The 140,553-nt window shown below is 49.3% G+C and overlaps 6 protein-coding genes and 2 long non-coding RNA genes across 19 annotated transcripts; 3 read left to right on the top strand and 5 right to left on the bottom strand.

Moving 5' to 3' along the window:
• Positions 1-12,746: 12,746 nt before the first annotated feature.
• On the bottom strand, positions 12,747-18,334 carry TAGLN2 (transgelin 2). The gene is made up of 5 exons (XM_007530548.3): positions 18,177-18,334; positions 14,457-14,656; positions 14,010-14,184; positions 13,649-13,751; positions 12,747-13,408 (listed from the first exon to the last, which is right to left on the bottom strand). Exons 2-5 carry the CDS (start codon positions 14,634-14,636, stop codon positions 13,267-13,269), a joined length of 600 nt encoding a protein of 199 aa, XP_007530610.1. The 5' UTR covers positions 14,637-14,656; positions 18,177-18,334; the 3' UTR covers positions 12,747-13,266.
• A 1,367-nt stretch (positions 18,335-19,701) lies between these two features.
• IGSF9 (immunoglobulin superfamily member 9) lies at positions 19,702-35,109 on the bottom strand. Of its 9 annotated transcripts, none has more exons than XM_060197698.1 (21): positions 35,018-35,109; positions 32,727-32,944; positions 32,383-32,571; positions 28,042-28,194; positions 27,320-27,474; positions 27,020-27,137; positions 25,927-26,068; positions 25,694-25,839; positions 25,471-25,613; positions 24,400-24,540; positions 23,965-24,081; positions 23,675-23,825; positions 23,408-23,531; positions 23,059-23,234; positions 22,590-22,840; positions 22,388-22,472; positions 22,120-22,296; positions 21,782-21,824; positions 20,689-21,516; positions 20,286-20,413; positions 19,702-20,157 (listed from the first exon to the last, which is right to left on the bottom strand). In XM_060197698.1, the coding sequence occupies exons 2-21, from the start codon at positions 32,782-32,784 to the stop codon at positions 19,976-19,978; spliced, it is 3,507 nt and encodes a 1,168-aa protein (XP_060053681.1). In that variant the 5' UTR covers positions 32,785-32,944; positions 35,018-35,109; the 3' UTR covers positions 19,702-19,975. The 9 variants fall into 9 exon arrangements, with proteins under 9 accessions (XP_060053681.1, XP_060053676.1, XP_060053680.1 ...); XM_060197693.1 differs by having other exon boundaries at positions 32,727-32,991; positions 35,018-35,035; XM_060197697.1 differs by lacking the exon at positions 35,018-35,109 and adding an exon at positions 34,637-34,775.
• A 2,286-nt stretch (positions 35,110-37,395) lies between these two features.
• On the bottom strand, positions 37,396-41,319 carry SLAMF9 (SLAM family member 9). Its single transcript, XM_060197088.1, is given in 5 exon segments — positions 37,396-37,571; positions 37,574-37,606; positions 39,055-39,321; positions 40,538-41,005; positions 41,274-41,319. Coding segments are annotated over 5 exon segments (990 nt in total).
• A 40,976-nt stretch (positions 41,320-82,295) lies between these two features.
• PIGM (phosphatidylinositol glycan anchor biosynthesis class M) lies at positions 82,296-92,200 on the bottom strand. 2 transcript variants are annotated; one of them, XM_007530607.3, is made up of 2 exons: positions 90,502-92,200; positions 82,296-85,941 (listed from the first exon to the last, which is right to left on the bottom strand). In XM_007530607.3, exon 1 carries the CDS (start codon positions 92,063-92,065, stop codon positions 90,800-90,802), a length of 1,266 nt encoding a protein of 421 aa, XP_007530669.1. In that variant the 5' UTR covers positions 92,066-92,200; the 3' UTR covers positions 82,296-85,941; positions 90,502-90,799. The 2 variants fall into 2 exon arrangements, with proteins under 2 accessions (XP_007530669.1, XP_060053671.1); XM_060197688.1 differs by having other exon boundaries at positions 82,296-82,705.
• On the top strand, positions 86,468-86,734 carry LOC132540387 (uncharacterized). Its single transcript, XR_009551568.1, has 2 exons — positions 86,468-86,641; positions 86,705-86,734. It is a non-coding gene; the product is annotated as an uncharacterized LOC132540387 (long non-coding RNA).
• Positions 92,201-92,316: 116 nt separating the features above from the next.
• Positions 92,317-93,950, top strand: LOC132540388 (uncharacterized). The gene is made up of 2 exons (XR_009551569.1): positions 92,317-92,428; positions 93,060-93,950. It is a non-coding gene; the product is annotated as an uncharacterized LOC132540388 (long non-coding RNA).
• Positions 93,951-94,615: 665 nt separating this feature from the next.
• KCNJ10 (potassium inwardly rectifying channel subfamily J member 10) lies at positions 94,616-119,154 on the bottom strand. The gene is made up of 2 exons (XM_007530551.3): positions 118,943-119,154; positions 94,616-98,613 (listed from the first exon to the last, which is right to left on the bottom strand). The coding sequence occupies exon 2, from the start codon at positions 98,611-98,613 to the stop codon at positions 97,474-97,476; it is 1,140 nt and encodes a 379-aa protein (XP_007530613.1). The 5' UTR covers positions 118,943-119,154; the 3' UTR covers positions 94,616-97,473.
• Positions 119,155-131,280: 12,126 nt separating this feature from the next.
• Positions 131,281-138,893, top strand: KCNJ9 (potassium inwardly rectifying channel subfamily J member 9). Of its 3 annotated transcripts, none has more exons than XM_007530608.3 (3): positions 131,281-131,452; positions 134,256-135,126; positions 138,436-138,893. In XM_007530608.3, exons 2-3 carry the CDS (start codon positions 134,280-134,282, stop codon positions 138,765-138,767), a joined length of 1,179 nt encoding a protein of 392 aa, XP_007530670.1. In that variant the 5' UTR covers positions 131,281-131,452; positions 134,256-134,279; the 3' UTR covers positions 138,768-138,893. The 3 variants fall into 3 exon arrangements, with proteins under 3 accessions (XP_007530670.1, XP_060053661.1, XP_060053660.1); XM_060197678.1 differs by having other exon boundaries at positions 133,397-135,126; XM_060197677.1 differs by lacking the exon at positions 131,281-131,452 and having other exon boundaries at positions 132,965-135,126.
• The last annotated feature ends 1,660 nt before the right edge of the window (positions 138,894-140,553 follow it).

Here is a 140,553-nt window from a genome sequence, read left to right as displayed (position 1 = left end):
GTTTTTCTATGTATATTATCATGTCATCTGCAAATAGGGAGAGTTTGACTTCTTCTCTTCCAATCTGTATGCCTTTAATTCCTTGCTCCTGCATGGTTGCTATGGCAAAACTTCCAACACTATGTTGAATAGTAATGGTGATAGTGGGCATCCCTGTCTAGTACCTGATCTGAGGGGAAATGCTTCCATTTTTTCACCATTGAGTATGATGTTGGCTGTAGGTTTGCTATATATAGACTCCACTATCTTGAGGAATTTTCCATCTATTCCCATTTTTTGTAGTGTTTTGATCATAAAGGGATGTTGTATTTTGCCAAAGGCTTTCTCTGCATCTATTGATATGACCATGTGGTTTTTGGTCTCTTGCTTTTGTTGATGTGGTGGGTCACGTTGATTGATTTACATATATTAAACCAACCTTGCATCCCTGGGATAAACCCCACTTGGTCAAGATGAACAATCTTTTAAATATACTGCTGTATGCAGTCGGCTAGAATTTTGTTCAATATTTTAGCATCTATGTTCATCAGAGATATTGGTCTGTAGTTTTCTTTTTTGGTTGTGTCCCTGTCTGCTTTAGGTATCAAAGTGATATTGGCTTCATAGAAGCTGGAAGGGAGTATTCCAGTGTCTTCAATCTTCTGGAAGACTTTTAAAAGTAGAGGTATTAGTTCTTCTTTGAAGGTTTTATAAAATTCATTTGTAAAACCATCTGATCCAGGACTTTTATTTTTGGGATGATTTTTGATAACTGTTTCAATTTCATTAGCTGTGATGGGCCTGTTCATGTTATCTAGTTCCTTTTTACTTAATTTTGGAAGTTCGTAGGTATCTAGGAAATTGTCCATTTCTTCCAGGTTCTCTAGCTTGGTGGCATATAGTTGTTCATAGAAGTCTCTCCTGGTATGCTGAATTTCTGCGGTGTCTGTTGTGATATCTCCTCTTTCATTTAGTATCCAATTTACTTGGGTCTTCTCCCTTTTTTGTTTTGTGAGTCTGGCTAAAGGTTTGTCAATTTCGTTCACTCTTTTGAAGAACCAACATTTACTTTTGTTGATCTTTTGTATGGTTTTCTTATTTTCAATGTTACTGACTTCTGCCCTAACTTCAGTGATTTCTGTCCTTCTGGTTGCTTTAGGGTTCCTTTGTTCTTCTTCTTTTAGGTCTTTAAGATGTGCAATCAGGCTATTTATTTGTGATTTTTCTTATTTCCTAATGTGTGCTTGTATGGCTATGAACTTCCCTCTCAGTACTGCCTTAGCTGTGTCCCAAATATTTTCATAGCTTGTGTCTTCATTTTCACTGAACTCTTGAAATAGTTTGATTTCTTCCTTTATTTCCTCTTTGACCCAGTAGTTATTAAGGAGTATACTGTTGAGCTTCCACACTTTGGGACTATTACTAATCTTTTGTTGATTGTTAAGTGTTAGTTTAATTCCACTGTGGTCTGAGAAGATGCTTGGGATGATTTCAATACACTTGAATTTGCTAATGTGTCTTTGTGGCCTAACATATGGTCTATCCTTGAGAATGATCCATGTGGAATCCACTTGAGTAGAATGTGCATTCCAGTTTCTTAGGATGAATGACTCTGAAAATGTCCAATAGTTCTAGATCATCTATCTCCTCATTTACTCCCTGATGTCTTTATTGATTTTCTGCCTGAATGATCTATCAAGTTGAGAGAGTGGGGTATTGAAGTCCCCTACTATGACTGTGTTGCTGTTAATATATTGCTGTAGCTCTTTCAGTAGATGCTTGATAAATTTAGATGGCTTCTCATTGGATGCATAGATGTTAATAATTGTTAAGTCCTCTTGATTGACTGATCCTCTGAGCATTAAGTAGTGTCCATTCCTTTCTTTTTCACCTTATCTATTTTAAAGTCTATCATGTCAAATATGAGAATAGCTGTTCCTGCCCCTTTTTGTGGGCCATTGGTTTGTATGATAGTTTTCCATCCTTTCACTTTGAGTCTGTGTTTGTCTTGTGTTAGGTGTGTTTCCTGTAGACAGCATATTGTTGGGCTGTGTTTTCTGATCCATCTTCCTACTCTGTGTCTTTTAATAGGTGAATTCAGGCCATTGACATTTATTGATATCAAACATTGAAGATATTTTGACGCCATTCTTGTAGAGTTTTAGAGTGTTCTGATATAGGCCTTTTTATGGCGATCTGACTGTTTATAGGAGACTTTTCAGAACTTCTTTAAGGGCAGGCTTGGTGATAGTTGATTCTTCAACTGTTGCTTGTCTGAGAAGGTTTTTATGCCTCCATCTAGTCTGAATGACAGTCTAGCACAATACAGTAGTCTTGGTTGAAAGCCTTTCTCATTCAGTACTCGATAGATATCTTGCCACTCTCTTCTGGTCTGTAGTGTTTGTGTGGAGAAGTCTGCTGCTAATCTTATGGGTTTTCCTCTTTAGGTGACTCTTTGTTTTTCTCTTGCAGCCTTCAGGATCCTTTCTTTATCCTTATTCCTTTCCATTCTAAATAGGATGTGTCTTGGTGTCTTTAAGTCTGGGTTAATTCTGTTTGGGACCCTCTAGGCTTCCTGAACCTTTATGTCTTTGATGTTGTATAGACTAGAGATGTTTTCAGCTATTATGGCCTGAAGAATTCTTTCTTCCTCTCCCTCTCTTTCTTCCTCTGGTATGCCAATAATGTGTATATTGTTTCTTTTTAAGTCATCCCATAGGTTTCTGTTGTTGTTTTCAGTATCTCTTAATCTCTTTTTGAGATCTCTTACTTCTTTTTTAGTTGTCTCTAATTTGTTCTCCATCTTGCTAATTCTGTCTTCATCCTCATTTATTTTATTCTCTCTCCCCTCTGCTGTTTTCTGGAGTTCATCTATTTTGTTACCCTGTTCTGATACTGTTTTAGTTTGTTCAGCTAGTTGTGTTCTTAGCTCAGCTATTTCAGCTTTCATCTCTCCAATAACCTTGAGATAATTAGTGTTTTCTTCCAGAGTCTCATTTGTTGTTTCTGAATTTCTGATGACAATTTGTTCACACTCTTTACTCACTCCTGTGATTATTTCCTTAACTAGTGTTTGGATGTCAATCTCATTATATTGTGCTTCACCCTTCAGGGGGCTTTTAGCTGGACTCTTGTCCTGGTTCATTTCTCCAATATTTCTTCTTGTTGGTTTAACCATTTTATATGTTATGTTATGAGTTCCCTCTCTCAGTACTTTTCAAATTACTGATCACTATTGCCTGGATTGACTTGCGTCTAAGTAAGATAATTAAAGGGTTCTTAGCTGTGGAAGTTAACAGTTGTTTCAATAGTATTTTAATCCCTGATTTGGAGCTCAGTGGCTTAAAAGCGTCTTTTTTTCTTTTTCTTTAGTGTAGGCTATGGGAGCCTGAGGGCTTTTAAACTATAAGTAGTCTTCTTAGCTTAATCACTGACTCCTGACCAAGAGATAAAACAGGGTATGACAGAGATAATCCAGTGGCTATGCAAAGAGACTTTCACAGCTCCATGCTATGCCACTGAGGTACATGTCTTCTCCTGAGTTTCCTGGTTAGTTCTCTGTCCCCTGGTGTCAGCACAGGGCCTCCCTGCTACTGCTCCAGATTCTGAGGGCAGTAGCAATGGAGACTCAGAGTTGCACTTGGTGAATCTCAGGGGAGTCCTCTCCCTTCAGCTGTCCCCTTGTTGGTGGAACAGACTGGAGGTGGTGTCTCAACTGATAAACTGTCGGACTGTTACCAGCCACTTAATCTCTCCCTAGGCTCCTCTCTGTCCACTAGCCACATGTGTTTGCACTCACCAGTGATTTGATGGGTTCCTGAAGTCGTTCTAGTCCTGTCTTGTTTTGGCCCCAGGTGGTCTCCTTTGGTATTCCTAATTGATCCAGGGGAGAGGAGAGGAGAGGAGAGGAGAGGAGAGGAGAGGAGAGGAGAGGAGAGGAGAGGAGAGGAGAGGAGAGGAGAGGAGAGGAAAGGAAACATGTCTGCTGCTGCTCGTAGCCCCGCCTCCCTCTTCCTTTCTTTCTTTTTAAATTTTTATTACCTTTATTAATTTATTGGATAGAGACAGCCAGAAATAAAGAGGGAAGGGTTGATAGTAAGGGAGAGTGACAGAGAGACACCTGCAACACTTCTTCACCACTTGCAAAGCTTTCCACCTGCAGGTGGGGACCAGGGGCTCGAAGCTGTATCCTTGTGCACTGTAATGTGTATGCTTAACCAGGTGCAACACCACCTGGCCCCTCTGTCTTTCTTTCTTTCTTTCTTTTTTATTTTATTGGATGGGAAAGAGAGAAATTGAGGGGGTATAACTCCATGGCAGAGCATTTGACTGTAGAGAGAAATTGAAAGGGAAGGAGAGGGGAGACAGAGAGGAAGAGAGAAAGTCACCTGCAGACCTGCTTCACTTGTGAAACATCACCCCTGCAGGTGGGCTTGATCCCAGATCCTTGCATGAGCCCTTACACTAGCACAAAGTGCCCTTAACTGGGTGTGTCACCACCCCACACGCTGTTAGATCTCTAAACACAAACAGCCTTGATTCTTCTTGTCTCATCCATGCACCTGCCAATTACCACTGACATCGTTATAATCTCATCATATTAACTGAAAATAGACAAACTTGGATTTTAGATGAGTTTACTAAAGAAGACTTGTACCCAGAAACAACCTCAGACAGCTCTGAAAAAAATGCTGCCAAAGGTCTGAGGAGATAGCATAATGACTTTGCAAAAGATTTTCATGTCTGAGGTTCAGTTCCCAGTACCACCATAAGCCAAAGCTGAGCAGTACTTTGGTAATAACTAAACAAGCTAACAAATAAATAAGAAAGTGCTTGTGGCTGTGCAGGTATGGCATAGCTGGTTGAGTGCACATGCAACCATGCACCAGGATCAGGTTCAAGCCCCTAGCCCCCACCTTCATGAGCAGTGAAGCAGTCCAGCAGGCCTCTCTCTCTCTCTCTCTCTCTCTCTCCATATATATATATATATTTTTTTTACTTCCCTGTCCCCTCTCAATTTCTCTCTCTGTCCTATCAAATAAATGAATAAAATAAAATAAATGAAACTGATCCCAAACTAGGTCTTGCTGCAAATATTTTATATTTTGCCTGTGAAAAGAAGTTACAATTCTGCATTATAGTAGCAGTTAGTATTTCTCATGACTTGGTGTTATCTATGCACTGAGGCAAGCAAGCAAGGTCATTTCATTCTATTCTAATCTACCCCTGGAACCTGTTCTTCTGGGAACTGGTGTCTACTTGTCATGGTGCAGTTACTCCTCTACCTCCTTGAAGGTCATCCTGGTCCTGTTCTCTTTCACAAAGAACAGGGAGATTCCAGACACGACCTCTTTTCACAGGCCCAGGCCCATTGTATCTTTACTCTTTTTTTTTAAAGATTTTATTTATTTATGAGAAAGATAGGTAGAGAGAAAGAACCAGATATCACTCTGGTACATGTGCTGCTGGGAATCAAACTCAGGACCTCATGCTTGAGAGACTAATGCTTTATCCTCTGTGCCACCTCCCAGACCACTGTATCCTGACTCTTGACTCATGTTATCAATGTGTTTAACTAACTGAGATTTAGTGACTGCATAATTGAGGATACAGTCTCAGTGATCAATTTATTAATGGGTTCCTTTGTACTTGGTGTTTGTTACAATCATGATCACCGCCATCACCATCATCATCTCCGTCATCATAGTACAATCATCAATACCTTCATCATCTCCATCACTATCACCCTCTCCATCATTAATACCACCATCACCATCACCATCATGGTCGGTCCCATGCTGAAGCTACATTTCTGTAGTGAAACACAATTCAAAAATCCAGGCCCTGCCATCAGTGGGGTAAATAATATGACAATACGACATCTGAGAAGGTGTTCAATGATACATATAACAGACTCAGTGGTGTTGACCCAACCTGATTCTCACCACAACATTGACCTCCTGGCCACCCCTATTGCAGGCATGAATAAGAAATTATCTCGTACCCCTCCACAGAAATTTGTCTGCCAACCACAGAACTGGTGGCTGCTCCTTTATCCAGAGGAACCCCCCCAACCAGTTATGCACACCCCCTGGCAGATCTGGGATGGGGGGCTGGTTCCTGAGTTATACAGCCTCAGTCTCCCATGGCATCACTCAGGAAGTTAATCAACAATCCTTCCAGTGAGCCCTACCTGCCTCTATGAAAGGTTTGTGTCACTAGTTTTCTGAATGATGACAGCTCATATCTGTTTCTCTCCCCACAGAGCTGTGCACCCATCGAGCAAAGTGTTCACGTATGTATGAAAGCATTCATACCCCATAATGCCTGCTATAGGGGAGAACCCCCGTATTGTAAACAAATGAATGAACATGTTATCGAAGATCCCAGGCATTACTGTGCTTTACCACCTTCAGTAGCTCTAATATTGAAGACAATGCTCCTAACTCTTACATTTTTCTTTGTATTCTTTATTTATATATTGGATAGAGACAATCAGAAATTGAGAGAGAAGGGGGTGATAGAGAGGGGGTGATAGAGAAGGGGGTGATAGAGGGGGGTGATAGAGAAGGGGGTGACAGAGAGACACGTACAACACTGCTTCAACATTCACAAAGCTTTCCCCCTGCAGGTGGGGACTGGGAGCTCAAACCCAGGTCCATGCACATTGTAACACGTGCGTTCAACCAGGTATGCCACCAACTGGTCCCCACTCCTCTTAACTTTTAAAAGAAGCCAGAGGCTGGGAGTTGGGCAGTAGCACAGTGGGTTAAGCGCACATGGCGCAAAGTGCAAAGACTGGCGTAAGGATCCCGGTTAGAGCCCCCAGCTATCCACCTGCAAGAGAGTTGCTTCACAGGCGGTGAAGCAGGTCTGCAGGTGTCTGTCTTTCTCTCCCCCTCTCTGTCTTCCCTCCTCTCTCCATTTCTCTCTGTCCTATCCAACAACGACAACATCAAGAACAACAACAATAATTTTAAAAAAGGACAACAGGGAAAATAAATAAATATAAAAACAATTTTTAAAAAAAGAAGCCAGAAGCAACTTTCAGTGTCAAGAAGGTCTTTTTTTCCCCCATTTAACCTGTATTTCTCTAGATGTGACCTCAGTGTGTTTTCTTTTAACCTACTTCCCCAGCTGGAGGGACACAAACTCATCTCTGCAAGAAGATAGTCACTAATGTTCCCTGCTCAAATCTCTTGGACAAATGTAATTCCAGGTCCTTCTCCGTAGCTTTACTGCCCAGCACTTATTTTGTGCCATACTCTTTGGGTCTTCTGCCAAGCTCTCAAAGGTCTCTCTGGGCTGTGGAGGCAGAAATGGGACATATTGTTCTCCACAGCTGAGTACAAGCTTCATGCCACTGCCCTCACCTCCACAAAGAACAAACACTGCCTGCACCTGTATCCCCATATTCTCAGCCAACAGACTTACACACTGTCACAGAGAACCCCCTAAACATACCTGAACCTTGAGCCCCCATATTCTGAACACTCACACACCCGTCCACCCATTCACACACACCTGAACACTGGTCCTGTGTCTGATCACACACCTGTACGTACACACACACACACACACACACACACACACACACAAACCTGAGCCCTAATCCTACAATGCTCACACACCTGGAAGGTATTACATACACATGAACAGACAGCACTGGCCTGTGCTCTCTCCCCACAAATAAGCCAAACTAGGCGGGGCTTCTGGGGCCTCTTCCTGCTCCTCCTCCTGCCTCCTTCACCTCTCTATCATCTTGGAACCCATTTTCTCCCCTGCTTCCAGGGATTATCCACAGCAGGCTGAGTGAGGGAGCGAGATAAATGAACCAGGAAGATGGTGTAATGGTTACAACCCAGGAGCTGGTGCAATGGCTAAAGTGCTGGACTGACAAACATGCAGTCAAGTTTGATGCCTGGCATTGAATATGCCAGTGTAATGCTCTGATTATCTCTCTCTCTCCTCTCTCTAAGTAAACAAACAACCAAACATAGTCTAAAAGACAACATAATGGGTATGCGAAAGGACTTTCAGGACCAAGGAATCAAAGGTCCTAAGTTCCAATCCCAACAACACCATATGCAAGTAGAGCAGTGCTCTTGTAAAAATTAAATACAATTTTTTTACAATAGTTTGTACATGCACATTTCTCAGTTTTACATATAACAATACAACCTTCACTAGGTCCTCTGTCACCTTTTCTAGGACCTGTATAATTAAATACAATTTTTTAAAAATGAATCTAGGTCCCTCCTACCTGTCCACCTCCTGCCTCCTTCCTCCCTCAAGTATCTTCCATTTGCCCCCAAGCAAACCACCTGACCCGTCTCAATTTCTGCTCCTCTTATTTCAGTCAAATTGGTTTCAAGAGGTTTTTTTTATTTGGTTGGTTTTCTAGCTTTTGAAAATAAACAGGGGGGAAGAACATGGGGAGGAGATGGAAGTGGTGGGTGGGAATGAATACGGGGAGGTGAAACAGGGAAAGAACCTGGGGGAAGCGCAGGAACTGTCAGCTGAGTGGTGTCATCTTAGATCTAACAACCAGCAGGTCACCAGCCCTGAAATGCCAGGAGTGAAGACTCAGGAGCACAAAGGCAGTATGATATACATTCATTCACTCATTCATGCATTCAGCAAATATTGACCCAGAACCAATCTGCCAAGAACTACTCCACCTCAACAAAGTTGACACCAACCAGCCTTACTGTGTAACTCCTGTGGGTGGAGGTTTTAGATAAACAAGGGAGATCTGGAGTGTTGGGCAGTGAGAGAGAAAAAAACAGAAAGGAGGGTGGGGTGTTGGACAGGGAAGGCCTTAACTAGAAGGGCCATTTGAAAGGAGATATAGTTGTTGGGGCACTTGTGCCCAGGATGGAGGAGAAGCTCTGGCAGCAGGCACGACAGATGTAAATGGTTTGAGAACACCAGTAGGGAGCCAGAGATCAAGAACACAGGTACTGGCAGGAAAGGGGGGGTGTCCAGTGTGGAGCTCCTTCTCTGGACACCAAAGATGAGACATTTGGGATGAAACTGACCTTGGATAAAAATGAATGCTGATGGGGAGTCGGACAGTAGTGCGGCGAGTTAAATGCACATGGCGCAAAGCACAGGGACCAGCATAAGGATCCCCACCTGCAGGCGAGTCACTTCACAAGCAGTGAAGCAAATCTGCAGGTGTCTATCTTTCTCTCCCCCACCCGACTTCCCCTCCTCTCTCCATTTCTCTCTGTCCCATTCAACAATAATAATAACTACATAAATAAAACAAGGGCAACAAAAGGGAATAAATCTAAAAAAATGAATGCTGATGAAAGTTGTGGTATATATACACAATGGAATACTACTCAGCTATTAAAAATGGTGACTTCTATTGTTATGTGGAAAACTGAGAAATATTATGCATGTATAAATTGGAGCTCCAGTGGCACAATCAGTTAGCATGCAGTACTTATATGCATATATGAACTATTATATTTACGGTCAACTGTAAAACAGTAATTCCCCCAATAAAGGAAAAAATGAATTAAAAATTAAAACGGTGATTTCACTTTCTTCACCTCATGTTGGGAGCCTGAAGGAATGTTAAGTGACATAAGTCAGAAAGAAAAGTATGAATATGAAATGGTCTCACTCATAGACAGAAATTGAAAAACACTACCATGATGCCAATCTGACTTCCCTGGGCAGATGTCCTCGCCAATGTGTCCTGGAACTCTACCTCCCCAGAGCCCTAGTCCACTAGGGAAAGGTAGAGACAGGCTGGGGGTATGGATTGACCTGTCACCACCCATGTCCAGAAGAGAAGCTATTACAGAAGCCACACCTTTAACCCTCTGCACCCCATAGTGATCTGTGGTCCATACTCCCAGAGGGATAAAGAATAGGAAAACTTCCAATGGAAGGGATGGGATATGGTACTCTGCTGATAGGAACTGTACCCCCTCTTTTTAAAAAATATTTATTTTCCCTTTTGTTGCCCTTGTTTTATTGTTGTAGATATTAATGTTGTTATTATTGATGTCATCATTGTTGGATAGGATAGAGAGAAATGGAGAGAGGAAGGGAAGACAGAGATGGGAAGAGAAAGACAGACACCTGCAGACCTGCTTCACCGCTTGTGAAGCGACTCCCCTGCAGGTGGGGAGCCAGGGGCTAAAACTGGGATCCTTACATAGTTCCTTGCGCTTTGAGCCACATGTGCTTAACCTGCTGCGCTACCGCCCAACTCCCAGGGATTGTACCCCTCTTATGCCACAATCTTGTCAACTATTATTAAATCACTAGTAGTAAGTTGAAAAATAAGAAAACATAAAGCAGAACTTGGACTGGGTTTGCTGTATTGCACCAAAGTAACGGACTATGGGGTGAGGGGGAGGTTTCAGGTCCTAGAACACGATAGCAGAGGAGTAACTAGAGGGGGTTGAATTGTTATGTGGAAACTGAGAAATGTTACACATGTACAAACTACTGTATTTTACTGTCGACTGTAAACCATGAATCCCTCCAATAAAGAAAAGCAAAAACAAAAAAAGAACACTGAGGGGCCAGGTAGTGGCACACCTGGATAAATGCACATTACCATGCACAAAGACCCTGGTTCAATCTGCTGGGGCCGGGGGGGGGGGGAGGGGGCGCGGGAGCATCATAAGCAATAAAGTTAGGTTGTTGGTATCTTTCTTCCTATCTCCCCTTCCTCTATCAAAACAAAAGAAAGAAAAAAAAAATAGAAGGAAAAAGTTGGCAGCCAGGATTGGTAGATTCATTATGCAGGCACCAAGCCTCAGCAATGTTGATGGCAATAAAAAATAAAAACCCTGAGAAGCAAACAGAAAACACTGGAGATGGGATGTGGAGATAGCATCACTGGCAGCATAACAGCTTGAGGCACTGGAAGGCCCAGGTTCAGTCCCTCGCACCACCAGGCCTGAGCAGAAAAAACAAACCCCTAGTTGGGATGCTGATGGTAAAGGTGTTTGTTGTGCTCTAGGTGGGTGGTGGGGAAGGGCAAGGAGCTGTCCCCTGGCACTCATTGGTGGGTGGTGGTCCTGAAGAGAGAGGAGTCCCTCATAAATTACCCGTTTGCTTGAAGAGGAAGTTATTCCAGGGAGCAGGACAGACTCCTGAACCTTATCTGGCTATGCTATTGCAAGGTGGTAGCCACTGTCTTCACCAGCTTGTCCTCACAGTCATTCCCTGGGAAGGAGTGTTTCCATGTGCCCCGCATAGATACTCCAAGGTAACCCACATGGGGACATTGCAGTTTGGGCAATGGCACAGTGAGTAAGACTTTTGACTCTTGACGCATGAAGTCCCAAGTCTGATCCCTAATGGTGCATGTATCAAATTAATGTCTGGTTCTCTTACCTCTCCCACTAATAAATAATATATTTTTGAAATGTTTTTTATTGGGGCCAGGTGGTGGTATACCTGGTTAAGCGCATATATTACAGTGCTCTTGAGCCTAAGTTCAAGCCCCTGGTCCCCACCTGCAGTGGGAAAGCTTCATGAGTGGTGAAGCAGGGCTGCAGGCAGACACCTCCCCTCCCCTCTCCTCTCCTGTCTCCACCTAATAACAAATATATTAAGAATATTTTTTACTTATTTTTAAATGTCTCTCAGAGAATTGAGAGACACCAGAGCACTGCTCAGATCTGGTTTATGTTGGTGTTGGGGATTGAACCTGCAACTTCAAAGCCTCAGGCATGAAATTATTTTTGCATCATTATGCTAACTCCTCAGCCCTAAATCTTGAAACCACATCCTGCCTAGGCCCAGGATAGTTCTTGTGACTGGTTTAGGCCTGTTCCTCCACTCCTCAAAGACCCAAGGGGGCTCATCTGGGGATAACACAGGAATGTGCCCTGCAGGGCCACTCGGGAGTTTCAGGGGAGGCATGCAGGTCCCAGAAATCGGAGGGTTGTGACCAGTCACTTGTCACTATAAATAGTTGTCACAGGGACAAGGAGAGCTTGGTATGCTTTTGAATCGTAGACCTCAGCTGGTGCAAGGTTTTCTCTATAGTGTACTCAACTCCTGGAGGTGGGCAGCCCTGCTGGGAATGTGGCCTCTGTCTCTGCTCAGGTGGGGAGAAGCCAGGGCCTCTGAGTTGGCACTGTGCACAACACTGTCAGTAGGCCTGGTGACCTGGCTCTCTGGGCACCACCACTGATAATCTGTGGCCTGCAGGCAGTTGCCGTGGCTTCCTCCCCTAAACCACCTTAAGGCAACAGGAAGGAGTAGGGGTGGGGCAGGGACACCACTCAGGAATTCCAGTGTCATTCCCCTCCTCCGCCAGTAAGATAGGTCTGGTGGGGTGACACCTGGGACTCAGTCCTACTGTAGAACCTTTATGCCAAGAGGTTGGGGACAATCTGCCCCCAAATGTGTCTCCCACCTCAGTCACTAGCCCAGATCACCTTTCTAGGTGACCCAGTTCTCACACTGGAGACTCTTCCCCTGAGGGCCAGGAATCTGTCTTGGATAGAGATCAGTCTGGAAAATACATCCTTAGGGTGGTCCTTACCAAAGGCCAACCAGATTCCTCAGTGGATCCTCAGTGGATCCTGCCCACAAACCTTACACCACTGTTCCTAACCAAGGGTCATGGGGAAAGTCCTGTGCCTTCTAAATTGCATACTGCCCTCCCCTAACCAAGGGACAAGAGGATGGGGGGGAAATTGGCATGGACCCCCAGTCTCTTCCAGGCATCCATCAGACTTCCCTTGCCAGCAGTGGGCCCAGATACAGCCAGAGGCCACCCCCCAAATTCAGTCTTTTATTTCAGTCAACTCAGATTCTTCAGGCACCCTGCCCCTTTGTCTCTCATCTAGCCTTCAGCCAAAAGGGTGGGGTGGGTGGAAGAGAAGAAGCCCAGTCAAGGGCAATGCAGCCTGGCTGTCACCTCCCTGTGGCTGTGACAGTGGGGAGGCACTATTACAGCAGGCCAGTAAGGGGCAGACACCTGCCCCCAGGACAAGGAATGGATCAGAAAGAGATCAAAGGAAGTAAGGAAACTTGGGGGGGAGGGAGTAGGAGAACCCCCTAAGTTTTGGTCCCAGAGGAAAAGGTAAGCTAGTTTGGTCCAGTTTGGAAAGATATGAAAAAAAAGGAATGTATCAGTTAGCACAGGGAAGAAGTGGGCATGCCCAGAGGGATGGGCCAGGCCAGGCCAGGCCAACACCCCAGCTGGAGGGTGGGGGGGTTAGAGAACTGGGGCTCTGAGAATGTCACTGCTGAATAGATATCTATATATTATATTCAGGGGTGGGGTGGGCTGTGGGATCAGAGGATCTGACGTGGCATCCCATAGCCTGTCATGCCAGCCTGAGATGCCCCGCGGTTCGTGCCCATCTGTAAGCCGATCACATTCTTGCCCTCCTGTAGCTGGTTATCAGAGAAGTTCCGGGGGTTCTCCTTGGATTTCCTGGGTAGAAAGGAAGTCATTCGTAGGTCAAAGAGCATCCCAGGAATGTCCCCCTGGACAGAACATAGCCATGGCACAAGCTCTGCTTGATAGTTCCTCCCATGAAGCACCCTCCATGTCCCCCAAAGGGACAGTCCCGCTGGCCTGGGAGAGAACTGAGGACTCCGCAACGGGATGGTGCTTTTGCAAAGGGCACCACTTGTTTCTTGGGGACAGGGCCAGCTGCTCAGGAATACTCACTTAGGAAACCAGTTGGGGTCCCCAGAGAAGAGCCCATCATCCCGGGCCACTGCCAGCCCCCCTAGGTTCATCAGTGTCCGCTGAACGCAGGCCATGTTCTTGCCTGGAAGGAGAGGAGAGGCAGCCTCATTGGGGAGACCACCAAGCCAACAGGCCTGGCTCTTAACACATTCGCTCTTTGTTCCCAAACCCTGGCCCATGCCAACCCCCAAAACATACATGCACACAGATACATACCCGACACAAATGCACATATACCATGAACACAATCCCCATACTTCCTATCCCAACACAAGTATACCAGGCACACACACACACTCCCATCCCCAGAATCCCACCCCTTGCCAGCTCAGCTACCCACCTTCCCAGAGGTCCACAGTCTGGAAGATATCAGTGGTGTTGATGCCGTAGTGCTCGGCCGCCTGTAGGAACTGAGAGATCTGCTCCATCTGCCTGAAGGCCATGGTGGAGGCCTGGATCTTCTTCACAGGAGCCTGCCCCTCAGGGTACAGTGAGTTGATGAGCTCACAGAGCACCTAGGACAACAGGTATGGGAGGTGAGTCCCCGCCCCTCTACCTGGAGGGCCCAGCTGTCCAGTTTCTGGCCCACGGCATCATCATACTGCCCTGTGTCACCAACGGCACTCCTGCCACTGCATCTCCCTTGAGTTCCAGGGCCTGGGAACACAGCTTCCCTTGTGGGGCCACAAGCTTATCCCCGGAGGCCCCAGTCCCTTCTGCAGGTACCGCGTGTCCAGCCTCCAGACCCCCCCTCTGCTCTCTGTGGTTCTAGCTGGGCTGCTCTCACCGTGCCGTCCTTGAGCCAGTTCTGGAAGTTCTCTCGCCCAGGCTGGGGCCGGCCCACATCCTTACGGCACTGAGTGGTGATCCACTGGATCAGGATCTGCTCCAGATCCACATCGTACTGCTTCTCAATCTTCTGCTGCACTTCTCGACTCAGGCCATAGGAAGGTCCTCGGTTGGCCATTGTGATAGGTAGTAGTGGCACTGGGGAGAGGACATAGCCAGGCCCAAGATCAGCACTGCTGGGGGCTGGGGGAGGTTCTATCTGCAGTATCTCCAGAGTCTTGATGGTGGGGATGGGGCATCTCTGGGTGCCCCTACCCCTATGACAGCAGGCCTGTGGATTACTGCAAGCTTCCTGTGAGATTTCACCTGAATGGTCTCAAAGCCAAAATAAAACACAAAACCCATTGGTGCAGAAAGTGGGGTAAATGGGGGCTAAGGGTATGGGTTCATCCTCATTTGGGGTGACTTGTATTAGTCTTTTTTTTTTACAGCCCCGAACAAGAAGGAAGAACATGTAGCAGTGCTAAGACCTATGCCAGAGCCCAATGGAGTCACCAGCTTTAACTGAGCACCTACTATGTGTGCTGGGGGTGGTGGAAGAGACAGAAATCCTGGGCTCTACAGATACTCCCAGTGCCACAGAAACAAGATGAAGCATTGTGGTAGTGGAGGCATTGGGGTGGCGGCTGGGTGGTGGTGCATCTGGTTGAGGGTACACATTACCATGCACAAGGACCTGGGTTCAAGCCTCCAGTACCTACTTGTAAGGGAGGGAATGCTCCCCATGCAGTAAAGCAAAATTGTAGGTCTCTGTCTCTCTTCTATCTCTCCTTTCCCTCACTAGGGAGGCCTCGCTTCATCGGATCTTGCACTCTCAAGTGTTAAGCAGGGGATTTCTAGAACTCAGGAGGCATTCCAGAAGCCCCAGGAAGAAGAGGGGGAAACCCACAAGGAGGCTTCCCACCTCTGTTGGGGATGGGACAGTCTAAAAGGAACTGGTTGGGTCCTGACCCCAAGCCAGAGTGGGTGGCTCCCTCTGAAAGCAGCCTGCTCCACCTCCAGGGCCACTGAAGGCCACTGATTGGGGGAGGGAGGCAACCAGAAGCAGGAAAAGGATAAGCCAGCCCCTCCCTACTTCCCACAACCCTCCCTCCCCAGGGCACCTGGGCCGTGGATGTGCGGAAAGGGTTGGCTCATTCTGGCCACAATCTGGCTCCAGGCCAGGAAGACTAAGAGATGAAGTCACTCTGGTTCCTGTCCCACATACCAGGTCAAGAGCACCCCTCCATGTGTTAGGCCCAGAAGGGCAGCCCCTTAAATCCTCATACCAGACAGCCCCTTGCTGCTCAAGCTTCTCCAGCCACATGTCTGCCACAGAACACCCACAAATCAGTTATTCTCAAACCTCCTGAAGAGCACCCAGCCCTTCCCAGCCTCTCTCTAGGAGGAGTCACCCCACAGTCAATGGGGGCTTGGGAGGCATCTCCACGGGGCCAAGTGGCCCAAGGTACAGGGAAGAAAGGGCAGGAGAATGATTAACCAGGATGCAGGACTAGGAGGGAGGACAGAGCCAACCCTGACCCTCCGGGTATCCCCATGCCCCCCAAACCCATGTCTGGCACAGGGTGGACTGGGAGGGTAGGTCCACACTTGGGCCTGGTCACAGCTGGCAGTCACAGCCTCCAGCTGCAGGGTCTCAACTACACTCCAAGCTGCAGGCCTCCAGAGGGAGGCGGCTGAGCACCAATCGGAGCTCTGGAAGCTCAGGGCGGTGGCCTGGCCAGGAAGCCACAGTTGTTGCTCACCCCACCCCCCACTGCTGCAGCTGGGTGGCCCACACGAGGATGGAGCCCTCCTTCTGTCAAGAGTAAGGGACCACATCAGGTCTGGGCTGGGGGGAATGCCCAGGGCTGGGAACCCCAAAGAATGAGTGCAGCAGAACCATTTGGGGGAGGCATGTCTCCAGCAAGCTGAACTGTCTGGGGCGGTGGGGACAGCACTGGGGCTTATAACAGTGACCCTCAGTCCCTCCCAGACCCCAGGTCCGAAGTTTCATCCACCAGGCCTGAGGAAAAGCAGACAATGGAAGGGGGTGAGGGTGGGGCTGTGGGTTCCAGAGCTGCTTAGGTAGGGAGGACAATGGGACTCTCCATTCAAACACAGGTGGGGCACAGGGCAACTCCCTAGTTCCCAAGGAAGTGAAGCCTCTTCTTGGGGGGGGGGGGGGTTGCGGCACTAGGGGTCAGAAGCAGCAGGGCTAGGAGACCTTGGCTGAGCAAGCAGCCCCTCACCCTGGAGATTGCTAGGAGAAAGCTGAAGCTACAAACAGGAAGCCACAGGCTGAGGAGGAAGGGGTGAGGTGGGGGCCGTTGCCATGGCTTCTGTGTACCAAATAAGGGATACACAGGGCAGGCTGGGGGTGAGAGGGTGAAACACCCATTCAGCAGTTGAGCTGGGGCTGAGCAGCTTGGAGCCTTGGGAAGTGGGGGGCAGTCAGGGCATCATTATCAGGTGCTAGAGGGCCCAAGGGGGAGGAGGGAATTTGGAGCAGAAGTTAAATTGAGATTTGGGGTCCAGAAATTAAATTTCCGGAAATAGCTGGGGACAAGCAAAGCCCTGGAGAGGGAAGGTATGTACTGATCCCCAGGGTCCACACTAGAAGCCCCCAGGGGCAGGGGGTGGGTCAAGGCTGCGGGCTAGCCAGCGGTTTGCCGCGAAGCAGGGGTTGCAGCTGGACAAAGCCTGTTAGTAGGCTCGGAATCGCAGGGCCACCCCACCACACCCAACCCCACCCAGTGTCTGCAATGAGGGCCTCCTGGTGCGATGGGAACCAGACAGGATGGGAGGGGTAGGGCTGTGGGGAGCTGTCCCCCAGGCTGGTGCTCAGCAGCAGAGGATTGGGGAACCTCAGGAGCTACAGGTCCCCACGCTGCCATCGCTCTTCCCGGCTGCCCCCCCCCCAGCACCCGGGCCTGGGGCACAGTCCACTTCTTGTCCACTGCCCGCCCCCGGCCACACCCTGGGCCGTTACAGGGGAATGAGTCACCGCGGCGTGAAGCAGGGGGGTAGGCAGACTGCCCAGCCAGGGCCCCCGTCGGCTTTCCCAGCAGCAGGGGGCACCCGCCAAGGCAGCGAATGGCGGGGTGGGGGTGGGGGTCTGGAGAGCCTCTGCACCCCCATTACCAGCAGGGCGCCCCAGGGCTGCAGCCCCCCCAAGCCGGAGTCGGAGTTAGGGGGCGCCCCTGAGGGCGACAGGAGTTGCAACTCCCTCCTGAGCTGCGCACGACAAAGCCAGTGGGCCACCCGTGCACGGATCCCCTGGCCGAGCCCCGTCACCCCGAGTGCCCAGGAAGTGCAGGCAGGGGCAGAAAGGTCGGCCCGGGGGGCTCGGGAGCAGGCGGCACCGCACGTGGCCGGGAAACCAGGTAGAGCCGCGGCCACAGCTTAGTGCGCGGCCCTGGGGAGAGCAGCCCGTGTCAGCGCCCCGGCCTCCCCGCTGGGCCCCGATGCGGGGCGCAGCCCCCCAGAGCCTCGAGGCACAGGCGCCTTATCGGTGCCCGCCTGCTCAGCGCCCAGCTATGCCCGGCAAGGACCCGAACCGTCGCAGGGGGCTGAACACTGTGGCCCAAGCGACCCTGGCCTCGCAGCCCCCAGCCTCACCCACTGCACCCCACCCCCGGCCAGCGGGCAGCCACCCCTCGCCCCTCCTCCGGCTCACCGTGCTCGGGCTACAGGAGCTGCGCGACCAGGCTGGGGTAGCGCGAGTGGAGCAGGAGTGGAGCACCCGGCGGGGGATTTTTCTGTGAGTTCCCGCCTTGGACAGGGCGGACCCAGGGCGGGGCGAAGCGCACACAGTTTAAAGAAGACGCGAGGAGAGTCCCTGGGAAGGGGTGGGGACGTAGTTTGCCAGAGCTCGGTGTCCTGGGGAGGTGGTGTCTGCTCCTTCCTGAGCCCTTGGCTTTATGCGCCAAGATGGAACTGATGGGTTCCGGGCAGGACTGCAGGGCTAGGGGCACAGTCGGAATCTTTTGGCTTAAAAGGGACGCGTAGGTAAACGGAGACACAGGAAGAAACGTTCTCCAGCGTCGCCACCACCAAAAGACTAGGGTGTGACCCTACTGGCGTTTGCAGGCCAGGACAGCACCCACACGTGGGATTACTCGCCACCCATTTCAAGTCTGGGCAGGAACCAAGTGAGGTCACTCCTTGCCCAGGGCCAGTACTTGGGAGCGGGCTGAGACCTGACCTTTCTCCCTCTGTGACCCTGCTGGATCAGAAGAGGGAGGCTGGAGGGGGTGGAGGGGGCTCTGGGTTGGGAGCCCACCAGTGAGATTCCAGCCTTCTATTATACTGCCTGGCCTGGTCTTGTGGGCACCAACTCCCAGCCCCTGCCCACCTTCCTATTCTCTCCAGTTCTGTCAGGGACGTTTCCATGAGGAGGGGGATTCTGTCCTCTGCAGCCCCAATCTTTGTCTGGACTTCCCCACCAATATAGCTTGTTCACCTGCTTCCCCTTTCTGTCCAATCCCTCACTTCACCTACTCCAGCCACTACCCACCCCCCAGCCCCCTACTATGAGTTACTAAGGTGCTCTGTGCTCCTGTTCACCTCTTGAAAATAGGACCGAGTGGCATGCCCATGGAATTGTAAAGTCAGTGACTTGAGAGGGAGAGGCCAGCACACAATGATCCAGCCCTGGGCCACCATCATAACCGGCACTGCTTTATCTCCAAACTCATCTGTCTCGGTTTCCTGAGTGTCTACCTCAATGACTGGAAAGACAGAACTCCCCAAGGGGAAGGCAGGTCCACCAGCGTGTTGGACCACCTCAAATCCTGAGTCTGAGGCACATGGAAGAGACAGAACAGTGACACAACTTTATATGTGCCCAGCCTCCTGCCATCTAGTTCTCAGACAGGCATTTCACTGCTTGGGGAGACAATTCTATGGAATGATAACTGCTAAACTAAAATCAAAGGCTAAAAAAAAGTTACTTAATTCAGTGACCTTCCTGACCCTGCTAGCAACAGGCTCAAAGTAGGAGGGGGGCGTGGAGCTGGGGGAAAATGTGATTGTGCTGAATATGTTTGGATGGGAGCTCAGAAGGAGGGCCCATGTCAATCTGATTTGAGAGAGGAATGTTTATCACTGAGAAAGAAAACAAAAAACAAAAAAATGTTTTTAGATTTTCAGGATTCTCCCAGCATCACCCTTGAGGATTAAGAGCCAAAGGACACACAGAAAACTTTTCTCAGATTTTTATTCACCTGTAAAAAAAAAAAAAACCTCTCCCATACTAACACAGCACACACACACACACACACCACACACACCAATTCTAAGATCCCTGTTGTAGCCCCCATACTCTTGGGATTCAGCGCATACACCCAATAGCAAGCCCACCTGGGCCCACTATTGGAGTCTGTGCCTGGATACAGAGGGGTGGGGCAGCTCCGGACTTAATTGGAAGCCACCTTGGCAGGGTCCGAGCATCTCCATGGCCTCACCCTGAGGTCTTCACAGCAGAGTGGCCTGCTCAGGGTCAGGAACTGTCTGGCGATAGGCTGGAAAGCGTGCTCGGGCGGCATCTCGGCGGCGGCGGAAGGCCAGGAACTCCTCCCGGAGGGCAGCACAACGGGCCTCAGGGCCAGGGACCTGGGCAGTGTTCAGGAGAAGGCCCTCCTCTGGGATCTTTGTGCCTACAAGAGTGGGGCCATGTGTGAGATTTGTGGGTGACTGGAAGCTGGGCCTGCTGATTCAGGCAGCTGGGAAAGAACAGCCTGGAGACATGGTAGGCAAAGGACAGTAAGGCTCTGGGTGCACACACCTAGCTCTGGCTCTGCTTCAGGGCGGGCTTGAGGGCCAGCCAAACCCAAGTGCAGAGTGTCCAGCAATTCCAGGTCCCCAGGGAATTCTGAGTCCCACTCATAGTTCTCATCCACAGATGTGTTCCTCCTGTAAAAAGGGGGCCAGGAGTGGGGATGGGGAGGAACCCAGGTTAGTCCACAGTTATACTCTAAAGAGTCCTGGATCTCAGCAGCTGCTGCAGGAGACAGGTCCTCTGAACAGGGCACTAGGAAGGTGGGGAAGTGGCCATAGCCAACAGGGTGGGACCAGGCCAGACTAGTGGTTAAGAGTCAACGGACGGGAACAAAGGAGACAGATAGGGATGGGCAGGGAGTGCAAGGACAGGTGGCAATGGGTAGGAACCAGCAGGAAGCACCCCTCACCTCTTGCTGACAGTCAGCACGTGCTCCCTCCGTGACCACCTCTCAAGGCCATTGGCCCAGCTGCTGGTGTCTCCAGGCGGGGGACTGAGGTAGCTGCCCCCAGCAGAGGGGGCTGAGGAAGGGGGCCGTAGGAAGGAGGCACTGCCCCGCCCACTACTCTGGCTGGTGAGGCTGCCCCGGGGAGCCGCAGGGAGGAGGCTTGGCAGCAGCCTCTCTCTCAGAGTCCAGTCAGCCAGTGCTGTGTAAGGGAGCTCTTGGGCAGTCCTTGAGGACACGGTGGGGGAGTCCAGAGGGCAGAGAAAAGAAGAGCTGGGGCAGGGCTGGGTGTCCATGTAATCCCGAGGTGGTGCCAGTGCTGGCTCCTCCAAGGGGGGCCAGTCCCCATCCACATTCATCTCCCGGAAGAAGGGCAGACTCAGATACTGCAGTAAGGACCCCGGGCCCGGCAGGGGGCTGGGCAGGGTCATGGGAGGGGGCACAACAGGGCTGATGTCAGAGATGTGGAGGGGCTCAGGTAGCCCACTGGGGCTGCTGCTGCTGCAGTCAAAGGACCTGGCCTGGCGCCCGGCTGGGGTCTGAAACTCCACCTGATCTGGGCCTGATCTTTCTTGGGAGGACCTCAAGCTGGGAGCCATGACAAAGCGCCCATCTGGTCCCCTCGAAATGGGCTCCAAGGGCAAGGATCCCCGGCTAGGTGGAGGGTCCGGAGGGGGGCTGGGGGGTCCTGGGGGCTCCCCCCAGAGTAGACTCTGGCGCAGACTGAGCACTGGGGATGCCTGGAGCTTCAGCTTGGCCACGCTGTCTGGGCTGCCCGAGCCCGGTGCAGAGCTGGGGAGGGACAGGAGGTCAGGGTCTGTGGCAGGGGCCAGACCCTCCCAGGAACCAGCATCAGGCCTTGAGAGATTTGATGCGCAACAGAGCAGAGCTATGGGGAGCAAGCGAGACAAGGACCCTGTGGTGGCGGGGAAGAGGGCCCTAGGATCACCGGACTGTCCTCCTCACCGCTTTCCCTTATGCCTCCCCAGGTGCGGTGGGAGGCGGAGGGCACCCGACAGTGCAATAAGGAAAAATGGGGAGGAAGAGGGGAACTTACTGTGGAGCTGCCTTTCCGGGCGGGGAGAAGATTAGCGGTGGACCTGTCAGGGCGGGAAAGATGACATAGGCAACAGCAGGCCACAGAGCTCAGCTGCCCCAGGCCACCCGAACAGCAAGGAATGGGGCAACAGGTTGCAGGATGCACTAGGCCCAAGTAGAGGGAGGGCCTGTGCCTATAGGTGGACAGCCCCGAAGGGGGAGTGGCCGCCTCTTGAAACAGGACTCCTAGGGGTGTGGCCACCCAGGGGCTGGGCGACCAAGTGGCGGGCGTGGCCTCACAGGATGTGGCCCTCCATTGGTGGCCAAAGGAGGAGCAGGGCGGGGCCTCCGGTTCACCTTGGCGCAGGCGCTTGAGGCGGCGGCGCGCGGCCCGGCGCCGGTTCATGAGGCAAGCGGCCAGCACGCTAACAAGTACTGCGGCGCCCAGGAAGAGCACCCCGCCTAACACGCCGGCCAGCACGGGCTGCGGCAAGAGGCCCGGCAACTGAGTGCGCGAAGGGTACACCTCCAAGCCTGGTGAGGGCAAGAGGGAGGGCGGCTCAGTGCGGGACAGTGGGCTCCAGTGTCCCCTGCAGCCCTGAGCTCCTATCTCCCAGGCTCTCACCCGAAGTGGAGACATTGGCAGTGTTGCTTGGACCACTGACATCGCCATCCGTGAAGGCCATCAGGCGGAATTCGTACAGCACGTCCTGGGGAGGAGCCCGCAGGGGTCAGCACACACCAACTCCCAGCCCCTTTGGGAAAGGTTTTGCAGGTGGAACCCTTTGGGGAAGCCGGCAGGCAGCTCCGTGTGCCCTTGAGCTCACCTTGATGAGGCCAGGTACCAGCAGCTCCATGTCTGTGCCAGCCACCTGCGGATCCAGTACCTCCCATCCCTGGGAGCCCTGCCGTCCCTCCAGGATGTAGCCATCCAGCCTCACTGGGACCAGTTCCGGGGGATCCCAGTGCAAAAGTACCCCCCGGGGCGTCCTCACTGCAACTAGGCCTCGTGGAGGGGACAGAGGCGGTGACATCTCTGTCGAGGGCAATCTGGGGGGAGCTGTTGTGGTAGGAAACCCTGAATGGGAACAGAGGCAGAAACAGACCTTCCAGTGTCCCCACCCCTACAGCTAACCCCATCCCCATCTCTCCCAAAACTCCTGGAAAGCCGGTCCATCCTCCACAAAACCCACCTTGACCCTCCCACCCTGCTGCTTCCTGTGCAGCCCTGACTTCCAGCCTTCCCGAGGATGGGGTTGGTGTAGGATGGGAGCGACTCTGGGCTCAAGACCTCACCTTCAGGGGCAGACAAGACAATCTCGCTGAAGGGCCCGCTCCCCAGCTTGTTCTGAGCAAGGATGCTGAACTGGTACGGCATGTGAGGCTGAAGCCCCGGCACCAGTAGGTGAGCTGCCCCCACGGGCACTGCCAGGGATACCCAGTCATGGTGGGCTCGGTCAGGACGCTTGGCCCTAGAGAAGGCAGGAGGAATTGGAACCACCTCATTAAAGAGGGGGCTCGCAGAGGAGGGAATGGAGCCCAGAGAGATGACTTGTGCCTCTGTCATCCCAACACTGAGATTCTCTAAAACCCAAGAGGGAGAAAGAATCAGAAGGAGGAGTGGGACAATGTGGGGGGCACTCACAGTGGGGTGTACCAGACACTGAATCTCTGCAGGTAGCCCCCATCAAAGCCAGGCTCCCAGGACACATTGACCCCCTTGGGCAAAGGAACCACAGACACATTGGTGACTGCATGGGGGCTGGTGCCTGCAAGGGGAGTGAGGGGTGATGGTTAGCTCCCAAGGGAAGAAGTTCCAGGTCTCTATGCTCCCCCAGCCCATTACCCCCTCCTCCCATACTTCCTGCCCCAGTGGACTCCACCCCATCCCCCATGGCTCTCACTCACGGACCCAGCACGTAGATGTTGGTGAAGGCAGCCACTCGGGCCACGGCATTGCTGGCCATGCACTCCCAGCGCCCATGGGCCTCCTTGGTCAGTGGGCGCAGGAGGAGGCTGCTATTGCTGTCCACCCGGGCCTGGCCCTGCAGCACCTGACCCACCTGCAGAACCACAGATCAGCTGAAGGACACCCTCACTAGGGGTGCCACCGCCACCAACAGCCCCATCCTTTCTATTGGCCCAGGGTCCCTCAGAGAGGGTGGAGGGTAGAGGTACAAGTAGAGCAGCTGGGGGCCTTACCTTGGTCCAGGACACAGCAGGGGGAGGGTCCCCACTGGCAGAGCAAGGGATGAGGAGCTCCCGCCCCACTTCCTGGAAATACTCTTCCTTCGGTCGCTCCAGGAATGCTGGGGGGGCCTGCAAGCCAGAGAGACCTGGATCTCTCACACTGCCACACCTCCCCAGCTTCCAGCAGCAAGGTCCAGTCTCTACCCTCAGGGCCATGCTAGTTCTGTGTATGTTAGGAGATGGGGCTTACATGCTTCTAGCCCCCTTGCACCTGCCCTGGCCAACCAGCCCTCTCTGCATTGCATAAAGGAAAGCCAGCCACATGTGACCCATGTCCCCCTCCCCAGCACTGAACACTGCCAGTATGGAACCCACAAACAACACAGATGGGGGAGCCTAAGCCCCCTCCCGCCAACACAGATACACAAACATCCACCCCAGCCTCACCTTGAGTAGCACCCGGGTCACCGCAGAGGGCCCTGTGGTGCCCAGGCTGTTGTAGGGGGTGCAAGAGTACTCTCCCAGCGCGTCCTCATTCCCCAGGGCAATGATCAGTGAGCCTTCTGGGCTCTGGGACCAGCCAGGGAACTGGGGTGATAGGGGGGACACGGACACTCAGCATGGAGACCCAGATGCGGTGGCTGTCACCACGTTTCTCCTGTAGAAGGACCCCCCCCCCGCCACACATACACACACACACACACACACACACTCTGCCATGTGAACACTACAATCACTTTCCCCTGGGGATGTCATATGGGGAGGAGATTATGAAGAGCACCCCCCAGTGCTGAGCCCTGGGAAACCCGGCCTGCTAGGACCACACCTCCGGTTCCCAGCTGCCCAGGATGAAACTCAGCCTCTCCAGCCCTGCTCACTCCCTCTTCCTGCTTCCTATATCACCTACAGACCCCCTCTGTTCTTGCTGCCACTGGCTTCCCAGTGTCCACTCCATAAGTTTGATAGGGGCTTAGTCTTGTGATCTCTGACGGATCCCCACTCCAGTTCCCCCACATGCCCTGACGACTGGGCTCCTGCTTACACCATGGCTGCAATGCCACCCTCAGCCACCTATGACTAGTTTTTGCCAGTTGACTCAATTTCAGTTGAGTCCATTTTTTTTTTTCTTCAATTCCTGACAATTCACTAAGAACTGTTATCTTTGAGCCCTGTGAACACCGGGACAGACGGGCGAAGAAAGCCTGTCTTTGCATCTAAGGGCCCCTTTTCACTTGGGAAGCAGGCAAGTTGACTTGGCGCCCACACTCTCTCCTTTCCCCCACCCCCAAGACCACTTGGTCCCATAGGCCATTAGCCCCCCCCCCATGAAGCTGTGTCCTGCACGGAGACTGGTCACCCAAGGCTCAGGAGCTGCAGTTAAGTACCAGCAGACCCAAGAGGGTCCCTGACCTCTTAGCGGCATCTCTGATGCCATCTCTCACTAGGGGCTGTGGCTCCCTCACGCAGACTGTCTCTATTCTGGCTCCCCTGCCACCCACCCATCACACAGCCCCCTACCTTGTCTAGCTGTAGGGCCTGCCCATCTTTGGTCCAGCTGACAAAAAGCAGTGGGGGGTTGGCCCGAGCAGGGCACTGGATCACCCCCTGCATGCCAATGGGCAGGGCAGTCTCAGCAGGCATTGAGATCACCTGGGCTGGGTCTGGGGGAGCAGAGGCTGGTGTGGGTGTGCAAGGAATGAGGCGGGAAGGTGGGGTGGGGCAGGGTGCAAACAGGACTTACAGAGCACAATGAGGTAGGCGGTCGCAGAAGGTGGAGGTGGGAATCCGTTGCTGGGTATGCAGGTGTAGCGGCCGGCATCGTCGGGCTGGGTGGCCCTCAGCCGCAGGCTCCCATCCACCAGAACTCGCACCCGGGCCTGTAGGCGGCTGCAGAGACATGGGGTTTGGGTGCTCAGCCAGAGGTTTTCAGAGGGTCCCTCTGTCCTCCACTCAGTGTCCCCCAAAGTGACGCACGGGATATGGAAGACATTGGTGCCATCCTGGAACCAGCTGTAGGTGAGGTTTGTAGGGTGGGCCTCTGCCCGGCAGGTCAACAAGGCATCTCGGGAGGCATTAACTGTGCTGTTCTGGGGAGGCACCACGATGACAGGGGGGCCTGTGGGGACACACAGGGAGGGAGGGGGTTCAGCCACAACTCCTGGAGCTTGAGGCCTTTTCCACTGTTCTCCAGGATCTGCCCTCTGGGATATAGTTACTACAGGGTCTTAGGTAATTTGTATCTAACCAAAATCCCTAGAGTAGCTACTCTGCTCATTCTATCAAGGGCTGAGAAACCGTGTGTGTGTGTGTGTGTGTGTGTGTGTGTGTGTGTGTGTGTGTGCATTTGTCTATGTGAACCTGTGTGCATGTCTGTGTGGGGCCCTCCTGGCCTCTTAGCCCTTGGAGGACACTGGGGTGGGCAGTTCTGCCCAGACCTCAGTTCCCAGGATCAAGAGGTCAGAAGAAGGTAGATCTAGCACCTTCTGCTCCCAAATATCTGTGCCCTTCATGGGGCTGCATGGAGTGAGTCCCACACACCCCGCTGAGGATGCCAGCACAGGATCCTCAGAGGGATGCCTGTGACTCCAGCACTCACCCTGCTGGGCACTGAGAACCCGCTTGTCCTGCTGATTCTGTGTGTGTGTGTGTGTGTGTGTGTGTGTGTGTGTGTGTGTGTGTGTGTGTGTGTGTCTCACTCTCTCTGTTTTGTTTTGCCTCCAGGATTATCACTGGGGCTTGGTGCCAGCACTACGAATTCACTGCTCCTGGTGGTCATTTTAATTTTTTTTTTTGGGGGGGGGTAATAGGATAGAGAGAAATTGAGAGAGGAGGGGAATATAGAGGAGAGAGACAGATAGACATCTGCAGACCTGCTTCTCAGCTTGTGAAGTGTCACCTCTGAAGGTGGGGAGCCAGGGGCTTGAACCCAGATCTTTGCACTTGCCCTTGCACTTAGTATTATGTGCACTTAACTGGGCGTGCCACTGCCTGGACCCCATCCTGCTGATTCTCTAAAGTAAACATTCACAGTCCAGGAGTTCCTCCCCAGTGCCCCCAGACCCTGTACCTAGCACTAGCAGCTGGGTAGTGTGAGTGGTGCTGCCCTCGGTGCTGGAGGCCTGGCAGATGTAGATGCCAGAGCTGCTTTGCTCCACTTTCGGGATCCACAGTGTTCCATTCTGCACCTAGGGGATTAGGCGGGTGGAAGAGGAGGCCTACAGTGAAAAGTGTCACCCACCTTCCCTTGGCTGGTTCACCTTGCACTTCCTGGGGTGGCCAGCAGAGGGCGACAGCAGCCAGCTCAGGGAAGCCCTGTATAATTCCAGGGAGTACTCCCCTCCCCCCACCTGTCAGTCCCAGGCCTCACCTGCACAGGACCCTGACCTTGGCCCAAGTCCTGTCCTTGGAGCTTCCAGGTGACCTGAGGCTGAGGGCTGCCGTGGGCCACACAACGCAGGGTCAGGGGCTCCAGCTCCCGCACCTCCAGCACTTTGGGGGGTGTTTCCAGGAATTCAGGGGGTGCTGTGAGAAGATAGGTATCAGGGCCTCAAGTATCCTGACAGGGAGGTATGAACCCAAAAACCAGGATTCCAGAACCCAAGACAGACCAGACTCCCCCTGAACAGCCCGTCTGCTGCACCCAAGCCAGTGGGGTGACACAGGGAACCCCAGTGCTGTGCCATCTACAGAGCCAGTCCCAGTGCTCCCACTGTCCTGGCCTCTGCTCCACCCTGCCCAGTGGCCTCATCTATGCAGTGGAGGAGTTGTGGCTCTTTTCTGCTGAACTAAGAACCACTGGGCACCACGTTTGGGAAAAACAAATCTTCGAGTCCTGCTACCCAGATCCAGCTCTTCTATCACCCTGGAGAGGTGTGTGGGGAGCAGAAGGAAATGAGAAGGTCCTGCAGTTTATAGGGGCCATACTGCGTGAGGTGGCAGTGAGGCAGGCTAGGGTGATAGAGGGGGTTGGGGTAAGGAGAGCAAAACGTGGTGCACTAGGCCTGGCAGAGTAGGGTGGGCTGGGGCTAGGATGCAGACAATAAGCCAGCAAAGCAGGGGTATCAGTACTGTCCCCCACCAGCCACATACAGTTGACAGTAAGGTGCACCCAGGAGCCATTGGCCGCTTCGTCCTCGGGGTGCTGCTGGTCTAGGAAGAGCACCCGGCACTCGTACCAGCCCTGGTCCTCCGCCCGGAGCCCCTCGATGTGCAGGGAGGCCCCCTTCTGCAGCCGGACTCGTCCTGAGGAGGAGCTTGAGTGAGTGTTGCTGGGGACCCTCAAGCTTGCTCACTCTCAGAGCAGGAGTGGTCTCTCCAAGCTCCTGAGAGGAAGGTGACAACCAGGCAGGGTCCTGAGGACAGATCCCTCTGCCAGCCCAAAGGAGTGGCTCCTGCCTTCCAGCAGCTGAGTCCTTATAGACAGGGAGCCACAGGGCAGCAGTGTGCAGTGTAGACAGGAAGCCAGAGGGCAGCAGAGTCCAGTGTAGACAGGGAGGCAGAGGATAACAGTGTGCAGTGTTGACAGGGAGCCAGAGGACAGCAGTGTGCAGAGCAGACAGGGAGGCAGAGGGTAGCAGAGGCCAGTTTGACAGAGAAACCCATGGGTCAAAGGTGGTTCCAGGATTGGGGCTGCTCTGTAGGTTCTGGGTCCACGTAGGCCTGCCCAGCTGGCACCCAGCAACCCCCTTCTGCCAGGGACCCTGCCCACTCAAACCTCAGCAGCACTAGAGCCAGCACAGGGACCTAGACTGCCCTGCAAAGCCCCTAATCCCATGGGCTATTATGAGCCGCCTAAGCGCCTTAGGGTGGCCAGAGTCCAGCAGCAGGGTGCCGGGTCAGCAGCCTCCTCACTCCATGACTACACACCAGGCCTCAGGCCTGGTTGACTGCCAGGTGGAGGCCACAGTACCATGACTACAGGCAGTCACCACCTCCATACCACTGGGCTCAGGGGTGCCTCTGAACCCCTCCAACTGTCCTGGCAGAGCCTGCACCCCAATGGCTAAGGGTCACAGCAGGTGGCCTGGTGACAATTGGTGGCAACCAGGCAGGCCAAGTCTGACTTTGCTGTGTCCTCCTTGGGCAAGTGAACCCCTTCCCACATCCACTTCTCGTTCAGCGAGGTCAGATAAGCCTGGGTGGAGGGGTGAGGTGGGGACACCATAGTGCCTGACATCAAATAAAGGCGTGGAGTGAGTGAGCAGCTCAAGGCTGACAACAAGGTCTCTCTGGTCTCAGCCCTGTCCCTCAGCTGATATGTCAACTCCTTTCCTCATCTGAGACCACCCCCCTCCTCCCACTGAAAGCACCCAAAGCCTCTAAGTTGCCCCTCAAAAACCTGAGATACTGGACTCCTCTCTTGCATCCACTAGCCCAGCAAATGTTTCAGATCCTGCCCCCCACATGCTGCTCCTTCTCCCTACCCCCAACCCCAGCCCCACTGCCACCATAGCTATGGGTCCAGCAGTGTCTCCAGTAGCTGATGAAGGGTATCCCTGCTCCAGCTGCCCATCCACTTTGGTCTTGGAGGGTTCAACAAGTTTTATCCAAGCACAAGCAGCATTCAGCAAAGTCCTCAGGGGTGCCGCTGTCACCCCAAGTCAGCCCTTCCTGACACTCTGAGCTACACTTCACGCGCCCCCCCCACCGCCCGTCTGTGTCTCCTCTGCTCTGGGGTGATCTGCTGCATGCACTGACACCCAGATAACAGCAATCAGGCCAGCCTGGAGCTGCTGTGGTGACCTCGGGTTAGGGGCTCTTCTCCTTGCTTCTTTCTTTTTGCAGAGCTGAGAGCCCTCACACATGCCTAATCTCACTGCTTCAGTCAGAGAGTGACAAAGTGGAGAGACTGGGGGAGAAAGATGCCACAGCACCTCCCATAGAACCTGGGCCACATATACCCTACCCTGGGTGCCTTTCTCTCAATAATAAGGACCAGGGAGTGGGTCCTCTCTGATGGGTGGACCTGGGTGCACCCACTTCGTGCATAAACCTCCACCCAGGAGATAAGCCGAGGCCTCACAGGCAAATACGGAACAAGTAACACCCTTTGGGTCACAACTGCTGGGGGATCCCCAAGGCAGGGCTTCATGGGAAGCTCCAAGGTCTTCAGGGGAAGAAGAGGGGAGGAAGAGTGGGCATGAGATGTGGGCTAAGAAGTTCTCACTGGGGTCGAGAGCTGGCCCAGGATTTAATCACACACCCAACACACAGTGCATGTCCTCCTAGCCCCCCAAGTTCTGGGCCATCTCCTGGCACCCCCTCCGCCATCCACCATCCACCTTCCACCAAGCAGCCAGAGCCAGAGGCTGTCAGAACAAAGGAGGGGCAAGGAAGCAGGACTGTGCTCCCTCATACGCTTGTTACCTCAATATCCCTGAGAGACTGGAGGTGAAACAGGACAGAAAGTTCCAGAAGTGTGACCATGCAGAGAGCTGACTGGAGGGAGTGGGGGCACTAAATGGAGAAGGAAAGCCAGTTTGATCAAATACCTGTTCTTCTGCCTCAAGATGCATCTTGGAGCCCCGAGAAATGGCACAGAAATCAGGTAAGAGAGCAGAGAAGACACCTTCCTCTTCCTCTGCAGACACTAGGCCTCAGACTCCGAGCTGGGGCCTCACTTACAGACATTGACTTAGCCCAATACTTGCTGACCTGACTCAGCATCTAACCTTCTTCTTCTAGCGTTTGCCAGCATCTAACCTAGTACTCACCGACAACCTAACCTGACCCAGTGCTCACCCCAGTTGTGTTGTGCTGCTGTTACTGCCTCTGCACAGTAACCCTTTGCTGTCCCCTCTGCTGTCCCTATAGTCTCTCATGTCCCCTTCCTGCCTCCCTCCCACCCTTCCTCCTTCAAGGCCACTGGCCTCACACAGTCCTGGTCACATCCCTGCACTGGCAGGGTTAGGACAGGCCAGCATTGTCCTCCACAGCCACCACCTCCTGTTGCTTAGCAACGGTGCCAGAGTCCCTGCACAAAGGCCCAGGCCTTCCTCCATGGGGTGAGGGGTGCTGGGCACCGGGTCTCTATAGTTTGACCCTGTACTGGCTCCAGCTTGACCAGCTGCTCAGCGCGGGGGGGGGGGGGTGGGGGGGGCACAGGAGACAGGGCCTAAAGTCCCAGCACTTACTGCTTAGGCCCCAGCAGCTCAAAAGGCAACAGTGGGGAGATAGCAGACACCCACAGGGAAAAAGGTGCCTACAGCCTGCTGCTGCCTCTGAGGGATCCAGACAGAGCAGGAGGTAGGGAAGGAGCCCACATCTCTCCAGAGCCCCAGGAACTTCCTCTGTTCTCTCAGTCTGCCTGGCATGTTCTGCATCTGCCAGCACCCCAGCCCCCAGGCCCCCAGAGCCCCAGTCCCCAGCCTGCAGGCCCTTCAGGCAGAGGCAGAGAAGGCAGCTATGCAGCCTCCTCTGCATGAGTCCTGGCTGGGGGCCCTTTGATCCATCCTCATGGGCCTGTGTAGACACATATGCTCCCATCAGGCTGTCTGCCAACAACTGCCCCCAGTTTGAAAATAAACCTTTCCCTAGGCGGAACCTACTCAGCCTCCCCCCTCTGCCCTGCCTGGCCCAGAGGGAGGGCTCAGCCAATCCTCAGGTTTCTTTCAGATTCAAACTAAAACATGGGGCCCCTGCCACCCATCCCATCCTCCCAGGTGACCTTCCCAGGATTCCCCTCCAAAGAGGAGGAGCAGGAGGCTGGCGCCCATGCTCAGGCTCGCCCTCGCACCCCACATTAAACCTCTAGGATCAAGGCTCCAGCAGATTAGGAGGAAGCTGAGCCTTCCCAGGGAGCAGCTGGGGTCCAGGAGAGGCATCCCTAGAGGCTGATGCACTATTTTAAGTACAATCAGGAGCCTCAAGAAGAAAGCCAGTCCAGGCGGTCAACCGATGGTCTCTAAAGCACCTGCCTCCCAAGTCCACTGATCTGCCTCATCCACCCCCAGCCTCCCCCTGCAGCACTCCTTCATGCCCTCTGTGCTCAGAATGAGAAGGACCTCCCAGGAGGAAGTAGATAAATTGTCCATCTCCACCATCTCTGCCCACCAGTCCTGGGAGCACCAGCTCAGCAGAGAGAGAGGTCTGGAAGAGAGTTAGGGTGGACAGTGGGGATAAGCCTGCAGAACGGGTCACATAGAGCCACAGACAGCAGAGTGAGAAGGTGTGTGTGCATGCGTGTACACCTGTGTGCATGACCCTGCAGGGCTCCTTCAATGGATGGGCACACCCACAGAGAGAAGGTAGCATGTCTGTCCATGTGTGCATGTCTGTCCGTGTGCGCAGGTGCAGGCAATCCATGGAACACACACAGAGCAGGCAGTGGTGCTAGACATGAACAGGACAGCACAGAGCAGGAAATGGTGCCCTGTCCCCCACAGCCCTTTTGAGAGGCTACCCCAAAGGCCTGCTGGGGGAAAGTCTTACCCACATAATCAGGGTCTATCCGGGGAGAATAGAGGCCAAACTGGATGAAGATGGGGAGCAGGAAACCAAAACGCAGCCACTCAATGACGTGTAGTGGGGGGTGGCCAGAGGGGGGCAGGAGGTCACAGCCCAGTACAGCACTCCCTCCAGCCTGGCCCACCACTGACACCACCTCAGGCCTCACTCGACCTACAGAGAGAAGCAGGGAGTCAGGGATGAGACAGGGGTACCCAGATCCCTTAGGCTTTGTAAAGTAATTGAGGGAGACAGAAACTTGCACTTCCACTGCCCCCCTCCGCTCCCCCCTGAGCTGCAGGGATACTCCTCCTCAGAGCCCAGCTCACCGTCAGCCCCCTGGCTGATGATCAGGCTGAGGAAGGCCAGGCCAAGGCACCAAACCATAGCCCAGCTGCCTGCCCACGGCCTCTTGCGTTGGTCCAGTAGACCTGGGGTGGCCCAGTGAGGGGCCCCGGTGCTCACGGCCCACAGGCCAGACCAGTCCAGTAGCAGATGCAGCTCTGTGGATCCCTGGTCACGATGGAGCTACTCCCTAGAATGTCAGCTGAAAACACCAAGCACAAGCCCCCTGCAGATGGCCTGAAGCAGAGACTAGAGGAGACAAAGTCAGAAGAAGAGGAAGGGAGGGGAGCAGACACTCACATCCCAGGACTGAGGGCTGAGAGGAAGAGACAGAGAGGAGGGTGTGCTGGGGACCAGATCATGGTCTGAGGAGGTGGCAGGGAAAGCTTAGGACAAACAGGAAAATGAGGGTACTCAAGCTGGGGAGATAGCATGGTCCTGCAAAAGACTTTCATGCCTAAGGCTCTAATGTCTCAGGTTCAATCCCTGCACCACCATAAACCAGAGCTGAGCAGCACTGTGGTCTCTCTGTATCTCTCACTCATTAAACAATGAATACATAAATTTTTTTTTTTTAAGGAGAGTACCCAGTTGCTAGGGCAGGGGCCAGCTTTCAGGAAGTGTGGCCAGCCTCCTCATCCCTAGTTTCTCAGCCCTGGTGCCAGCAGCAGAGTCAGTACTATTCTGGCATCTCCTATGATGTGCCTGGGAGCTGCCAGAGAGCTCCCTCCACTCAGTTCCCCACCCCAGTGGGCTGGGCCCTGGGAGAGGGGAATGGCTGCTCCCTCAGGTCTGGGCAGGTCCTGGCTGTCAGGGCACCATCTCTCCAGCTGCAGCCTCCACACTGCAAACGCCAAGGACCTCCCATCACCCCTCTAAAGTCAGCCAAGCTCTCCCTTCCCAAGGGGCAGGCTTGGATGCCAAAAAAGTTTGTGTCCTCAGGGAGTGCAAAGCAAGAAAGTCCCCAGGGCCTGGAGGGTAGAAAGCCTGAGCAAAGACAGCCCATCCTGGGATGGAGGGGGACTGATGTCCAGGATGGCAAATCCCAGGGGCTTAACTCTACCCACCCGCCTCCTTTGGGGAAGGAAAGGGAGCCTCGGAGGACTGGCTGTAGCACATCTTTCTTGTCCATACAATGGCCCAGGGGTCTAGCTCCCCACAACTCCCCAGCAGACACTGCTCCTGCAGCCCCAGCCAGCCCCCCATTTCCCTGACAAATCTCAGCAAAAGACAAAAGACGAACCCCAGGGCTCCTCCAATCTCAGTGGTCCCAGAGTCTTAGGAGCTGGGTGGTCCCAGGCTTCCTCTGCTTTTCTGGCCATCATCCCCAGTCCCCACCCACTGCACCTTGCTAGTCTCACCCCTACCCCCACCCGCACCTCCTTCTCCAGTGCTCCCCCAACCCCACCATTCTGTTGATCTTTGCTTCTCGCCAACCCCCGAAATCCCCTTTTCGCACCTGATCTCCAAACGCACCAAGTCTTCCGGGCTTCAAAGAACTCACTCCTTCCAGTCTCCTCCCGAATCCCCACCCACGCCCCGGGCTCCCTCCCTACGAGTCCTCAAGACCCCCAGTGCACTGACACCAACCTCACTCCCCGCCCCCTAGGCTTCTAGGCGACTCCAAAACTCCTTCTTGCTTTCCGAACCACAAAGACCTCCCCCCCACCACCACCACCTGCTCGCCTTCCAGCACCTTAAACCGCCCCCCCCCAATTTTTCAGGAGCTCCCCCCACCACGCGAAATTCTACTTCACTCTCAGAACTCCGCTGGATGTGCCCCCGCCCCACAACTCCGCCTCTCCCCCCCAACTTCCCTTTTTCCCAGGTCCCCCAAGTCCGCACCACCCCAGCGCCCCGCTGCATCCCCGCGTCCCCGCCCGCCAGTCCTCACCTCGCGGGCTGCGCTCGGCCACACAATGGGGGGCGGGCCTGCCTCCGCCTGCGCCCCGCGCCTGGTCGCCTAGAGACCGCCAATCCCCTCCCGCGGCCGGGGGACCGCGGGTGTGCGACCCGAGCCGCCTGGGAGTTGTAGTTTCGAGGCTCGGGGTGTGCACGTGCGGCGGGTCGCTGGGGGCGGGTTTGGCCCCCGCGTAGTCCTGGCCGGAGAGTCGCAGACTGTTCCCGGCCCTTGCCCGCGGACCTGTCTTCCGCACAGCTCCACCCCGCCCCAGCAGAAACCCGAGCCGGGCTGAGCGCCTCTTCCCGGGGGACCCGCCAGCCGCGGCGCCGCTCCCCGCCGCCGCCCCCGGGTCCCCGGCCCGACTGGAAATACCTGTCCGCGGGGCGAGCTCCCCAGGCGCCTGCCGGGCTGCACCGCACACACCGACGCGGGAGAACTGGAGCCCCGCAGCACACTCTGCGTACTGACCCTTCAGGAACAGCACACAAACCCTGACGGGGAGGATTCCCTCCAAACTTGGGGCTCAGAGAGGGAGTTCCTTTACCGGTAGCGACTTGCCTGAGTCCATATCTGGGACCTAGTGCTAAGCCCTGCTTGAGACCGGAGCCTCAGCAAAGAGAAGTCCTGCAGCTTCCAGCCGCCTAGGCAGGCGGCCAGGAGGGACTTGCCTGGAAGGAGCACGTTCTGCGGGCCCGCCCGAAGTCCTGCTTCATAGGCAGCCCAGGTGCTCCCAGCCGTGGGGCCACATCCTGGGCGGGAAGCTCACCGCACACACCTTGTTCTTTGTAATGCTCCCCACCCCCACTGCCAGAAACTCCTCTATACAAAGGGCTCTGTGGCATATCCACCACCACCACCCCCCACCCCCGCCCCTCCATTGGGATGGGGCTGGGGAAGTGGGGAGTGCACCAGAGCTGTGGTATGGTTTGATCCTTCCAGCAAGTTCTCCCACGTGGTAGCCGTTGCCACCTCCAGCACATTTGACTGTCCAATTGTAAATAACGCAGTTACAGCAGCCAGGGAAGTGGCTCAGTGGCTGGAGTGCTGGATTTACAAGCAAAAGACCGTGAGTTCTATATCTGGCATTGTGTGTGCCAGAATGACGTCCTGGTTCTCTCTCCTCTCTCACTCATAAGTAAACATTAAACACACACATGCACACAGAGTTATAGACTCACAAGAGCCAGACTAGTAATGTGCTTGGGGACCATGTCAGAATGAAGCTCTTACATCTCAGTTCCCTATCCAAGTTCAAATCTACCCACCTCCCACCTCCCTCCAAGGGTTCCCATGTTCTGTTTATCAGCGCTCCCACCTGGATCAGCTCATTTTAATGGAATGGTACAACAGCACCACTTTGGTGATCTGGGGCTTTTAAACGGTTTTCAACACTGAAAAGTTCATGACACAACCATTTTTCCCCTTGTGGGTGAGGGGTGGGCACAGGCAAGGGGAGGGTTTATTTTGTGAACCTTTTAAATTCACCACTACCGGTTGTTTTGATTTGTATTTATCTTGGTGGCTTTTTTGGGTAAAGAACCCAGCCTGTAACTTACTCCCTTTCTGCTTCAGAAATGAAAGAGGATAAAAATAGTCACTGAAGCTCCAAACTAAAAATTCCTCTTGGGTCCCAAAGGATCCAGAACCACTGCCCTCTGGGAACAGTTATTCAGTCTACTAGGAAGTCCCAGCTGACCTTGCTCCAAAGTGCCAGTTCCTGGCCCCATCAAGGAGTGTGGAGTCTCACTCTTGTCACTCACCCGCCTGCTGTCCCAGCTGTTTCCATGATGGTGTGGTAAGGACTCCCCCTCTTCCCTCCAGTGTGGCCCTGCCTCCCCCTGGCCTGTCACTCTCTCTGCAATGACCTCTTCACAGCTTTTTCTCCGCCTTGCCAAGGGCTGCCCAGAACAGACATTTAGTGGTGTGTAAGTACCACCCCCCAATTTCAGAGGGGGTAGAGACCACCATCATCATGCAGTTATTGTAGAGAAAGAGGTGCCCCTGAAGCTAGAGTCCAGTTTCTTGAGGCATTCAGCCTTCTTGGGTTGCCCAGGGCTGTTTGGGGCTCAGCCTCTCTATTTAGAGACTGGTTGTAAGAAGAGACTCGGCCAGCATGAGGGACAGGGAACAACCATCCCTCTCTGCTTCCAATCACCTCCAGAAAGGTCTCTAAGGAGTGGGAAGAATGGGGGGCACAGATTTGAACCCTGAACTCCAGATCTGTTTGAAGATGGGACTGTTCAGCTCTCCCCTCTGGAGGGCAGGACCTTGACCACAGCAACAGTCTTAGGAGCTTTTCTGAGACTGCTTTCCACCCTCAACCCATTATTGGCTCCAAGGGGGGAGGGAGGTCCCATCTCTGTCATAAAAGTCTGGGCACAGGTCAGTGAACACCAAACCCTAATTAACAGACAGTGAGGTTCAAACCCCATTAGGAATTAATCATAGATCTTGGCAATTCAAAAGGATTGTCACTGAGCTACAGTGTAAATAGAATGTATGTTGGGGGTCTACCACATGTCAACCCCTCACTCTGGCCCAACCTTTACACCCTGTTTCCCCCAGGCAGGCAGGTGGGTGGGCAGAAGGGAAAGCTGGGTCAAGGGTAATGGATGGGCATATAGGGACCCAACTTCTGGATGCTAGTTATTCCTTGACCTTTAGTATGGGACAGTCTTCTCCAGACCCCCTGCCTCCAGGGTAGAATTAATGCTCCCAGTACAGGGGATCCCTGGAGGGTCCCAACACCATTAGACAGGATTGGGGTTTCTCTGGCCCGTCTTTATCAGCTTCATTCGGTTTCTCCGGGGTCTCTTCAATTCCAGAAGATGGCGGCTCTTGCTCCCACAATCCCAACTGTGCCAGAGCCCCAAGGCGAGCACCACCAACAGCAGCAGCAGGAGAAACCCCTTGGCCAGGAGGCAGATGTGGTCTGTACCTGTTCAGAGGGCTTACCAGGACCTGAGCAGAGGAAGGCAAGAGAGGAGCTCACTGGAGGTAGAGATGAGGCCCAGATTCAGGGACCCCACCACACACACACACACACACACACACACACACACACACACACACACACACACACTCCATACCCATATAACCACAAATTCATGGCTAGTTGCCTTTTGCAGTTGTCTCTAAAAACCTAGGTTCTGGGGCTAGGTGGTGGCACATCTGGTTCAATAGACATGCTGTAATGCACAAGGACCCAAGTTCAAGCCCCTGCTCCCCATCTACAGGGAGAAAGTTTCACAAGTGGTGAAGCAGAGCTGCAAGTGTGTCTCTCCCTCTCTGTATCTTCCTTCCCTCTCTTGATTTCTCTGTCTCTAGCCAAAAAATTAAAAAACACAATATATATTAAAAGTGCTCTTAATTTGCACTACCCAGCTCTGGTTTATGGTGGTGTGCTGCTGGAGACTGAATCTGGGAATGTGAAATATCAGACATAAAAAGTCTTTCTGCATAATCGTCATGCTGTCCCCAGCTGGTATGTCTGTGATTTTAAAAGTAAGATAGAGCATGATAAAAAAGGTGCTATCAGGATAAACAAAGCCAATATATATCCCAACAAATATGACTCTGTATGTCATTTTATCATTATCATCTAGTTTATATTAGAATTCAATCAACAAAGCTGTGTTTACTCTTGTCAGTGAGTCATATTTCCTAAATGTATTTACTAATATACTTTACAAGATGACACTTTCCATCTCTTCTGTCGCTGAATAATTACCTGAAAGTCTATCCCTACCCCCCCCATTTTTTTTTAACTTTCCTTTGTAAAGATACACAGTCTTTCACCTTGTAATTGAACCTTCAGGCAAAGGTAAGAAAGCAGAAACTAGTTTAGGAATGAGACAAAAAAGCATGGCTGTTAATTGGAGTAACTAATAACACCAACATGGAAGAGAGTCAGATGCTCTACTGCTATGCAGTACATCAAGTATATATAAGGCTTAATCAGTATTTTATGAGCATATTATGAATAGCAAAGGCAACAAGACATTTCCTGGGCCTTCCCATAAAACATGTGATTTCTGAAATATTTATACTATTAGCATTTATTTATGCAAACTTAGCCCAGAAAAGGCTAAACCTCTCTTGTTTGAGTTTTTTTTTTTTTTAACTGGAGTATCATGGGATTGTAACATTAAGGACATTTCAGATGTTCAGCATTATGAAGCATCATATGACATTAATGAACATCTCTTCTGATTTCACAGTTCTTCCCACAATGCTCTGATGCTCTTAGAGTAGTGCTAAGATATTTAATAAATATAAAGATATGTTCTTTTAAAAAAGTGCTCTTAATTTAAAAGAAAGGATAGAATGAAGAAAGAGAGAGGAAGAAAGCCTAGGTTCTGCCTAAAGTTCAGGGACAGAGACCTAAGAGCAGGTGAGGGGTCCAGTACCTGTGCAGAAAGGCCCAGCAGGGATGGGCCGGGAGCTCACAATGCTGACTGGGTTGCTGGCCCTGCAGATATAGGACAGGCTTTTATTGCCCAGCCTCCAGGATGCTCTGAGGAAAGGGCCTTCTTGGACTGAATCCATGCCATCCCCAAGGGTCATCCAGATATAAGTCACGCCCAAGTCAGCCTTCTCTACGGAGCAGGTCAAGGATACGTTGCAAGTGCCGTCCTCTGAGATGATGAAATTCACTCCAATCTGAGGCTCCGATAGTCACCCTAAGTGAGGAAGGACATGGAGACCCTCTGCCCTGTGTAGTCAGAGCTGTTTCTCTAAGCTCCTCAATCCAGCTATCTCCAGAGAGGCTGCCTACCACCCAAAGAGCAACTAGGGTCTTGAGAGTTTAATCAGTGTTTCTACGAGAATCAAATAGAGCATTAGTCACAGGTGCTAAAGGGAGTTGGTTCAAGTAGAAAGGAGGGATTGTGCCCTCCAAATGCACAGGAGAAAAGGCTCAAGAGCGCAGCCTAGGTTGTCAGGAAGCTGGCACAGTGGGTAGGGCACAGGATTTGCAAGTGTAAGGTCCCAGGTTCCATAGCATATGCCAGAAAGGTGTTTTAGTCTCTCATTAAATAAATGTCTTGCAGATAAATAAGTATAGACCAGTTGATGACACAGTGACTAGAGGATTATATGGAAAAGCCTAAGTTTCTGAATTCAACCCCTGGTACCAGAGATATGCTCTGGTTCTCTCTCTCCTCCTCTTCATTCTCTCCCATCTCTTGTGTTAATAAATAATAAATATGGGAGTCGGGCAGTAGCACAGCGGGTTAAGCACAAGGACTGGCTTAAGGATCCCGGTTCCAGCCCCCGGCTCCCCACCTACAGGGGAGTCACTTCACAGATGGTGAAGCAGGTCTGCAGGTGTCTATCTTTCTCTCCTCCTCTTTGTCTTCCCCTCCTCTCTCCATTTCTCTCTGTCCTATCCAACAGTGACATCAACAACAATAATAACTACAACAACAATAAAAACAAGGGCAACAAAAAGGAAATAAGTAAATAAATATTTAAAAAATTAAAATAAATAAATGATAAATACATCTTTAAAAATAAGCAAAAATTCCAGGGCTGCACTTGACTGTACACATTACCATGCACTAGGACCTGGGTTCAAGCCCCCAGTCCCCACGTGCAGTAGGGAAAGCTTCACCAGTAGTAAAGCAGGTGTGTCTTCCTCTCCCTCACTATCTCCCCCACTCTCTCTATTTCTCTCTGCCTTTATCCAGAATAAATAATAAAATTATTAAAAATAAATTTCTAAAGAGACAAGTAAATCTTAAAAAAGAAAAAAAATTAAGTCTTAAAAGAATGTGGTCCAGGATGTAGAACATTCTGGGAAAGGCCCTTCTAGAGCCATATGAGCCTCAGTCACCTCTCTGGTGGGGGACATCTACAGAAGGGACCTTACTTTTCCTGGGACTGAAGCTCAGGTGTCAGTGGGCCACTGGAAGCACCCCCTTCCAGACCTTTTGGCCTGCAGCCCCCAAGTTCTGAAAGTTGTCCTCCATCCCTGCCAAGAAAACCAAGAAGCAGAGAGCTGTAAACTCACTGTAGACTGTAGATAGAAACACTGCTGCAGGGAGAGCTGTGCCATCCTCAAGTTGATCTGCTCCTTGAATGAGCCCTCATCCTCCCAGCTCAGATTGCAGATGTGCAAGGAGTAGCCGGAGGGCTCCCCAAAGTCCACTCGGCCCTCATAGCACACATTGGTCACTGTGATGTTGGGATGGTGGCCCTGTTCCCCAGGCACCAGGATGGCCAAGCTGACATGGGAGGAGTACCAGAAGACGTTCTCCACCTCTTCACTGGGTTCTATCTCCAGGGGCAGGCTGACGGACTCATGCAGGACCCCTATCACTTCTTCAGGGACTTCATCATCTCCAGAGTCCCCTGTGGCTGTGGACAGAGGAAAGAAGGTGGCGAGAGCCCAGTCCCTCTCTGGGCCGCTGAGTTCTAGCATCAACTGAGGACCCACACTCAGGCTCAGGCTCTGACCCAACCCCAAACACATTCCACTTGCTTTGAGTTGGCGAGGATACACCGTGCTATCTCTTGGTCTTCTCCTGTCACGGTCCTGCTGCATGTGTCCCTTTGTGCTGCTCTGGAAGAGTTCAGCCCACAGGGGTCCCAAAGCCCAGTCAGCAGGACAGAAAAGGGGACTCACCTTCCCCAAACAGCAAGAGGAGGAACAGCCACTTAAGGGCCCTCATGGTGACCAGCATTCAGAAGCCTGCTTGAGAGGGTGACAGGGACCTTGTTAGTGACAAAAGGCAGTCCCTAGCAGAGGGAACTACTCCACTTCCTCCACCCTGTGGAGCCCCTCCCTATCTATCCTTAGACTTCCTGTCCACTTGATTCAGCATCAGCCCTACTTCTAAATGAAGCTGTCCTGGGTTCCTGTGCTCTGTACTCCTGGTTCCTGCCCCAGGGCCTTCTCAGGACCCTGCCCTAAGCACCTGCCTCCTCTCCCTTGGCATTCCTGTGCTGTATGGTTACAAGGTCTCCTTAGGGACCTTTCTCCCAGGTTTCTGCACCTCTGGGCCAACCCTGTCCCCCTCCAACAGTACTTCTATCCCAGGTTGAACATGAGTCATATTCACTGACCTCCCCTCCATATATATATATATTTGGATGAATATAGAAACTGAGAGGGTAAAGGGAGATAGAGCCAAACAACTGCAGCTCTGCTTCATTGCTTGCAAAGCTCCCCCACCCCACCCCCCAACAGGTAGGAACCAGCAGCCTCAACCTGGATCCTCACACATGGTAAAACATGTTCAATCAAGTGTGCCATTTCCCAGCCCTGTATCAACACCTTTTTTTTTCAGACCAACTTTTCTTGGGTGGGGGTAGAGGGGGGAATCATCTCTAGGGTCTCACCACTCTAGCTGACTTTTTAAGATAGAGACAAAGATTACAAACCAAAGTTTCCTTCAATGAGGTGGGGCACAAGCTGGAACCTGGGTCTTATATATACATGACAAAGCAGCACACTATCCAAGTGAGATATTTTGCTGGCCCTTAAGCTACTTATGTCCCCATCTGAGCCTGCCCTAGAGAGTGTGGATGTTGTGGGAAGACTTTCTATCATGAAGATGTGAGGGGGAGCCAGCCTTGGCCTGAGCACTTTCACAGGCACAGCAGGTGGCCTTGGGACACCCCTGTGCCCAGTGTCCAGGCTAAGACTGGGTGTTCAGTTGCAGAGATGACCTGTAACCTCTCTGGTATCAGATGGGGAAGCTTTCTCTTTCTCTAGAACTTGGTCCTGGAAGTCTTTGTGCTGGGGAATTTGAAGGAAGCCAAAATCGAGGACAACAACAGGGCAGACAGGCTGGGGACCCTCCCATGCCAGTCTCTCGGGATGGCAAATTTAGTATCACTGATAGGAGTTCACACAAGCCTCCATAAAGCAACTGAATCAGCAAATCATTTCTCATCTTCTGCCTGAGTTTTTAGGGGCAGATAAGCCTCCCATCCCAGTTCTTCTCATCTGTAGCCTTGGGGTCAAGGAGCCAGGGCAAGGCTGACTTGCTCCGAGAGGGAGGATAAGTCTTTGCTTAGATCTCTCCACCTACTTTTTGGTCTAGAAATATGGTACACAGGGAGTCAGACAGTAGTGCAGTGGGTTAAGTGCACATGGCGAGAAGTACAAGGACCGGCGTAAGGATCCCAGGATCCCAGTTCAACGCCCAGGCTCCACACCTGCAGGGGAGTCGCTTCACAGGCGTTGAAGCAGGTCTGTAGGTATCTGTCTTTCTCTCCCCCCTCTCTGTCTTCCCCTCCTCTCTCCATTTCTTTCTGTTCTATCCAACAACGATGACATCAAGAACAACAATAACTACAACAACAATAAAAAAGGGCAACAAAAAGTAAAATAAATTAATTAATTAAAAAAAAAAAAGATGGTACACACAGTGCACCCAGGAGGAGCTGTTAGCAGATGCTTCCTGAACAGTCATCTCCCACCCCCTCACCCAGAGGCATCTGTTTCCGTACCTGCGCACCAAGCACATGGTTTGCTGCTCTTCTTTGTGAAACATCAGAGCTAACAATGTTGATTTATGTGACTCCAACAGGTTGTTGGAGAGAAAGCACGGGCCTGCAGATGGCTCCATGCACACCTCTATGAGGTAGGTGAAACGAGCACCCCACAGTCAACGCCATCCAGGAGGCCCCAAGATGAAAAAGGATAGATGGCTGGGACCAGGCCTGGGAACCAAGGCAAGGAGAACAGGTGAGAAAGCAAAGATACCTTAGGGGAGATTTCCCATCCTCTTGACCTCTACAGGAAAGGAGACCCAGGGTGGAGGGGGGCATGGTGTAGGAAGGGCCTGGCTGCAGGATGAGGGAGTGGTGCACAGATTGAAATGCTGGGCTTCAGGAAAGCAAGCAGGTGGATAATGGAGCCAGGAAGCTCTTCCTTAGAACAAAGATGCCAGAAGGCAGGTAAGTGGGTTTGCAAGAACCCCAGGGGTGTAATATGCTAGGTGAGGTATAGATGCTTATTCTAGGTGGGCACGTCAGGGGAAACAGTTTGAAGACTGAAGGGACTCTGAGATAGCCCCCATTTCAGAAAACAACCTGCACTCTAGAGCCTTTCCCTCTTAGAAAGTGCCCCAGCATTCAGACAAGTAATCTGCTTTCCCCAGCCAGAAGCACAGTGGAATCAGAAGGCCTATGGAAAGGGGTCTTCACATGCCTGCTCATTATCTGGAATATGGATTTGCCATAGAGGTGAAGTGATTCCAGAACTTATGGAAGAAAACTGGGCTTTACAGATTACTATCAAGTGAAGCCTAGGATATGGCTAGTGGATAAAGTGTTAGAATCAAGGCATGGTGGTAGCTCATCGGGTTAAACTCACAAGGCACAAAGCACAAAGGCTGATGTAAGGATCCGGTTGGAGCCCCCAGCTCCCCACCTATAAGGGGTCGCTTCGCAAGCGGCGAAGCAAGTCTGCAGGTGTCTATCTCTCTCTCCTCCTCTCTGTCTTCCCCTCCTCCCTTGATTTCTCTCTGTCCTATCCAACAACAACAGCTATGACAACAATAACAATAATAACTATAACAAGGGCAACAAAAATGGAAAAAAATGGCCTCTAGGAGCAGTGGATTTGTACTGCAGGCACCAAGCCCCAGAATAACCCTGGCAGCAAAAAATAAGAGAGAGAGAAAGACAGAAAGAAGGAAGGAAAGAAAAAAGCTGACTACAATTTGCAGCATCCTGACAGATTACATCTTTCATGAGTAAAACCAAAATGTTTATTTTCCCGCCTCTGACGCCACTGAATATGGGAATTTGTGGTAAGTGTTCTGAGGAAATTCAGTCTGATCCTTTTTGTTATATGACTTTTTTAGTCATTGTCTTAGTGAAATGCACTTAATGTTGCAACCTTATACCTTCTAGTCATAATCATGTTAGACTACTACAATATTTATTTAGGCAAGTTAACAGCATGTGTGAAATGTTATCTGACATTGATGTAAACAATTAAGACTCTAAGGGTCGGTCAGAAAATACAGTAGGTCCATAGGCTGGCTGTTTTTGGGGATGAAAAAATTATGTGACCAACAATGTGATCTTAGAGACAATTGTGACTAAGAGGGAGGATTGCTAAAGAGACTGTGAGTTATCAAAGAAATATGCTGAAACTGACATCTGTCCTGGAAAGAATGTAGGCCAAAAGCCAGAGCTCAGCTGATGTGATTCTGTGAAGAGGCTTCACCTCAAACCTCCTGACTCTGTGAAGGAGAAGGGGCACAGTGGCCTGAAACATAATATTTTTTACTATTATTTTTACTAATAGTGGGTTATAAAATTGTAAGATCGCAGTGCATAATTCCACACTATACTCACCACCAAAGTTCTGTGTGAGAAATTATCTTTATCAACCAGCATGGGTGCAGGACTAGCTCCCAGTTCCCAGAAGAATGGGTTAACAGGATAGATAGCAAAACAACAGCAATAACAACAACTGAAAAGAAAAATCTACGGGCAAAAGAATGAAAGAGAGAAAACCGCTGCAGTATCCTGATTGGAAACCTTAGTGGACTCTGATTATAGCCAGCCTGCTCTCACTTTTGGTACTGTCAGCACTTTGATGGACTCTTAACCAATCATCAGCTTGTGCCATGTCCAACTTGAAAACAGATAAAAGGCTGGCTGCTCCCGTTGAAAGTTGTTCAGGCCTGGTAGGAATCAACCTGAAACCCCCTAAGGAGAAATGGACTCCCTGCCCTCCATGTGGCTTTGGTCTTGTTCTTTGGTTACATTTGATCTGTAACACTGGAGAGCTGTGTTACAGATTTTTTTTTCTGTAACATTTTAGAGACTATCCAGCAAGATCTGACTGCCACACCCAATTTGTGTCAGACCAGAGCTTCTGAATCAGAAAGGGGTGGCCTCTGGTAGGAATAGAGAAATACACACCCGTAATGCAGCAACAGTAACCAATGACAGCGTTTGGTTACTTCAATGCATAGATAACACCAAGCAAGGGGAGATACTGTCTGTCATTGCACTGTAGAATTTCTTAGATATTAGTTGTATCTTCCCCTTACATAGAGACTATGTCAAAAATCTCCATAAGACAATCTTTGCACCAACCAGTTCTCTCAAAGCAATAAATTCACTCAGAACTTTTACCTGAACCTTGCTTAGAGCATAGAATGACACCAACATCATGATAGCAGCTTGGACCCCTTACACCTTACACCTATCCAACTTCTTGGGGGACTCTAGATGTAATGGACAGAACCTGGAGTACATTTGACAGTGAGGAATCAGAATTAATTCTTGCATCAGCCACTTCCATCACCAAACTCTGCATCATCCCTTGTCAGCAGGAAGTAGTCAGATGAGATGGGAAGCCCATTTCCCCACAGAAGTGGAAGGAAGCAATGACAGTGGGGAGCTGTCAGTGAGCAGGCCTTCCAGACACCATCTTGCTCTCCCTCTATTTACATGTACACCTTGTATCTTCTCACTTTCTTCTGCCCTTTTACTTTGTCTTCTAACACTAAAGAGAGTCAAATGTTGAACCTGTTACATAGACCTCCAGGAAAATATAAAACTAGAAGCCTATCATGTAGACCTCTAGGGAAAGGTATTACTTAAAGTTTGATGAGGGGCAGGCCACCAAGCCTTGGTGATTCATTCCATGTGACAGGAATGAAACTTTATATCAGTCTGATGGCCCTACACTAACCCAATACTCTTTTTTTTAATTATGCTTTTATTTATTATTTTTTAAAATTTATTTTGTATAGAGACAGAAATTGAGAGGGAAGAGGAAGACAGAGATACATAGATAGATAGATAGATAGATAGATAGATAGATAGATAGATAGATAGATATAACACAGCTTCATCACTTATGAAACTCCCCCTGCTCCCCTGCAGATGGGGACTGGGGGCTTGAACCCAGGTCCTTATACACTGTAATGTATACACTCAGCTAGACGCACCACCACCTGGCCCTCCAACCCAGTACTATTTATAAATCCTATGACACAGCCTGAAAGTCTTTTGAGACATAAATCTGCCATCTTCTCAAAGTAAATCTGCTTTTTTCTTACCAACTCTTGCCTCTCAATTAATTGGCCTTCTGATAAGTGAAAAATTCAAACCTTTAACCTTGTAACACTCAGAAATTAGGGTGGTACCCACAAAACAAATACAATATCAATGACAAAGGTGGCCCAAGGAAAAGCAAAGCTTACTCCCCGCCCAGGCTGCAGCTCTTACCAACAGATATGACAACCTAGGCAGCTTACTGGGCCCGTGAGCTCACATGCCCTGCTCCCCATTGAAGTCCTTCTCCTGAATAGGGGGATGGAGTTTGAAACCCTGACTTAAGAGCATTTGAAGGTCCTGGATTGAAAGTTGGGTGGTAGCACATTGGGTTAAGCATATGTGGCGTGAAGCACAAGGACAGGCATAAGGATCCTGGTTTGAGCCCCCAGCTCCCCACCTGCAGGGGAGCCGCTTCACATGTGGTGAAGCAGGTCTTCAGGTGTTTATCTTTTTCTCATGCTCTCTGTCTTCCCCTCCTCTCTCCATTTCTCTCTGTCCTATCCAACAACAAGGACATCAATAACAACGATAACAATAACTACAACAATAAAATGCAACAAGGGCAACGAAAAGGGAATAAATAAATAAATTTTTTTTAAAAAGAAGAGCCTGTGCTTCCAGCTGGGGGACTATGAGATGGCTTTGGATATGAGAAGTCCCTCTCTGGGGGTTGAGAGATGGGTAGAGGCAGTCTGGTAGCAACACCAACAAACCCACATCTTCTTCCACTGTGAACATAAAGGAATGGGTTTCCTTGGGGATGTCCCCAGACTGTTAGGAGGGGCAGTGAAGGCAAAGGCAGAAATGGGGAACCCAGAGAAGTCAGCACAATGCTCTGGGCTGAGGAGGGTGAGTGGGAGAGAAGTAAAGAAGCATTAACTCAGGACTGGCACTAGAGCCAGCCAGTGGGGCCATGGGTGGACCCCCACACTAGGTTACTCTCGGGGATGTTGGAGGGATGCACTTGTCAGCTTTAACCCTGAGCTTCCCCCTCAGAGATTGGAAGGTCCTGTAGGTTCTTTTGCTCAGGGCTTGAAGATGGTAATAAATGAAGATATGGGAGAAGGTGGAATTTCAGGGGTTCCCCTCCCCCATTCCATACAGAGGGGTTGGCATCTTGCCTGTTGGCATATACAACTTAAGACTTACTGTGGAGGGGCCAGGTGGTGGCGCATCTGGTTGAGCGCACGTTACAGTGCTCAAGGACCTGGGTTTAAGCCCCCGGTTCCCACCTGTAGAGGGGAAGCTTTGCAAGTGGTGAAGCAGTGCTGCAGGTGTCTCTCTTTCTCTCTCCCTCTATATCTCCCCTACCCTCTCAATTTCTGGCTGTCTCTATCCAATAAAGATAATTATAAAAAAATTAAAAGACTTACTGTGAAGAGAAAATTTCTCTTAAAAAAAAAACACCCCCGGGGGCTGGGTGGTGGCTCACCCAACTAAGCTCACATAGTATGAAGCACAAGGACCTGCACAAGGATCCAGGTTTGAGCCCCCTGCTCTCCACCAGCGGGGGGGTGCATTTCACAAGTGGTGAAGCAGATCTTCAGGTGTCTCTCTCCCCCTTTTTCTTCCCCTTCTCTCTCAATTTCTCTCTGTCCTATCCAGTAAAATGGAAAGAAATGGCTGCCAGGAGCAGAGGATTTGTAGTGCCAGCACCAAGCCCCAGCAGTAATCCTGGAGGGAAAAAACCACCCCAAGGAGCTGGAAAGATAGCTCACTGGATAGAGTGCTTGCATTGCTCTGTGTGAAACCCAGAACCACATAAGGGGTACTAGCACAGTGGATAAAGCTCTCATACAATGAAGTCTTGCACTCTCTCTGTCTATCTGAATGAGTGATTCAGTGGTGAAATTATGTATACATGAGGCTCTGAATCCACAGAATAAACAAACAAATAAGTAAGTCTAGTCTCATGAAAATAGAGAAATGAACTCTTTTTTTTCTTCATTGGGAGATTAATGGTTTACAGTCAACAGTAAAATACAGTTGTTTGTACATGTGTAACATTTCTCAGTGTCCACATAACAATTCAGCCCCCTCCAGTTCCTCCTTCGACATCATATTCTAGGACCTGAACCCTCCTCCCAACTCCAGAGTCTTTTACTTTGGTGCAATACACCAAATTCAGTCCAAGTTCTGCTTTGTGTTTTCTTAAATGTTTTCTTGGTGATTAAATAATGATCGACAAGATTGTGGGATAAGCGGGATACGGCTCCACACAATTCCTACCACAGAGTGTCACATCCCATCCCTTCCATTGGAAGGTTTCCCATTCTTTATCCCTCTGGGAATAAGGACCAAAGATCTCTATGAGGTGCAGAAAGTTGGAGGTCTGGCTTCTGTAATTGCTTTTCCACTGGACATGAGTGTTGACATTGTGATCCATACCCCCAGCCTGTTTCTATCTTTCCCTAGTGCTAGTATAGAGCTCTGGAGGTGGGGTTCCAGGACACATTGGTGAGGTCATCTGCCCAGGGAAGTCAGGTTGGTATCATGGTAGTGTTTTTCAACTTTTGTCTATGAGTGAGACCATCTCATATTCATCTTTCTCTTTCTGACTTATCTCACTTAACATGATTCCTTCAAGCTCTATTCTAAAATGAGGTGAAGAAAGTGAGATCACCATTGTTAATACCTGAGTAGTATTCCATTGTGTATAGACCATATCTTACTCAGCCACTCATCTGGTGTTGGACACCTGGGTTGCTTCCAGGTTTTGGCTATTAAAAATTGTGCTGCTATGAACATAGGTATACACACATCTTTTTGGATAATTGTGTTTGGATCCTTAGGATATACACCCAGGAATTGCAGGGTCATAGGGTAGGTCCATTTCTAGCCTTCTGAGAGTTCTTCAGACTGCTCGCCACAGGGGTTGGACCAATTTACATTCATACCAACAGTGCAGGAGGGTCCCCACAACCTCTGCAGCATTTGGTGCTGCTACCTTTTCTGATGTATGACATTCTCGCAAGAGTGAAGTGGTTGGTACCTCATTGTTGTCTTTATTTGCATTTCTCTGACAATCAATGACTTGGAGCATTTTTTCATATGTCTGTTGGCCTTTTGTTTCTCTTCTTTGGTGAATATTCTGTTCATATCCTCTCCCCATTTTTGGATGGGGTCATTTGTTTTCTTGTTGCAGAAATGAACTCTTAAAAATATTTTATTTAACAGGACAGATGGAAATTGAGAGCAAAGAGCAATAGAGAGGGAAAGACAGAGACACCTACGGCTCTGCTTTACTGATCATAAACACTTCTCCTGCAGGTGAAGACAAAGGGAGGAGGGCTTGAACCTGTGTCCTTGTGCATGGTAATGTGTGCACTTAACCAGGTGCACCATGGCCCAACCCCTAGAAATGAAATCTTTTTTTTTAATTTATTTTCCTTTTTTTTTTTGCCCTTGTTTTTTATTGTTGTAGTTATTATTGTTGTTGTTGATATCGTCATTGTTGGATAGGACAGAGAGAAATGGAGGAGGGGAAGACAGAGAGGAGGAGAGAAAGACAGACACCTGCAGACCTGCTTCACCATCTGTGAAGTGACTGCCCTGCAGGTGGGGAGCCGGGGGCTGGAACCGGGATGCTTTGCGCCACGTGTTCTTAACCCGCTGTGCTACTGCATGACTCCCAGAAATGAAATCTTAACAATAGCAACAACAAGCCCCCTTCCTCCTCCCCTCCCCCCCCCCCGCACTGTACTTAAAATTCTTTGAAATGGGAGTCGGGTGGTAGCGCAATGGGTTAAGCGCAGGTGGTGCAAAGCCCGAGGACCGGCATGAGGATCCCGGTTCGAGTCCCCCCACTGCCCACCTGCAGGGGAGTCACCACCTCACAAGTGGTGAAGCAGGTCTGCAGGTGTCTATCTTTCTCTCTCATAAAAGAAACAAATGGGGGTTGGGCGGTAGCGCAGTGGGATAAGCGCATGTGGCACAAAGCTCAAGGACCTGCCTAAGGATCCCGGTTCAAGCTCCCCCCCCCCCCGACTCCCCACCTGCAGGGGAGTCGATTCACAGGCAGTGAAGCAGGTCTGCAGGTGTCAGTCTTTCTCTCCCCCTCTCTGTCTTCCCCTCCTCTATTTCTTTCTGTTCTATCCAACAACGAACGACATCAACAATAACAATAATAACCACAACAAGGCTATAACAACAAGGGCAACAAAAGGGGGAAAAATGTCCTCTAGGAGCAGTGGATTCATATTCATGGTGCAGGCACTGAGCCCCAGCAATAATCCTGGAAGAAAAGAAAGAAAGAAAGAAAGAAAGAAAGAAAGAAAGAAAGAAAGAAAGAAAGAAAGAGAGCCAGGCATTGGTGTTTGGAAATTGTGCAGACGCAATCACATCCGCCATGTTCTTGGAGGGCCTGTTCCACCATGTTGTGCCCTCAGGGCATTGTCTATTTCCCCGCCATAGTTGAAGTGCTTTGGTTACTCCTCCCCCTTCCCATTCTTGCTACTCCTATAAAAGCCCTTCTCCTTCCACACCTCTCTCTCTTTGCCTGCACTTCACTTCGGTGTTTAGACGCAGGAAAGGTTACTGAATGAGACGGCCATTTTCGCTACCTCCACGTGGCCCAACCTGTTTCTCTCTCACCCAACTCTGAGGTGCCAGCACAAATAAAGATTTGTGTTTCCTCTTAGCTCCGGATCTCCTCTCTCTCTTCTCCGCGGTGCAGCCCGACACATTGGCACACCTGGTTAAGCACACATATGCCATGCCCAAGGCCAAGGGTTTGAGCCCTTGCTTCTCACCTGCAGGAGAGATGCTTCACAAGGAGAGACACTTCACAAGTGGTGAAGCAAGTCTGCAGGTGTCTGTTTTTCTCTCTCCCTCTCTCCCTCTCCCTCCTCTCACAATTTCTCTCTGTCTTATCCAATAAAATAGAGAAAAAATAACAATAACAGGTGCTACCTGTCTTCAAAAATAATGACAAGTGCTACCTGTCTTCAAAAATAATGACAGGTGCCACCTACCACCAAAATCTAACAGATGGGGCCAAAATAACATCAAAAGGAAAAGTGATAGCCTCTTGTGACTTTGTGGAAAGGTTGAAGTCTAGTACTAAGTAGACAAAGAAGGACAAGGACAGCAGGCAAGCCCTTGGAGGGAAGATGGGGCCCAGGAGAAGAACCATCCCAAGGCCCTTCCCCTCAGGAAAGTGGTTCTCAGCCGCCAGACTCAGGCTCCTCACTCCACAGAGGCTTAGATGGACTGAGAACCAGCTATGCAGAGGCTCACCAAGGAAATTTACATGCTTCGCAGACAAACCAGAGCAGAGCTGCTAGAAGTCATATTTCCCCAACACTTTTTGCATATGCAAAGAAGAACCTGGGAGGGTCCAACAACCAAATGAACATTAGCAGAATTTCCCAATTTCTGGCCAGGAGGTAAGGCCAGCAAAACTGAACACCCACACCGCCAGTCCTCCCGATTGGTCACCACGTCAAGGCTGCCCAGCTCCCCCAGCCCCCCTTGCCCACCATAAAGGGGGAAGAACAGGACCAAATGGAAGTTGGGAGGTGACAGCTCCAGTTGTGTGGCTGGAAGTCACACCCACCTGAGGACACTGCTCCAGATGAGTAAGCTTGAGCCCCTTGAAAGCAATTCCACCTGCATCTTTAGTCAAACCAAGTGTTTCTGCAGCTGCTTGGGGATGGGCAGGCCCAGAGTGGCAGAGAGAGCAGGTCACTGTCTTCTCTGAGAGTGACAGGATCATCGGAGTGATCCTGTCATGGGCCTGGGACATGGTCCTTTTCTCTCCATGGGAGAGCCGGTTTCTGGTCTGACCATCAAATTCTGCTCCTAGTCTGCTCGTGTGAGCACTAACATGGGACTGCACACATCGTGCTCAGTACAGGCAAAGAAGCCCTGCAGGGAACACACACAAAAATGTGATAAGTGTCAGAGAGGGGTTCACCCTCAGACAGGGGGGTCTACCTGGATGAGGGTGGGGCAGGGCACTGAGAAGGGAGTAACAGTCCATAGAAACTGCAGGGATGGGTCACAGCACTTCGGGTCTTGGACAGTCAGGAACAGTCCAGGTGTGTGGTGTGGCAGGGATGGGGAGGGTGTTGGGAAGGGGGCTTTCTGGAGAACACGGTGAGAGGTGACTAGGACCCTCTGAGCACCCAGCCCTACCATTTCCTCTGCTTCTTAAAGTTCATGTCTGATCCCCTACAACAACTGGCCCTGCATCCCCAGGATCACTGGGCTGCTCCCTAAGAGTGTGGACTCCAAGCAGTCCTGGCTTAATGCTATCTTTTCACCCATCAGGACTCTTCCTCCCATTCCCTCACCCCTACCATCCCTCCCAATCCTGCCTGCTGCTCCCCTGAACTTTCCCCCAGGCTCCCTGGAAGGTGACTAGGGATGGAGGTATTGCTGTGTCACATACCCCCACCCGCTCTGCCCCTCCCCACCACGGGCATGCACACCCTGAGAAGCTAGCATTTAGTCCATTCTCTGTCCCTCTTCGGCTCCCTGTCACTCTGTGTCTCCTGTTCATTTCCCTTTCCTGGTCACATGGCAGGACAGGGTTCCCAGGAAGAAGCTTGGACACAAACCTCCCAGGACCTAACCCCCATGCTGGAGAAGATGTATAGATTGGACACTGCTCCTCCACCAGAGGCACTGAACTGTCCTTGAAATACTGTATGCTGAAGCCCTAGCCCAGGGCCTCAGGTGTGACCTGCTGGAGATAGGGCCTCATAGGGATGGGTCAGGCTCTCCTTGTTTACACATCTCCTCCTAATTCTATGACTGTCCTCATATCCACTTTGGTCCTGGTATCCCTCTCTCCCATTCAGTCCTTCCCAGAAGTGTGAACACTTAGAGGTAGACACACAAGATGGAAGTGTATGCAGGTTCACCATGTGCCTATCCATCTGCACTCACACCGTCACGTTTGTTGGCACTTCCTGAAGACCACATTCTTAGTCCAGCTATTTCTGTGTCTTTTTTTTTTTTTTTAAACCAGAGCATTGCTCAGCTCTGGCTTATAGTGGTGTGGGGGATTGATCCTAAGACTTTGGAGCCTCAAGAATGAGTCTCTTTTCATAACCATTATGTAACTTACCCCATCCCACCCCCCTTTGTGCTATTTCTGTACCAAAGGCATCCCCCCATTTTATTGGGGGGGAATGGTTTACATTATGGTTGCTGATAAATGGGTACAACTTCTCCTCTCCCCATGGTAGTAGGTGTCTGCAGAACACCTCCCATCTTAGGATCTTTTTGATCATCATACATCAGATCCCAAGACCGCCTTACCTCCTCCCAACCCCTCTTTCACCAGAGTCTTTTTTCCTTTATTGGGGGGGATTAATGGCTTACAGTCAGCAGTAAAATACAGTAGTATGTGCATGTATAACACTGTAACATTTTTCAGCTTTCCACATAAGAATTCACCCCTCCAGAGCCTTTTGCTTTGATGCAGTACACCCCATCCAAAGTTTCACTTTGCATTTTCTCCTTCTGCTCCTTCCTTCCTTCCTTTCTTTTTCTTTTTTTCTTTTTTCTTTTGCCTCCAGGGTTATTGCTGGGCCTTTGTGGCTGCACTACAAATACACTGCTCCTGGAGGCTATTTTTTCCTCCTTTTGTTGCCCTTGTTGATTTTTTTTAATCATTGTTGTGGTTATTATTATTGTTGTCGATGTCGGATAAGGCAGAGAGAAATGGAGAGAGGAAGGGAAAACAGAGGGGGAGAGAAAGATAGACGCCTGCAGACCTGCTTATCCGCTTGTGAAGTGACCCCCCCCCCCATAGGTGGGGAGTCAGGGGCTCAAACTGGGATCCTTACACCGATCCTTGCACTTTGTGCCATGTGAGCTTAACCCGCAGCGCTACCACCCGGCCCCCTGTTCCTGTTTTCTAAGTTGTACCTATAAATGAGATTGTCTGGCACTTGTCCTTCTCTTTTTGACTTATCTCACTTAACATCATGCCTACCAGCTCCATCCAAGATGAAGCAAAAGAGATGACTTCATCATTCTCTTTTAAAATTATTTATTTTTACTGGATACAGGAGAAATCAAGGGCAGGCATCAATAGCATAATGGTTATGCAAAGACACTCTCATGCCTGAGACTCCAAAGTCTCAGGTTCAATCCCCTACACCACTATAAGTCAGAGCTGATCAGTGCTCTGGTAAAAAAAAAAAAAAAAGAGAGAGAGAGAGAGAGAGAGAGAAATCAAGAGGAGAGGGAGAGAGACAGCACCGCTTCACTGCTTATGAAGCTTTCCCTCTGCATGTAGGAACCAGAGCCTTGAACCTGGGGTTGAGCACATTGCAACATGTGTGCTCAACCAGGTGTACCACAACTTGGGACCAACTTTATCATTCTTTTTTTTTTTTAAAGAATCAATGAGGACGAGTTATATTTATTTTATTTATTTATTCCCTTTTGTTGCCCTTGTTGTTTTATTGTTGTAGTTATTATTATTGTTGTCATTGTTGGATAGGACAGAGAGAAATGGAGAGAGGAGGGGAAGACAGAGAGGAGGAGAGAAAGATAGATACCTGCAGACCTGCTTCACCGCCTGTGAAGCGACTCCCCTGCAGGTGGGGAGCCGGGGTTCGAACTGGGATCCTTATGCCGGTCCTTGTGCTTAGCGCCACCTGTGCTTAACCCAACTTTATCATTCTTAGCAGCTGAGTAGTATTTAATTGCATCTATAGACCATAACTGTCTTAGCCACTTGTCTGTTGTTAGACATCTGGGTTGATTACAGGTTTTTGGCTATTACCAATTATGCTGCTGTGAACATCGGTATACACAGATTTCTTCAGATAGGTGCTTTTGTTTCCTAGAACCAACGGCATTTATCAGACTTTCCTGACACTGAGGCTGTGTGTGAGCTGGCCCAGGCGCCAATAGGAGACCAGTTGCACCCCTTCAGCAGCACTGGAAGTAAAGGCAGAGGGAACCCAGGTCTCAGCTCTGTGCTGCCTTCCTTGTTCCTAGAAATAAGTCCCTTTGTCTAACCCCAAACCCATGAAGGCCACATTACAGGGAGGTGGTAGGAGAGATGAGAGCTGTGGGTCTGACATCATCAAGGGTCCTTATGAAAGGCACTGGAGGCCAGCTAAGGAGAAAGAATCAGAAACAGATGGCAATGACTTTGACAGATGGAAGAGGTGCCACCACCCAGGACTCTGTGCCTGCAGGAGCGTGGTCTTGAACTACGTGACGAGGTGCTGCTTCCATGACCCTCTCTCACAACTGTCTCACAGTTGGTGATGCCAAGCTGGAAGGCCCCAGTGACCCTGACTTCATCCACACCCACACCCCCTCTCCTTTAAACAAGGGGAGCTACTTCCTGCATTATCTTCTCTCTTTCCTCACTATCCATTTTTTTAAAGTCGTCCTGTGATTATTTAGTCAATTTCCTACATTAAACATTGTCTGTTGAATAACTTGAGTGATTCTGACATTGGTGAGGGGCTATGGGGGGGCGTGGCAGAATGACTCTAAGGGTGACCTCATGGCTCCTGTCCCTTGCGTGACCTCTCCCCTTAGCGGTGTGTGTGTGCACCCTTGATGTGCTTTCAGCCACAGAACATGTCAGAGGTGAATCTGACAGTGAAAATTGACTTTGAGTTCGCAAAAGGGGGCCTGGTTGGACCTGGCAGAATCAAGTGAAAGGCTTCAGGAGGAAAGAAGTAGGGGAGGGACAAGATGAAGTGAGAACTGTGGTGAGGCAGCCCCACCCAGTAAAGAACTGGGAACATCCCCCAACTGACTGAGAAAGACCAGGCTCAGTCCTACAGCAAGGGGAAACGAGATTCTGCCAGCAGCTGTCCCTCCCCCATTGAGCCAGCGGAGAAGAACGCGACCCAGGGGAGCCCTCAGAGACCCCCACAGAGGACTCCACTCAAGTGCACCTAGACCCCTGATCCATGGAAACCATGAGGCACGAGCAGGTCTGCCTCGTAGGCTGCTGGGTATATGGGGATGAGAGATGCTCGGTGAGAAACTCCCCTCCTGATTGTCTACAGCCTTTGGAGGAGGTGGAATGAGACACGGTGGCACACAGTGCCCCGAGAACGCGCGCACGTCTTTCCTTTTCTACTGGAATTCCTGCCACCAGCCCAAGTGGGTAGCTTCATTTGGGGACCATGTGGTTCAAAAAATATATGTGTGTTTTCAACACTAGCATCACACTTGGCTTCCTGAGATAGTCGCAGGAGGAAGCTGAGAGGCACACAGATGCCTTGCACCCTCCCCCTGTGGGTTAAGTGCAGGGAGGGAACAGCAGGTGCCAACGCCCCTCCTGCCTGAAGGCTCCTCCTGCTCACTAGAAGGCTTGGGATGCATTGGATCGACCTTCTCTTGGTGCATCCCGTGAGTACCCATTCACTGGGGAAACTGACGATCCTTCCTAGCCGACTGAATCCACATGGATCCCAGTCACTTTCAAAGCCAGCAACAAGCAGCTCCTGACAGCTTTCAACCTGACTCTGTTGACTGGCTACGGAAGAAGGGCAAACGCTAGAAGAAGAAGACTAGAAGGCTGGGCTTCCTCGAGTCAGAAGAGTATGCGGTGTAATTCCCCTTCCTTTGAATTCTTGTGTGTGTGTGCGTTTTTTCTAAATGAATCATATATTTGTGATACATTTTGGAGAAGCTTCTGTTCTAATTTAAGATGACTTGTTTAGTTAAGATGACACTAAGCTGCCAAAACTCGCCCAATGAGAACAAGGAAAAAGCATTCTTAGGAGAAAGCTACTGCTGAACACCCGGTCTTTTTCTTGATTCTCTGAGGCCTAGAGACAGAAGCACATGGGAGGGGGCCTCTACCTTGCCCCGCCCCATTCAGAATGATCACAGTCAAACTGTGGAAAACACTCCTGTCCCTGAAGTGATATGTAACTTGAGACGAAACAAAAGAGTTTTGAGTATTCTTTTTTTTTTCCTAGAATGTATCTACTGAGAGTGAGCTGGGAGATAGTTCAGTGTGTATTTAATGAGAGAGAGAGAGCAGAGCACAGCTGGGGACTGAACCTGGGGCCTCACACAAACAAGTCTTACATTCTATCCACTCAACCATCTCCATGGGCTGCTGAATGTTCCTTCAGTATAATGCAGGATCAGTTTCCATAGGTCACCCCTTAACATTTAACAGGTTAATTTGCTGATTATATACATACTTCTTTTTCTCAAATGGAAGAGAGAGCCTCAGCACTTACAGTTTACTGCCCTGCAACCTGCTTTGCATCAAACCCACATCCTCACCTCACCTTTATCAAACTGCATGTCAACTTATCTGTTTAGTTCTGAACACATTTCTTTTTTCATATTTATTTATTTTCCCTTTTGTTGCCCTTGTTGTTTTATTGTTGTAGTTATTATTGTTGTTGTTGATGTTGTCATTGTTAGATAGGACAGAGAGAAATGGAGAGAGGAGGGGAAAACAGAGAGGGCAAGAGAAAGATAGACACCTGCAGACCTGCTTCACTGCCTATGAAGTGACTCTCCTCCAGGTCGGAAGTCGGGGGCTCAAACCCGGATCCTTAAGTCAGTCCTTGCACTTCACTGCATGTGTGCTTAACCCACTGCACTACCGCCCGACTCCCATGAACACATTTCTTGAGCCAGGTTTTAACACCTTCTTGCTTCCCAGATTAATGCACCTGGAAGTTGCAATATAAAAAAAAAAAAATTGGGGACGTCCGGAGGCAGAGCTACGAGCAGCAGATCGCTTTCTCTCCTCTCCTCTCCTCTCCCGGATCAACTAGGAATACCCAAGGAGACCACCCGGACCGAAACAAGACAGGACTAGAATGACCACAGGAACCCAGTAAATCACCCGTGAGTACAAACACGCGTGGCTGGTGACAGAGAGGAGAGAGGGGCCTAAGAAGAGATTATACCTCGGTGGCATAGCTGAGGGGCTGTGAAAGTCTCTTTGCATAACCACTGGATTATCTCTGCCACACCCTGCTTTATCTCTTGGTCAGGAGTCAGTGATTAAGCTAAGAAGCCTATTGATAGTTTAAAAGCCCTCAGGCTCCCATAGCCTACAGGGGAAAAAAAAAAAAAAACGCTTTTACACCACTGAACTCCAACTCAGGGATTGAAAAAACTGTTAACTTATATAAAATGGTTAAAACAACAAGAAAAAATATTGGAGACTCGAACCAGGACAAGAGTCCAGCTAAAAGTCCTCCAGAGGGTGAAGCACAAAACAACGAGTTCAACATCCAAACATTAGCCAAGGAAATAATAACAGGAGTGAGTAAAGAATTTGAAAAAATTGTAATCAGAAATGCAGGAACAACAAATGAGAATATGGAAGAAAATTCTAATTATCTCATGGTTATTAGAGAGCTGAAAGCTGAAATCGCTGAGCTAAGAAGGCAACTAGCTGAACAAGCTAAAACAGTATCAGAGCAGGGCAACAAAATAGATGAACTCCAGAAAGCAGTAGAGGGCAGAGAGAATAGAATCAATGAGGCTGAAGACAGAATTAGCAAGATTGAGGATGAATTAGAGACAACTAAAAAAGAAGTAAGAGATCTCAAAAAGAGATTAAGAGATGCTGAAAACAACAACAGAGTCCTATGGGATGACTTCAAAAGAAACAATATACGCATTATTGGCTTACCAGAGGAAGAAAGAGAAGGGGAGGAAGAAAGCGTTCTCCAGGCCATAATAGCTGAAAATTTCTCTAGTCTAGACAACACCAAAGACATAAAGATTCAAGAAGCCCAGAGGGTCCCAAACAGAATTAACCCAGACCTAAAGACACCAAGACATGTCATACTTAGATTGGAAAGGAATAAGGATAAAGAAAGGATCCTCAAGGCTGCAAGAGAAAAACAAAGAGTCACCTACAAAGGAAAACCCATAAGATTAGCAGCAGACTTCTCCATACAAACACTACAGGCCAGAAGAGAATGGCAAGATATCTATCGAGTGCTCAATGAGAAAGGCTTTCAGCCAAGAATACTATATCCTGCTAGATTGTCATTCAGACTAGATGGAAGCATCAAAACCTTCTCAGACAAGCAACAGTTGAAGGAAGCAACCATCACCAAGCCTGCCCTGAAAGAAGTTCTGAAAGGTCTCCTATAAACAACCAGACCACCACAAATAGGACATATATCAAAACACTCTAAAACTCTACAAGAATGGCGTTAAAATATCTTCAATCTTTGATATCAATAAATGTCAATGGCCTGAATTCACCTATTAAAAGACACAGAGTAGGAAGATGGATCAGAAAACACAACCCAACAATATGTTGTCTACAGGAAACTCACCTAACGCAACAAGACAAACACAGACTTAAAGTGAAAGGATGGAAAACTATCATTCAAGCCAATGGCCCACAAAAAAGGGCAGGAACAGCTATTCTCATATCTGACATGATAGACTTGAAAATAGATAAGATTAAAAAAGATAGGAATGGACACTACTTAATGCTCAGAGGATCAGTCAATCAAGAGGACTTAACAATTATTAATATCTATGCACCCAATGAGAAGCCATCTAAATACATCAAACTTCTACTGAAAGAGCTACAGCAATATATTAACAGTAACACAATCATAGTAGGGGACTTCAACACCCCACTATCTTAACTTGACAGATCATCCAGGCAGAAAATCAGTAAAGACATAAGGGAGCTAAATGAAGAGATAGGCAAACTAGAACTATTGGACATTTTCAGAGTCATTCATCCCAAGAAACTGGAATATACATTTTACTCAAATCCACATGGATCATTCTCAAGGATAGACCATATGTTAGGCCACAAAGACAGCATCAGCCTATTCAAGAGCACTGAAATCATCCCAAGCATCTTCTCAGACCACAGTGGAATTAAACTAACACTTAACAATCAACAAAAGATTAGTAACAGTGCCAAAATGTGGAAGCTCAACAGTACACTTCTTAACAACTTCTGGGTCAAAGAGGAAATCAAGGAAGAAATCAAAATGTTTCGAGAGTTCAATGAAAATGAAGGCACAAGCTATCAAAATATTTGGGACACAGCTAAAGCAGTCCTAAGAGGGAAGTTCATAGCTATACAAGCACACATTAGGAAACAAGAAAAGGCACAAATAAACAGCCTGCTTGCACATCTTAAAGACCTAGAAGAAGAACAACAAAGGAATCCTAAAGCAACCAGAAGGACAGAAATCACTAAAGTTAGGGCATAAATAAATACCATTGAGAATAGGAAAACCATACAAAAGATCAACGAAAGTAAATGTTGGTTCTTCGAAAGAGTAAACAAATCGACAAACCTTTAGCCAGACTCACAAAACAAAAAAGGGAGAAGACCCAAATAAATCGGATAGTAAATGAAAGAGGAGATATCACAACAGACATTGCAGAAATTCAACATATCATGCGAGGCTTCTATGAACAACTATATGCCACCAAGCTAGAGAACCTGGAAGAAATGAATGATTTCCTAGATACCTACCAACTTCCAAAACTAAGTAAAGAGGAAGTGGATAACATGAACAGGCCCATCACAGCTAATGAAATTGAAACAGTTATCCAAAATCTTCCCAAAAATAAAAGTCCTGGACCAGATGGTTTTACAAATGAATTCTACAAAACGTTCAAAGAAGAACTAATACCTCTACTTTTAAAAGTCTTCCGGAAGATTGAAGACACTGGAATACTCCCTGCCAGCTTCTATGAAGCCAACATCACCCTGATACCAAAAGCAGACAGGGACACAACCAAAAAAGAAAACTACAGATCAATATCTCTGATGAACATAGATGCGAAAATATTCAACAAAATTCTAGCCAACCGGATACAGCAGTATATCAAAAAGATTGTTCATCATGACCAAGTGGGGTTTATCCCAGGCATGCAAGGTTGGTTTAATATACGTAAATCAATCAATGTGATCCACCACATCAACAAAAGCAAGACCAAAAACCACATGGTCATATCAATAGATACAGAGAAAGCCTTTGACAAAATACAACATCCCTTTATGATCAAAACACTACAAAAAATAGGAATAGATGGAAAATTCCTGAAGATAGTGGAGTCTATATATAGCAAACCTACAGCCAACATCATACTCAATGGTGAAAAACTGGAAGCATTTCCCCTCAGATCAGGTACTAGACAGGGCTGCCCACTATCACCATTACTATTCAACATAGTGTTGGAAGTTCTTGCCATAGCAGTCAGGCAGGAGCAAGGAATTAAAGGCATACAGATTGGAAGAGAAGAAGTCAAACTCTCCCTATTTGCAGATGACATGATAATATACATGGGAAAACCTAAGGAATCCAGCAATTATCTTTTGGAAATCATCAGGCAATACAGTAATGTGTCAGGCTACAAAATTAATATTCAAAAGTCAGTGGCATTCCTCTATGCAAACACTAAGTTAGAAGAAATTGAAATCCAGAAATCAGTTCCTTTTTCTATAGCAACAAAAACAATAAAATATCTAGGAATAAACCTAACCAAAGAAGTGAAAGACTTGTATACTGAAAATTATGAGTCACTACTCAAAGAAATTGAAAAAGACACAAAGAAGTGGAAAGATATTCCATGTTCATGGGTTGGAAGAATTAACATCATCAAAATGAATATATTACCCAGAGCCATCTACAAATTTAATGCTATCCCCATCAAGATCCCAAGCACATTTTTTAGGAGAATAGAACAAATGCTACAAATGTTTATCTGGAACCAGAAAAGACCTAGAATTGCCAAAACAATCTTGAGAAAAAAGAACAGAACCAGAGGCATCACACTGCCAGATCTCAAACTATATTATAGGGCCATTGTCGTCAAAACTGCTTGGTACTGGAACATGAACAGACACACTGACCAGTGGAATAGAACTGAGAGCCCAGATATGAGGCCCCACACCTATGGACATCTAATCTTTGACAAAGGGGCCCAGACTATTATATGGGGGAAGCAGAGGCTCTTCAACAAATGGTGTTGGAAACAATGGGTTGAAACATGCAGAAGAATGAAACTGAATCACTGTATTTCACCAAATACAAAAGTAAATTCCAAGTGGATCAAGGACTTGGATGTTAGACCAGAAACTATCAGATATTTAGAGGAAAATATTGGCAGAACTTTTTTCCGCATAAATTTTAAAGACATTTTCAATGAAACGAATCCAATTACAAGGAAGACTAAGGCAAGTATAAACCTATGGGACTACATCAAGTTAAAAAGCTTCTTCACAGCAAAAGAAACCACTACCCAAATCAAGAGACCCCTCACAGAATGGGAGAAGATCTTTACATGCCATACATCAGATAAGAGTTTAATAACCAACATATATAAAGAGATTGCCAGACTCAACAACAAGACAACAAATAACCCCATCCAAAAATGGGGGGAGGACTTGGACAGAATATTCACCACAGAAGAGATCCAAAAGGCAGAGAAACACATGAAAAAATGCTCCAAGTCTCTGATTGTCAGAGAAATGCAAATCAAGACAACAATGAGATATCACTTCACTCCTGTGAGAATGTCACACATCAGAAAAGGTAACAGCAGCAAATGCTGGAGAGGGTGTGGGGTCAAAGGAACCCTCCTGCACTGCTGGTGGGAATGTCAATTGGTCCAACCTCTGTGGAGAACAGTCTGGAGAACTCTCAGAAGGCTAGAAATGGACCTACCCTATGACCCTGCAACTCCCCTCCTGGGGATATATCCTAAGGAACCCAACACATCCATCCAAAAAGATCTGTGTACACATATGTTCTTGGCAGCACAATTTGTAATAGCCAAAACCTGGAAGCAACCCAGGTGTCCAACAACAGATGAGTGGCTGACCAAGTTGTGGTATATATACACAATGGAATACTACTCAGCTGTAAAAAATGGTGACTTCACCGTTTTCAGCTGATCTTGGATGGACCTTGAAAAAATCATGTTGAGTGAAATAAGTCAGAAACAGAAGGATGAATACGGGATGATCTCACTCTCAGGCTGAAGTTGAAAAACAAGATTAGAAAAGAAAACACAAGTCAAACCTGAAATGGAATTGGAGTATTACACCAAAGTAAAAGACTCTGGGGTGGGTGGGTGGGTGGGGAGAATACAGGTCCATGAAAAATGATGAATGAAATAGTGGGGGTTGTATTGTTAAATGGGAATCTGGGGAATGTTATGCATGTAAAAAAAAAAAAAAAGAAGTAGAAATGCAAAGCAGAAATTGACTGAGTTTGGAGTATGGCACCAAAGTAAGAAAGCAGAAGTACACTAGAGTTTGCAGTGAGTACCTCCCTAATACTTCCTCTCCACTTTTCCAAGCTTTGGGTCCATGATTGCTCAACAATTTGTTTGGCTTTCTATGTTAACTCTCTTTTTAGTCACCAGGTTCCAGGTGTCATCAGGATGCCGGCCAGACTTCCCTGGATTGAAGACCCCAGCAATATGTCCTGGAGCTCAGCTTCCCCAGAGACACACCCTACTAGGGAAAGAGAGAGGCAGACTGGGAGTATGGACCGACCAGTCAACGCCCATGTTCAGCGGGGAAGCAATTACAGAAGCCAGACCTTCTACCTTCTGCAACCCACAATGACCCTGGGTCCATGCTCCCAGAGGGATAGAGAATGGGAAAGCTATCGGGGGAGGGGGTGGGATATGGAGATTGGGCGGTGGGAATTGTGTGGAGTTGTACCCCTCCTACCCTATGGTTTTGTTAATTAATCCTTTCTTAAATAAATAAATAAATAATAAAAATTTAAAAAAAATCAAGAGGGAAGGGGGTGATAAAGAGGGAGAGAGACACCTGCAGCCCTGCTTCACCACTCACAAAGCTTTCCCCCTGCAGGTGGGAACGGGGGCTCGACCCTGGGTCCTTGCGCACTGTAACATATGCGCTCAACCAGTTGAGAAAAAAAAAAAAAAAAAAAAGAGGAGTGGAAATACCAGAGGCAAGCACACAGGTCAAGAAGTGAAAAAGAGGAGCATTAAGTCAAGCCTTAAAAACCAAAGACGGGGGAGTTGGGCGGTAGCGCATCGGGTTAAGCACACATGGCACAAAGTGCAAGGGCCGGCTAAGGAATCCGGTTCGAGCCCCTGGATCCCCACCTGCAGGGGAGTCGCTTCACAGGAGGTGAAGCAGGTCTGCAGGTACCTGTCTTTCTCTCCCCCTCTGTCTTCCCCTCCTCTCTCCATTTCTCTCTGTCCTATCCAACTACCACAAGCACAACAACAAGGGCAACAAAGGGGAAAAAAAATGGCCTCCAGGAGCAGTGGATTCGTAGTGTAGGCACTAAGCCTCAGCAATAACCCTGGAGGCAAAAAAAAAAACGGGGGGGGGGGGGGCAGGTGGTGGCGCACCTGGTTGAGCGCACATGAAGCAATGTGCAAGGACCCAGGTTCGAGCCCCCAGTCCCCACTTGCAGGGGAAAGCTTCACAAGTGGTGAAGCAGTACTGCAGGTCTCTTTCTGTCTCTCACTCTTTCTATCCCTCCCTTCCCTCTCAATTTCTGACTGTCTCTATCCAATAAATAAATAAAGATAATTTAAAAAATTTTTTTAATTATTAAAAAAAAGCCCAAAGACGGGGTTGGGCATTAGCACACCCACTTAAGTGCACATAGTATGAAGCACAAGGATCCCCACCTGCAGGGGGGTCACTTTGCAAGCAGGTCTGCAGGTGTCTATCTTTCTGTCCTCCTCTCTGTCTTCCCCTCTACCTCAGTTTCTCTCTGTCCTATTCAACAACAACAGCAACAGCAAGAATAAAATAACAACAACAATGGAAAAAAGGCGGCCACCAGGAGCAGTAGATTTGTAGTTCAGGCACTGAGCCCCAGTGAGGCAAGAAAACAAACAAACAACAATAACAATTAAAAAACAAAGAAAGAAGTAACGAGAGGTACAGGAAGAAACTATGGAAAACACTGGGCAGGAGGGGGGACTTCAAAACAGGTGACCCCCCACCCCCAACCCCAGTGCTATCCTGGCTTCTTCAGAAGGAATTCCTGTGTTACCTTCTGTTATACCAGCTTTTCCTGAGCCAGGGGGGGCCTTTTTGCTTGTGCCCAAAACAGGCTGTCAGTGCCAGGAGTGAACTCATCATGATCTTCCCTACAACACCCCAATATTGAGCACAAGAGCAGTCTATAAATACTCCCTGCCTGGCACTCCTGAGGTGTTTTTCCTCTCCCAGAATCCCAGGATACCCTGTATTGGTAACCCAGCAAGTTGTGCAGGGACAAAGAGGGAACTTCATCCACCTCTCAGGGCTCCTCTCAGATGGGTCTAGCAATCAGATAAACATCAGACAGATCAGCAGGAGTAAAAGCAAATGCAAGTGCACAGGCATGGAGAATCCAGGTAGATGTGGATTCCAAAGCCAACAGAGCAAAATGAGTGTCTATATCATGAGCTAAGGAAGGGCTGGAAGCCTGGGACTGCAAGGAGAGAGAAGGGTCTCACATGAAAAGGGGAGGAGGACTCACTTGGTGGAGGCAAGATGCTCTGTAATTAGGTGTTTTCACTGCCATAGGAATAGGTTTCTCTAATAGAAAGATGACTACAGGGGCTGGGTGGTGGCGGACCTAGTTGAGCACACATGTTAAAATGTGCAAGGACCCAGGTTCAAGTCCCTGCATGGGGAAAGTTTCATGAGTGCTGCAGGTGTTTCTCTGTCTCTCTTTCTCTCTATCCCCCCTTCCCTCTTGATTTCTGGATGTCTCTATCCAATAAATAAATAAAGATAATAAAAAAAAATAAATATGACTACAAAAGAACCCTAATTCTAGGCCAGACTTTAAATTTCCATTCTTTTTTACAGGGTCTTAACTGACGTCAGCTCTATACAGTCCACCTGCCAAACTAACACATCTTTTGGGGTGAGGGGTCACTCTCTCAATAGGCACAGGTTGAAAGATAAGATTATTTGGAGCTGGACAGTGACACACCCTATTAAGCGCACATGTTACTATGCTCAAGGACCCTGGTTCAAGCCCCTGCTTCCCACTTGCAGGGGGGGGGGGTTCATGAGCAGTGAAGCAGGCCTGAAGGTGTCTTTCTCTCTCCTTCTCTATCACCCTCCCCGCTCAATTTCCCTCTGTCTCTATGAACAATAAATACACAAATCAATAGCAAAGATTATAACCACAATTAGTGAGTGGATTTTTAAAATTATATGTAAAACTTTATGCCAATAGATTTGAATGACAAATCTGTGTAGAAACTAAATGATAAAAGTTGACTCAAGGGAGTCGGGCTGTAGCTCAGCGGGTTAAGCGCAGGTGGCGCAAAGCACAAGGACCGGCATAAGGATCCCGGTTCAAACCCCGGCTCCCCACCTGCAAGGGAGTCGCTTCACAGGCGGTGAAGCAGGTCTGCAGGTGTCTATCTCTCTCTCCTCCTCTCTGTCTTCCCCTCCTCTCTCCATTTCTCTCTGTCCTATCCAACAACGACAACAACAATAATAACTACAACAATAAAAAAAACAACAAGGGCAACAAAAGGGAATAAATAAATAAAATAAATATTTTAAAAAAAAAAAGTTGACTCAAGTGAACTGAACATAGGAGATAGGAAAAGACTATGTGGAATTAACTGGAAATCACTGCCAAAGAATGCCACCCTCCAAATACAGTAGGACTAGCTCCTTAACATGAACAGATATACATTCAGACCAAAGCCCAGTTGTTAATGCTAATAACAACAACAACAAAAGGAAGCTTCCTCATATTCACAGTGGATAAAATAGATATCCAGTCAAAATCTGACTAAAATAGCAGCAAAAGGAGAAAATTACAGACCAACCTGACTTATGAATATAAATGTTAAAACCCTGAATAAAATATTAGCTAATTAAATGCAGCAGTGTGTTAAAGAATCATGCACTGTGATCAATGTAGGTTTATTTTTATAAGAATACAAGGGGGACCAAAATTAGAATATCTATTAATATGCTATTACCCAGAAGGAGACAAAATTAAAAGATTCATTCAACAGACACTAAAAACATCATTTTGGTATAAGAAAAAAGGAGAAAGAGAGAGAGAGAGAGGCCATATGGTGGCACACCTGGTTGAGTGCACATGGAACAATGCACATGGACCCGGGTTTGAGCCCCCAGTTCCCACCTGCAGGGGGAAAGCTTCACAAGTGGTGAAGCAGTGCTGCAGGTATCTCTCTCTCTCCCACCCTATCTCCCCCTCCCCCTTGATTTCTGGCTGTCTCTATCCAGTAAATAAATAAAGATAATAAAAATATCAAAAAGAAAGACAAAGAGAGAAACCTAAATAAACTGAAGATGAAAATATACTTACTTAATAGAAGAGGGAATATCTATTTTAAACCAATAGGCATTGTTGTGCATAAAGGCGTAATGTTAAGACATCCCCCATAAGATGAGGAGTAAGATCATGATAGAGACAGCAATAACAGATATTGCCAGCCAGCGTTGTGATATAGTTTCACAGGCGTATCAGGAGACAGAAAAAGACATAAATGTGCAGCTGTCAGAAAGGAAGATAATCTTCACTGCAGCTTGCATAACTGCCTATCTGTAAAAGCTAACAACACTGCAGATACAAAGGTTGCCCAGATGAAATGGGCCAGGGACTGTAGTTCACCCTGGCAGGGGTAAGGCCTCACCCTCACTTTGCTCAGGTAGAAACTCAAGGCAACAGGCTTGGGGTGGGGATTGGGGGAGGGAAGGTTTCCGGTAAGGAAGCACTGAAAGGGTGAATCAGGGATCAAATCTCCCACTGGGTAGGAAACCATTTTCATTTTCGATCAGACATCCCCGCCAAGGTTCCTGCCAGCCCTGCTTCCCATAACATCCTTCCTTCACACACCTCATTACTTCTGTCTCCTTCTTAATTTCCCTTTCCTATACTTCCAGGCCCTTCACCACCACCTCCAGCCTTCCCCAGTCTCTTGAGCTGCCAGTTCTTCAAAAGCCTTGTCCTGTCCTTGAGGTAAGCATTTATGATTCTGTTAGACCCACTTTTCTCCTACTTGGAGAAAACAGGGCTGCAGGAGACTATCCTTCTCAATTTGGGGGGCCCTTTCTAAATTAAAATAAGTCATCCTGCAGCTGTATTCAATCACTCTCTTAAAAACAGAGCAGCTGCAGCCTAACTATGTATACAAATATATCTTCTTTTTCTTTAGATTTCATCTTTACATGGGAATATAAAGTTCACAATGTTTTGCTGGGGTCACTGGAGCCTTTTCTCTCTTTGCACTGGTAAGTCTTTCAAACTCTGCTGCCATGAGAACAGAGTCATTTTATATTTATGAACATTGCTTCTAACAACCAAAACTGAACTCTTCTATCACAGATGTTTGCTTTTTGAATGTTCCAAAAATCTTTCACTCTCCCTCTGGACTTTCATGCCCCCAGCTTACCAGGTCTATAAACCCTTACGCAGGTCTATAAACAGCTAGTTACAATATATAGTTGTGTCTCAAAGGTGAGCAGAGGCAGAAAGGGAGAAAAAGACCCCATTGGAAGCATCGGTGCAGTATCGACCCCCAGGTTCACATAGAGGCCACACCTGAGCTGCACTTCGGCCCTGGCAGCTCCTGGATTTACAGCAAGGGTTGGCTTTCAGTTGTTTCAATCACACCAGGAGACTCCAGACAGATTGATGGGCCATGAATTTTAAGCAGAGATAAAAGTTGATAAAATCTATCAGTCTTGATGTGAAGTCTTCTACAATGATTTAAGCCAGCCATTTGTCCACACCAAACACACAGGAAGCAATGAACTATGAAGCTGAGCTCAACGTGAGCTGTTCATGCATGCCCTAGCTGGAGCTTACAATGAACTGAATGGCGACCCCATCCTCCTCTGACCCACTCCAGCCAGCTCTGGAGCTGCTGGCTCCCTGATCCAGAAGTTTCTGTAGCCCTGGGATCAGTACAGGACAGGGAGCTGCTGTAGGGGTTCTAGCATGACGACCTTGCATGTCTTCCTTGGGGGGGTGTAGGTGTGCAGAAGGGAAGTGTCTGTGTACAGGTGGGCTTCTCTAGAAAGGTAAAGCTAAATCTACATTGTAAATGAAGCTGAGCCTGCAACACCTTGCGTTATTCTTTCAGTTAACAGCTAGCAAGCAAGCAACCTCAAGGAGCCTCAGATGCATGGACTCTCATTTTGCTGAAGCCTCCGTTTAGATGGCTATTCTGCCCGTGTGCAAGTCCACAAGCAAAATACTGGCAGGATCAATGAACTCAAAGTGTCAAATCTGTGACTGATACGTTATAAAGTAATCCATGTTTATTTATTAAATTGTGTTGGTTTTGTTTGTTTGCTTTTGAAGATTTGTTTATATGAGAGAAAGACAAAGAGAGACCAAAGCACAGAGCAACTCTGGTACATGGATTCCAGGGATTGAAACTTGGGTCTCAAGCATGCCACTCTTGTGCTCTACCCACTGAGCGATCACCCCAGGTTTTAAGTTACATTTTAACAGTTATTACTTAAGCACATAATTTGTGAAAACTTTAAAACTTGCTTCATATGTCTTCTTTTTTTCTCTTCTTCTTCCTCCTCTTTTTTTTTTTTTAACAGAACACAGGCAAATTGTTAAAAACAAAAACGAAGTGTTATCAGACCCGTTCAAACAGGTGAAGAGCTGTTTTGTATTTCATCATGGGTTTTTCTAAACTCAAGGTGACATATCAGGTTACCCTCAGTTGGGGAAGGATACACCTGTGAGAGATTAAACAGGGTTTGCCTCACATAAATAACTGTGTTTGCATTAGGAAGTTGTGACGCTCAAAGATCTAAACCACTTGGCATCTGAAGTCCCAGTTCTCACATTTTAAAAATGGAAACCTGGGCTAAATGGCCTTGGCTGTAAAAAGGCTTGTTATCAAGGAAAGTGATCACAGCTAACAGTGCCAACTAAGTTATTTGTTCACACAACTGGCCCGGGAGGCCAGACTGTCCAACTCAAACCTAGTGCTCTTTAATTCTTCAGACCCCCCCTCTGTGAAGCAGGCAGGGAGGCTGTCGTAACTGAAAGTGGAGAGAAGGGGGAACTCCCAGAGCCTCACTAACCCCACTCATCCTAGGAGCTCAGTTAATAAACAACTGCTTTTTCCACAAAATTAATTTCACCAAAGTCCTACCTTTATTTCTGTTCAAATGGCTATTTAAATGTTTTCATGGTGATTAATGCAGTTTTAAAATCTGCATTCCGAGGGCGGAGGGTAGATAGCATAATGGTTATGCAAACAGACTCTCAGGCCTGAGGCTCTAAAGTCCCAGGTTCAACCCCCCCCATAAGCCAGAGCTGAACAGTGCTCTGGTAAAAATAAATAAAATAAAATAAAATAAAAATCTGCATCCCTACCTTGCCCTCATGTTTCTAGAAATTTGCAAGCATGCGCAGAACTGGAATTCAAGTCAACTTCGGTAGGGAACGTCACATTCATGATAGTGTGGTATATGGTGACATCTACTGGCAGATTGTGATATTGCACCTAACTACCTTTTACAGGAAACAAGTTCCTGCCATACTGAAGTCTCCCATACTGCTAAAGTCCTACCCTCGCTAACTGCTTAGATGGTGAACTCACTTGGTTTCCTGAGTTAGGAAACTTGTTGGGTCACAAGAATCACAAGAATCCAGATTTCCATCTCAGGAGCTTCCTCCTGGTGTCCCCAGCACCTGGGAGTGCTACAGGGCCTTTTTGCCCCTCTCCCCTCCAATCTAGGTCTCTCTCTTCTCCCTTTCTCTCTTTCTCTCTCTCTCTCTCTCTCTCTCTCTCTCTCTTCCTCCCTCCCTCCCTCCCCCTTCCTCCTTTCCCCTCCCTCTCCTAATATCCGAATTTTAAAAAAATAGTGATGTTGAAACCGGACGGTAGTGCAGCAGGTTAAGCGTCCGTGGCCTGAAGCGCAAGGACCCGGGCAAGGATGCCCGTTTAAGCTCCTAGCCCCCACCCACAGGGGGGGGTCGCTTCATAAGCGGCGAAGCAGGTCTGCAGGTGTATTTCTCTCCCCCTTTCTGTATTCCCCTCCTCTCTCCATTTCTCTGTCCTATCCAACAACGACGACATCAATAATAACAACAATGATAAACAACAAGGGCAACAAAAGGGAAAAAATGGCCTCCACGAGCAGTGGATTCGCAGTGCAAGCACCAGGCCCCAGCAATAACCCTGGAGGCAAAAAGAAAAATAGTGCTGTTTACAAAAATAATTCCACAACTCTTCTGGAAACTTTCCCAAAATTATTTCTTCTCTAAAAACCTGGTTGGTGGCTCAGGCAGTGGCACAACCCATTAATCACATATGTTACTGTGCACAAGGACCTGGGTTCAAGCTCTAGGTTCCCATGTGCAGGGTGGGGTGATGGTGGGGAGAGCTTCACGAGTGGTGGAGTAGTGCTACAGGTGTTTCTCTCTCCCTCTCTTCCTCTCTGTCCTATCAAATAAACAAATAATTGAGGGGCCAGGCAATAGCACAACTGGTCGAGTGCATTAAGGACTCAGGTTCAAACCTTTGGACTCTAGGGGGGGGGGCGCTTCTGAGAGGTGAAGTAGTGCTGCAGGTGTCTCTCTCTCCCTCTATCTCTTCCCCTCCTCTCTCTGTCTCTATCCAATAAATAAACCTGTGAGTTCACATATACATAAAACAAATAATTGTAAAAAGACCTGGGTTGGTCCATGCTGGCATTTACTGTGTCCACCATATTTGAGGACCCTGGGTAGCAATTTATGAGCCTTAGGGTAGAGGGGTTAGTCCCTTTTCTCTAACAGTTAGCCCCTTCTCTCAAACACTCTTGGTATAAAAATAGCCCATCCCCCAACTCCTTCCTTCGGATTCTTGTCAAACAGTTGGGATCATCTATGTTCATATGTCAGATTCAATAACGTAAGTCAGTGACAGAGGACCACAAGAAGATTCTCTCTAGTCAGCCTTGCTATAAGTTCTCTCTGCTTTAAAGTGAGAGGATTTTTTTTGAGGGGGGGGAGGGGGCATTCCTGAGAAGGTCTGGAAATTAGCTGAAGAGCCTTCTGCTATGTAGTGGAGCTCAGAAGTGTGGGATTGAGACATTCCTGAACTTCACCAACTGTTGTTCAGCTAAGAACACAAGGCTTTAAAGTCCCAACCCAGGACTTGGTGCAGTAGATAACATATTGAACACACAAGCACAAGGCCTTGAGTTTACTCCCCAGCACCACATGTGCCAGAGTGATGCTCTGCTTCTCTCCTGCTCTCATTAATAACACTCCAACCCAAAAGTCAGTTCTAAATACGCACCAAGCAAAGACATAAAAGAGTTCTGTAAATGTCCTACAAAAATTCATTCTTGTTTAGAAACTGTTAATCTGGAAATATTCCTACTATAGACTAGGACAAAGTCGATTCCTCAGTGACCCAAATATGGTATAATATCACAAATAACTAGTGTTGACTAAGTACTTACCCTTTGGACAGTTAAATATTTGAAATTAACCAAATTTCTACTTTTTATCTCAAAGCAAATAAAAATCACAGGTTTGCTGCAAGGAATTAAAATGTCAAAATTGTATCAAGGCCAGGAGATAGCTCACCAGGCAGACCATGTGCTTCACCATGTGTGAGGTCTCAGGTTTGAGCCCCAGAACCACATAGATATACCACGACACCGGAGGAAGCTCCAAGGACTGTAGAACAGTGCTGTGGCCCCCTACCCATATATATCTATTTGAAATACAAAGGTCCACTCAGGAGTGGTAAGCACATAATCCCAGTATTGCCAAAAAAAAAACTGAACTGAATAAGCCCTCAAAGAAATATTACTATCATTTTTGGCAGGTTGGAGAAACTTTCTAGAAAATAGCAAGAAATGCCTATTATAAAAGGAATAGACTGATCTTGATTGTGTGAACATTTTAATCATCCCACACTTTAAAAAGCTCAGAGGCAGATAAGGAAAGATACTTCAAGGGGCCGGGTGGTGGTGCACCTGGTTGAGCACACGTGTTACAGTGCTCAGGGGCCCGGGTTCGAGCCCCCAGTCCCCACCTGCAGGGGGAAAGCTTTGCAAGGAGTGAAACAGTGTAGCAGGTGTTTCTCTGTCTCTCTCCCATCTCTACCACCCCCTTCCCTCTCGATTTCTGGCTGTCTCTATCCAATAAATAAATAAAGACAATAAAAATGTAAATAAATAAAAAAGATATTTCAACATGAAGGACCACTCTCTCTGGTAAAGAGAGGCAGCCCCAAATGTGTAAAAGCCAGTCACAAAGTAAGAAATCACCATGGATAAGGCCTTGCTGGTAGTGGACAGGGTCATAGTCAGCAGAATACATGATAAAACCTAGTCTTGCAGTGATCAGGACACAAGGAAAGATGCTGTCTCAAGGGGGGCAGGCAATGGCATACCTGGTTAGTTGCACATAGTACAAGCACAAGGATCCAAATTCAAGCCCCTGGCTCTCCACTTGTAGGGGAGGGAGGGTGCTTCACAAGCAGTGAAGCAGGTCTGCAGTATCTACCTTTCTCTCTCCCTTTCTTTCTTCTTATATATATTTTTAATTATCTTTATTTATTGTTGGATAGAGACAGCCAGAAATCGAGAAGAATGGAGGTGATAGGGAGAGAGACAGACACTTGTAGCACTGCTTCACCACTCACAAAGATTTCCTGCAGGTGGAGACCAGAGGCTCGAACCTGAGTCCTTGTGCATTGTAATATATGCGCTTAACTGGGTGTGCCACCATCCTGCCCCCTTTCTCCCTTTCTGTCTCCCCTCCCCTCTCAATTTCTCTCTGTCGTATCCAATAACATGGTAAAAATGGCCACCAGGAGCAGTGGACTTGTAGTGCCAGCAACAAGCCCCAGCAACAACTCTGGAGCCAAAAGAAAGAAAGAAAGAAAGAAAGAAAGAAAGAAAGAAAGAAAGAAAGAAAGAAAGAAAGAAAGAAAGAAAGAAAGAAAGAAAGAGAGGGAGGGAGGGAGGAAGAAAAAAGAAAGAAATAGAAAAAAGAAAAGAAAAAGAAAAATATTGTCCCACTCAAACATCTTCCCTGGAATCAAAGCAACAACAATCCAAGCATCCCCGGAGATACCAATCTTTCTTTCTTTTCTTTTCTTTTTTTTTTTTTTGCCTCCAGGGTTATTGCTGGGGCTGGGTGCCTGCATTCAAATCCACTGCTCCTGGAGGCTATTATTTCCCTTTTGTTGCCCTTGTTGTTTACCATTGTTGTTATTATTATTGTTGTTATTGCTGTCATTGTTGTTGGATAGGACAGAGAAAAATCAAGAGAGACGGGGAGACAGAGAGGGGGTGAGAAAGATGGACACCTGCAGGTGGGAAGCCGGGGGCTCCAACTGGGATCCTTACGCAGGTCCTTGCGCTTTGCTCCGTGTGCCCAATCTTTCTTTCTTCGATGGCCTTGACCAAGATTAGGAAATTGTGTTTGAAGGGCTGGTGTTGGCAGAGGCAGGCGCTGTTGGCGGAGGGAAGCAGAGCAACCTGCATCGCATTCTGGCAGTCTGGATGAGAACCACTTGACTCAGCAAGTCTGTTTCCCCAGTTCGTCTGAGGAATGAGAACATAAACAAGGATTCAGCTGCAAGGATGCCATTATTGATATAACAACACAGAAACAAACTGAGCCAGACAGCGACAGCGACTGGGAAACAGCCCCAGCAGCACGTTCTCACTGGGAAACTCTCGGCAGTGACTAAGTCTGCCCCAACCCTGGAAAATATTTTTTACTGCTGAAAGACGTTCACAATACATCACTAAGGTGTTTTTCTTTTTTTGTTCCCCCCCTTGTGTTTATTTTTCAGTCTACTTGAAAGTAAAACAAGTCTGCTTATTTATCTTTGATTTGGTGACAGGGAATGAACTTTGGACCTCACACATGTGTGACACTGCTGAGTGTAGCCTTCTGGGCCCATTTTTTCCCTTTTCTTTTAAAAAGAGAGGGAGGAAGGGAGAGAGAGAGCTCTCAGCACTGCTCTCCACCAGCCAGGGATCCCCATTGCTAGGGTTTTTTTGTTTGTTTGTTTGTTTTGTTTTGTTTTTTGCCTCCAGGGTTATTGCCGGGGCTAGGTGCCTGCATCACGAATCCATTGCTCCAGGAGACCATTTTTTTCCCCTTTTGTTACCCTGGTTGTTTCTTTACTATTGTTGTGGTTATTATCATCGCTGTTATTGATGTCATTGTTGTTGGGTAGGACAGAGAGAAATGGAGAGAGGAGGTGAAGACAGAAAGCAGGAGAGAAAGACAGACACCTGAAGACCTGCTTCACCGCCTATGAAGCCGACGCCCCTGCAGGTGGGAAGCCGGGGGCTTGAACCGGGATCCTTCCACTGGTCCTTGTGCTTTGCGGCACGTGCGCTTAACCCACTGCGCTACCGCCTACCTCTCCCACCCGCCATCGCTAGGGTTTTAACTCATGATCTCACACAGAATAAGGCTTGTACTCTACTGAGTGAGCTATCTTAAAGCCCCTATTTTCTCTTTCTTTCTGAATCCTTTTCTTCCCCCTTGCAGTGCTGAGATCCCATACATTCATGATTGCACTTCTCCCAGGCCAACATTTTAACTTCAGACTGAGACACAGAGAGAGGGAGAGACAGCGTAGCCCCAGAGCTTCTCCTGGTGCCTTATCACATGCCTGTGGCATCAGGGTTTGATCCCATACATTCATGATTGCACTTCTCCCAGGCCAACATTTTAACTTCAGACTGAGACACAGAGAGAGGGAGAGACAGCGTAGCCCCAGAGCTTCTCCTGGTGCCTTATCACATGCCTGTGGCATCAGGGTTTGAACTCATGCCCTGCCGAGTGAGCTACCCTACAGCCCCTATCTCCACTTGAAATTAGTGTGACTTCACAGCATATAGAGACTGGAAAGGAGAAACCCTACAGGCAAGCTCTGGGTCATGGAGTTACCATAACTATGTTGTCGATTTCTTCTTTTAATGTATGGTCTTTCTTTTTTTATTTTATTTATTTATTTATTGGATAGAGACAGCCTGAAATCAAGAGGGAAGGGGGGATAGAGAGGAAGAGAGACAGAGATACACCTGCAGCACTGCTTCACCACTCATGAAGCTTTCCCCCAGCAGTTGGGGCCCAGGGACTCAAACCTGGGTCCTTGCGCATTGTAACATGTGCGCTCAAACAGGTGCACCACCACCCGTATAAACTATGTGTAGTTTTTCTACATGAACTTATTGCTTTAATAACAGAACCAGTTTTTAAAGTTCTTTTAATTTTTATTTTAATGAGAGAAAGCTACAGAACAAACAGAGCATTGCTTACTCTGGCCTATGGTGGAGATTGAATTTAGGACCATGGAGCCTTAGGCATGAAAGCCTTTTTTGCATAACCATTGTGCTTTCTCTCCCACCAGGAAATAATCTATTTTTAATGAGAAAAATTAAGCAAGCTTGAGGAACCTCAGATGAATCAGGTGATTATTAGACTTCCTCAGCTATATTGGAAGGCGCTGGATAGAGTTCATGTGGTTTTGTTTGCTGTGTGTTCATGAATGTGTACATATATGTGGTTTTGCTTGTTGTGTTCATCTATATAACACATATATGTGCTGTACATGATCATTAGGTTAACTGTTATATGTTCTTAATCCTAAGGATTTGCTTATTTAGTGAGGGGGAGAAAGCAAGAGAACCAGAGCTTCACGTGGCACATGACACCAGGGATTGAACTCTGGACCCTATGTTTGAGAGTCCAATGCTTTATCCACTGTACCTCCTCAGAGGCCATATTGGATTGCTTTTGTTTTTTTATTTTTGTAGAGACAGAAAGGCAGAGAGTGAAAGAGACCACAACACCAAAGCTTCCTTCAGTGTGCTGGGGGCTGGGCTTGAACCTGGAACACATGTAACAAAGCAGCACTCTATCCCTAAGTGAGCTACTTCATCAGCCCTGGATTGATTTTTCAAATAACTCAGTGTCATAAAGATTGGTAAAGAAGGCCTGGGAGGTGGTGCAGTGGAGAAAGATTGATAAAGAAAGCTAACCCAAATCTGCAGGATGTCAGAGGAGAAATTAGGCAGATGTTAATACTCTGAAAAATTAAAATGTCTTTTTTTTTTTTGAAGATTTTATTGCCATCAATTATCACTTGGGCTTTATGTCTACACAAGTCCACTATTCCCAGAAGTTTGCTTATTTATTTATTTATTTACTTTGGATAGACTGTGAGAAGTAGAGAGGGAGAGACACTTGCCGCTCTGCTCCACCCTTTGTGAAGCTTTCCCCTGCAGATGAGGTTTAGATGTCTTGAACCTGGGTCCTTCTGCGTGGTAATGTGTGTGCTTTACTGGGTGTGTCATCACTTGGCCCTAATTTATTTACTTTCAGTGAGAGACAGAGAAGCCAGAGCACTGCTCAGCTCTGGTTTATGGTGGTCTGGGAAGTGGACCTGGGCCCTCCAAGTCTCAGGCATGAAAGTCTGGTGCACAATCATTGAACTATTTCCTCGGCACTGAAAATGTCAAGTTTTCTTGTAAATATCCCAGAAGGCAAGTCCCTGCATGTGGTTTATGAGTTTCTTTAAGTACCTGGTTCACCCAGGCAACTTAATACAGTGAGTGGACCTCATGTAAATATTATAAGCCCCGAGAGGATGCACTTGCTGTCGGCTTTCCTTCCAGGTCCAGTTAGCAGTGGATTCCTGCCAGCCCCTTGGACTCACAGAAGCTGGAAAGTGTCTGCCAGTGATTTAGGCCAGCAGTGTGGAGTACGGCAGTCACAGAGTGTTCATAAATAAGAATGCACAGGTCCCCAAGGGGATGAGCCCAACTCTAAAAACAGAAGGTAGGGCTAGACGAAGACTGGTTCGTGCCAGGGCCTCCTTACGTATATACACAAAACAAGGCAGGAGCTTGACTGGAGAGACAACTCATGGCCCCAGTTGGGTGGTGGATCTGGACCTGTCTCTCTCCATCCCTTCATTCTCTCTTTCTCTCTCTCAGTGAATCCTCTTTTATTTTTTTATTTTGAATTGAGACAAACTGAGAGGAAAGGGGGGGGGAGAGAGAGAGAACTATAACATTGCTTCACCACTCATAAAACTTCTCCCCTGCAGGTGGGGACTAGGGGGGTTGAACCCAGGTCCTTGCAATTTTTTCTAATATCTTATATTTATTTATTTATTTATTTGCCTTCAGGGTTATTGCTGGGGCTCGGGTGCCTGTACCACGAATCCATTGCTCCTGGAGGCTATTTTTTCCCTTTTGTTGCCCTTGTTGTTTTATCATTGTTACTTTTTTTTTTTTGTAAAGCAAGACTTTTTTTTTTTTTTTTTTCTCTCATGCTTATTTGATGCTTATGGGTTTATGGCAGACTTGCTACTTGATTTCTAAAACATGTAGAGAGCAGCATTTGCAGTTTTGGTGCACAGCCCAGACCATCCCTGACAGGTGAATGAGTTGACACTGTCAGGAACATGAGGGAACCCCCTTCACCCCAAGGCACCACACAGCATGAACCCCAGGGCCGTTGGTGTATGCTTATCCTGTTGTGGTTTTTATTATTGTTGTTATAGATATGATTGTTGGATAGGACAGAGAGAAGTCGAGAGAGATGGGGAGACAGAGGGGGGAGAGAAAGATAGACACCTGTAGATTTGCTTCACCGCTTGTGAAGTGACCCCCCCACACACAGGTGGAGAGCCAGGGGCTTGAACCCGGATCCTTATGCCAGTCTTTGAGCTTCACACCATGTGCACTTAACCCGCTGCACTATCTCCCAACCCCTATCTTATTTTTTTTTTAATTTTTTTTAATATTTATTTATTCCCTTTTGTTGCCCTTGTTGTTTTTTATTGGTTGTAGTTATTGGATAGGACAGAGAGAAATGGAGAGAGGGGAAGACAGAGGAGGAGAGAAAGATAGACACCTGCAGACCTGCTTCACCGCCTGTGAAGTGACTCCCCTGCAGGTGGGGAGCCAGGGTTCGAACCGGGATCTTTATGCCGATCCTTGTGCTTTGCGCCACCTGCGCTTAACCCGCTGCACTACAGCCCGACTCCCTATCTTATTTATTTTTAATGACAGAAAGATACACACAGAGAGCAACCAGAGCACTGCTCAGCTCTGGCTTATGATGGTGCTAGGGATAGAACCTGGGACTTTAGAACTTCAGGCATGGAAGTCCTTGGGATAATCATTATGCCCGGTCCTTGCACACTGTAACATATATGCTGCATGCAGTGCACCACTGCCTGAGCCCATAATAAATACATTTTAAAAAGAGAGATTAAGTCTTTTAAAAATGCTTCCCCCATTAGGACACTTGCCAGAAGCAGTTTAAGATTTCCTAGATTATGCTCATCTCACACAAGTCACATTTTCCTTTAGTGTGTGGGCACACGCACACATTGCTCTGGACCACTTTTTCCTTCAGATAGGGAGGGTGAGACACTACAATACTAGATCTTCTTCCAGTGGTATGTGGTACCTGGGCTTGCACTTTGGTCATGCACAAAGCTTGGCACATGCCCTACCAGGTGCACTCTCTCTCAGGCACACAAGGTAGATTTTCAAGGTTTTCCTTCACAGGAGGGATCCTTCGGCCCTGGCCGAGATCAGGAAACAGCCAAGTGTTATCAGTAGCACACTTAGCAAACTCTGAGGTGCTTATTTCCTGGAAAGATTATCATCATGATTAATCCTATCCATCTTTGATTGTCAGTTTCAAACAGTGACACTTTTGGCCTTGTTCCCAGGTTCCAGGGATGGTGTCAGTGTGAAACCTGCAGCTTCTGATACACTGACTTTACCTTCTAATTACAAAAGAATTCTGAAGAAGTTGGAGCTTCCTGGGCTGGCTCCTCCAAGATAAATGAGTCTACAGAGGAAAAAAAAAAAGTGGAGAAGTGAAGACAGGTGGAAGGATGGTGCAGGTGGAAACCAAGGACTGACTAGGAGTCTCCCTTCCCTACTAATGCCATGGCTGGCCCCAGGCACTGACAGCCTCTCAGCAAGTCGCCTCTGGCTGGGTGCACTCTGGTTTGTAGTCAGTGTAGGCTAAAGGTTTCTATAAGGGTCTTTATACTCCACCTTAGCACTGCTGGCACCTGGGGTCAGGTCTTCTTCATGGGGGCTGTCCTATGTGTCAGGATGTTTCATAACATCTCCCAGCTGTGATAACTGTAACTGTTATCATAGGCAAAACTGCCCCTGGTTCTCTCAATATAAGAGTTTCAGTGTAGATCTGGTTTTTATTATTTTACTTTTTTTACATATATCTTTTTTTTTTCTTTTTTGCCTTCAGGGTTATCACTGGGGCTCAGTGCCTACACTAAAAATCTACTGCTCCTGGAGGCCAATTTTTTTCCCCTTTTGTTGCCTTTCTTGTTTATCATTGTTGTTATTATTGCTACTGCTATTGTTGTTGGATAGGACAGAGAGAAATGCAGAGAGGAAGGAAGATGGGGGCGTGTGTGGGGAGAAAGATACGACACCTGCAGACCTGCTTCACCGCTTGTGAAGTGACCCACCTGCAGGGGGCTTAAACCAGGCAGTCCTTGTGCTTTGCACCATGTGTGCTTAACCTGCTGTTGCACTACCACCTGGTCCAGAGACAGACATATCTTAAGTGGAGTCTTTGAATCTTGCTGTTTTCATCTCATGCTTTTTGCTAGTCTCTTCTCCACTCAGTTTTTATTTTTATTTTTTTCTTAAAATTTTCCCCTTTATTGAGATTAATTTTACATTTGACAGTGAATACAATAGTTTGTACATGCATAACATTTCCCAGTTTTCCACATAATACAACCCCCACTAAGTCCTCTGTCATCCTTTTCCAGAACCTGTACCCCCCCACCCCCATCCCAGAGTCTTTTACTTTGGTGCAATACACCACCTCCAGTTCAGGTTCTACTTGTGTTTTCTCATCTGATCTTGTCTTTCAACTTCTGCCTATGAGTGAGATCATCCCATATTTATCCTTCCATTTATGACTTATTTCACTTAACATGATTTCTTCAAGCTCCATCCAAGATGGGTGGAAAACAGTGAAATCACCATTTTTAATAGGTGAGTAGTATATGGGTTTTATTATTATCTTATTTATTTATTTATTGGCTAGAGATAGCCAGAAATTGAAAGGACAGGAGATAGAGAGGGAGAGAGACAAAGATACACCTGCAGCACTGCTTCACCACTTGTTAAGCTTTTCCCCTGCAGATGGGGACCAGGGGCTTGAACCTGGCTCCTTGCACATTGTAACATGTGTGCTCAACCAGGTGCAGCACCACCCAGCCCCTAGATCTAGGTTTTAACTCTAGTTCCATCCCTTATAAGCCTACAACTTTATGGGGGCAGGGATTAACTTAGTAAGCTGCTTTCTCACCAGCAAATGACACTCATCTCAATAAGCAGTTTTGAGAGCAAAGGAACATGTGTAAAGATAGGTCCCTCCCAATGCACAGTATACAGTCACTGCCTCCACAGAGCAAAAGCAGAGGTATGCAGACATGTTATCTGGTAGATGAACCTGAAAGTGCAGGGTAGAGCTAAATGTTTTTTTTTTCAAATGAAGGATCTTGTGAGTTAAGAGCATGAACATTATAACTGAGCACGAGCAATTTTAAGCAATGAAGTTTCAAAGAAAGGCCCCAGTATTTACTCAGTAGTAAAAGAAAACAAACATCTCAGTACCTAGTGTTAACAGATAGTGGCGCATAGTTACCATTTTTAAGACTTTATTTGTCAAAAAATCTGTTAAAATTCACCAACATACTCCCTAGACAGACCCCAGCCAACGTTTCCAAAGAAAAAAATGGAAGGAAAGGCAGGAAATTATTTGATTGCCAAGAACCTCCACTATTGGAACACCAAGTTTGCGTTCATGTCAACATCCACGTCCAGTGGACAAGCAATTACAGAAGCCAGAACTCCCACCTTCCACACTCCAAAAAGAATTTTGGTCCATACTCTCAGAGGAGTAAATAAAAGGGGAAGAAAACTAGAGGGCTTTATAGCCCCATTCCACCAGGAACTGAAGCACTTGTCACCAGGAATCTTGTTTTTATACCATCACTGAAAGGGAAGCAAATCTGGAAAACACCAGAGGAAGTCAGGAATGTTTCACTTACCTGTCAAAGAAGGAAAAAGGAAAGGCACTCATAAGTAGTAATAGGTGTAGGGGTGACTTGAAAGTGAAGGCAAAACCACTGAAAAAATGGGGGAAAACATATATATATACACACACACATACATATATATATGCATATATACACACATATATTATATGCACACACATACACACACAGATATAGTTAAAGAATCAGCCCATTATCTGTGGTCTTGGGAGAACTACTGCAGCTTCCAGTGGAGGGATGGAGCACAGAACTCTGGTGATGGAAACTGTATGGAATTATGCTGCTATTATCCTATCATTTTGTATATCAGTATTAAATCACTAAGAAGTTGAGTTTACAATCCCCCCACTACCCTAGCTGTTTACATGCAGCCACCTTTCCATTTGTGGAACCTCCTCCACTATACTGACTTTGCAGTTTCCTTGCTGTGATCACTCTTAACTCTAGTTGAGTGTTTGACACAAATAGACTCTCAGTAAGTATCAAATGAATGTTTTTTCCCCCTGAATTTCTGACTTTCAGGGTCACTGGGTCATCTGGTCAGGGCAGCAGAGAAATTAATAGCAGTGAGTCTCTAGAGCTAGTCCTGACCCAGGGCAAAGAGCCCTAGGCTTCTCACCTGAAAAAAAAAAGGGGGGGGGAGGAGTGTCTTAAAGAACTTGCACATCTCAAAACAATGTGAAAGTACCTGTAGCACCACTCAAATATAAAGGTGTTTATATATATTTCACCTTCCTTACCAGTTTGTTCAAAAGTCAGGAAAAACAGCCATAAGTGAGCCCATGGTTATTCTATTATAGGTCAGTAAAACACTAATGTAATTTTTTTTTAAAAGAATGTATTATTTTTAATCTTTTTATTTTACTGTTGGATAGAGACAGAGAAATTGAGAGGTGGGGGAGATAGAGACACTTACAGTCCTGCTTTACCACTCCTGAAGCTTTCCCCCTGCAGGTGGGGACCAGGGGCTTGAACCCAGGTCCTTGCACACTGTAATGTGTGTGTTTAGCCAGGTGCACCATCACCTGGCCCCTTTTTTTCAGCTTGTGTTCATGCTCTCCTGGATTCTGACCTTGATTCTGGCTGCTCCTGGTTTGCGCTCCAGTCAGTTCCGTGAACCCTCTTTAAATACACCAGGGCCGGGGCTGGGTGGTGGCACACCTGGCTAAGTGCATACATTAATGTGCAAGGACCCAGGTTCAAGCCCCCAGTCCCACCTGCAGGGGGAAAGCTTCACAAATAGTGAAGCAGAGCTGCAGGTGTCTGTCTGTCTCCTATCCCCCTCTCAATGTCAGGCTGTCTCTATCTAACAATAAAGATAATAATTAAAAAAAAATTAGAAGTCCCTGGCAGAGACACTTATCTCATCTTCACTTCTCCAGGCATCTGCTCAGATGACTGCCTGCTTCATCTAAATCAGCACCCATCTCCTTACTGCTAACACCTGGCTTCCTTGACTTGCTTCACTTTTCCTGGTGACAGTCATCATAGGTAAACACTTACTGTAGCTCATGAAACAGGAAACTCCATGAAGACTGTTAGAGCTGACCCACATGCCAGGACACATGACAGGGGAAGAACACAGGGACTTGCGCTGACTACTTGATAACAACAACAGTTTCTTTCACTGTAATTACCAGTCATTATGTGGAAACATGATATAGAGTTGTAAGATATAAAATCAGAACCAAAAGCCTTATCATTAACAAGCTGTTGACCTTGGAAAGTCCTCATTATTCTTAGCAAGAGAGAGTAACATCCTCTACTCCTGTTATAAGTTATAAGATGGTGTGACCTAAAGAGGCTCATATGAATAGCAGATAATATTTTTGTCTTTACTGTTAACTCTGCAAAAGCATGGGCTTTTTCTTGTCTATTACAAGACCTGGCAAAAAGTCCGGGTCTATAAATAATTGCCCCCTAAAATGGAGAACACATATTAAAATTTGTCCTTTGTGAAATGAACTGAACTTCACAGTCAAGCTCCAAATCATTTTTCAATAGTTACTACAGGTGTCACTTCATTTTAGAAGACCCATCGATTAGCAAAGTGTCCAAGCAGCTAGAAACAGTCCCCATTTAGCCTGGCTTTTGTCCAGGGTAATGTATGTGAAAGTCCATTTTGATTACCTAGCTTTCCAGGACCAGTGCTGAATAAAGACTAGTGTTCTCTGGATGCTTCTGACCTAGGCAAAACATGTGTTCCCGTCAGCTGAGCACCAGCCTGGGTGACCCTTTGACATAATGGAAAAGTGTATAAGTGATTGAGGCACCATGAACCAAACCACCACTTAGTATTATGGGATGGGAATACACAAACATGAATCTGTCAAGCCAGAACCAGATAGCAGAATCTGTTTACAGAGCAATGGTAGATAACTTTATCGTTATGCAGAGATCTCATGCCTGAGGCTCCAAAGTCCCAGGCTCAATCCCCTGCATCACCATAAACCAGAATGGAGCAGTGCTCTGAGTGAAAAAAAAAAAAAAAATCTTGGGAGTCCGGAGGTAGCGCAGCAGGTTAAGCGCATGTGGCACGAAGCACAAGGGCTGGCAGAAGGATCCCCGTTCGAGCCCCTAAGTCCCCATCTGCAGGGGTGTCGCTTCACAGGTGGTGAAGCAGGTCTATCTTCCTCTCCCCGTCATCCCCTCCTCTCTCCATTTCTCTCTGTCATATCTAACAATGACATCAATAACAACAATAGTAACTACAACAATAAAAAAACAAGGGCAACAAAAGGGAAAATAAATAATTTTTTTTTAAATTCTTGTTTACACATCCCGTAGTATACAACACTTATAACAATTATTTATTATAAACCTGTGTTCTTTTCTGAAGTCTTTTAGAACACGGAAGAAAGGTTTGAGCCTAGACTCCCAAAAGAACTCCTTTAAAGCTAATGACCAGCAGGTTAAAGCTGGGGAAATCTTATTCTAGATCATCTTAGTTCACTTAATCCTTACCAACAATTCTGTAAGGACTGTGTTAACATTCCCATTTCACAGACAGAAATTTTATCCAGGGAAAAGAATTCTAAGATCATGCACTGGAATTTGAACCTAAACTCTCTTAATCTGCACTTCTCTACCTCTCTACAACCTGGAGCACATCTGTTGGACTTCACAACTACCATTTACCTTCTGGAAATGATGGTCACATGATTGCCACTGCTTGATTTTTAAACGCTGCACTACCATGAGGTTCAGGCAAATCAACTTCTTAGAGCAGGCTATGGAGGGAAAGGGCATTATGAAGTCATCAGTAAGAAAGAGGTGATACAACAAGGGCAATAAAAGGGAATAAATAAATAAAAATAAATATTAAAAAAAAAAAAAGAAAGAAAGAAAGAGGTGATTAATTTGGTGAGAGGGTTGGATGCCGGAAGTTACTACAGGTCTGAAATCATGAAAAAGTTTGGGGATGATAGATGCTTGCACAACTGCAGAAGTCCTCAGGCAAATATCTAGATCAGGAATGAAAAGTGATTCCCAAGACATTCGTTAGAGGTAGAAGTCCATTTATTCTGTAGCAGTTTTCCTCTCCTGGGCCTGGGTATTAAGAAAACCTAAGACATAATACAGTGGTAAGAAAGCATACCATTAATCAGACATTCTTTTCAACCTTAAACTCTGGTGCTTATTAGCTCATTCAATCTGTGAGCCTCTTTGTTCATCTGTAAAATAGTACAAATACCAACTCAAATGCTGCTACGAAAAATCAAATGGAAAAGAAAAAATAAATAAATAAAATAAAATAAAATAAAAGAAAAGAAAAATCAAATGGAGTGGGTGGGGGTAGACAGCATAATACTTATGCAAAGAGAGCCTCATACCTGAGGCTCTAAAGGCCCAGGTTCAGGGTGTGTGTGTGTGTGTGTGTGTGTGTGTGTGTGTGTGTCTCGCACCACCATCAGCCAAAGCTCAGCAGGTGTGTGTGTGTGTGTGTGTGTGTGTGTGTGTGTGTGTCTCGCACCATCAGCCAAAGCTCAGCAGTGCTCTGTTAAAAAAAAAAAAAAAATCAAATGAAGCAATTAGTTACAAAATACTATTCAATGTCAGTGAACCATGAAAAGCCAGAACTTATCATCAAGATGTAAAACCAGCTCACTGGTTGTTAACTGCTGAGCTTAGGTAGCAGGTATATGGGCAATATTTAAATTAAAATTGCTCATAATAAAACACCGGGGCAGGGGGAAGAGGTTAAATGTAGGGACCATCCTGAGTGAAATTTCCCAGGCTTTGCCTTTCCTACTCACACTACAGATAGCTGAAGTGGGGGTGTAATGTAGAAGAAGACAGCTGAGGGCAGTCTGCGAGTGGGCTAAAGTGCTGGGCTCTCAAGCATGAGGTCCCGAGCTTAATCGTTGGTAGTGCATGTACCAGAGTGATGTTTTCATTCCTTCTCTCTTTCACCACCTCTCTCATTAATAAATAAATAAAACTATTAAGAAAAAAGAAAACAGGGAATGGGGTAAGATAGCATAATGGTTATGCAAGCAGACTCTCCTGCCTGAGGCTCTAAGGTCTCAGGTTCAACCCCCCACACCACCATTAAGTCAGAGCAGTGTACTGGCAAAAACCAAAAAGACAGACAGACAGACAGACAGACAGACAGACAGACAGAAAGAAAGAAAGAAAGAAAGAAAGAAAGAAAGAAAGAAAGAAAGAAGGAAGGAAAGGAAGGAAAGGAAGGAAGAAAGAACAGATCAGAGAAAAATAATTTGGCCCTATGTCAACTAAAAGACAAGTTCTACAAAACGTCTGACACCCTATTATGTCACTTAGAGCCCACCAGTCACATGGTGAAAAATTGCAATTACAATCCAGGGTTTTATAGCTTGGGAGATGGTGCAGTGGATAAAGCATGGACCTCCCAAGCATGAAGTCCCAGCATTGTATGATGCTTTGGTTTTCATTCCTCTTCTCCCATTAATAAGTAAAATAACAAATAAAACCCAGAGTTCTAAGAAAGATTTCGTGTGTGTGTGTGTGTGTGTGTGTGTGTGTGTGTGTGTGTGTGTGTGTTGGGGGAGGGGGTGAGAGTTTATCTTCGATGAGCCCAACCCAGGGAATGTATCCAGGAATATTTAAGAACTACATTTTGAAGACACTAAACAACTACAGAACACAGACTATCTAGAAATGCAAATCTCATATGCCAACAATGAATGTCTACCAGAAACTGGGTATACTGATCTGCAGACGTGGCATAAGAACAAAATTATGTAGGAAATAAGCCAAAGTGTTAGGAATTTGAAGGCATTACTAAAGGATTGCAGTTAATGTAGAGAGATTTTACAAAGCTGGAAAAGAAGACAAAATGCCCAAGAGGCCAAATGACATACTTTCTTCCATTAATTTACTAAAAAAAATCCAGTGTGTAAACTGCAAAAATACTATGTGCATCTGTTAAGAAACAAATTCTTGGGGCCAGGAGGCAGTTTACACGATAAAGCACAAACATCACCATGTGCAAGAACCCAGATTCAAGTCCCCAGCACACAGAACCTCTACATGGAGGAAGCTGCATGAGCGGTGTAGTGCTATGGTGTCTCCCCTCTACTTGGCCATTTGCCCTCTATCAAAAAAAAGAAAAAGAGGGGGTAAGGAAGGAAAGAAGGAGTCAGCCAGGAGAGATGGTGGAATCGTGCAGGTATAAGAGACCCAGCGTTATAACCGTACTTGCAAAGAAAGAAAAATTCTTTTAGTAGAGAATTTCTTAAAAGGCAGGAGCTATATAATAGATTTGAAGTTCCCTGAATGAAGAATGACCTAAAACATAGAAACTGATTAAAGTCTTATTTAGAATATTAAAAACATTAAACAGTGTAACCACAGAAGAATGTGTGTGCAATGTGAACATTCATGATAAAAGATTATTCAGCAATTTCAGTCTAAGTATGAAAGATAAACCACAAGAATGTTAAAATTAACAATAAGAAGGAAATTACTAAATCTGCATATTTATGACTACAGAAAAAGCAGTCAGGGTGGGGGCAGATAGCATAATGGTTATGCCAAGAGACTCTCATGCCTGAAGCTCCAAAGTCCCATGCTCAATCCCCCGCACCACCATAAGCCAGAGCTGAGCAGTGTGCTCTGGTGAAAAAAATAAACGAAGAAGCAGTAAAGAATACCAAAAAGACAATTATATTGGGATGCTGGAATCCTGTTTGATCCCCACACTCTTCCCTGCCAAGTCTACCCAAAGAATTGTGTTTATATTTATTTATATTTAATATTTTATTTATTTCCTTTTGTTGCCCTTGTTGTTTTATTGTGGTTGTAGTTATTATTGTTGTTGATGTCATTGTTGGATAGGACAGAGAGAAATGGAGACAGGAGGGGAAGACAGAGGGGGGAGAGAAAGATACACACCTGCGGACCTGTTTCACTGCCTGTGAAAGGCGACTCCCCTGCAGGTGGGGAGCTAGGGGCTTGAACCAGGATCCTTGTGCTTGGCACCATGTGCCAAAGAATTGTTTTACATAAAGAATGGCAGGGAAAAAAAAGAAAGAATGAAAGAAAGAAAGAAAAGAGAAGAGAAGAGAAGAGAAGAGAAGAGAAGAGAAGAGAAGAGAAGAGTAAATGCCATGGCTGGAAGCCCACCAGTGCAAAGTCACAAAGAGTCCTGGAGGTAAGACCTAATGTGGGGAGCATGACAGATGCCACATAAAAGGTCACTGTCAACAACTTCCTCTAGTTTCACCCAAATAGCAAACCCTGTATGACCAACTATTCATTCTTCCTGTTTCTCATGGCAGATCCCCAAAAGTATTCATCAAAGAGGTTTTGCAGCAATCGCATTTCAGTCTATCTATGAAGCACCTTCTCAAAGGCTTGTGTAGGTCTGTGCCAACACGAAATATACTTTTTTTTTTAATTTTGAAAGAGCAATGTTAAATTGCTCATCTCTGAAAACCACAACTTCAAAATCATATTGCTGCAGCATTTTAGAATGTTAGGGAAACCCTCAATCTAGATTTGTTTTTACTTTTTGTTTGACTAAAACTCAAATAGATCGATTTGATAGGTGTCTGTCTTCCCCTCCTCTCTCCATTTCTCTCTGTCCTATCCAACGACCACGACAACAATTAATAACTACAACAATAAAGCAACAAGGGCAACAAAAGGGAAAATAAATAAATATTAAAAAAAAACAAAACAGTGGTCTGGGAGGTGGTACAGTGGATAAAGTGCTTGACTCTCAAGTGAAAGGTCCTGAGTTCAAGCTCCGGCAGCACATGTACCAGAGTGGTGTCTGGTTCTTTCTCTCTCCTATCGTTCTCATCAACAAATAAATAAAATCTTTAAAAAAAAAAAAAACTAAGTTAAAACAACTATCAAAAACTTGACTACAATTTAAATTCTTTATCTTCTAGGCCCCACTTTTTGTTTGTTTTTTAGTTTTTTTGTTTGCTTATTTTTTTAAATTTTCTTTGTTTATTGGATAGAGACAGCCAGAAATTTCGAGGGAAGGGGGTGATAGAGAAGGAGGCAGACAGAGAAACACCTGCAGCACTGCTTCACCACTTGCAAAGCTTTCCCCTGCAGGTGGGGACCAGGGGCTTGAACCTGTAATATGTGCGCTCAACCAGGTGCGCTACCATAACAAAGAATACCCTTTCCCGACATAGGCACAGTAGCACATTCAATATTTCCTATTCACAAGTTGTACTTTAGGAAAAATCTTGTGAATTTCTAACTTTGGGGGAAGCTTTAGAAAGAAAAAGTGAGGGTTAAAAGACAGCAGTAGAGTGTAGGTGGAAAAACACTGGCTGAGACCTTACCTCTGTCTATATTCCTCTCTTTTCTAGAAAAGCCTTTTGGCATCTGGGTATCATCAGCCTTTCCACAGGTAACCTTTCCTTCCCATCACGGCCCAGATAAGTGAGTCGTAGAAGGTGAACCTCAATCACGAGTATCCTATATATAATGCAAACATCATTTTACATTTCTGTTGGAACAGGGTTTTATGCTCCACACGGTACTTTCACTAAAGTGCTTAAAATGTTGTAAAGAAATTTCCAAAGCGCCCTCTTCTGTTCCATTCAGAACAACCGGGACATCACAGAACTGGAATGTGTATCAGTCATATTTGATTCTCTCTGTATGGAAATCTTGCTTGTAGTTGGAAATAATCTGAATTAGGATGGAACAGTTGATAAGGAGGAAGAACAAACTGGCTAGCCAGATGAACAGGAAAGTGTTCTTTCCTTGAAACTCCAGCATGTAGGCGGGCGCCAGCCACAGGGTCTGCCCTATGAACCACAGCAGCAGCAGAACCACTGCCCGCCTCCACGGAATTCGCACCAGGGGCATCACAAGTGGCAGCAGGCAGAGGTACCAGAGAAAGTACTGGGAGGTGCAGACTTTGTTAAAAGTTACAAAAATGGACGTGTGGAGGAAACAGCAAAAGGTGAGGTCCCTGTGGTAGGCGAAAGACACTGCTGACAGCAGGATCAACTGCGGCAGGAAGGCGGCGATGCCTAGGGTGAAACTCCACTTGCTCTCCGCCGTCAGGTACAGCATGTAGAAGTAGGGCGAGAAGTTGTGTCGGATGTCCCGTCTGGTCAGGTGATACAGGTAAGTGTGCTCCAGAAAGTCCCAGCCGTACTTAGAGTAAAAGGCCAATCCCAGGGCGGAGAAGGTGAGCCCGGACACCGTCACGAACAGCAGCACGGACGCGCTGCACAGGCGTTTCAGAAACTCGTACAGGCGGGCCTGGAAGGAGTACCGAGGCGGCCGCGAGGAGTCGCCCGGCTCGGGCCGCAGGTGCAGGGCGATGGGCAGGACGTAGGTCACCGGGTAGAGCTTCATGTGCACCGCGAGCCCGTAAGCCACGGCGGCGCTGCCCACGCGCCCCTTCTCGATCAGGTAGAGGGTCGCCAACACCAGGCAGGCTACCAGCGAGTCGGCGTTGCCGCGGCTGGACACAGCCATGGGCAGCGGGTTGAGCAGCCAGAAGATGCAGTAGTCGCAAGCCTGACTGCGCCCCAGGCCGCGCAGGCGCAGCAGCCGGTAAAGCAGGAAAGCGGCGAGCAGGTCGCCGCTGATAAAGAGGAACTTGCCAAAGAGCGCGCCAAGGTGCACGCCGGGAGCCAGCAGCCAGCCGAGCAGCGGTGTATAGCGATAGGTGGCACGCAGGTAAGGCGAGCGGCCCGCAGCCACCAGGCGGGCGGCGTCCGAGAAGACCAGGTAGTCTACGTCGGTGTAGCGCACGCGTAGCGCGCGGTCCTGCAAGACGCCATACAGGACCAGGGCCACCCGCGCCGCGAAGGCCACGCCAAACACGCTGCCGGGCGACGCGCGCAGCTGTGGGTATTGCGCAGCCCAGTGCCTGCCCGAGTCCATGGCGCGCCTGTCGCGCCGCTCTCCCGAGCGCTAGACGCCGCCTCGGGTAACCCTCCAGCAGCAGTTGACTAAAGAACCATTATGCGTAACTTCCGGTGCGACTTCGTCCCGGAACCAGCAGGAGTCATTCTGCCTCTGGATTGGCTGTCTTGCCCCTGCTCTGCCTCTATGGGCGGGACTTCCGGTATACTTAGAGCCTGTGAAGTGGCCCGAAGAAGGGCTTGGCTGAATTTCTGCCGGAGAGCTGCAACCTTTGTTTCTACAGGGAGCAGCGACCTTTGTTCCTCCGATTCCTCGGCAAGGAGTGGACCCCGAGTCTCGGCGGCCTGCGATACACCTCCGGGGCGGGAACAAGGGTGGCATGTAAGATCGCAGGAAATACAAGTGCTTTTCACAGTATTCTGGGCTGTGGACCCGTGGGGCGAGTGATGGCTCAGTGTCCCCTACGGATGTGGAATGAGAAAACGTGTGTCCCCTAAGGATTAGGGATCGGATAGTGTGTGTGCTGAGTATTGAGGAGAGGCCAGGGTGTGTATCCCCAAAGTATTAGGACGGCCCAGAGTGTGTGGTACCCACTTTTTGGGATGTACTTGTATTTGGAAGTTATCCGTTGTTAGCCTGTTTAACTACTTAGGGTTTCGTAGACAGTCCGTGATTTTTTTTTTCCTTCTAATTCTTGTTCTTTTTTTTTTATTAATTAATTTACTTATTTATTCCCTTTTGTTGTCCTTGTTTTATTGTTGTAGTTATTATTGATGTCATCGTTGTTGGATAGGACAGAGAGAAATGGAGAGAGGAGGGGAAGACAGAGAGGGGGAGTGAAAGACAGACACCTGCAGACCTGCTTCACCGCCTGTGAAGCGACTCCCCTGCAGTTGGGGAGCCAGGGGCTCAAACCGGGATCCTTCCTCCGGTCCTTGTGCTTTGCGCCACCTGCGCTTAACCCGCTGCGCTACCACACGACTCCCACGAATTCTTGTTCTTATTTTACCAGAGCACTGCTCAGCACTGTCTTATGGTGGTGTCGGGGAATTGAACCTGAGACCTTGGCATGACAGTCTCTTTGCATAAACATTATGCTGTTTACCCCACCCGACAGCCCTTGTTTTATCCAGCAGCCCGAGGTGTAGGGGAGGAAGAGGACAGGACAATGTCCGAGAATTACTAGATTTGCAAAGGCTGCCTTGCCCTACCCCAGTGTTACCTGTCAGTCCCCTTTGGGTCAGGCTGTGGGATCCAGATGTCAGTCCCTTACCCCCTAAATGAGGAAGGTACACAGACTGGAGTGGAGAGGCTCTAAACTCTCAAAAGTCACCCGCAAGAGACCCAATTTTCCCCTTCGGCTACTTCTCCTCCTCCTCCCCCTCCTCCTCCCCCCTTCCATCACTGAGAAATGGAAGTCTGTGACATGGGCTCTTGTCATTTCTTGTTGGAACATTCAGGTCCAGATATTGACAACTGACCTGAATGCTTTTCTATGCCAGCTGGACAGAAGTGCTGAGATTAAATGGTCAGGCTCATGAATCCTGCAGAGACATGGGGGATGTCTGCCAGGGGGAGAGAGAGAGGGAGAGGGAGAGAAGGGGGGTTATTGGGTGCATGACACTGACAGGAGGAAACATTACTCTCCATCCATACTTTCCTAGGTGGAGCCATGTTGAGATTTCTGGGTCTTAACGTTTATCTTTAAGCTTCTAGAGACTGAGTTTAAAAGCTATTTGTTAAAAGATCATAAAGTTAGTGAGGGAGGTGTGGTATAGTGGTGGCCAAGTGATAGCAACAAGAGGAAAAGGCCTGGCATGTGAGCAGGTTCCACTCACTTCTGACCAGCTCTTCTGCCCAGAGCTGGCCTGAGTGTTCAGGCCTTAGTAACAGGCTTGGGTTATGGCTTCTAAAAGAAGTTAAAGAGTGAAGAACAGAGATTCATCCATTTTATTTAATAGTTTGTTCTGAACAGACATAGATTAAAAAAAAACTGAACATGTCTCACATGTCTTTCTCCCCCTTAGGAAACAACCTGGTTTAGTCTTTAATGCAATAAGTGAGTAAACCCTTTCCTAGATACTTTTGCTTCTGTAGAATTGGCCACTAACTGGGCCTGGAGGCCCTGATAACTTCCCAGAAAAGGTAGTGTGTTATTTTATGGGTGGACTAGTTAACTGACAGGAGGAAAAGACCCAAGAAAATGGCATTGGCTAGTAGCAGTAGTAGAACCAGCTTCCTCACCACTGAGGGCCTTACTGGGAAGGCCCAGGGTGGTCTTATTAGCTGTAGTAAAGCAGAGGAATAAGGAAATGAACTATGCAGAATAGAGGTTTCAGAAGCATGCTTAGCCAGACTCTTGACTCCCACCGAGCCAAAGCACTGTGCCTTACCCAGACCCAAATGCCAGGACTGGACCTCTGCCTTGAAAGCATCTTGGGCCCAACTGCTCTTTGATCCCTGGCATTTGGACTACAGGTAGGGTGGAACAGCTGTTGCCCAGGAGACAGGGGCGTGAAGTTCCCCCCACCCTGCAGGAGAGAAGGGAATATACATATTTCAAGGAAAGAAAGCAGAAAGATGCTTTTATTTTAAAGGAAAAAAAAGTAACATAGTGACAGGACATTGCTAAGGGCAGGAGTACAAAGAATACATTGCTTCTGGATTTCCATGGGTGGGCTGTTTGCAGAAGTGTCATGGAACCTCTTTATTCCAGCAACACAGCCCCTTCCCCCTTCCATCATCAAACCTAGAATCATTCCTCTGGCATCTCAATTCCATGTTAAAACCAGCATCAATGGTAGTGACTGAGAATCTGGGGAGCCCTACCCCTAAGCCAGAGCAGGAGTTCCATCCTCATTGCCAAAATTTGGAATTCTTGTACATTCAATAGGTTTGGTTCTCTCTCTCTCTCTCTCTCTCTCTCTCTCTCTCTCTCTATATATATATATATATATATATATACACATATCTATCTATATATATCTTTCTCTCTATATATATTATCTCTGTTTTCTTTCTCCTTAGATAAACCTTTAATCTGTCTCATATCCTAATTCTCCATCCTTGCCTTTCTCTTGTCTGCCAACCCAAATGAGACCCAGGGGTTTCGTTAATGCCACCTGAGTCTTCAGCACCAAGTCTCATCTTACCCAGTGAACTAGTGACTGTCAATATCTTGGTCTGTGTGGTCAGGGACCTGGCTCACTAGTCCTGGCTGCTTCTGACACTCATCTGATCACCTGAAAGGGTGGGGGGTGGGGGTGGGTGTTCAGCTCAGAGAAGGGCCTGTAGTGTAAAGAGTCTTTTAGCTCAAGTATGGGGTGCATTGTTCTCAGGGAGCTCATGGGAGGATAAGCCAGGTTGTATTAAAAGAATAGTATGATTTAAAGTGTGATTTAGAGCAGTCTCGGATCATGAAAGGGGAGTGGGGAGAGAATGCTAAATGCTGAATCAGTAAATGTTCTCATTTTGTTATCTAAGAATCTGAGGTGTTTAGGGACTTAGAATAAACATCAAGAAAGAAGGGAGAATTCCTCAGGATGGGAAATGGCTGTGTGCACAAAGGAACAAGGTAGAGAAACGCTTGCAAGTGGATAAGACACTCATGTGTGCACATAGCCCTGCAGTACCTTTAACTCCCCAGGTAGAAAGAAACCAGACAAGTTTGATGTTGACTACACTTGAGAGCCTGGGAGCTGATTCTGCCTTCTTTTCCTTTCTGGGGTTCTGTTATAGTGTGAGATGAGCTGAAGAAGCCTGCCGTCAGTCAAGGTGACCTTGGGTCAAGTCTCCTGTTTTTTCAGGTTTTTCTGGGAGGCTCTGAGTGTACATTCTACTTTTGGGGTGGGGCTTCTAGCGGGGGCTGAGTCCCCTAATCACAGCCACTTTATTCATACAGAGGCCCTATGCCAAGCCACCTTTGAGGGGGATGGGGACACATGGTGCCTCAGTGAGACCAGGGAGCTCTGTTGGGATTTGGGTCTGTAGAGAATGTTCTGATGCCCATGTCCCCTTCTTGACCCTTACCACAGCCCCTAGCATGGGGAACCAGGAATGACCCAAGATGGCTCTTAAGAAATATGCCTTTTAACTTGCCTGAAAGTGGCCCCATGGCATGGGAAAGGAGATGAGACTGATGGCTGAGGGACACTGTGGTCATCTAATCAGGAGGTCTGGTTCCCTCTCCCATCATTGCTTAACAACATAGCTGGCACTTCAGAGGGTACTGGGTAGGGCAGCCAGGAGAATAGTGTCTGCCAACCACCGAGTTCTGTCTGTGCCCCTAGCCTGAACAAAGCGTTCCCAAATCCCAGCGGCTCAGAGCAGTCTGGAAACCTGAGAATTCACTCATCCTGCTCGGGCTGGAGGTGGGGGTGGGTGGCTGGTATAAGTTTTCCAGGGGTGCCCTGGGAGTCTGGTTTTAGTTGAGAGTTGGTCTTGGGGAGGCTCTGCATTTCCTCTCCCTCCCTTGGGGCCTTGGGGCTGTGGGTGGGCAGGGCTAGGCAGGAAAGGAGGACAAGCTGGACACACTTTCAGACCTGTCCCAGAGGCCTGGGCCACCGTCTTTTCAGAACATACTTGCTAGGCTCACAGGACCCTGGCTGCCTGGAGAATGAGTTCAAGACACAGCCCTAGCCGGCCCGCTCCACACTGAAGACCAGCCTCCAGGAGGATTTGGGTGTGGAACTGTGACTGTCTTATATTTTTTGGCTACCTTGAACCCCCTGGGGGCAGATGCCTCAGATAACTGGGTGTGTGCTGAGAGAGAGTCCACTTGAGAAACTAGGAAGCAGGAGAGGTGGAGCCCTGGCCTCCAGTTACATTGCCTGTAGGCGAAGGCAAATAGCCAGACTGAACCCCCAGGAGAGACCCTGGCTGCTTCTGACAGGGGCAGTAAACACCCCAAATAAACAATCCACTTTCTTGATTTTGGAGGGCACATATCCCAAACCTATCATCCAAGGGGGTCTGACCCAAGGGCACCTGCTAGTGGGACTTAGGAAGGGAGGGAGGGGCTCCAGCCTCAAGTCACCAAACCTTTCATGGGGAGCAGGGACAGTTTTTCCATCCAACTACACGATCTTCCTGCTGTGGGTCTCCATGCACACCTGAAGCCTAAGCCACCCTGACCTAACCTTCAGTCTGCTCCCTGAGCCCTGGCTTCAACCTAACCTTCACTCTCCTCCCTGAGCCCTAGCTTCAAGGAGGGGTCTGTCTGGGATGAAAGGTGGGGGAAGTACAAGAGGCTGTGGGAGGAGACATGGACTTTGGTGGGCCCTGACTGCCCCCTAGCCACTGGGTAAAGGAAGAGGGAGTGGAGAAAGGTGCTTCTGGGGGAGCTCCTCCATAAACCTGGGTGCTGTCCCCTCACCCAGGGTGCCAGAGGGCAAGCGAGCAGAGGGTTAGGAGGTGGATGGACCACGTCAGACATTACTGATGCGCACGCTCAGGGCACTGCCCTCCTTCTCAGCCTGCTCCCGCAACGACTCCTCCAACTTGAGCTTTTCAGGGTCCCCATAGCGGACAGTGCTGTCTCGGAGGCCACTTGGTGGGGCCACTTTCACCACCTGGTCAAAGAGGCTGAAGTCAGCTATATACTTGCCACTGGCCGACAGCGAAATGGCAGGCGTGAACTCATAGCCCCAGAGGATCTCCTCGGGCAGGTAGGAGGTGCGCACCTGGCAGGTGGCACTGGTGGACTCCACTGTCCCGCTCAGGATGAGCACCAGCTCAAAGTCCCCCTCGCCGCTGCGCAGGGGCAGGTCCTTCAGGGGGCTGGTGTCATCAACCACGTGGTAGAAGGTGAGGGGCAGGATGAGAAAGGGGCTATCAGAGGCTGTATCCACCTGGAAGGCCACATTGACCTGGTTGAGGCGGATGTTCTCGCCCTCCTTGGTCTGGTGGGTCTGCAGCAGCTTGCCTGTTACCTGGCAGCCGATGAGCAGGCTTTTGCGCATGTTGGCCACCCGGATCATCAGGCAGGGCTTGCCGTTGTGGGCCGCCACCACAGCATGCTGACTGAAGCGGATGGTCTCAGCCCGCTTCTTGGGCCGGGCAATCTTAGCCAGGAAGGTGCCTGTGATGAAGATCTCCAGAATGGTGGTGAGCACCAGCTGGGCGATGAGGAGCACGATGGCCAGCGGGCATTCCTCACTGATATAGCGGAAGCCGTAGCCGATGGTGGTCTGGGACTCAAGGGAGAAGAGGAAGGCCCCGGTGAGCGTGTGCACCTGTACCACGCAGGGTGTGTGGTTGGCTGGGGGCCCTGGCTCTAGCAGGTCCCCGTGAGCCACGGCCACCAGGTACCACACCACGCCAAACAGAAACCAGGTGCCGGCAAAGGTAGCTGAGAAGAGCAGCAGCTTGTAGCGCCACTGCATGTCAATGAAGGTTGTCCACAGGTCCTTGAGGTAGAGGAAGCGCTTGTCGGCGATGTGCTCCATCCTCACATTGCTGCGGCCATCTTTGGTGAGCACCCGGCGACGACGGAGCCCTGGGCCCATCAAGGGTCGGCTTTCGGTCTGAGTTGTCTGGCTATAATACACCTTGGCCACTGAGGTCATCTGAGGGGACAAGATGGCATGCTGGAGTCACCACTGTCTAACAGAAACCCCACCAAATCCCAGCCACCAGCAGCCCAGTGGCCCTCACCGCTGCCTTCAATAAGAGCAAATATTGACAGAGTACTTGTGCTCAGCTGATAAGTCACAGATGAAAGGACAGTATCCTAGCTTCCCCAAGAACTTGTAGACACACATTTAGTAAATAAGCAGTGGGGACTGCACAGTGACATTACAGTGCAAAAGGACTAGGGTTCAAGCTGCTGGTCCCCACCTACAGGTGGGAGGCTTCACAAGCAGTGGAGCAGTGCTGCAGATATTTCTTTGTCTCTCTCCTCTCTATCTCCTTCCCCTTTTTTTTTTTTAAGATTTTATTTATTTACTAATGAGAAAGATAGGAGAGAGAAAGAGAACCAGACATCACTCTGGTACATGTGCTGCCAGGGATTGAACTCAGGACCTCATGCTTGAGAGTCTAGTGCCTTAGCCACTGCGTCACCTCCCAGACCACATCCTCCTCCTTCCCTTTCAATTTCTGTCTCTAACAAATAAAATACTTAAAAAGCAAGAAGACGAACAGTGTAACTTGGCCTGGTATTAGCAACTGATAGCAGCGGCAGAGGAAGCATGATTAACTCAGAGTTCCTAGGAGGTGTCAGCGAGTCACCTACAGCCCTATCGGTCACCACATACCACCCAGGCCCCCCTTATCCTGAACATTCCCTCAACAATAATTATCTCAGGAATCAGGTACCTGAGAATTCCAAAGGTTATGATACACTGATTTTTTTTTTTCCAATTAAGATAGAAGGTGTGGACTGGTGATATAATTCACTAGGATACTTAGCTGTTTTGTCATGTGCACAATTTTGGCTTGAGCCTGTGATGGACGATGTCTTATTCTATATAAATGGCACCAGCAAGAATTGTCAAAAACTCTGGCAGCCAAGTCCCCCTTAATGTTCACATGCCTTGGGGCCACCTTTCTTCTCGCCCTAGGGTAGTATACTAAAATATCCCTCCAGCTCAAGGAGAAGGCTCACACTCAAGATACTCGTAAGTCCCAACCCACTTCACTATGTGTCCTGGGGGCACAGGTTTGGGAGTGGGAGGCGAATGCAGGGCAGAGAAGGTCTGGGTGGCATTAGGAAGCAAAACAGACAGGATGTGAGCAAACAGCAGCAAGCAGAGGGAGAACGACATGTTAAACTTGCTGGTGGCACTGGAGAGAAATGCCAGATCCCAGGTGCCAAAACCATCTTGACTGAATCCAGCAGGAAAATGAGGGTGTGTGTTAGTGGTTGTGTCTACACAAGCTGACATTCAGGCCTGTTGTGTGGCCTGATAGCAGAAAGTGGGACAAGGCCTTGAAATAGGAGACCGCTCACTCAACACAAGGCACCCGTCCCTGCTGCCCTAAGCTACTTGTATTTTTCCAGCGGAGAAAGAATTTCAATCCTGGGACTCTGTTTCTTATGGCCAGATCTTCTGAGGAGGTAGGTTCTTCCTGGAGAATAAGGAGGCTCGGCTCATCTGCTCCCCCAAGCAGGCTGAAGCCCTTAATTTTAATCTTCACAATGTCCCCAAACTTATCTTGCCCATGCATCTGTAAGGCCACGTTCTATAGGTACATTCACATACCCACTCAAGTAAAGAACTGGAGCTTGCCAATAAACGAATCCCAGAATAGTCAGAGGCAGCCAAGATCCCCCTTACCAATTTGGAATGCTTGTTCCAGGCACTTGCCTCCCACTTCCCCCAAATCCTTGGCATAAGTGTTACAAGCACTGTAACACTGAAGTTGAGTTCATATACAAAGCCCAAGGAGAAGACAATTCCGTACTCAGTAGATGTAGTTACAGCACAAAGCTGGAGCTTCGTGTGTGATTTCACTACTCCCAGCGTGGCTTTTTCCATTGAGAGGTGGGGGGTGGACATCACAGCACCAGAGCTTCTTCTGGTGCTGTGGCACTCCTGTGTGGTGCTTGAACCTGGGCCACATGCATGGCATGACATGCACCCTTCTTGGTGATCTGTCTCTCCATTTAAAGCTCCTACATTAGCATGCCTTCTCACCCAATCCTCAAATCTTTGAAAAAAAATATATAAAATATCCTTAAGAGATGTTTTAGGAGTAGAAGAAGTACTAAAAAGTTGCCAATGAGTGAACATAATTTAATTTTCAAAAAGAAACAAGAGATCTCTTTCACAGACCGTACATAGGGAAGAGACTGATCCTGGGCCAGAGATTCTCAAAAGGAACTTACAGTTAGTGAGCACTTGGGCTGGGTGGGGGAGAGCTGCTTATCTGTAGGGGCTATCGGCTTACAGTGTTCTAGGGTTCTAGGAGCATTGCTTCATACAACAGTATATATATATATATGTGTGTGTGTGTGTGTGTGTGTGTGTGTGTATGAAATTACACAAAAAGTGAACGCTAGAAAAATACAGAACTTGGCATGGAGCTTCTAAGAATAGGTCATGACAAGCTAACTTAATTCTTTTTGTGTTGAGGTTACTAAATTGTTAAATCAAAGAAATGTCACAGATAATGTCTAAGCAAGTTTTTTTTTTTTAAACAAGATTGTGCATTATATCCTTCAGAGTAAGACAGAAAAGTGGGTCAGTGAAATAGCTCATTGGGATAATGTGTTGCTTTGCAATGTGAGTGCCCCAGGTCAAGCCTGGCTCCCACTGCATTGAAGGAAGCTTCAGTGTTGTAATCTCTTTCATTCTTTCTATGCCTTCTCTGTCTCTAGAGAAAAGCAGAAAGAAGGAGAGAGAGAGGTGGACAAGGGAGCTAGCATAATGACTATACAAAAAAGACTCATGCCTAAGACTTCACTGTCCAGAGCGTTGCAGCACTCTGGTCTCTCTGTGTCTTTTATTAAAATAAAACAAATAACATATATTTAAAGGGCTGGGGTTGACAGCATAGTGATAATGCACAAAAACTTTCATCCCTGCGATCCACCATCCCAGGTTCAATCCCCAGCACCTCCATAAGCCAGAGCTGAGCAAATCTCTGGTATCTATCTGTCTGTCTATCTATCTATCATCTATATATCTTTTTCTCTGTATTTTTCTCATTAAAAATAAAATAAAATTTTAAATGTATATTAAAAAGAAAGAGAGGGGCCCAGGCTGGGGCGCACTGGGTTAAGTGCACACAGTGTGAAGCACAAGGACCCATGCAAGGATCCCAGTTCAAGCCCCTGGCTCCGTACCTACAATGGGGTCACTTCACAAGCAGTGAAGCAGGTCTGCAAGTGTCTTTCTTTCTCTCCCGTCTTCCCCTCTGCTCTGTTTCTCTCTGTCCTATCCAACAACAACAACCAGAACATCAACAACAGCAACAGAATGGAAAAAAATGGCCACCAGGAGCAGTGGATTTGTAGTACAGGCACTGAGCTCCAGCACTAGCCCTGGAGGCAAAAAAAAAAAAAGGAAAAAGAAAAAAGAGAGAGAGGAAGAAAGAAGGAAAAGAGACAGAGAACAGTAAACAATGCTAATTTCATTAGATGACTTAAAAATAAATGGATGGGAAGTTGGGCGGTAGCGCAGCGAGTTAAGCACACGTGGCGCAAAATGCGAGGACTGGCATAAGGATCCCGGTTTGAGCCTCCAGCTCCCCACCTGCAGGGGAGTCACTTCACAAGTGGTGAAGCAGATCTGCAGGTGTCTCTCTTTCTCTCCCCCTTCCTGTCTTCTCCTCCTCTCTCCATTTCTCTCTGTCCTATCTAACAACGACAACATCAACAACAATAATAACTACAACAACAATAAAAAGGGCAACAAAAAAATAGAAAAATAAATAAAATATAAAAAAATAAAATAAATGGATGACAGGGTCTAGGAGATAGGTTATCTAGTAGAAGTGTGTAATGCCATGTGCAAGGACCTGGGTTCACACCTTTGACTACCACGTGAAACTTCTGCACAAAGGAAACTTCACAAGCAGTGGAGCAATGCTTTGGTGTCTCTTCTCTCTCCCTTTTCCCCTCCACCTCTCTCTCCCCTTCTCCCTCTGTATCAAACAAACAAGAAAAAGGAAAGAAAAGAAAATAGTAGAGAAAGAAAGGAAGAAGGAAAGGAAGGAAAAAGAAAAAAAGTCTACCAGGAGCAGTAGAATCATGCAATCACAGAGCTCCAGAGATAAACCTGATGGAAAAACAAAAGTATGGGAGGAGAGAGGTTGCTGGTTGACTGCATTTCATTTCTTTTTTTTTTTTTTAACCAGAGCACTGATCAGCTCTGGTTTACGGTGGTGCAGGGGATTGAACCTGGGACTTCGATTGCATTTCATTTCTAGGGAGCTTCTAGAGAGCTGTATCTGCGGCTTGCCATTTCCATGTTCTCAGCACTAATGCTACTCAAACCGTGAAAACTGTGGCCATTGGTGCTGTGCTGGCAAGGATGCAAGTGCCACATCTGGGGCAGAACTAGGGACCCACAAGGAGCAGGTAAGGGGGCCAAGTTTAAGCCAAAGGATCAGTGTTGGGGTACACATTTGGATCTGAAAGTTCTGGATTGGAAAGGTGTGCTTTCATAACCACAAAACCAAGAAGATAAAGGTTAGCATTTGAGCAGTGTGGATTATCTATATGCTTTGGTTGGCTGCCAAAAAGGAATACTCTTTAGCTACTTGAGTAGAATGAAGGTGCCAGGAATAAAGAAGCAGTTCTGCTCCACTCTGCTGACACCTGCATTGAGAAACAATCTGGATCAAAGAGCATTCAGAGCCAGTTCACGCAGGAAATGACTGAAAGAAGCGGGGGTGTTTAGTCAGAAGAAGACAATCCGAAGGATGTGATGGCTCCAGGCATATATTTGGTTTGAAGAGCCGTCATTTGAGCCGAGATTTAGATTTCTTATTTGAGCTCCAGGAGGAATAAGCAAGATCAACAAGTTAAGCCACAGAAAGATTCCAGACTGATACGACAAAAGAATGACAGCATCAGGACAGTTCCAACGTGGGAAGAGCAGCTCAAGTGGTGAGGGGTGTTGGGGACAAGCTGAGCGGGTACTTAGATGAAAGCCCCAGATCTGCAGATGAGAGAAGGGAAGGTTGTCTGCCCATGTTCAAGGCATGTGACCAGGTTCCCCAGCAACCCGCCGCCCCCCCCCCCCCACACACACACACTGTGTATGGGGACAGCCGGGTACTCCTGCAGTCCCTAAAATCTGCAAGTCTGAGGCAATAGAAGTGCTTAGGGCCAGGCCAGGCAGGAGTGCACGCAGAGGGTTAAGCGCACATGGCGCAAAGCACAAGGACTGGCATAGGGATCCCAGCTCAAGCCCCAGGCTCCCAACTGCAGGGGGGTCGCTTTACAGGTGGTGAAGCAGGTCTGCAGGTGTCTATCTTTCTCTCTCCGTCTCTGTCTTCCCCTCCTCTCTCAATTTCTCTCTGTCCTATCCAACAATGACAGCAATAACAACAATAATAATAACCGCAACAACAAGGGCAACAGAGGGGAAGAAATGGCCTCCAGGAGTAGTGGATTAGTAGTGTAGGCACTGAGCTCCAGCAATAACCCTGGAGGCAAAAGATAAAAAAGTAAAAGAAGTGCTTAGGGCCTACAGAAAGCCTTACCCTCACCCCCACCCCCAAGTAACCCCCTCTGGTTCTATGTCAGCTTGAATTCGATAAGCATATGATTTGGCCCTAGCCAAATCACATTCATGGCAGACATAAACCAGAACCAGCTCCTCTGGCTCCTGGGTCCAGAACTTGCACACACAACAAACACAGGTTCAGCCTCATGGTTCTTTTTCTCAGGAGGTGCCCCTGGTGTGCCTACTGGGACTCACCACAGGGATAGACCTGGCGGTGTTTTGACTGCTGAGAACTGGAGGCAGGGACTGCTGCCTATAACTGTTAAGATCACTGCCCCCAGTTGTGTGCTTGCTGTCTCAGCCAGAGGCCTGGAAATGTCCCATCTGAGTGAGATATACCCTCCTTCCTCTAGAGGGAGCCATTTTCCCAGACTGCCTTGGCCACACACCAGGAACGATGCCAGGATTACAGAAGCTAGAGCAGGCCCCCAAGCAATGGAGAGAGACAAGAAGCCATCATCTTTCTCCTTCGAAAACAGAACTCAGAGTCTTCCCTAAAGCAAAGGCATGCCCTCAGCAAAGTGCCTGCCCTCCTCATCACACCTTCACTGTGGTGCCAGGAGCCAGAGGAGCTGGTTATGGTTCATGACTGCCGTGAATGTCCAGGGCTTAGGCCAAATCACAGAGCTTACCAACAGCCACCTCTCCAGTCTGTGACGTTTCCTTGAGGTAGGAACGTAGGCTAAGGCCCCTGCCCCTGGTGCTCAGCACCAACACCAGTCCAGCTTCCCTGCTGCTCTCAGGACAGACCATGAGCTTCTGAGCACAGCATTCAAGATATCTCTGTTATCTTTTTTAAATTAAAATTTTTTAATCTATATTTATTGGATAGAGACAGCCAGAAATCAAGAGGGAAGGGGGTGGTAAAAAAGTAGAGAGACAGACACTTGCAGCACTGCTTTACCACTTGCAAAGCTTTTCTCCATGGGCAGGCATGAACTTGCAAATCTTTCCTCCATGGGGGCTTGAACCTGGGTCCCTGAGCATTACAATAAATGCACTCAACCAAGTGCGCCACCACCCGGCCCCCTTTTTAATTTTTTAATTATCTTTATTTATTGGATAGAGACAGCCAGAAATCAAGAGGGAGGGGGAGATAGAGGAGAGAGACAGCAAAACACCTACAACATTGCATCACCAATGGCAAAACTTTCCCCCTGCAGGTGGGGGCTGGGGTTCAAATCAAGGTCCTCATGCATTGTAATGTGTGTGTTCAACCAGGTGCACCATCACCTGGCCCCGAGAGAAGTCTACCATCTGCTAGTGTTAGTGTTGACTCTGCTCCACCTGCCAGGGGAGCAGCCTCACACAGAGCTTCCCTTCCACTGTCCACTCTCTCCACCACAAAGGAGGACCTACATTTGTCCCCCTGGTGCACAGGGAGGGGTGGGCTGTGTGGTTTTGTGTGGACTGCATGCTCATCCTAATAATTGGGTAATATGGAAGGAGAGAGAGTGTTGCAGGTATAGAAAGCCTGTCTGGTTCTGTGGCAACTCTGACCATTGAGAACCTCACAAGCACTGAGTAAAGCTGAGTTCAGAACCCAAGCAGTGCATTTACAAGGCAGAGCTGGGATTGGAATCAGGATCAAAGTCCGTTCCACTATGGTGGCTAGCAGGTGCAATGTGAGTCTGCCTTCACGGTGCAGGCCCAGCATGCCAGGAAGGTCTCGGGAATCAGGCTGCTCAGAACACCCACCGGCAGTGACAAGAAGGTACAGCTGATGGTCGGGACTGAGTTATGACTGTTCATCTCACTGACTCCTCCCCTGGCTTTGGGAGGTGTACAGGCTCTTCTCCCTGGCTCTCTCTCTTGGACTCCATCACCAACCCTTCATTCCTGTCACCTTGATGCCCACTTGCTCCCCTAGATTTCATGCTGCTTATCACTCCCTCCCCACCCCACCTGCATCCCCTTCATCTTCTTCAATTTTCCTCTACATATCTGTCAGGACTGTCCCTCTGCACTGCCCCCTCATTTCCTGAGTGCCACCCTCTGTCCCAATAAAACTGTGGTTCCCCCAATGTGTCCACACAGAGTCCAGTAGCCACCATATGTCTCCTTCCCTCGAGAAAAAAAGCCTCTCACCCAGGGACTTGGAACCAGGACCAGAAAGGGAGGCAGCCATTTCTTCTTTTTTATCATTTATTTATCTATTCCCTTTTGTTGCCAATGTTATTTTTTATTGTTGTAGCTATTATTGATGTCGTCGTTGCTGGATAGGACAGAGAGGAATGGAGAGAGGAGGGGAAGACCTGCTTCACTGCCTGTGAAGTGACTCTCTGGCAGGTGGGGAGCCGGGGGTTCGAACCGGGATCCTTATGCCGGTCCTTGAGGTTTGTGCCACATGCTCTAAACCTGCTGCGCTACTGCCCAACTCCCAGAGGCAGCCATTCTTAAGGCTTTTGTCTAAAGGCCTCGCTGAACCCCTTGTTGCTGGGGAGAGACAGAGGAACATGACAAAGTCAGGTACTGGTCAAGCTCAAGATGGAGAGGTCTTAAGTGCTGGTGTGGAGTCCCGTGGGAGCTCAGGAGCTTGGTAGCTAAGGCAAGGCTGGGGATCGAGGGAGGTGATGGTCTCAACCCCACCCTGGACAGCAAGGAGAGAGCCTGGGAAGGAGCCTTCTGGGGGGCACCTTATTGTGTGTATGGCCTGTACCACCACCCACACTCTTTACCAGCTGCTGGAGGACCTCCAGGCCACAGGGAGCTTGTGACAGCTTTGCCTGCATCATCAGTCTTATTTAAGGACTTTGGGGCGAGTCTTCTATTAATCTGAACCACTAAAGTGTGGTGGAAGAGAATGAAAACCGCATGTAACTTAAAAGGCTGCACCTTTCCACTGTGGGGGTTCCCCCCACCCCGTGTGCTCAGGGTATACCACCATCCCTTTAATGCTCTGGGTCAGCCTGGGCCCCTAACAGTGCGCTGGCAACAGGAAGAACAGCATCTCCTCACACACAGGGCTCCCCAGATTCCAACTCAGCTGGACCAGCCATCAGAACCTGTTTCCTGGGCATGAAAAGGAGTGCTTCTGGGCTTCCAAGTGTCCCTGGTGAGCAGGGACAAGAGGAGAAAGAGTAGGGCAGGGAGGAAGGAAAGCCTCAGGCTTACATAAGCTGGTGGGGGCCGGAGGGAAAAGAACTGGCTTAGGGGTGCTTTTCAGACTTGACGTATGTTCATCAATCTCCCCACCCCTCCTGCCTGTCCTGCAGAGAATCAGACTGCAAGGCAGATGCACAGGTCCTGGAGGTGGGGACCAAGGACAGTGGGTGGCCTGCCCACTTGCCAGCTCCCATTCTGGTTCCCTGGCCCCCACCCTTGCCCTCTCCCCGCCTCCCAGGCCTCCCTCCCCTCTCTTTACCCTCTACCCTGGGCCTGACACCAGGGCCTCAGTCAAGGGAAGAATGGGCTTTTCTTCCCTTGTGTCAACGTTTGGAAAGTTCTCATCGTCTGATCAGAAGGAAGGATGGAGCCTTCAAAGCATTTCCTGGGAGCCCGTGAACTCAGCCTGGCCCTCCTGACCCCTGCATTTTCTGGTCAGAAGTGGGGGCAGGACAGGGCCGTGTTAGATGTCCTTCTGTCCAGATGCCACCTGTTGCCCCTCCTCCCCACCCCCAGGTTGACCCATGGCAGTGCCAGCTCCAGGCTGCTGTAGCCAAGGACAGAGTGTGCTTGGCCCCCATCCCAAGTGGTCCTGCCTAGCCCCATGGTCCTCACCCCACAAGAACCTCCCTTATAGGCAATCCACTACAAAGTCCAAAAAACCTATGGGTGCTGAGACTCAGCTGGTAGCAGTGGCTGGAGATGAATGACTTCCAAGTCACCATACCCTGTGTTCATCAGTGGGACAGGAGGCACCAGGGGTCCCTGAGATCACAGGAGAGCTCACAGGAGCTGGGCAGGGATGGGTTGAAGGTAAGATACCTGCTCTTCAATACCTGGCAGAGATCCCCAATGCCAGAGAGCCATCCTAATATAGGGGTACAATGTGCCTTGGCCCCAAGCCAGGGCCCCTTCCCTGGCAGCACAATCAGCTGCACCCCTACCAAGTGCTTTCTGGTCCTACCTTCTCCCCTCTGGTGTGACAGCCTCAGCCCTGAGGACTCCTTTCCCACCTCTCCCGAGACTCTTCCATACTCCAGTGCTGGGGATGAAGGGTGCAGGTTCAGTGCCCCCTGTTCCTCACTCTGCTCACCCAAGGGAGACCCCTACTCATACTCCAGACACAATAGCCACATGCAATGGGGACTAGACATCTCACCCAGGGTGATACCAGTGAAGCAGCGGCTAGGCGAGCCTATCCTGAATCTGCCACCAGAGACTATCCTGAAATATCCCTGCAGATGGCCCTACCACTTCTCCACCCCAGCCCCCATGTCACTGAGGAGGAAGTCAAAGCCTGGGAGAGGGAGGAACTTTCTCACGCCTGAGTGGCTGACTGGTGGCCCCACATAATTTTCATTAGAACAGGGCAGTGGCCCTGGCCACATCCTCACCCAACTGCTCCTTTGACTACAGCCTCTCTAGACTCTGAGGTCTCCAAGGGTCAGGTGGTGGAGCCAACTTTGACCATTTTCCAGTTGATCCAGCCTTCCTCCAGCTGACCTCAGTCACAGTTCAAGGGCCTTGTGGTCAGGTCTTGAAAGCCTTCCCCTGGGGGGTCAAGCGGTTGCGCAGTGGGTTGAGCGCATGTGGCGCAAAGTGCAAGGACCTGCGTAAGGATCCCAGTTCAAGTCCCCGGCTCCCCACCTGCAGGGGAGTCGCTTCACAGGCGGTGAAGCAGGTCTGCAGGTGTCTATCTTTCTCTCCCCCTCTCTGTCTTCCCCTCCTCTCTCCATTTCTCTCTATCCAATCCAACAATGAACAACATCAGCAGTGGCAATAATAATAACCACAACGAGGCTACAACAACAAGGGCAACAAAGGAGGGAAAATGGCCTCCAGGAGCGGTGGATTCATGGTGCAGGCACCGAGCCCAGCAATAGCCCTGGAGGAAAAAAAAAAAGAAAGAAAAGAAAGCCTTCCTCATCACATTCACCCGCTACATAAATATGCCAATAAGTGGCCTGAGAGGTGGTGTGGTGGATAAAGCCTGGTATTGCATGTGCCAGAGTGATTCTGACTCTTTTGGACTGACACTGGTGGGGTAGAGCTCTAACAGGCGACTGGATACCCTGGAGCTCTGATGTCCCCTCTGCCCCCCTACCACCCACCTTGTTTAGCAAAAACCCATCCTTTCCTTTAAAAAAACTATTTATTTACCAATTAGAGAGAGAACCAGAGCAGTACTCTGGTATGTACAAAGCCTGGGATTGAACTCAGGACCTCATGTCTGCAAGTCTGGTTCTGTAGCCATTGTACCACCTACTGGTCCACTAAACCTGTTCTTTTTTTTTTTTTTTTTTCTGCCACCAGGACTATCACTGGGGCTCAGTGCCTGCACTATGAATCCACTGCTCCTTGAGGCTGTTTTTTTTCCCCTTTTGTTGCCCTTGTTGTTATTGGTTTTTTTTTTTTTTTTTTTTTTTTTTTTTTTTTTTTTGCTGTTGTTGGATAGGACAGAGAGAAATCAAGAGGGGAGGGGAAGACAGGGGGAGAGAAAGTTAGACACCTGCAGACCTGCTTCACCATTTGTGAAGGAACCCCCCTGCAGGTGGGGAGCTGGGGCTCAAGCTGGGATCCTTACACCGGTCCTTGCAATTCGTGTGTGCTTAACCTGTTGTGCTACCACTCAGCCCCCTAAACCTGTTCTTAATGGCAAAAGCAATTCTCCGGCTCAGCCGTTCCTCCCCACTTTTAGTCCTTCGTCTACCCAACAGTACCTCCAGAACTTGAACATGTCCTGCTGCTGTCTTCACCCCACAGAGCTAGAGATGACCAAGTGCCTGTGCTTCCAGGCATAACAGGGAGTTATTATTCCTCTTGGCAGTGTGTTGTCACCACCAAAAGCCCCTCACCAACCCCCTCCTCAAGACTTTCAGGACACTGATGCTCAGTAAGATTCACAGGTGAAGAAACAGTCAAAGCTGCCCTCCATCTATGGGGCTTTCTGCTATATAACTGCACCCCTGGGCCCAGCCCACCTCAAGAAATTGCAAATTCTGGGGCCGGATGGTGGTGTACCTCATTGAATGCACATGTTATAATGTGCAAGGAGCTGGGTTCAAGCCCCTAGTCCACACCTGCAGGGGGAAAGCTTTGCAAGAAGTAAAGCGGTACTGTAGGTCTCTCCCTCTCTATTTTCCCCTTCGCTCTTGAATTCTCTGTATCTATCAAATAATTTTTTTAATTGCAAATTCTGAGAGCCTTTCTCTGCCTTCTTACAGAACCTGCTGCCATCTGGGATTCCAGAAGATGCCTGGACAGCACTAGGAAAGGGAGGACATCTGCGGAGAGTCTCCAGACCCAGGACCCAGCAGGGACCAGCTATCACTGCACCTTGTGGTGACAGAGACCTCACACTGCAGCCTAGCATGAGGCAGTGAGGGCTCCTTCAGTGAACTGGGTCAGTGTGTTGGCCCCCTCAGAGGCAGGGAGTGAAGGGAGGGAGGCTTACTCTGACAAGAGGCAGCAAAGGTCGAGATGACCTTCGCAGGTTTTTTTTTTTTTTTTTTAAAGAGGAGATTTATTTATTTCATTATGAGAAAGGGTTGGGAACTGCTCCCTGGTATTGGAGCAGCTGGAGAGTAGCGAGAGTATGGGGTGCCTTATGGGTGGCAGAGAAAACAGAGTAAGAGAGAGACCAGAGCATAAGGTGGTGCTGGGGATTGAACCTGGGGTTTGGGGCCTTAGGCTTGTTAGCTGACACTCTCCCCAGTTCTCTTTGGAAGTTGTTTCTAGACACAGCATCTTATTAAATACCCCCCACACACACACACACACATCCTTCCCAGGGATGTGGGTAGCAGACAGCTCTGCTAAAATCTCACATGGATTTGTTTTTTTGGGGGTTGGCAAGCCAAGACATAGACAGTGCCCCTCAAATCACCTGGAAGCAAGAGACTGACAGCCTAGTCTGGCCTGCACATATCATCACTCAGAGTCTTGTGAAATGTTGGGGGGAGGGCAGGGAGGGTGACACCTGTCCTCCATGCCCAGGAAAGTCACAGGCACACTGCCAAGCAGGCTGGGCTGGGCCCCCCACACATGGCTCAGTTCCAAGGTGAGTCCCACACCGCAGGCTTCTCCTTGGCCATGGTGGGTGGGGGAGTTAGACCCAGGGTTCAGCAAAATCTGTGCCACATGGTTAACGTGGTTAACATATAAGCAGGTAAGGTCTGGGGCAGCAGGACATTCCCCGCCCCAGGGCCACATTCTTGAGGTCACAACAAGTGCAAACTTGTTACAACCTGTGTTGGAGCAGCAGGGGGCAGCCAGGGCATGGGGGTGGTGATAAGTAGCCTCAGGCTGGCAGGGGGGGCAGGGGAAGTGGGGAGGGTGCAAGAGGATGGTGTGTAGGAGCTTGTGCAGGATTGGGGGGAGTGTGCAGTGTAGGTGAGAGTGGGTGGCGTGCAGGGCAGGGCAGAATGTAAATGCTCAGCAGGTGAGAGTTGCTGCCCAGATGGGAGCTGGTGGTATGTGGGGGACCCTGTGAGGTTGAGTGCCTGGTGCCTGCTGTCCCCAGGCCCCTCTGCTGGGGCGTGGACAGGAGCGTGTGGGGCCACATAGATGAGGGGTGTGTGTGTGTGTCTCTGCATATATGAGCCCGGAGATGGGAGGAGAAGGAGAATCAGCAGCCCAGGGAAAACTGGGCTTGTGGAGCAAGAAGTGGGAAGGTTGGGAGGACTCCATGCCCTCAGAAGCCCCAGGAACCTGCATTCCACTTCCTCCACAGCCTGTGGCCCTGGTTGCTGAGGCCTCTGCTCTGAGTCCTGGGCACCCCTCCACTGCCAGCTGTCCACCCCAGGGAGGGGGGTGGTCTCCCACCCAACCCCCCTGGCCACGGTCCCGCTCCCCCACACTCTTGGGCCCTCTGGACACTGGGGCGGGAGGGGGCGAGATGGGGGGAGGCTCTGAAAGCAGGTGACTGTTTGGGGGAACTCAGGGACAGAGCCCCCATTGTGCCCGCCCCAGAGCCGCCTCAATGGAGCTCCCTGGCACAAAGGGGCTTTGACAATGAGCAGGACATTAGTATGCAGAGCCAGCCCCTCGCCTCTCCCTGTCCCACAGCCTGGGGGCGAGAGCTGGGGGGGGCAGGGGCTGTTGGCCACAGGGGAGGCAGAGCTGAGGCTGGAGATCTTTTGGGCTCCCCTGGGGACCATTGGCTGGAGATGGGAAAAACAGAGCAAGGCCCCCAAACCCATCATTCCCCACTTAAGTGGGGGCAACAGGGATGGGAGCAGAGGTGGTGGAGGTGGGCCTTAGGTCCTTCTGGAGAAAGGTGGTGGGAGCCCACTGCAGTTTGCCTCAGTGGTATCAAGGAGCCTGGGAACTGTGGGCAAAAGAAAGGACATGGGACAGGCAAGACAGAAAGCCTGAGTTGTACCATTTCAGATCTGTCAGCCTGAGCAACCCCACTACTCTCATGTGTTCTAGGTTTGGAGTATCTGGGCCTGCAGACCCACCCTGGGTCTAGCTCTTCCCTTGTGTGTGTGGGGGGTCTATCCCTGCTACATGCCACCACCTTTCCCACGCTGAGCAGGGCACTTCTCTTCTCCAGTCCAAGAGACCTGCGCACCCTCCCCGTGCACCCCTTCCATTGATACCTCAATAGCACAGCTACCTTTCCCTGGGTCCTGACTACTCCAGCAGAGTGAATGCCCCAGTGGAGTGGAGCAGAAGTAGGTGAAGGCATGGGAGGGAGTTCCACAGCAGGCAGGGAAGAGGAATCTTGAGGGACCTTGGCCAAGTCACTTTCCCAGAGACTCTGCTTGCAGTGAAGCTCTGGACCACTGGGTAGGCTCCAGGGATAAAGCCCTGGGCTTCCACACGAGCAGGACATCAGATCCTTTTCTAGTAGGAGGTTGTTTCATTGTCTGCACTTCTGAACAGGTTAGTCCTTTTTGAAAACTCCATTTATAGATTTAAAAAAAAATGGAAGCAGAAAGAGGTTGATGATTTGCCCTGAGTCACACAGCTGGTAAGTGGAGCCAAGGTTCATCCTTAGCTAGGTGGTCTGTGTCAGAGCCCACACTTGCCCCTTGCCCTGGGTCACTCCCACCCATGGTCATAGAGAGCTAGGGAGTGGGCCAGGGGTTTCACTTGGTTCCAGGGCTCTGATTTCTGGGGCTCTTCTACATGGGTGCCGCTCAGAGTTTGGTCCAGGGAAACTGAGGGCTCTGAAACCCTTCAGGGGCTCTGCATGGTCATCAACTTCTTCATCACAACGCTCTCTGCTATTTTCATTTTCCTTCTCTTGTGGGTGCTCCGTGGAGCTTACTAGAAGCCATGTGACATGACATTAGGACATTGAGAGAGTGCAGGAGCAGAGGAAAAAACCAACTGTAAGGTCTGTGGAAAACTCAAGACTTGCCACTTTGCTCACCAAATTGTATTGCCTTTTAAAATATTGTCATCCCTGATGAAAGCACTACATTGTGGCTTGCACACAGCGGGCTGGGTAGTTGCTATTAAATAAATGAGCCTAGGTGTTCAGTCTCCTCAGTTCTCATTTCCAACAAATGGGACATGAAACCCACTCCACACTGGCGTTTCCAGGACATTTTCTGAAGGAGAAGGGGTCCAGATATCAGAGTTTGGGAACTGCCACCCAGCTGCCAGTTTCCATGTGTTTGCTCAGTCAGTCAAATAGGGCATGACCCTGGGGGTTTGTGTGTAGGTCTGGGGACCAGACCTGCCTTCAGTGTCCCATTCTCCCTGGACTATCCTGTGGGTTCTAATCGGACTCTCAGATGTGGCCTCTGAGTCTCCCAGCCTGTCTGTTGTCCCTGCAGCACCTGTCCTTTGCCTGTGTCCCAGAGTTGAAAAACAGGCTCCCCAGTAGAAGAGGGCAGGGGGCGCTTGCAGAGTCCCACAGGACTTTGCTTGGGCAGACCTAGCTCATAGAAGGGGGGCAGGGTTCTAGTGCAAAGCCATGTTCACAAGACAGGGTGGCTGGTAGGAAGGGTTTTCTCTGAAGGTATTCAGAGAGATGTTACAAACAACTCCAAGGTACTCATGGCCTCTGAAGTTAGGACCCCCCAAAATTTGCAACTTGTTTAATTTCCTGCTGGAAATACCCAGGGGGAGAAAAGGAGACCACAGAGGGAGGAACTGGCTTTGCTTTGGGGAGTTCCTAATTTCACAGGACCATGGGGGCACCCCATCCAGTGGGGGGAGAAAGAGTATCTCTCTGCAGTCATGTGACTTCATGCATCAGGGCAGAACTGCCAACACAGGGACAGGGAGAAACAGGATGGGGCTTAGAGAAGATGGACATAGAGGTATTCTTGCATGAGGGCATGACTGGGGTGACCTGTGGGCTAGGGGAGAAAGGGTATAGACTGGGCACAGCAATGTATAGAAGCTGGCAGAAGCTGACAGGAGGTGTCTCACAGCCTTGTGATGGAAGTTTTCACCAAAAAACAGAAGGAAAGTCTGGGTGAGAAAGGAATTGGGGTAAACCACACTTCCTGGGACAGTGCAGTGGAGTACAGGGGCAATTGCAAGGCTGCCATGGGCACCAACTGGCTGATCCAGGTAGAAAGGAGGGATCCTGTGGATACAAAAAAAATCATGAGGGACCGGGTGGGAAAAGAGAAGTGAGGAACAGACTAGGGAGATAGCATGAGGATTGTGCCAAATACTTTATTTTTTAAAGAGAGACACAGAGAAATCTGAGCAGGAAGGAAGGGGTAGAGAAGGAGAGGGAAGAGGCTGGGTGGTGGCGCACGTGGTTGAGCGCACATGTTACAATGCACAAGGCCCCCCAGTCTCCACCTGCAGGGGGAAAGCTTTGCAAGTAGTGAAGTAGGGCTGCAGGTGTCACTCTGCCTTTCTTCCTCTATATCTCCCCTTCCCTTTTGGTTTATGACGGTCTCTATCCAATAAATAAATAAAGATATTAAAAAATTTAAAAAGAGAGACACCTGCAGACACTGCTCATGAAGATTCCTCCCTACAGATGGGAACAGAGGGCTTAAACCTGGGTCCTTGTGTACTGTAGTGTGTGCATTCAAACTGGTGCAAAAGACTTCCATGCCTGAGGTTCCAAGGTCCCAAGTTCAAACCCCAACACCATAAGTCAGTGCTCTGGTTAAAATAATAAATATGGCACAAAGCGCAAGGACCAACATAAGGATCCCCATTCAAGCCCCCGGCTCCCCACCTGCAGGGGAGTCACTTCACAGGCAGTGAAGCAGGTCTGCAGGTGTCTATCTTTCTCTCCCCCTCTCTGTCTTCACCTCCTCTCTCCATTTCTCTCTGTCCTATCTAACAATGACGATATCAATAACAACAACAATAATAACTATAGCAATAAAAAACAAGGGCAACAAAAGGGAAAATAAATTCAAAAAATTTAAAACTAAATAATAAATGGGGAGCAAGACTGAAATGAAAAGAAACATCAGGTCTTGGGATAGACTGATCATGGGGGCAGGGCTGAGATATAGGAAAAGAGACTGTGGGCCATGAGGCAGGTGGATTGCAGGAGGACTGAAGGAGATCAGGGAGAAGGGTTTGAAAGAGGAAGTTACTCCAAGCAGGGGAAGTTGGGCTTCTCAGTTCCCCTGGACTGGCCATGGGGTAAAGACAGGGAATCTCCTCCATGACAGCATGTGGGGGGATGGGGCTGAGGCTTAGGGCCTGGGTTCACAGGGGCAGCCCATTGGGTGTGCAGGAACCTAGTTGGAAGCCACTTAATAATTCTTTAGCTCCTTGGGAATGGGGTAGAGACTGGACAGAGGCCCAGAAGATCCCCATGAGGGACAGACCCAGGCCCAGGAAAGGAAAGGGGGCAGAAGGGAGGTTAGATGTGGGAGCTCAACACATGCTTGTCACACAAGTCACAGACTCCAGACTTAAAGCCATCACTGGCTTCAGATGAAGCTACATGGAGAAACCAGGTGTCTGGCTCCACACACTCCTGTCTAATGAGCTGGGCAATGCAGGGGTAGGAGGTATTTTGTACATGCCCCCCCCCCCCAGCCCCTATGGTTCCTCAAAGAATCCCTCAGAAGCACTGAATGGACTGCCTTTGGCTTAGTGGTTTGGCTCAGAGGAGATGCCCCTCCTTGCCCAGCCTCCTCTTCTGTATCCCTCTCAGGGCCTGCATCCGGAAATCTTGCCTTTGCTGCCAGCTATGGGCACAGCGGCTGGAAGGCTGCACACACCTGGCTGTCACACTAGGGCATGAAGTCAGTCCAGCTTCCTTCCTTCTCTCTCTTTCTACATTCCAAAGCTGCCCAGCACGCCCCCACCTCAAATCAGCTCCCTGCTGGAGACACCCACAGTGGTGGTGCCACTTTTCCATAATTCTTCTCTCTTTGCCCTTTCAAGGTTTGATGGGGGAGGGCATGGAGGGGCTGCCCAGACACACTGCGCCTATGTGGGCACAAACATATGTGTTCAATTCAGTTGGAGGCCAAGAGGCCAGCACTCAGCGGCGCCAGAGAAGGGACTTGCTATAAAGTCAGACTGTCACTCTCACAGCTGCCTCCCACTCGTGTGTGTGTTTGTGTGTGTGTGTGTGTGTGTGTGTGTGTGTGTGTGTGTAAGAGGGACTAAAATATGAGGACCCCCCATCTGCATCCTTCCCATCTCTCTTATGCCCCAATCCTTCACACTCTCTGTCTCCCAAGGCCCTACCACCCGAGGCAGCCATGCTGGCCTGGACAGTGCACTGACCAGTTAGGCAAAAGAAGAATCTAGGCCAGGGAGTGGGAAGAAGGGAACAGGGAGCAAATCTTTCCCTTACTTCTTGGTCGATATACTTCTTACAGGAGTCTTGAGGGACTCCTCTGCTAGAACCCCCCTGCCCCGTGTACACACACACACACACACACACACACACACACACACACACACACACACCTTTATACAATGCCAGAGTTGTCATACCCCAAGAGTGTGGTCTTCCTACAGGAAATACTCCAGAGCCGAGCCCTCACCCCATCATTCATAGAACAACCCTAAATACCTTCTTCTGATAACCCCCCTCCTGGTTCATGCAGCTCAGCCTGTCTGGTCCCCTGGAAGGACAGAGAAGGGAGACCCTCAGTCTGCTGCTGTCCCCCCTTCCCCCCTGCTGTGAACTGCAAAGAAGCCTGGTGCAGGCATGCATGAGGTTCAGGGGGCACATTCATGGGACCTGAGGGGAGGAGAGGGTGCCCAGGCAGACAATGAGTTCTCCCACATAGATGGTGAGGACAGAAGTTGGGGGAACAGACTGTTTCTCAGAGTAGGAGCAACAGTGGGGTTCTGCCTGAAAACCACAGGAGGAACAGGACTGTACCCCCCCCCCATTGCTATTCGATATCCACTGAGAAGAGTTGGCTGCCCAGCCCTGGGTGGGGGCTGGTGGCTGACTCAGAAAACAGCAGGGCCTTTCAGGACCCAGGTTGGCAAGGGCTTGGGGAGGTTGGACTGGCCCAGATCACCCCCAACACCCCCTCTCTCCCTCCCTCGCCACCACCACCAATGAGCTGGGGGCGGGGATAGGCAGTTGGCACTGCCCGGGCCATGCCTATTGCCTCCACAGCCCAGCTCTGGCCTCAGTTCCTGGCAGGACACCAGCCTCCCCCTCCTCCCTCATTTCCTCTCCCTGAAGAACTAGCTGGGGGGGGGGCATTGCTGGTCTTCAGCCACTACCCCATGCACTGGGGAACCCCACCCCCAGAATGCACCTGAAATCCCCACCTGGTCCAGAGGGTTTGGGATGAAATGCAGTGGAAGTGAGTAGTGCTACTGACCCCCTCAGCTGACTTCCCTTTCAACACACTTAAATGAGCAGCTGTCCTCAAGAGAAGGCCCTAAGTCACCCATCATCACCTTTTTCCTACCCAGAACTCTTCTCTGCTGTCAGCCACAGCCATAGCAGACTGGTTGCAATCTTTCCCCCAGACTGCACTGGGGCATTGCAGCCTTCAAGCCCTGCTCAGGTCCAGATTGGTCCTGGCGCCATCCCCACCCACAGTGCCACCTGCCTGAACTGGTGGCCCTGGTGCCTGGGTCATGATTGCCAACACAGGATACCCAGGCCCCTGTTTTGTCTTCCTTGCCTCCTCTGGAGTGGGAGGTGGGGGGGAGTTTAGCCCTCCCCCTCTTTCACAAGACTTCGCTGGGGACCAACTGGGAATGGGCTGGGAATGCGACCCTTCATCCTAGGGCAGATCTCCTGGAAGCTAATCTCTCTTCTCCTTCCTGGGAGCAGGGTCTCAAAGTGAGCCTGTCAAGGGGGCAGGCATGGGTAGCGCAGTCTCCAGTAGGTTAGTGAGAGGATGGATGGGCAAGGGTTCCAGGTTGGTCAGGTGAAATTTTCCATGGGTGTGTGTTCAGTTGCAACTTTGTGGCTGTCTCCCAGCAGGGTGACTGGGGAGGGGATAGGGGCTAGGTGTGGGAGTGCGAGTAACCCACGGATCCTGGCCATAGGGTGGCTGTGACCAGTCAGAACAGTGGTCAGTATTTCAGCCCCTTCCAGAAGAGTCATCCAGGATGCACCTGCCAGAGGCTAGGGCACAAAACTGAGCCTGCCAGGGAGGGAACCGAGGGGCAGGGGGCCCTAAGCCCCTGCACCGAGTGCGTGAGGCCAGGCTAGGCCAAGTCAGGGTCTTACCTTGGGTCCAGGGTGGAGCAGCCCGTCAGTGGGCAGCGGACCGACAGGGCTGATGGACTGGCAGACAGGCGAGACGGGTGGGAGTGAGAAGAAGAGCTACTGCGTGGCCCAGACAGGACTCTTAAACCAGGAGCTGGATCAGATAAGGGCCGGGCCGGGGCCGGGGCCGGGGTCGGGCCGGCCAGGGGCAGAGCTGGGCCGGGCCGGGCCGCCCCCTCCCTCTGCTACTGGAGCCAAAGTTGGTGTGAATGGAGGGCCAGGCGGGGGCCGGGAGCGTGGGGGCGGGGGGCACGCGGCGGGCCAATGGGAACGCGGAGCGCCAGGCCCGGGCCGCCGGATTGGAGGACCAGGGGGCGGGGCCTGGGCGAGGAAGCAGAGACCCGACAGGCGCCCAGACCCGTACAGGCGCTGACGGAGCGAGCCCCGACGGGCACAGCCTCCAGCCGACGAACCCCAAAGGCCTGACCCAGAGGGACTGGGGGCGCAGGGCAGAGCGGACCCCCAGTTGGAGACAGAGACCCAGATAGACGGTAGCTCTGGACAGAGAAGCTACACCCCTTCCCACTCCCGAGACAGAAGCTCAGGGCAGTGCACACTCCCAAAGGTAGAGACCCAGACAGACCCGGGGAGAGAGCGATGGGAAGATAGGCAGGTCTACAGGAGCTAAGCTGGCAGGGTGACAAGAAATCAGAAGGAAGGAAAGGGGGGCGGTCCTCCCGGAGGGTGGGAACCCGAGGGGGCAGGGCTGGTCAATGAGGTGGAAACGCATTCTGCCTGGCCCAGTGACCCAGGGGGACAGAGCTGAACTCGGGGTGTCAGGGCTGTCCCACTGGCACGATGTCCATCCTGGTTATCCTAGTGTGGCCAAGGGGAACCATGGCACTGTCCTGCTCAGTCGCTCTGATAGAATCCTGCCCACATCCTTCTACCTGCCCTCCTGGTCCCCAAGGAGGGATGGCAGAACCTGGGGGAGGGGGTCAGAGAGGGAAGTATTGTTCTATGTGGGGACCCCAGCAGATGTGAAAGGACAGAGGTGACCCTGAGAAGAACCCTAGAGAACAAAAGAATGTAGAAAGAGGGGTTGTGTCAAGGCCCAGGGGCAGTGAAAATGCAAGTCCACTGGGAAAGTGGCAGCCAGCCTGTCACTGAGCTTAAAGTGCAGGTGGCTAGAAGTTCTCATCAGCTTCCTCCTACCTTCAACATTCATCCAGGAAGAAACAAAATTTCCCCATTTGTGTTCCTCACAGATTCTTAACTACTCACCAGCAACCAGAATTACCATATTGAGTTGTGACAGCCCTTGGGGGATATGCAAAGAGACCTGAAATTTTCATCTAGTGTAGCCTATATTGGCCATGAGCCGTGAGGTGGACATTACACACACACACACACACACACACACACACACACCACACAGCAGGACTTTGGGCTAAAGGTTAGGCACCAATAAAGGCAAGATTTGGAATAAAGGCGCAGTCTTCTCAGTTCATGGTCAGCTTTGATCTTTGAAGGCAACAGAGAGCAGGTGACACAGTTTCCAGGTAGTACAATAAGGGGGATTTCAGGGAGATTCATCTGACAGTGAGCAAGGGGGTTTATCTCCTCTTCTTCCTCTGCCCCCAGAACCCCAAACCCATAGCTGCCTCCTCTTCCAGTATGGATGACTCCCTCCCTCCTTCTGTGTCTGGCCCCAAGTCTTTGTTATGTGCATGATTCCACTGGGGTCCATGGGTTACATGCAGGTCTTTTGTAACCTAAACACACCTTGCACTTCCATGTTGAATGGACAGACCATCTTCCTCCTCAAGGCCAGACATTCATGTGACTTCCTTTTTTCTGTTTCTCCTGGTCAGTGTGTGTGTGTGTGGGGGGGGGGAATCATCATGCTTCACCCTTGCCTTCTGCTCCATCCCATGACAGGACAATCAAGCCATTGAATTCTCTCATCCCCTCAGTTATGTCCTTGAAGATGTCCTTTCCCACTGATGCCACTGCCAGAAATAGGAAGATTTCCAAGATTTGACCTCCTTTCCCCTTCACTTCAGGTTCAAAGAAGAGATATCCTGGGAGTCAGGCGGTAGAGCAGCAGGTTAAGCGCATGTGGCACAAAGCGCAAGGACTGGCGTAAGGATCCTGGTTTGAGCCCCAGCTCCCCACCTGTAGGGCAATCGCTTTACAGGCAGTGAAGCAGGTCTGCAGGTGTCTATCTTTCTCTCCCCCTCTCTGTCTTCCCCTCCTCTCTCCATTTCTCTCTGTCCTATCTAACAACGACTACATCAATAACAACAATAACTACAACAATAAAAAAAACAAGGGCAAGAAAAGGGAAAATAAATATTTAAAAGTTTAAAAAAAAAAAGAAGAAGAGGTATCCTATAACCTGTATCTACAGTGTCAGTCTCTGCCCTTACTTTGAAGCCCCAAAACATAATCATGATCAAATTTCTTACAGGATTCCTCTTGGACTAAAGGGGAGAGAGAGTCAGAGTCAGGTACAGAGGGAGAAGTTCCTTCCACATGGGCTTCATCTTTTCTTTTTCTTTTTTTTTCTTCATTTTTATTATCTTTATTTAATGGAGACAGTCAGAAATCAAGGGGGGGAGATAGGAAGGAAGAAAAAGAGATACCTGCTGCATTGCATCACCACTCGCAAAGCTTTCCCCCTGCAGGTAGGGACTGGGGGCTTTAACTTGTCGTTGTATACTGTAATGTGTGCTCAACCAGGTGACCATCACCTAGCCCCCCCATGAATTTCATCTTTCTATAGGATAGGAGTCTTGCCTGCTAAGATCCGGGGAGGATGAGACGGAGCACTTAGAAAGAGCCTGATGGTCTAGAACAACAGGGTTGCTAGTTCTGAGTTTCCTGAGTGGTACTCTGTCTTATTTTAACAGAGATTTAAGTTGTATTCTCAAATTATGTTTTAGAACATACAAAATTCCATATGGTATATACTAGTTATGTATCAAATGTCAATATTTAATTTCTTAATTGTTTTATTCTTATTTATTTTAATTTTTTTTTAACCAGAGCACTGTTCAGCTCTGGCTTATGGTGGTGCTGGGGATTGAACCTGGGACTTCGGAGCCTCAGACATGAAAGTTTTTTTGTTTGTTTACTATTTATTACTGATTTACAAAATTATGAGATAATAGGGGTATAGTTCAACATCACTCTTACCACCGAAGATCTGTGCCCCCCTCCTAAGGTCATAGATATGGGTTGACTATATTTTTTTCTTTTTTCAAGTTGATGCATTTCAGCTCTCTATATTCCACATATGAATGAAATCATCCCACAGTTGTCCTTCACTTCCTTGCTTACTTCACTAAACTTAATCACTTCTAATTTCATTCATTTTTGTCTCAAAAGACACAATAGTCTTTTTTAACTTCTGAGTAGTACTCCATTAGGTATATGTCCCATGACTTTTGTTTTGTATTTATACTTTAACCCCAATCTACTGAAGTATCTTACATAGAATCCTCTCAGTATTTTAAACTTTTAACCAGGAAAATAAGACATATACTAGAGAAGCATGTGGGTCATTTGAGCAAAGATGGATGACCCGAAAGTCTTCTGCATAACCATTATGCTATGTCCTCAACCCTATTTTTGTTTAAAGATTTTGTTTATTTTTTCCTTTTGTTGTCCTTGTTGTTTTATTGTTGTAGTTATTATTGTTGTTGTTATTGATGTCGTTGTCATTAGATAGGACAGAGAGAAATGGAGAGAGGAGGGAAAGACAGAGAGGGGGAGAGAAAGACAGACACCTGCAGACCTGCTTCACCGCCTGTGAAGCAACTCCCCTGCAGGTGGGGAGCTGGGGGCTCAAACCGGGATCCCTACACCAATCCTTGTGCTTCGTGCCATGTGCGCTTAACCTGCTGAGCTACCACCCGACTCCCCCCCCCTTTTTAAGTTTAACATTTATTTTACTCTTTAAATTAAAGGAGAAAATGTAAACTATAGTGCCATTCTAGTATATGTATTGCCAGGGTCAAACTTAGGACCTCACACTTGCTAGTCCCATGCTTTACACTGTTGCCACCTCCCAGCCACTTAACCAGGAGTGAAAGATGAAATCAGTGCTTGTTTGCATTTATTATGCAAGACAGTTATACTCCTGAGCTGAAGAAACTGAGGGTCAGAGAAGCAAGTGACTTGCTTGTGTATCAAATTGAATGTGCTAGAAATGGCACATGAATCATGTATATATTTGACTACGAAGCTGGTCTCAGGCAGTTCTCAGATGAATTGTCAAGTCTAGACTTGCTTTTCATGGTCAAGTAGGAAAACTACCCCTGAGCTTATGCAGGTATAAAGACTTCTCCAGGGTCTAGGGGATAGTTCACCAGGTAGAAATGTGCCTTACCATGCTAGAAGCCCTGGGTTCAAGTCCCAGCACCAGACAGGTGCACCATGGGTGGCATCAGGGGAGCTCCATAAATGGTAAAGTGGTGGTGTAGTATCTTTCTTCTCTCACTCTATTCCTTCTTTCTCAAAAAAAAAAAAAAAAAAAAAAACCAATTGTGTCTTGCTGTCAGCTGTAAACAATCCCCCAATAAAAAATTAAAAATAAGTAAAAGAATAAAGTGAACAAAATTGGACAGAAGGAACTGGGTCATGGCACATTGCGCTTCCCATAAAGTTCACACGTTACCATACACAAGGATCCAGGTTCAAGCTCCAGATCCCCACCTGAAGGAAGGAAGCATCACAAGTGGTAAAGCAGAACTGTAGTTCTCTCACTCTCTCTCTCTCCCTTTTTCCCTCCCTCCCTCCCCCCTTCTCCTCTCAACTTATCCTTATTCTATCAAAGAAAAGACAGAAAGAGTGAAAATGAAAGGCCAGTGGAATTGTCGTGCAGGCACTGAACCCCAGCAATAACCCTGGTATCAATAAAAATAATCTGCCAACCTCATTGAAGATTGAAGCCATTTCTGCTGGTTGCCTTGTTCCCAGCAAATGCAATGGCTATACGGCCTCTTGCACCCCTGGAACTCGAGCATCACAGCCTTCGCTCAGCAAACACGCCTTAGTTTGAAGGTCAGAGGTACGGGGCGGTCAAGTCCCTGCCTGCCCTCAAATCTCAAGGTGACCCTGTGAACTGAAGACTGGTGTTCATCTCTGTTAGATGAAGAGTCATGGCTCCCCATTCAAGGGGAAAGTGACTGTTAGCCTGTGACAATAACCTTATGAACTGTCTGACCTCTCTCCACGCCCAGGTTACCAACCAACCCAGCATCCGAGGTGGTGTTAGTAGATCACCTGAGAGATCTGATCACCAAATGGTGCGGTGACCTTACCAGACAGACCAGTACACCATCCTCAACCTTGTAGCAGATGCCAAGAGACCAGGAAAATACTGGGAGGCTACTCTGCATCCTCCAGAGGCTTTCACACAAATCATGGGGATCCACAGCTGATCAAGCTCAGGGCCTCACAGCACTGGGTACTCCCCCACTGCTCTCCGGGTTCATGAATTTGGAAGGTAAGGGGTGTATTTGGTCCCCAAAAGTAAAATTAAAGAGACTTTGTAAAACTTGAAAATAAACTCCTGACTTGTATGGGGGAAAAAAATTTTTTAATTGGCCTGAGGAGGCCTCTCTTTAGTGGTTCTACAGACCCTAGATTCAGTCCCTGAAAATCAAGAAAGATAGAAAGCAACCAACCTTGCCTGTACTGTAGTGGCAACATCCCCTGTACAAAACAAAGTCAGGGAATCCTGTTTCTTTGGGATCCCCACTCTCCTCTTACTTTCACATGTTGTTTCATTTCTTCTTCAGTCAATTTGTTTTGGACTATTCCTTCCAGTAAGGGGGCCTCATCTCTTTTGATACCCCGATCCTAAAGTCAGGAGGCTCCCCCAGAGCTCAGCAGAGAGTGAGGTGCAGAGCCTGTTCTGGGTAGACAGTCCATGAGTGAACAGGCATGTCAGGACTTTGCTGAAACAGACAGGTGGACAGGGAGTCAGGCAGGAGAGGACTGAGGGAGAGGAGTCAGAGGGAGGAGCGACTAGAGAGGAGATGCCTCCCATGGGACACGTCAGTGCTCAGCCCCTATGGGCAAGCCATTTCCATGGGCAGAGGGACACTGGATGGCTGGAGGGCACAGCCCAGAGAAGAGAAATTAAAGAGTGTGTCTGAGTCATTGCTAAGATGTTTCCTTCTCAGTCAGATAAGTACACATGCCCGCATGGCAGGCTGAACTCAGGCATGCTTATCGACAGTCCCAGAGGAGTCTTTCCAGAATGTTGGATTGTTCCTTTTTTTTTTTTTTCTTCATAAGAATTTCACTCTCTAGACTGATTGTTTTGAGATAGACAGGCAGAGACAGAGAGAGAGGCAGAGGAAGGGAAAGACAACCACAGCACCGAAGCTTCTTCCAGTGCAGTAGGGGCTGGGCTCATGGTTCTCCTTAAAAAGAAAAAAAAAAAAAGAGGGTGAGGACTTATTTGCTCTACAAGATAGATAGAGAATAGAGCAGCATTTTGCTTCCACATATGTAGAGCTGAGTGAGGCTCAAACCTGGGTCTTCTGCACACAAGTCCTGCACTTTACCCCCTAGGCCACCTCTGCAGCTGTTCCAGATGTTTTTTTGTTTTTTCTTGAACTGTGTGGCTCCTCTTGAACCTTTTCAGCTGGCTCCAATAGACAGACATTCCAGGAAAGCTGACTGTGCTGAGGTGGGAGGAGGAAGGAGGATAAGAAGTAGCAGAAATAAGGAGGCTTGGTGTGTCTCAGACCTGCCCAATGTCTCAGGATCCCTTCCTCCTGCACCTGTACAGAGAGGGCCATTCTAGGCCACCTGCAACACCACAGCTTTGACTCCTGATCTACCTGTTCCTGTTCCTATAAATACTTCTTCCCAGTGTCTGAGGAGGCTTTGATCCTCTTGCTCATGAAAACATCCAGGAGGCTGGCAAGTTCCCGACCCTAGCAGCACCAGGGCCTCTGTGTCCTGTAGTTATGCTTTCATCTTTGATCATATCTTCGGTTCTGGCCCTTTGTCCCACCTACTTCTTCAGCCCTACATCCTCCCTCCACTCTGAATTTCTGGGGCCTCCATGTCCCTAAAATGTATAGAAATTGTTATTATCAGGGTCAAGCAGTGGTACACGAGGTTAAGTGCACATAGAAGCTTAAGGACCCATGCAAGAATTCTGGTTTGAGCCCCCAGTTCTCCACCTGCAGGAGGGTCACTCCACAGGTGGTGAAGCAGGTCTGCAGGTGTCTCTTTAGCTCTCCCTCTTTATCTACCCTCCTTTCTCAGGTTCTCTCTGTCCTATCAAAAAAAAAAAAAAAGGAAAAAAACGCCACTAGGAGCAGTGGATGCATAGTGCAGGCACTGAGGCACTGAGCTCCAACAATAACCTTGGAGGCGAAGAAGAAGAAGAAGAAGGAGGAGGAGGAGGAGGAGGAGGAGGAGGAGGAGGAGGAGGAGGAGGAGAAGAAGAAGAAGAAGAAGAAGAAGAAGAAGAAGAAGAAGAAGAAGAAGAAGAAGAAGAAGAAGTAGTAGTGGAGGAGGAGGGGGAGGGGGAGGGGAGGGGGAGGAGGAAGAGAAATAAAAAAGAAAGGAAGGAAGGAAGGAAGGAAGGAAAGAAAAGAAAAGAAAAGAAAAGGAAATAGTTAATTGCTATCACCTATCAGACTGGCCCCTTAAATTTATCTCCTCCACTGTTTCCCATTTTTCTCATCATGTTTCTTCTCCCATCTCTTCCTTCCCTCCAACTTTTTGCACAAGAAGTTATAGGATCTTGCTTGAGGAAGCTTTCTTCTCAGACTGGCAGATCCCAGGGCTGTCATGTACAGTTGCATAGTTTGTGGACTGCACAAAGGCACCTGCTGGGAAAATAAAAACTGGCCAGTCTTTGCACCATGGTTCAGAGCTGTTTCTGCTTGGATTGGGATTCCCCCAGTTTTTTCTTTTCTTTGCCCCAGAGTCCCTCCTGATCCCTGAACTAGTGCCATAAAGGATACATCTGCCCAGAGAGGGCTCCTAGTTCTAGTTTTTTCTTCTTTAATTTACCAGAGCACTGCTCAGCTCTGGCTTATGGTGGTGCAGGGGACTGAAACTGGGACTTGGAGCCTCAGACATGAGAGTTTCTTTGCATAACCATTATGCTATCTACCCCCATCCTCCTAGTTCTGTTTTGCACCTGGTTGATTAGTTGGTTAGTGAGTTAGCTAGCTAGTTAGTTTTGCCAGAGCACTGCTCAGCTCTGCTTCTTTCTCCTTCCCTTCTCCTTCTCTTCCTTCTTCTTCGCCTCCAGGCTTACCACTGGGGCTCAGTGCCTAAACAATGAAGCCACTGCTCCTGGTGGCCATCTTTTATTTTATTGGTTAGGACAGAGAGAAATTGAGAGAGAAGGGGGAGATAGAGAGCGAGAGAGAGAGAGAGAGGCCCCTGAAGAGAGAGAGAGAGACCCCTGAAGACCTGCTTTACCACTTGTGAAGTGACCCCCCCACTCCCCCATAGGTGGAGGCCGGGGCCTCGAACCAGGATCCTTGAGCAGGTCCTTACACTTCATACTATGTATGCTTAATCCAGTGCACCATGGCCCAGTCACCCTCAGCTCTGGCTTATAGTAGTGTTGGGGATTGAACCTGGGACTTTGGAACCTCTGGTATGAAAGTCTTGCATAACCATTATGCTGTCTCCCCCACTCCAACCCAGGTACTTTAGAAACCAGCAAGGTGGCTCTAGCTGTGCTCTCCTGATCCCAACATTCCCTGGTTCCCAGCCAATCTCCCATTGTCACAAGTGCGCTAATACATTTTCACTGAATTCTCTTGAAGTTGCTTTCTTTATCTCATGATACCTGAAAGCTGGGCCCCTTGCCTATTTTTTTTTGAGTCCTGGTACCTCTTCTCCTTGCTCTGCACAAGCTCTTTAGTAAGTAAGGAATCAAGTCCAGGGAACCCAGAAACCACAAGCCAGCACATTTGGAGAGGGAGTATCACCTCCTTCCTTGGAGCAGAGCTAGGTTCCACCCCTCAAGGCACCCTCACCCAGGCAAGGCAAAGGGGGGTGTGGGTCCATCTCTGGGGGACCCTGCTTATCTGCCAGTAAGCCACCCCCCAGGAATCCAGGCCAGTCCCATACAAATGTGTTCCTGCCTGGGAGATCGGTTTCTTCTCCTGGGCACCTGGCAAAGTGGCACCAATGTGAGTGGCTGCTTGGCAGGATAGAGAAGGGCAGGTTAGCAGCCTCAGGCTCAGATGACAGGCCAGGCCCAGGAGACAGAGAAGTTGACTGGGCTTTAACAGCCCTCCTGATGCCAATCTTAGCCTGAAAACCTGATATTTCCACTTGGAAACAGGAGCCCTGGGCAAGAGGGTTGGGGAGGAGGGCAGCATGGCAGGAGTGCCCTCTGCAGGCCCTTGGTGATGATGGGACAGAGGATGCTAGCGATGACAGTGGGCAGAAAGGAAGTGTATCACATGTGTCAGCACTACCTCTTATAATCCTTATGGAACCCTAAGACATGGAAGATACTCTGATTCTCATCTCTTAGGAAGGAAACTGCTTAGATGGTGGGAGGGACTTGCCCAGAGTCACGCTGCTGAGAGCAGAGAGGATTTGAAACTAAGTCACTGCCCCCAAAATCCTTTTACTCACACCACCTTCTGCAATGTCAGCTCATTTGGGAAGACATCTAGCCTCCAATGTACATCTCTGTGTCTTCCTGCTTCTCCAGAATATGTGTGTGTGTGTGTGTGTGTGTGTGTGTGTGTGTGTGTGTGTGTGTGTGTGTGTGTGTTTCACTTTACTATTGAGAGAAGGGCTAGGTGGTGGCATTTGATGTAGGGCACACATGTTATGGTGCACAAGAACCTGGGTTCAAACCCCTGGCCCCTACTTGCAAGGGGAAAACTTCATGAGTGGTGAAGCAGCAATGCAGGCATCTCTCTTTATCTCTCCCTCTCTATCTCCTGTTTTTCTCTGTCTCCAATAAATAAATAAATAAATAAATAACATTTAAAAATCATAGGAAAGAACCAGTCCAGAATATGCAGTGCTGGGGATCAAACTGGGAACTTCAGGAAGGCTAAATCTGTGTTCTACCATCTGCTCTATCTTCCCAGCTGCAGCTCAGACCTTTTGTTGCTGCTGTGTGGTTGGTTTTTAGATAGAGATGGAAGGAAGGAGGTAGAGGGGGACAGTGAGAGACCACAGCCCAAAAGTTTCCTTCACTGTAGTGGGGGCTGGGCTTAGATCTGGGTTGCACACATGGCAAAGCAGTTCACTATCCAAGTGAACTATTTCACCACCTCTGTTTATGTCTTCTTGTTCCTTTTTTTCTAGCTCCAGACTTTTTCAGATAAAAAGAGAGAAGGATGGGACCCATTGGTGATGCTCCTGGTTGAGTGCACATATTACAATGCATAAGGACTCAAGTTCAAGTCCCCAGTCCCCATCTGCAGGGGAAAAGTTTTGCAAATGGTAAAGCAGAATTGCAGGTGTCTCTCTCCCTTTCTTTTTCCCCTTTCTTTCCTTCTTTATTTTCTTTCTCTTTCTTTCCTTCTTTTTTTTTTTCTTTTTTTCTTTCACCAGAGCATTCATCAGCTCTGGCTTATGGTGGTGTAAGGGACTGAACCTGGGGCACTGGAGTCTCAGGCATGAGAATCTCTTTGCATAACCATTATACCCCCAACCCGCCCTCTCTCTCCCTCTCTTTTTTTTATATTTATTTATTTATTTATTCCCTTTTGTTGCCCTTCTTTTATTGTTGTAGTTATTATTGTTGTTGTTATTGATGTCATTGTTGTTGGATAGGACAGAGAGAAATCGAGAGAGGAGGTGAAGTCAGAGAGGGGAAGAGAAAGATAGACACCAGACCTGCTTCACCGCTTGTAAAGCGACCCTGCCTGCAGGTGAGGAGCCGCGGGCTCAAACCAGGATCCTTCCACTGGTCCTTGCGCTTTGCGCCACCTGCGCTTAACCCACTGCGCTACTACTCGACTCCTTCTCTCTCTCCCTTTCTGTTATTCACTTCTTTCTCAATTTCCGGCTATCTCAATCAAATAAATAAAAATCATAAAGGAGGAGGAGGAGATATCACAGCATCTTCCAGTGTGGTGAAAAGATCAGCACCCCAGGTATAAGAGAACAGAGAGTAGCTGCACCGGCACATACACCCCACCTTCTGCTTCAGTCATCCCCGTGGAAGAAATAGACGCCATAGCACTTTCCCTTCTGATTTTGTTTTATTAGCACTTGTTCTGCACACAGCTGTTCTTACAGCTCCTTCTATACATGATCAATCCAAAGAATCTTTTTTATGCTTTAATTTTTTTTATCCCAGCATGCCTACATGCACATTCATATGTGTGATCCCAGAGTCTTTAATGGCTTTGCAGTCAGTGATTTGGTGACATCTCAGAGATGACTCTGCACTGCCAATGTGGCTTTGAGAAGAGCACGGCAGGGACTGGGAGGGTGCATGTGGGAATGACCTAAACTATCACCCAGCTGTGCAACACTCATAATTCACTTCCCCTTTCTTGGTTTCCCTATCTCCAAATGGAGAAAGTCACCCATATGTCATTACCTTCACCCAGATGGGACAAGGAGTGTTCTTGGTACTCTTCCACGGAGTCTCAGCAGTGATGTTAGCATGGCCTGTATGTGTCTTTCTCCCCAGGGCCTATGTCCCTGCCCCCTGCCTGTGGACAGAGAACTGTCATTTGGGTGACTCTTGGCATGTGTGCTGTCAAAGGCTGTTGAAGGGTCAGTGAGGCCTCGTCAAGGCTCTCCCCTGATAGACATATGGGGTGTTTCTAGACTCTTCTATTATCTAACTATGTTCTTTTGTTTCCCCTGTAGGTTCGATGCAGCCCACAGGGAGTAGGCGAAAGGGGGCTGTTGGCACACATGCCCCCTGTGGGATGGGACCACCTTGGCAAAGTTAGACCTCTGACTTTGCCTTCTCCATTGGGGGAGTTCTGTTTCCCTCTAGAATCCTCCTCTGGATCCCAGTGGACCCTCCAGAGCTGAAGGTAGGACCCAAGAGCAACACCTGTAGCAATGCCCCTGGAGGTAGGTGCCGCCAGACCCCCAAGGTTTCTGGATTGCCAGGAGATCAACGGGTTTACTGCAAACACTCTGGTGCCATGATTCCCCAAGCTGGAGCATCTCAGAAGAGAGCCAGCTCCTCTCTTCTCCTGAGGGGTGAGGAGGCGAGCTCCAAGCTGTCCAGGAGGAGGGACTTGGGCTAAAAATAGCTGTGGCGTGTGGATCTGTCTCTCGTGGTACCCAGGACTGGAAAGGGGCGGGGGATGGTCCAGAGCTGTCGCCAGCCAGGTTGCCGTGGAGACGGGAGCGAGCAGGGGAGCCTGGGAAGCGGGATGACACAGATAGCGGCAGAGCTGCTGCTCCGTGGAGGAGACACTGTGGAGTCTGGAACCCCCACCCTCTTCGGGGCCCCAGGGGGCGGTGTCAGGGGCATGGACACCACTTCCCAGGGGTCTCCTCTGCCACCAGTGACTCTCCTCTGCACCTGCTGTGAGTTGAGTTTCGGGGGGACTTGGGTTTGGGCCCCTACTGATGAGGTCATTGGGGGTTCAGGAGGAGCTGGTTCCTTGGGGAGTTTCAGCGATCCTCCCCTGCCAGAAAGCAAGCCCCCTTGCTTACCTTCATCCCCAGGGAGAGTGCAGGGGGTGTGGGATGAGATGGCACTGGGGTCATGGAGCAAGGGACGGCAGCATGCACAGGAAGTGAGGAGGAAGGTGGAGGACAGGAGTCTTTGGAGGGAAAGGGCAAGAACAAAGTCTCTGACCCTGATGGAGGCAGCATTTCATCTTCCTCTTCCCTGTGGGGCCAGGATTACAAAAGGCAGGACTAAAAGTAGGGTACTGAGCACTCTGGGGTAGTCAGCCAGGGGGTTCCCTCTCACCCTGGGCAAAGAGCTATCCAGGCAGGAGGGCAGGGCTGGGACATTTTAGATGGCCTAAGAGGACATCTGCAGACACAGCGGGGGGCCCCCATTATGAGCAGGATAAGGGGCTTTTCAAATGGCAATGGATCCCTGCTGGACTGTGGGCTGTGGACCTGTAGGGGGCAAGAAAAAGATGGGGAGACCCTAATGTGACATGGCGCTGGGGGCGGATTCCTGACCCCAGTGACCCCTCTTGGAAAATAAGCGCGGGGTGGCCTCAGGCACCAAGCCTTCTCTTTCTGGTTTCCTCCGCCTGCCCTCTGCCCCACCCCTCGCTCGCTCTCTCTTTCCCAAAAGGTCCAGGCAGGGCACCTCTCTCCAGAACTTAAGTCCTGGGGTGCTGGCTCTGGAGTAACAGAACCACGCATTTCTCCCCAGGACCTGGTCACACATCCTGGCCATCTGTGAGCCTTATGTCACACTCATCTCCTCTACACCCTCCTCCCACCCCACCTGTCAGCCCTGGTTTCTTAGGCGCGGAGAAGAATTTTCCAGGAAGAAGGATGAATGGAAGAGTCCCAAGTCTTTGTTTACATAGACCCTTCCTCTGGGGACTCTGGGGCCTTGGGGGGGAGGTGTTCTGGGAGTTTTCGGGGGGGGGGGGGCAGGCTGCAGTTCAAAGAGCTCAGAGAGGGGTGGGATACAGAGTCAGGGGCTTCCCTTGGGAGGTGGGTTTGAGAGCACAAGTTGTGAGGACAGTCGGTTGGAAGAAGGAAGTGGGGTAAAATTGAAGGGGTGGCAAATGTGGGTGCCCGCTGCTTTCCTGATCAGATCTGACTTCCACAAAGAGCAGGGCACTAGGGAGTACCAACCTAAGTCTGGGTGAGTCTGGGGCTCCCTGTATCCTTCCATATCCTCCTGTTTGTTTGCAGCTGTCTCCATTTTGGGACGAGCCCAGGGGACAGACAGGGCTGACCTGTGGCAACTGGGAACATTCCTGGTGGGTCCTGGGGTGGATGGCCATGGGCATTTGCTCCATGGGCATGTCCACCTCTTGCCTACAGAGATTTTCACTAACTTCCCACCACCTCCACTCTTATCTTTTCTAAAACAATGTAGGAGGATGGAGTCAGGTGGAGGAGTGAGTGCAGGGTAGTGGGAATGGGATAGACCTGCTGTCCATCTTGGGGTGAACTGAGAGAGAGCCCAGTTAGTGCTCAGGTTGATGGTGAAGGATGGCTACACTGATATTATCCAGTGAGGGAGTGGATTAACTAGCTACCTCCAGGGTCCCAAGCTTTTAGGCTACCCCCTCCCTACCTGTACCCTTTGTCTCAGAAGACCTCATCCCTACGGGAGGTTTGAGAACCAAGATCTCAGCCACCTCCCTGCCCTGAAGCTGGCCACCTTACTGCACACCTGTGCCCTCAGGTGCCTGCACGAGAGCTCCCTATTTGGAGGAATAGAAGGTGGGGATCAGGGGGGAGGGAGGTGTGCTGCTCTGTTCCTAATCCATGGGACAGAGGACAAAGGAAAGATGCCCACAGAAGCCTGGCTCTATGTCTATGCAGGCTGGGTGCTGAGAGAACTAGGTCCCCCAGCCCTGGGGGCTACCCTCACCATCCAGCTGGGAGATCCAACATGCATGTCACACACACCCACACCCACACCCACACCATGGCCTGAGACACACACAAAGACACTCATATACTATGGACTGGCACATACTCGTCTTGGGATGGCACATAAACACAAAACCATGGGCTCAAACACACCATGGGGTGGCACTGGCACACACACACAACCATGGGCTGAGACACACACATATGGGCTGGCACATATGCATCATTCATGGACACACACATACACACTAGACGGGAGTGGTGGGAGGCATACACACACATACACACACAAACCATGGGCTGAGACACACATACTATGGGCTGACACAAAAACACACATATACTATGAACTGGCACATACACATTTTGGACCGATACACACACACACAAACAAACAACCACAGACTAAGCCACACACATACAGACATACCACGGGCTGGCACTGCCACACACACACACACACACACACACACACAAAACCATGGGCTGAGACACATACATATTATGGACTGACACATACTCATCATTCATGGGGACACACACACACACTAGAGGGGAGTGGTGGGAGGCCAACACACACACAGGCTAAGACTCACACATGCTATGGGCCGGCACATACACATCATTCATGGACGGACACACACACATCATTCATGGACACACACACACACGCACACACTAGAGGGGAGTGGTGGGAGGCCAACACACACACAGGCTAAGATTCACACGTGCTATGGGCTGGCACATACACATCATTCATGGACACACACACACACACACACACCACACACCCGCACTATGCCCGCAGGTGGCGCCGCGGGGTGAGGCGGCCATGGCACAGGAGCATGCGCAGTCCCCGGGCCCCACGAGGTCCGCCCGGCGGCGTGGCCGGCAGCGCTACGTGGAGAAGGATGGTCGCTGCAATGTGCAGCAGGGCAACGTGCGCGAGACCTACCGCTACCTGACCGACCTGTTCACCACGCTGGTGGACCTGCGCTGGCGCCTCAGCCTGCTGGTGTTCGTGCTGGCCTACGCGCTCACCTGGCTGTTCTTCGGCGCCATCTGGTGGCTGATCGCCTACGGCCGCGGCGACCTGGAGCACCTGGAGGACGCCGCCTGGACACCCTGCGTCAACAACCTCAACGGCTTCGTGGCCGCCTTCCTCTTCTCCATCGAGACGGAGACCACCATCGGCTACGGCCACCGCGTCATCACCGACCAGTGCCCCGAGGGCATCGCGCTGCTGCTGCTGCAGGCCATCCTGGGCTCCATGGTGAACGCCTTCATGGTGGGCTGCATGTTCGTCAAGATCTCGCAGCCCAACAAGCGCGCCGCCACGCTGCTGTTCTCCTCGCACGCCGTGGTGTCGCTGCGCGACGGCCGCCTGTGCCTCATGTTCCGCGTGGGCGACCTGCGCTCCTCGCACATCGTCGAGGCCTCCATCCGCGCCAAGCTCATCCGCTCGCGCCAGACGCTCGAGGGCGAGTTCATCCCGCTGCACCAGACCGACCTGAGCGTGGGCTTCGACACGGGCGACGACCGCCTCTTCCTCGTGTCGCCGCTCGTCATCAGCCACGAGATCGACGCCGCCAGCCCCTTCTGGGACGCGTCGCGCTGCGCCCTGGAGCGGGACGACTTCGAGATCGTGGTCATCCTGGAGGGCATGGTGGAGGCCACGGGTGAGGCCAGCGGGGAGACGGGGGAGGGGGACGCGGGGGAGGGGATGGGGGAGGAGGAGATGGGGAAAAGGAGGGGGGACGGGGGAGGAGGAGGCGGGGAAAGGAGGGAGGTGAGGGAGGAGGAGGAGATGGGTAAGAGGAGGGGGAGGGGGAGACGGGGGAGGGGAGATGGGGGAGACAGGGGAGGTGAGGGGGAGGAGGAGATGGGGAAAAGGAGGGGGGATGGGGGAGGAGGAGGCTGGGAGAGGAGGGAGGTGAGGGAGGAGGAGGAGATGGGGAAGAGGAGGGGGAGGGGGAGACGGGGGAGGGGAGATGGGGGAGGTGAGGGGGGAAGAGAAGATGGGGAAGAGGAGGGGGAGGGGAGACGGGGAAGGAGGAGGCGGGGGAGACAGGGGAGGTGAGGGGGAGGAGGAGATGGGGAAAAGGAGGGGGGACGGGGGAGGAGGAGGCTGGGGAGAGGAGGGAGGTGAGGGAGGAGGAGGAGATGGGAAGAGGAGGGGGAGGGAGAGATGGGAGAGGGGAGACGGGAGAGGTGAGGGGGGAAGAGGAGATGGGGAAGAGGAGGGGGAGGGGAGGGAAAGGCGGGGGAGGGGAGTGGGGAAGAGGAGGGGGAGGGGAGATGGGGAAGGAGGAGGCGGGGGAGACAGGGGAGGTGAGGGAGGAGGAGGCGATGGGGAAGAGGAGGGGAGACGGGGGAGGTGAGGGGGAAGAGGAGATGGGGAAGAGGAGGGGCAGGGGGAGATGGGGGAGGGGAGACGGGGGAGGTGAGGGGGAAGAGGAGATGGGGAAGAGGAGGGGGAGGGGAGACGAGGAAGGAGGAGGCGGGGGAGGCAGGGGAGGTGAGGGAGAGGAGGAGATGGGGAAAAGGAGGGGGAGGGGAGAAGGGGAGGAGGAAACAGGTAGAGGAGGGGGAGGGGAGTTGGAAAGAGGAGGGGGAGGGGGGAAGGGAGAGGGGAGATGGGGAGGGAGGGGAAATAGGGGAGAGGACACAGGAGGAGGGGAAGGGGAAATGGAAAGGGACGGAGATGGGGAGGGGCAGGGAGAGGGCGGGGGAGGGGCGGGGGAGACAGGGGGGGGGATGGGGATATGGAGATGCTGATCAGGTGGGGGGATCGAGGAGACTTGGAAGAAATGCTGGTGGCAGGCAGACTGGGGGGAGATAGGGAGATGGAGAAGCTGAGGGACTGAGGAGGTGATGAAGGGAGGGGACCGGGAAAGATTGAGTGGAGACAGGGAGAGGCTGGTGGGAGGGAGAGTTTGAATAGGACCTGGGGTCTCGGAGAGTGGAGAAGCTGGTGGGGGAAAGGTTGAGGGGAGATGTGGACCTGGGTAGGAGAGGCACTCCTCCACCCCCCAGAGCCTGGAGAAATTTTGGGAGATGGTTTTGACTGGGTGGGGCTCAGAGGGGTATCCCTGTGGGGGCCAGTGATTGTAGCTGCAAGCACCCCAATTCCTTCTGCCCCACACTTGATGGGGTTTAGACCTACCAGGAATCCCAGGGCAGCAGCATCTAGGTGCTGTGCTCACCCTGACTTCAAAGCCTAGTGGACCCAGGAAAGGGTGGACAGGGTCATGGAGCCCACTCTGGGGGCACTCAGCCTTTTGATGTTGAGGTGGGTAGGGCTTTCTCTTTGCTAAGAGTAAGACCCCTGGTGTCCAGGAAAGGTTGATACTTGCTTACACTTTCTGCCTCAGTTTCCCCATTTTAGCTTTCACTGACACAGGAGACAAGAAGCCGCTCCCAGAAGGGAGGGCCACCTGTGAAGCCAGTCCTCCCTGTCTCGCAGGAAAGATTTAAGCATGGCACAGGCCGGCCCTGGGGCAGCACAGGCATGTGGAGGGGAGAGGCGAAGGCGTGGAGGCAGAAGCCATCAGGGCCTGGGGCTTGTGTGCTGGCTTCGCCCCCAGCTGCCATCCCAGCCCCTTCTGGGCTCTTCCCAGAGCCTGAGCCTCACAGCAGTGAGGCTTCCTGGGGGTCCCCTTCCTGGGGGTCTGCTCCCTTCTCCACACCTCTGGTTCTCCCCCACCCAGTAGCAAGATGGGGACCCCCTGCCCAGACCTCTTCTTATCACCTCTCCCTTCCTCCTTCTTTCTCTTCCTCCTCAGCATCTCTTTCATCCCCTTTTTTTCCTGTCTCCACTGCATACTTCCTATTCCGGTCTTAGCCGAGGGCCAAAGGACACCAGTGTCCTGAAGGCATCCCAGAGCTGGGCTGTCAATGTTGAAGCCAGTTCTGGTTCACAAGTGCTCACTCTTGCATCCCTACCCTTTTATGGGGGGGGGGGCAGGGTTAGGAGGAGGACCACATGCCCTGGTGAGTAGCCTGGACAAAGAAGGTCACAGGCATAAGCCAAGGATTCCAGGAGCAGAAGGGGGAGATGGGGAAAGAGCACTCTGGTTTTTCTAGAGAGCCAAGCTGGAAAGGATGGAAATGTTTTGGGTGAGAGAGGCTTCAAAATGCTTTTGGAAAGCAAGTATAATGAGCCCCAAACCCAACAAGATGACATTTAAGAGGCATAAATATAAAATTCTACATTTAGGCTTTGGGGAAAAAAAAAAACACTTATGTAAGCACAGCATGAGAGTAGGTTTGGCATCGGGCTGATGAGAGAGAAAATGCTGAAACGTTGTTGGCCACTGGCTGAGTGTCCTAGTGACATGGGGCAGCTTCCAGAAATGTGAGGAAGGGTATCTGGCTGCCCCCTGGGACACTCCAGCTAGAGCAAGAGCGGCTGAGCATCTTCTGCACGCCTCCAGCTCCCTTGGGTGCTGGTCATCCTCCAAGCACTGCACATCCTCTCTGGTCAACCAGTTTATAGTCAGAAGGCAGTTTTGGAAGCCAGGTCATAGGAAGACAATCGAGGGAGCAGATGGGTTAAATATCTGCTTTTCAGACCCAGGGAGGGATGCCACATGACAGGAGACTGAGATCAGGGTGTGAAGCCCAGGAGGCAGATTTCAGCTCTGCACAAAAACCCAAACCGTTAGAGCTAGCACACACAGAGAGGAGCAGCTGCTCTGGGAGGTGGTGAGCTACCCATCCTAGGGGGAAGTCAAGTGTACACTAGGTGCCTGTCATTGGGAATGCTCCCATGGGGCGCCCTGTGTGCCAAGGGAAGTTGGAGTAGATGATTGTTAGGGCTGGTACTGGGTTTATTGGCATCTCCAACAGAGGGAGGGGAGTGGGGAGTGAGGAGGAGTTGGGCAGAGAGGAGGTGAGGGAGCTGGGAAGTATGTGGGACCAAGGGTGGAGGGGGGGATCTTGGAGACGGGGAGGCAGAGACCTCCCTGACCCACCGTCCTCCACAGGGATGACATGCCAAGCACGGAGCTCCTACCTGGTGGATGAGGTGCTGTGGGGCCACCGCTTCACATCGGTGCTGACCCTTGAGGATGGCTTCTACGAGGTGGACTATGCCAGCTTCCACCAGACATTTGAGGTGCCCACGCCCTCCTGCAGCGCCCGTGAGCTGGCTGAGGCCGCTGCCCGCTTGGATGCCCACCTTTACTGGTCCATCCCCAGCCGGCTGGACGAGAAGGTGGAGGAGGAGGGAGTGGGGGAGGGTGCGGGGGGTGGTCTGGGGGCAGACAAAGAACAGAATGGCTGCCTGCCTCCCCCTGAGAGTGAATCTAACGTGTGACCATCTATTCAGACCCCTGTGGCAGGGCCAACAGGACCCCGGGAACAAAGATGGGAGGGGGAGGCAGAGGGGCACCTGGGAACACTGAGAAGCAGGAGAGACTCTGTAAGTCTCAGATGTGGAAGAGAGGAGGGTGGGTAGGGTGGGGTGAACTTCACAGGAGCTCAGGATGAACCCATATGGGATAGTGGCAGCAGAGAGACAGCCAGATGGTGGACTAACTGACGAAGCACCTTCATGCAAATTTTCAGAGGCATCCTTTCCCCCAGATTAATGCCTCAAAACAGACAGGGCTAGGAGCCATCACCTGGATGGTGGATTTGGGGAGCAGGGTCCCCTCCCACACCCTCAGCAGCCTTCCTGGGCCTGAAACTCCCAGTGCCTGGGACACAGTGGTCTGAGCTGACACAGAAGAGTGAGCTGCACAAGCAGGGGAGGAGGAAACAAAGGTTGGGTGCTGCCCCCCCATTGTAGCAGACCCAGCAGGAGAATCAAAGGCTTAGAGGGGTGCCTCTAGGGGTTTGAGTAGTAGGTCCAACAGGGCCTGGGAAGGGCACCCAAGTGTCAGCTTTCTGACCTGGAGTGAGATCTGCAGAACCAGCAAGCAGCAGGAAGGGGGCTTCTGAGGAAAGAGGCTAGGGAAGACAGAGCATGGCTTCACTGAAGGGGATATAGGGATATGGGGGGCAGTGTGTCTTGGGGTTCAGTGATGACTGAAAGGCACCTGTCCCTGGGTGCACTGGTCATGGGAAGCTATGGATCACTTGATGCCACTGGTCACTGGGAGCCATTGCCTACTAGCTGTCATTGGTCACTGAGTGCCATCAGTCACTGGGAGCTTCTGGGAACAAGCACTGACCTATCATAGGACTGGACTTTCCAACTGGTGCTGTTCTGGGAAGACAGTGCATATGAGAACAGAACCTGCCCCTGGCCTCTGGGCAGGGTGTGGAGAAAGCTGGCAGTGGGCACCTGCATCTGGGTAGAGGGCAGGAAGATAAGCGAGGCAGCGCCCACAGGGTAGAGGCCAGCACTTACACAACTGCTTGCATCAGACTGACCTGCAAGGCCCTGAGGACAGACCACGGTGCCTGCCTGAAGCAGCTGACTCAGGAGGCTGGGAGGTGGGGAGGGCAGAACTGTGCATTTGCTTAATCCCAGGCTCCACAGAGGCTGCCACACAGAACCTCACTTAGAGAACCAAAGCTCTAAGAAGGGGGGCGGGGGTACAGTGAGCAGTTGTGAAATCTTAAAGGTGAAGATGTGTGGGTGACTGGGGTACAGCCCCTCCCTCCTCACCAGCTCAGGCTGGAAACAAGGCTGACAGTATCTGGGATGATGATTGGGTGCCCCTGTGGAGGGGACACAGCAGAAGCAGGAAGTGACAAGGGACACATCAGGACGGGACTGACTGTGAGAGAATGTGTGAGACACAGCCACCAGCAGATCAGGGTGTGGCATCTCTGTGTCTGTGCCCTGCAGGGACAGGAGTTCCTGCAGACACCCATTCTTGTCCCGCCCTTCCTAGGGGGTGTCCTGGCTTTCCAGAATGGGGGAAGCCATGGTAAGTGGAGATGGCAGAGGAACTGAGGTGGCCTTGGGGGTGAGGGAGCAAGTATGGTCCTGGGTTGCCCTTTTAAAGCCACTGCCCCAACACCTGGGGAGAGGCCCCCCTCAACACACACACACACACACACACACAAACACACACACACACACACACACACACACATACTCTCACACTGCTCTGTTCTAGTGAGGGAAACAGGATCTGGAGGGACATGGT

Source organism: Erinaceus europaeus, chromosome 9 (assembly GCF_950295315.1).
Source record: "Erinaceus europaeus chromosome 9, mEriEur2.1, whole genome shotgun sequence".
Lineage (NCBI taxonomy): Eukaryota > Metazoa > Chordata > Mammalia > Eulipotyphla > Erinaceidae > Erinaceus > Erinaceus europaeus.
The sequence above is the reverse complement of the archived record's forward strand: the minus strand, read 5'-3'. Positions and strand labels throughout refer to the sequence as shown.

What these genes read in the sequence shown, in the direction of transcription:
- TAGLN2 (XM_007530548.3), bottom strand. Translation starts at nt 14,636, where the DNA reads ATGGCCAACCGAGGACCTTCCTATGGCCTGAGTCGAGAAGTGCAGCAG. An exon ending in GACTGTGGACCTCTGGGAAG is followed by an intron (nt 13,752 to 14,009) that starts GTGGGTAGCTGA and finishes CTCTCCTTCCAG; the next exon opens with GCAAGAACATGGCCTGCGTT. An exon ending in GACCCCAACTGGTTTCCTAA is followed by an intron (nt 13,409 to 13,648) that starts GTGAGTATTCCT and finishes CTTTCTACCCAG; the next exon opens with GAAATCCAAGGAGAACCCCC.
- IGSF9 (XM_060197698.1), bottom strand. Translation starts at nt 32,784, where the DNA reads ATGGTTTGGTGCCTTGGCCTGGCCTTCCTCAGCCTGATCATCAGCCAG. An exon ending in TGACCCGGGTGCTACTCAAG is followed by an intron (nt 24,082 to 24,399) that starts GTGAGGCTGGGG and finishes TCTGGCTTGCAG; the next exon opens with GCCCCCCCAGCATTCCTGGA. An exon ending in CCCGGAAAGGCAGCTCCACA is followed by an intron (nt 21,517 to 21,781) that starts GTAAGTTCCCCT and finishes GTCCCTCCCCAG; the next exon opens with CTCTGCACCGGGCTCGGGCA.
- PIGM (XM_007530607.3), bottom strand. Translation starts at nt 92,065, where the DNA reads ATGGACTCGGGCAGGCACTGGGCTGCGCAATACCCACAGCTGCGCGCG.
- KCNJ10 (XM_007530551.3), bottom strand. Translation starts at nt 98,613, where the DNA reads ATGACCTCAGTGGCCAAGGTGTATTATAGCCAGACAACTCAGACCGAA.
- KCNJ9 (XM_060197678.1), top strand. Translation starts at nt 134,181, where the DNA reads ATGGGCTGGCACATACACATCATTCATGGACACACACACACACACACA. An exon ending in GGGCATGGTGGAGGCCACGG is followed by an intron (nt 135,127 to 138,435) that starts GTGAGGCCAGCG and finishes CGTCCTCCACAG; the next exon opens with GGATGACATGCCAAGCACGG.